Source organism: Macaca fascicularis, chromosome 15, assembly GCF_037993035.2.
Source record: "Macaca fascicularis isolate 582-1 chromosome 15, T2T-MFA8v1.1".
In the NCBI taxonomy this organism is placed as follows: domain Eukaryota; kingdom Metazoa; phylum Chordata; class Mammalia; order Primates; family Cercopithecidae; genus Macaca; species Macaca fascicularis.
In genome coordinates, this window is record NC_088389.1 from 123,206,357 (window position 1) to 123,347,161 (window position 140,805).

General features: G+C 51.9%; 2 protein-coding genes across 35 annotated transcripts; both read left to right on the forward strand.

Moving 5' to 3' along the window:
• Positions 1-2,140: 2,140 nt before the first annotated feature.
• On the forward strand, positions 2,141-91,005 carry FGD3 (FYVE, RhoGEF and PH domain containing 3). Of its 25 annotated transcripts, none has more exons than XM_045372974.2 (19): positions 2,549-2,755; positions 20,831-20,963; positions 32,123-32,290; positions 33,079-33,580; positions 57,609-57,698; positions 58,723-58,859; positions 60,443-60,599; positions 64,786-64,924; positions 65,668-65,726; positions 67,990-68,136; positions 69,876-69,968; positions 72,226-72,305; positions 73,936-73,966; positions 74,422-74,529; positions 76,410-76,472; positions 84,690-84,812; positions 87,600-87,740; positions 89,318-89,458; positions 90,112-91,005. In XM_045372974.2, the coding sequence occupies exons 4-19, from the start codon at positions 33,128-33,130 to the stop codon at positions 90,361-90,363; spliced, it is 2,214 nt and encodes a 737-aa protein (XP_045228909.2). In that variant the 5' UTR covers positions 2,549-2,755; positions 20,831-20,963; positions 32,123-32,290; positions 33,079-33,127; the 3' UTR covers positions 90,364-91,005. The 25 variants fall into 25 exon arrangements, 18 of the variants coding, with proteins under 18 accessions (XP_045228911.2, XP_073873967.1, XP_045228909.2 ...); XM_045372975.2 differs by having other exon boundaries at positions 20,834-20,963; XM_045372976.2 differs by lacking the exons at positions 2,549-2,755; positions 20,831-20,963 and adding an exon at positions 2,141-2,260.
• A 22,492-nt stretch (positions 91,006-113,497) lies between these two features.
• SUSD3 (sushi domain containing 3) lies at positions 113,498-139,246 on the forward strand. 10 transcript variants are annotated; one of them, XM_045372972.3, is made up of 7 exons: positions 113,498-113,627; positions 122,166-122,215; positions 123,148-123,261; positions 129,900-130,088; positions 131,953-132,100; positions 133,277-133,408; positions 138,655-139,246. In XM_045372972.3, exons 3-7 carry the CDS (start codon positions 123,213-123,215, stop codon positions 138,863-138,865), a joined length of 729 nt encoding a protein of 242 aa, XP_045228907.1. In that variant the 5' UTR covers positions 113,498-113,627; positions 122,166-122,215; positions 123,148-123,212; the 3' UTR covers positions 138,866-139,246. The 10 variants fall into 10 exon arrangements, with proteins under 10 accessions (XP_045228907.1, XP_015292073.1, XP_005582320.1 ...); XM_065530822.2 differs by lacking the exon at positions 113,498-113,627 and adding an exon at positions 116,950-117,179; XM_015436587.4 differs by lacking the exon at positions 122,166-122,215.
• The last annotated feature ends 1,559 nt before the right edge of the window (positions 139,247-140,805 follow it).

Below are 140,805 nucleotides of genomic sequence, written 5' to 3' on the forward strand. Positions count from 1 at the left end.
CAGCTTGACAGAACTGAGCTCCCCTTGTAAGAACAAGGGGTCTAGGCCGGGTGTGGTGACTCATACCTGTAATCCCAGCTACTCTGGAGGCTGAGGCAGGAGAATCATTTGAACCCGGGAGGTAGAGATGGCAGTGAGCTGAGATGGCGCCACTGCACTGCAGCCTGGGCAACAGAGTGAGACACCATCCCAAGAATAAAAAAAGAAAAAAAGAACAAGGGGTCTGGAGGGTCTTGGGTCCACATGCTCTGGGTGGTGTGTGGCGTCCTGGGTTTACAGGAATTTCTCCATCCCTCTGTAAGATGGGCGTGTGGGAGTGTAAAAATGAGCCATTGTTCACGGTGCCTTGAGCGCATCCGGGCAGAGTGGGGTCTGTGGGTCAGGGCTCGGTGAGAGAGAGGCGTCCGTCGGAGAAGGGAAAAAGTGCTCGATTGCTGGTTTCTACCCATGTCTACTTCCTATCAGGGACTGCAAGGGCAGAGAGTAGAGAAGCACCAGCAAAGAACTGGCTGGGACCCAAGAAGGACTGGGTGGGAAGAATCCCATGGCCATAGGAGAACACTTATTAAAAGCAAAAAGGTTGCGATATGTTTCAGGGTGAGAAAAACACACCTAAAACAACAGGCATGGTAGAGTCTGATTAAAAAATAAAAAGCACATGTAAATACCGGAGTAGTAGAATGGTACCAGCTGGCATGAATAGAGCAATAAGGGGGAGTTGGGCCATGGGTGTATTTGTGTCCCACGGAATTCTCTGGCAATGCCGAAGGAGGCTCAGCTAGAAGATGTAGAAGATGTCCACTTTACAGTTGAGGGTAAGATGTCCCTCGCTTGAGGCGTGGGCCGAGGCTTAGACCTCGGTTTTGGCACTTAGGGACATCCTTTTCCTTCAAAATATTTTCTCTTCATTGCTTTTTCTCTTCCTTCCTTCCTTCCTTCCTTCCTTCCTTCATCCTTTTCCTTCAAAATATTTTCTCTTCATTGCTTTTTCCCTTCCTTCCTTCCTTCCTTCCTTCCTTCCTTCCTTCCTTCCTTCCTTCCTTCCTTCCTTCCTTCCTTCCTTCCTTCCTTCCTTCCTTTCTTTCTTTCTTTCTTTCTTTCTTTCTTTCTTTCTTTCTTTCTTTCTTTCTTTCAGAGTCTCTCTGTCACCCAGGTTGGATGGAGTGCAGTGGTGCAACCTCAGCTCATTGCAACCTCCGCCTCCTGGGTTCCAGCGATTTGAACATCATACACATACTGCTGAGACCAGCTCAGCTGGGGAGACCCTAACTCAGCAGCGCTAGAGGAATTAAAGACACACACACAGAAATATAGAGTGTGGAGTGGGAAATCAGGAGTCTCACAGCCTTCAGAGCTGAAAGTCTCGAATAGAGATTTACCCACATATTTATTGACAGCAAGCCAGTGATAAGCATTGTTTCTATAGATTACAGATTAATTAAAAGTATTCTTTATGGGAAATAAAGGGATGGATAGTTATCAGCAGCAGGAGCATGTCCTTAAGGCACAGATCGCTCATGCTATTGTTTGTAGTTTAAGAATGCCTTTAAGCGGTCTTCTGCCCTGGGGCCAGGTGTTCCCTGCCCTCATTCCGGCAAACCCACAACCTTCAGCATGGACGTCATGGCCATCATGAACATGTCACAGTGCTGCAGAGATTTCTGAAGCACTGTGGGCTGGGGGCCAGTTTATGGCTAGATTTTGGGGCCTATTCCCAACACATACCACAACACAACACACACTACATAAACCATACATGCACCATGCATACCACACACTACACATTGCACACACACCCCCATACCACACACACATCATACACAACACACAACATACCACATACACAACACAGCGCATCCATACCACACCACACAAAAACCACAAAACATACCATACACACATCACATCCCACACACAACACACACACACAACACAACACACATACACTACAAAGCGCATCACACACACCATACATCAGATACATCATGCACAGCCTACCACACATACACATACCACATATACATGCCACACGCTGCACACACACCGCACACACAAGCATGCACAGCGCACACACACGTCACACACACGCACAGGCACGCACAGGCTCTGCACCAAGACCTCTCTAAGCAAGAGCCTATTTCCCACTCTACCCTCTCTAAGCCTGGAGGAAAGTGCTCACACCTAAAAAGGCGTTTCCTTGTGGTGAAGGAGCAAAGAAAGTTCCTGCTGCCCCAGGACACTCTAGAAAAGTCTGGCAGAGGTAATGGCTCCCGGTAGAGGTGTCAGGAAAAATAAACAGCATTTCCCCCTTGGCCTGAGGGACCCGCTCGGCCCGCAGCCCCCAGCCCTCGTTGCCATGGAGAACGGCCTGCGCACCCGGGCCGGCGCCCCCAGCCCTCCCGCGGACTCTCCGCGGGCGGCTTTGTCAGGGCTCAGCGCGTCCCTGCAGCTGCGAGGGGAGGAGGAGACGCGGCGGCTGCCTGTGGGTGCCGCGGCCCTTCGGGGCGGGCCGGGGAGGCGGGACCGCTCCTCGGAACCCCAGAGACTTAGTGCTGGGCTGATTGGGGCGGGAAGCGCAGCGCGGCCCTCCGGGTCCCCAGGGAGACCCCAGCCTCCTGCCGCCCACTGTGAGCGACGGCTCCGGGGCTCCTCTGGAAGCGGCTCCTGCAAGCCCCGAGTTCGCCTGTGCGGAGCTGGGGGAGCCTCCGACTTCCCTGTTTGCTTTGTAAATGGTTTCCGTCCCTAGAGGAAGGCGGTGAGTAGGTTCATTGGAAAAGGTGGAGATTTTCGTTGGTTTCAGGTGGCTTTGAGATCCTGTGTGGGGTAATTTTTCTGGGTGTCCGGGGCTGAGCAGGGCTTCTCCAGGGGGCGGGCTGGCGGGAGCCCTCTGAAGGAGGAGGAGGTGACTGCCTGGTGTGTAGTTTGAAGAGGGGTTTTAATCGGCTTTCTGCCCCCTCCTGAGCACAGCCCAGGGGAGACTGAGCTGAAGAAGACCACCTGGGCAGTCCTCGCGGTGGGTGCTGGGGCCCCTGGCTCTGGAACAGGATTCTCTAGGATACGTGCTGAATGAGAAGTGCTAGGCTGGACTGTGATGAGACCTGTTTTATTTCTGGATTTCTTCACCCCTGCCCATTCTTCCCATTTCTTTTCAAATGGATGGGAAAAGAAAATAGTCTGCTTGAAAAAAAGAACACATGTCATTGCCTGGGCGATTGCCATGGCAACGGAGACCCCATGTCAGATGCTGGGATTGTCTTTTCTTTTTGTTACCTTACTCTTACCACTCGGCATTTCCCCTAAGTGTCACCTCTTGTAAGGGAGAAAACAAAACCACGGTGAAAGCGGGTGCTTTGGCGCTGCTAGGCAAAAGTTTGAGGTTCATTAAGACCTCCGGTTCTTCGGATAGACATGGGTGGAAAGAGGCCGCAAGGCCGGCCGTGCCCCTTTTCGTGGTTGGTGTCTCTGGTCCTTGAGGATCCAGGTTGTCCCGGCTCTTTGACTGCATGTTTCCTGTGCTCTGTGTCTGTGAATCAGGACAGTTAGAATGTTGTCATTTTCTGGGATGGCTGGGAAATACAGGTATCACTGCCTAAAATCAGTTTGAGGTGTAAATGATGAGTGTGTGTGTGTTGCATCTATGTATGTGTGTGCACAGGATTTAATGTTGTGAACTATTAGGATGACAGCAAACCCCAGCCCCAGTGAGGTGGACCCTCTCTTTCATATTGTGCAGAAAAGTTACACATTTCTCAGCAGCAGGGAAACCTGGCTGCTTTCTGGCCGCTGCCCATGGCTCTTCTTCCCAGGCCCTTGTGTTGGGGCAGCGGGTGGTCAGCTGAAGGCCAGCTGGCTTTGGACACAACGCCTTCTCTGTGTTGTGCCCAGGGTCCCAGCTCATTCACTGAGAGTCAGCGGCTCACACCATCTGTTCTGGGGTTGGGCTGTGTCCCAAGTGCCCCTCCTCATCCTCAGACCTCAGGACTCACTGGGCAGAGGTTGGGCTGGGGCTGGAGGCCTCAGTTTCCTTATCTGCAAAATGAGGGTTATGACAGCTCATCCCTTGGGCCTTTAGTTGGGCTCCTGGGGGACTGTAGGCTTCTCCAAGCCCATCATGGTACTGGCTTTTCTCTGGACACCCCAGAGAGGGGGTCACACATGATCTGGGGGAGATCAGAGCAGGACACATCCTCCTGTCACCATGGAGCACATGTGCTGAGGGACTGGTGCCTGGAAAGGGAAGCAATGTGGAAGGAAATCTGGCCCCATCCTGTGGACCAGTGCCTCAGTTTCTCCATTTGTAAGTGGGGTCATGTGTCACCCCCTGGTGGCTTGCTCTTGGGTGAAAGAGCCGAAGACTGCATTTTCACTGTGTGTGACCTGTATGGAAGCCTCTCATCCGCAACAGTGTCTGACAAGCACCTGCCGGTCTGCAGTGGGGCGTCCGTCCACTCTGGCTATGGGGGAGATGTGGGCCCATTTCCCCATCATCCCTGCGTGTCCAAGCTCATGAGTACCAGTGCTGACTCAGTCCTGCAGCATCAGTTCAGCCTTGGGGTGTCCTCATTCTCCAGGACATCCCAAGGAGGGATATCCAGCATCTCTCCTTGAGGGTCCCACCCTCAGGGACAGGATGGGTTTGGGTGGTAGCCATGGCTCTGCAGTCTCAGGTTGCCCAGGGCCACCAGGCAGCAGCTCTTGGCCCTGAGTGTATCTGTGTGGGCCAAGAAGGGGCGAGGTGCTTGTGTGTACAGAAATGTGCCAGTAAGGACAGGGGAGACTCAGGCTTCCTCCACAGCACCCTTGTCAGGGTGTGCCTGTGGGGGTGGGGCTCCCTCCTCCCACCACAACTCTCCCTGTCCTGTTGGCCAAGGAGCTCTGTGCCCACCGGCAGGGGCTCAACTAACCAACCAACTAACCAAGCAACGAATTCATCAACTCCCTTTCTTTTCTGTTTTCTCCCTTTCCTCCTACTCCCTTCTTTTCCTCCCTACCTTCCCCCCTCTCTTCTTTCCTTCCTCTTTTTTCCCCTTTTCTCCTCCCTTCATCTGTTCACCTGTTATTCCAGAAACGATCTGGTTCAGCATAGAGTGCAAAGGATAAAAAGAAGCAGATGGGGCCGGGCACGTTGGCTCACACCTGTAATCCCAGCACTTTGGGAGGCCGAGGCAGGTGGATCACGAGGTCAGGAGATTGAGACCATCCTGGCTAACACGGTGAAACCCCGCCTGTACTAAAAATACGAAAAATTAGTCGGGCGTGGTGGCGGGCGCCTGTAGTCCCAGCTGAGGCAGGAGACTGGCGTGAACCCAGGAGACAGAGGTTGCAGTGAGCTGAGATCGTGCCACTGCACTCCAGCCTGAGTGACAGAGCGAGATTCCATCTCAAAAAAAAAAAAAAAAAAAAAAAGAAGAAGCAAATGGGTGAAAAGTAAGAGCAGGAAGAGCAGGTTGGATTTGCCAGGCAGAACTTGTCATGGGGATGATGAAGTCTGAGGACACTGAGCAGGCTCCGGCCCCATGCGGCTTGGCAGTCCCTACTCACAGAGGCCTGAACTTGGACCAACACTCCTGGGCCCCTGACTGAGGGTGGGGAAAGAAGGGGTCACACATGATTCAGGAGGGGTTCATTCAAGGCTGGCAAATGTAGCCCGAGTCCCTTCTGACCCCTGGTAGGGCCCTCATGAACTGGAGGCTGTGGTAGTCTGTGGCTAGAGTGCCTGGTGACATTTGCTCTAAAGAATTAAATCCAGATGCAGATGAGTCCACCCAGGAGGGATCTGTGGATGACAGCCGCTAAGTGACCTGGGGACGGCTGCCTTTTCTGCCTAGGCAGATGGAAGTGGAGCCAGGATCCTTGTTTTGCCACATCCCCTGCATGCTGACGAGGAGACGGGCAGCAGATGTGGCCCCATCCAGTGCTGGAGATTTGCTTCTCCCCGAGATCTGGCTGCCCCTGGCCTGCCTGGGCCCTGAGGAGAATGAGGAGAGGCAAGGGTGCCTAGGAGAAAGGTCACAGAGGTGGAGGGAGCCCTGCAGGCTGAGGATTGTGGGCAGGGGCTACTGAGACACCAGGTTGCTCTGGGGGTCCCGCTCTAGGGCTAGTGTGTTCATGAGGGAATTCCAACAGGCCTTTTAGGAATGTGGGGCTTTTAGAAGGAAAATGGTGGCTGTTTGTGGTGGCTCCCACCTGTAATCCCAGCACTTTGGGAGGCCGAGGTGGGAGGATCAGGAGGTCAGGAAATCGAGACCATCCTGGCTAACATGGTGAAACCCTGTCTCTACTACAAATACAAAAAATTAGCTGGGTGTTATGGCAGGCGCCTGTAGTCCCAGCTACTCAGGAGGCTGAGGCAGGAGAATGGAGTGAACTCAGGAGGCGGAGCTTGTAGTGAGCCGAGATTGTGCCACTGTGCTCCAGCCTGGGTGACAGAGCGAGACTCTGTCTCAAAAAAAAAGAAAAAAAAAAGAAGAAGGAAAATGGTGTATAGCATACTAATATGTGCTTGTTGAATGAATATATGAAGAAGGCCTTGTATTTTTCTGGTTACTGATATCCAGTAATTCTAAGTATTCCTAGCTTGTCTTCTCTGGGTAAATTATTTTGCTTTTCAGAATAAGCCAGCTAGACACAACCCGTAAGGTAGAATTTTTCACTGAAATGTGTCTTACATGGAACTTGTAACTTCCTAAAATAAAGTTATGTAGCCGAACAGGATGGCTCACGCCTGTAATCCCAGCACTTTGAGAGGCCGAGGTGGGTGGATGACTTGAGCCCGCAGTTCGAGACCAGCTGGACAACATGGTGAAACCCTTCTCTGCAAAAAAATACAAAAATAAGCCAGGTGTGGTGGCACACGCATGTAGTACCAGCTACTCGGGAGACTGAGGTGGCAGGATTGCTTGAACCCAGAGGTTGAGGCTGTAGTGAGCCATGATTGTGCCACTGCACTCTAGCCTGGGTGACAGAGTGAGACCCTGTCTCAAAAAAAAACTGATTAATTAATTAAAGTTGTGTAGAGTTGGCGAGACGTGGGGTTGTGTCTGAGCATGCTCATGTTCTTGGTCCTTGAAACGCTGGTGCCCGCAGGATTCATGTAGCTGCGGAGGTGGTAAACTGAAGGAATAAAACTGCTGGCCTTTGCCCATGCAAAGTAGGTGCAAAGTAGGCTTGGGGGGATCCCAGTCAGAAGACCCTGACTTTACAGCCGCAGAGAGGATGCCCCGGCCCCCAGTTCCAGGGCAGGCAAAATCTGAGGGGCTAAGATCTTCAGTGGCAAAAGGGGCATCTGGTTCTTTGACCCTCTCCCTGATCCTGCTTTTAATCAAGTTCCAAAAAATTTTGTCTGCAAAACAAACTATGCTGCATAAGAAATAATTCGTTGCCCTAATTCGTCCATTAGACTTCACACTTGACTCCCTACGGGCTTCTTAATATCCCTGGTTTCCAGCTCATGGGAGTCGATGCAGGGGGTGACCAGAGCACATCTCTGTTTATTTTCAAGTATGCAAAGGATATATGCGCGTATCACTGTTGAAAATTTAAAAAAAAAAAATTTTTTTTGAGACGGAGTCTCGCTCTGTCACCCAGGCTGGAGTGCAGTGACATGATCTCAGCTCACTACAAGCTCCGCCTCCCGGGTTCCCACCATTCTCCTGCCTCAGCCTCCTGAATAGCTGGGACTACAGGCGCCCACCACCACGCCCAGCTAATTTTTTGTATTTTTTAGTAGAGACGGGGTTTCATCTTGTTAGCCAGGATGGTCTCGATCTCCTGACCTCGTGATCCTCCCACCTCGGCCTCCCAAAGTGCTAGGATTACAAGTGTGAGCCACGGCGCCCGGCCCAAAAATCAAAATGTTTTAAGCCGAAGCGCCCCCCACCCCATCCTGTACCCTCCAATCCTAAGGCCCTCCTTAACATGAAGGTTGAGCAAGTGTGGCTCAGATCTCTCCTTCCTTCCCCCTCTTCCTCCTTCTCTTCCTTCCTCTCTCCCTCTCTTCTTTCTCCCTTTCCTTGTTTCTCTCCTTCCTTCCTTTTCTCTTTCCTTCCCCTTTTCCCTCCCTCCTTCCTTTTTTTCTCCTTTAGAATAGTGCTGCTGTGATCACCCTCAGGTGCCTCCAATTCTAACCTTTCTGGGTACTTTCTCCCCCCAGGTCTCCCAGCTCAGCATCTGCCCTTAAAGGAAACCTAAATGAACATGTGCTGTTGCATTCTGAATAGCCTCTGGTTGATCAGGAGCTTAGACTAAGGACTGAATAGTAAAGGGTGGATCCAAGTGATTGTGAGAATACCACTTGGCAGAATGTGATGTCTGGATTGGACATGGAGTGCATAGGAAGGGACCCCGCACTTCCCTGGGTATATGAGTGTTTCTGGTTGACGCTGTGCAGCTGCCCCATAACAATGCTGGAATTATCCTTTATTCAGGGCCTGATTGAGTGGGGGTGTGGCCACCCCTTTATTGCCTTATTTTTTTAATGTATATCATTCTCTATTTACACATTGATAATTTTTTCCGACAGGGTAAAAAAAAAATGCACCAGACGCAGCACTTTCATGTAAGTATAGACACATCAGGGCTCTTTGTCAAGGATAAGAAACAATCGCTCCCACTTCAGGCTCTAATGTTGTCATAGCCAACTGCCAGAACCGCTCTGTAATTACGTCTCCTGAGTGGAAAACTCTCAAAATGCCTCTTGGTCTAAGAGTTTGAAGCTGGGATTGCCTCTCCACTTTGGCTAAGATGACTAAAGCATCACATATTTTTAGAGCAACTTTTAAGAAGTGAGGTATGGTGAGTGATGACTAGCGAGCTCCTCACTGCTCACACTGTAGCATTTTACACGCATTTTCCCAGGGAGCCCCCAGGAACCTGGCATCCAGGGATATTTTCCTCGTGTTGGGGTGAAGGGGCTCACACAATGTCACCTGCACACGGGCCTCACAGTTCCAGATCTGGGCTTGTCCACCCTCCCAGCTGCCTGCTCAGGAGGAAGGCAGGTAAAGTTAAGGGCAGTGCCAAGGTTTAGGAAATATTGTCTGTCTTTGGACCAAATGTAATTTCAGTTTAAAGTAACCTAGAAAATGTTTTGCAAAAAATGTGTTTTCAGAAAGCAGAATTACACTCAGTATCCCTTCTTTTTTTGGTTTGTCAACCACATCTTTCCTTAGAGAGATTTAGGACAGCTAAGTAGAAATTAAATTTTCCATATGTAAACAGGCATGGAGACAGCTGGCTTTCATTGGGCAATAGTTCCCAGCTGGGAATCTCCAATGAGCAATGAGCGATTTCGATTCTTGTATTTTTAAACAGGTTGGCTTTCCTCCCAATTGCAAATATAAATGTTCCTGGTAGAAATTTGTATGTTACTGAGAAGCATCAAGAAGCAAATGAAAATTCCCAGAAGCTCACCACCCAGAGACGGTCACCCTGAGGGTTTCACACAGCCTCTGTCTGGGGAGCCTTCGTTTCCTTCTGTCTTGTCTATTGTTAGGTCACATGTTCAGTAGGATTTGTCTTGGAGCCTGAACGCTGACAAAGGTGCACCACCCCCCAACCCCATCCAAAGCCACATGGGAATGACTCCTCTTGTCCCACCCACTTCCGGCCCTGGCTAGTGTGTTATTTTTGTGGCTTTCCCCTGTCTTGTCAAAAGAATGAGAGTAACTCAACGTGGATACTTTGTCCAAACCTTGGGTCTCAAGGGTTCTGGGAAGGATCTAAGACCTGTGGTTCTCGGTTCCCAAAAGCAGGCAGGTGATTGGAGAAGCAGCTGGGCTCTGAGTCCTGTGCCCATGTGGCCCAAGTGACTGGCTGTGACCCTAATAAGTGAGCAGAAGGGCAGGGGCCGGGGTCACCTTGCACAGGAGGAGTGGCAGCCGTAAGTGTCTCTGCAGGCTAGAGCCGCTCCTTCCTCAGGGGCCATCTCCCGAGCCTGCTGAGTATTCTTGTGTCCTAGGAGCCGCTCAGCAAATGGTTGTTGACTGACTGAGTGACAGCACTTTGGCCTCTCTGAACCTCAGTGTCCTGGTTATTGAATGGGACTCTTACTTCCAAGCTCTTTACTCCCCTGAGCCCCTGGTCCCCTGGTTCCCCTTTGTCCTGCACCTCAGGCTGTGTCCTAGAGACCAGCCGCCTCAGCTGCATCTCGTTAGGCTCTGAGTGTCGTGGCCTTAACAGTTCCTCCACCTCTCTGAACCACAGCTTTGTCTTCTGGAAAAGGAGAAATGAGAGGATGCTTGGAGCATCGTTGCCTGCATTCATGGAACTCATGGTCTGCCTGGAGAGTGATGGTGATATGGTGTCTGTGTGTCCAAGAGCCAGGTGCACCCAGAGGGAAACTCTAAAGCTGGTGTGGCCAGGGGCGGCCAAGAAGCAGAGAGAACAGGGTCCGTGACGGTGGGGAGAGGTGCTCCCAACCATTGCCGAGGCCGGGAATGAGGCTGGGAGGCTGCAAGGACCGGGTTCCAGCCGGGCCAACTCTGACATGACGCTGAGGATTCCAGTGTTACTGTGAGTCACTTGTCAGCTCACTGCTTCTCTTAAGAGCCAAGGGATGGCCAGGCGCAGTGGCTCACGCTTGTAATCCCAGCACTTTGGGAGGCTGAGGTGAGGTGTAATCACCTGAGGTCGGGAGTTCGAGACCAGCCTGACCAACATGGAGAAACCCCATCTCTACTAAAAAAAAAAAAAAAAAAAAAACCAACAAAATTAGCCAGGCATGGTGGCGCATGCCTGTAATCCCAGCTACCCAGGAGGCTGAGGCAACCTGGGGAACAAGAACAAAACTCCCTGTCAAAAAGAAAAAAAAGAAAAAAAGAGCCAAGGGATGCCACTAGCTGGTTGTTTAATTAAACTTTTTATTTTGAAATGACTGTATAGACACATAACAGATAATGCAGAGACACTATGGGTCTTTACCCAGGAGTTCCCAGTGGTGGCAGCTTGCAAAATGATATAGCTCGGACATTGACATTGGTACAGTCAAGACACAGAGCAGCACCAGCACAGGGAGCCTCCTGCAGCCCTTTGATGTCCACACCTGCTCCCTGCCTGCCCCGGACAGCAGCCAATCTGTTCTGTTTCTACAATTTTGTCATTTTGAGAATGTTTTATAAATGGAATCATATAGCATGTAACCTTTTGAAATTATCCTTTTTCCACCAGCATAATCCCTTGGGATTTGTCTAAGGGAATTCATCCAGGGGAATCATCACACATCTCGGCTGCTGTGTGTGTCAGTAGTGTTTTCTTGTTATTGCTGAGTGCTGTTGTGTGGCATGGATGTACCATAGTTCGTGTGTAAATGGCAACACAGTTTTCATCTCCGTGTCTGCATGTTCATTGCCAGTATATACAAATTCAAGTGATTTTTGCGACTTGATTTTGTATCCCTGACCTTGCTAAATTCACATACTGGTTCTGGGAGGTTTTTTTTTTCTTTCTGTTTCTTGGCATTTTCCTTGTAGACAATCATGTCATCTGCAAACGTGGACAATTTTATTTCTTCCTTTCTGCTCAGCGTGCATTTTCTTTTCTGTTCTTGTTTTATTGCGCTGTCTAGAACCTTCTCCACTATGTTGAATAAGAGTGGTGAGAGCAGGCGTCTTTGCCTTCTTCTCACTTTGGGGGACTATTATGGGCCTGACTATGTCCCTGCAAAATACATGTTGAAGCCCTAATCCCCAGGACCTCCGAATATAACTGTGTTGGAGACAGGGCCTTTAGAGAGGTAATGAAGTTAAAATGAGGTGCTGAGAGTGGGTGCTGATCTGTCATGACTGGTGTCCAATAGAAAGAGCTGAGGACTCACAGAGGGACAACCACGTGAGGACACAGGGAGACGATGGCTGCTTGTAAGCCAGGGAGAGAGGCCTCAGGAGAAACCGACCCTGCCAACACCTTGATCTCAGAGTTCCAGCCTCCAGGAACATGAGAAAGTAAATTTTCGACCTTTCGGCCACCTAGCCAGTGGGACTTTGTTATAGCAACCCACGGTAAACTAAGACACTGCCCTCCAGAGCGCCACAGGGCACCTCTGTTCTGACTTCAGAAACTAGTTCCGCCTGACTTTGAACTTCATCTAACAGTCTTTTGTGTCTGTCTTCGAGATCCATCCATATAATTGCTTTTTTTTTTTTTTTTTTTTGAGGCAGAGTCTTACTGTGTCTCCCAGGCTGGAGTGCAGTGGTGCAATCACAGCTCACTGCAACCTTGACCTCCGGGGCTCAAGCAATCTCCTGCCACAGCCTCTGAGTAGTTGGGACTACAGGCACATGCCACCACCCCCAGCTCTACATCACTGTTATGTCAATGGCTTACTCCTTTTTATTGCTGAATCCTGTTCTATCTATATTATGGCTGCACCATACTTTGCTTATAACGCATTCTCCGGTTGTCAGACACTTGGGTCGTTTCCAGCTTTGAGTTATGAATACAGCTGCTCTGCACATTTGGGTACAGGTCTTTGTGTGAACAGATGTTTTCTTTTCTCTTGGGTAGATACCTAGAAGTGCAATTGCTGGGTCATAGGGAAGGTGTATATTTAACTGTGAGAAAATGCCAAACAGTTTTCCAAAGTGGTTGTGCAGTTTTCTGCTCCCATCAGCATGAGAGTTTCGCACTGAGGGTTACGTTTGCGCCACATCCTTGCCAGCACATGGCATTGTCAGTCTTTTTCACTGTAGCCATTCTGCTGGGACTGGAATCATTCCTCAGTGCGGTTTCTAGTTTCCCTGGTGGCCGCAGTGTTGCCCACCAGCTCGTGTACTTACTGTCTATTTAGGTAACTTAAGTCAAATGCTTGTTCCAGTTTTTTGTTTCTCATTTTAAAAATGGAATCGTTTGTCCTTTTTTTAATTATTGACTTGTAGGAATCTTTATGTATTCTGAACACAAATCTTTTATCAGATATATGTATTGCAAATGTTTTCTCCAAATCTGTGATTTGCCTTTGAAATTTTCTTTTCTTTTCTTTTTTTTTTTTGAGACAGAGTCTCGCTCTGTTGCCCAGGCTGGATGCAGTAGCATGATCTCTGCTCACTGCAGCCTCCACTTACCAGGTTCAAGTGATTCTCCTGCCTCAGCCTCCAGAGTAGCTGGGATTACAGGTGTGTACCACTATGCCCGGCTAATTGTTGTATTTTTGTGGAGATGAAGTTTCACCATGTGGGCCAGGCTGGTCTTGAACTCCTGACCTCAGGTGATCTGCCCACCTCAGCCTCCCAAAGTGGTGGGATTACAGGCATGAGCCACAGCACCCCGCTGCCTTTGAATTTTTTTTTTAATTTTTTTTTTTTTTTGAGATAGGGTCTCATTCTGTCACCCAGGCTGGAGTGCAGTGGCATGATTTCAGCTCACTGCAACCTCCGCCTCCCAGGTTCGAGTGATTCTCCTGCCTCAGCCTCCCAAGTAGCTGGGATTACAGGTGCGTACCACCACGCCCAGCTAATTTTTGTATTTTTGGTAGAGACAGGGTTTCTCTATGTTGGCCAGGCTGGTCTCCAACTCCTGACCTCAGGTGGCCTTCCAAAATGTTGGAATTACAGGCGTGAGCCACCATGCCTGGCCTTAAAGACTTAATTTTTTTTTTTTTTTTTTTTTTTTTTTGAGACGGAGTCTCGCTCTGTCACCCGAGCTGGAGTGCAGTGGCCGGATCTCAGCTCACTGCAAGCTCCGCCTCCCGGGTTTACGCCATTCTCCTGCCTCAGCCTCCCAAGTAGCTGGGACTACAGGCGCCCGCCACCTCGCCCGGCTAGTTTTTTGTATTTTTTAGTAGAGACGGGGTTTCACCGTGTTAGCCAGGATGGTCTCGATCTCCTGACCTCGTGATCCGCCCGTCTCGGCCTCCCAAAGTGCTGGGATTACAGGCTTGAGCCACCGCGCCCGGCCAAGACTTAATTTTTTTAATGGCAGTTTTACATTCACAGTAAAATTGAGAGGAAGGTACAGAGATTTCCTATATATTCCCTGACCCCACACATTCATAGACACTCCCTTTATCAGCATCCTCCCCAGAGGAGACGTTTGTTGTAACTGATGAACCTGCCTTGACATATCATTGTCACTCAGAGTCCATATGTGGCCGGCCTTTTCATGTTCCTAATGGTGCCTTTCCATAAGCAGAAGTTTTCTATGTTGATGAAACATATTTTCGTGTTGAAGAAGTTGTTTACCAAGTCTTTTGTGTGTGTGGCTTAGTGCCTTTTGTACCCCAAGAAATCATTACCAATGTCAAATTCATGAATATTTTCAGCTATGTGTTTTTAGAAGCTTTATAGTTTTAGCATTCACAATGAAGGTTTTGGTTCATTTCTAGCTATTTTCTGTGTATAGTGTGAGTAAGCAGTCAAGGTTCATTTTTTGGTAGGACTATCTAAATGTTCCATCACTGTTTGTTGAAAGGACTTATCTTTCCCTATTGATGTGTGCTGGCACCGTCATTGAAAATCAGTTGAACAAATGAATGAAAATCTATTAGTTCATTGATTTCCATTGATTTATCCTTATGTTGATACCACATTGTCTTGCTTTTGAAATTTATTTTATTATTTATTTATTTTTGAGACGGAGTCTCACTCTGTCGCCCAGGCTGGAGTGCAGTGGCGCGATCTTGGCTCACTGCAGCCTCCACCTCCCGGGTTCAAGAAATTCTCCTGGGCCGGGCACGGTGGCTCAAGCCTGTAATCCCAGCACTTTGGGAGGCCGAGATGGGTGGATCATGAGGTCAGGAGATCGAGACCATCCTGGCTAACACGGTGAAACCCCGTCTCTACTAAAAAATACAAAAAAAACTAGCCGGGTGAGGTGGCGGGCGCCTGTAGTCCCAGCTACTCGGGAGGCTGAGGCAGGAGAATGGCGTGGACCCGAGAGGCGGAGCTTGCAGTGAGCTGAGATCCGGCCACTGCACTCCAGCCTGGGAGACAGAGCGAGACTCCGTCTCAAAAAAAAAAAAGAAATTCTCCTGCCTCAGCCTCTCGAGTAGCTGGGACTACAGGTGCCCACCGCCATGTCCGGCTAATTTTTTTGTATTTTTAGTAGAAACGGGGTTTCACCGTGTTGCCCAGGCTGGTCACGAACTGCTGAGCTCAGGCAATCCACCCACCTTGGCCTTCCAAAGTGCTGGGATTACAGGTGGGAGCCACTGCGCCTGGCCGAAATTTATTTTATTATAATAATTATTTTATTAATGAAAATAATTACTATAATAATATTATTTTAGTTAACAAAATATAATTACTATAGTAAGTCTTGAAATAGGGTAATTGGTTGAACTAGTTCTCCGTTGTTAGACCTTCAGCACATCTCTGACATTGGGCAAGGCTCGGTGGCTCATGCCTGTAAATCCCAGCACTTTGCAGGGCTGAGGTAGGTGGATAGCTTGAGCCCGAGAGTTCAAGGTCAGCCTGGGAAACATAGCCAGAGTCCGTCTCTGCAAATGATAAAAACTTAGCCAGGCATAGTGGCACACCTGTGGTCCCAGATACTCAGGAGGCTGAGATGGGAGGATCCCTTGAGCACAGGAGGTCGAGGCTACAGTGAGTCGTGATAGGTCCAGTGCATTTCAGCCTGGGCAACAGAGGGAAACTCTGTCTCAAAACAAAAACAAAAACAAACAAACAAAAAAACAGCCCTAATAAGACTGTACAAAATGTCCTTGCTCATTTGTGTGGGTGTTTTGGAAGGTTGACGGCTGAAGCGAGTGTCCCTTATGTCTGCATGTCCTATGTCCTTGTGTCCCCATGCCCCCAAGTCCCCATCACAAGTCCAAGACCACACGTCCCCACGTCCCCTGTACCCCATGTCCTCATTTCTCTAAGTCCATGTGGCTCCACATTCCTCATGTCTGCATTTTCTCATTCCTCACGTCCCCATAACCTCCACATCTCGATATTCTTCATGTCCCCATGTCCCTCACGTCCCCGAGTCCCTGTGTTCCCGTGTCTCCATATTCCCATGTCTCCATGTCCTCATGCCCCATATCTCCATATTCTTCATGTCTCCATGTCCCATATCCCCATTTTCCCATGTCATGTCCCCGTGTCCTCATGTCCTCATGTCCCTATGTCTTCAGGTTCCCATGTCCACTTGTCCTCACGTCCCCATGTCTCCATGACCTCCACTCCCCATGCTCTCGTGTCCCCAAATGCCCATATCCTCATGTCCTCTATGTCCTGTCGTGTCGCCATGTCTGCATGTCTCCATATCCCTCGTGTCCCCAAGTCCCCCATCCCCACGTCCTCATTCCCCCATGAAGACTCCTCCTATCCCCACGTCCTCATGTCTCCCATAAACCAGCCCAGAGCAGGGTTTACCTTATGCTGTGTGCTTGGTAAACATGAGCTGCCTTCCTCCTTAAACCTTCCATTTAAAGGCCGCAGAATCAACATGTGTAAGATGGCTTCCCTGAAAAAATGCACCCCAAGTGTCACTACTAGACGTCAGGTGGACACTTTCCCCCACAGCGAATAAACTGGTGGCAACCCTGGGAAGGAATGGGGTGTAACAGTCAGGGCCAGCTGGCTGCTGTAACAGTCCCAGGCTTAGTCATAGTCCAGTGCTTGCAATGGGAGAGTTGTGGGGGCTCTGTTCCATGCAGTCAGATGGGGAGCACTTGCCCACCAGGAGAGGGGCCCAGGGAGAGCACTCACCCACCAGGGGAGAGCCCCTAGGCCAGGTGAGAGAAATTAGGCCAGGGGATGCTAAACAGGGTAGAGCCCCTGGGCCTCCCTCCTGGTGAGTGGGTGTTCCCCCTTGACCTCTCTCCTGGTGGGTGGACCCTCTCCCCAGATCTCTCTCCTGGTGGGTGGACCCTCCACCCAGGCCTCTCTCCTGGTGAGTGGATGCTCCCCCTGGGCCTCCCTCCTGGTGAGTGGGTGCTCCTCCAGGACTCTCTCCTGGTGAGTGGGTGCTCCTCCAGGACTCTCTCCTGGTGAGTGGGTGCTCCCCCGGGCCTCCCTCCTGGTGAGTGGGTGCTCCTCCAGGACTCTCTCCTGGTGAGTGGATGCTCCCCCGGGGCTCTCTCCTGGTGAGTGGGTGCTCCTCCAGGATTCTCTCCTATTGGATGCTCCCACTGGGACTCTCTCCTGGTGAGTGGGTGCTCCTCCAGGCCTCTCTCCTAGTGGGTGCTCCCCCTGGGACTCTCTTCTGGTGGGCAGGCACTCCCCCTGGTTGAGAGTTCCCTGCTCGTAGGCTCTCTCCATCCTGGCCTCTGTGGTCCCACACAGGTCCCTCTGGGTCCTGGACTTCAGAGCTCCTCTACCTGGCCATTGCCAGCTTTCCTGGAAGACAGGGCTGGGGGTCCCTGGGACAAAGCAGGAGTCCCGGGGAAACCCCCTTTCTCATCAGAGGCACCCACCCCTCATGAAGTGAGCCGCCTGGGGGAGGATGAGCAGTACCCCTGAGGGACAGGCTGAGGGACACTGGAGGCACAGGGCCTTCTCTGCAGAGCCTCTGACTCCATAAAGTTATTCAGGGGCTTTGAGATTGAATGGCACCCATGGATTATCACTGTGGCCCCCAGGAGCCCTCCATGGGTTGGGTAGTGTGGCCAGGAAAGCCTCTTCAAGGAGAGGGCATTGAGGCAGAGAGCTGAGGGGCCTGAGTGACCCAGGGGACAGTGGTCCAGGCTGAGGGAGTAGCAAATAGGAAGGCCCTGAGGCAGGTGCCTGCAGGAGCCCTCCAGGGTAGAGGACTCATTTGAGCCATTGGAACATGAGTGAAATAATTGGTTAAAGAAATTGGAATATGTGTTACTATTTCCTGGTGGCCACTTCTCCCCACCAGGCTGATCCCACCATCCCCCAACTTCAGGTCACCCCTTGCCCTTTTTCCTGATGAAAATACTACATCACTGTAAAACAACAGTAAACACTTAACTCTAGTTTTGATGGGTCAGGAATTGGGGTGTGGCTTGGCTATGGCTTGGGGATCTCTCATGAAGCTGCAGATGGTGGCTGGGGCTGCAGTGTCATCTGAAGGCCTGACTGAAACTGAGGATCATTTCCAAGGTGACTCATTCACTCATCGCAAGTTGTTGCTGGCTGCTGGCTGGGGACCTCAGTTCCTCTCCACATGGGCCTCTCTGCAGGGCTGCTTGAGCATCCTCACAACATGGCAGCCGGCTCCCCCAGAGTGAGTGATTCAGGAAGGAAAGGCAAAAGCTGCAGTGTTATGTATGGCCTGGCCTTGGAAGTCACCTTCATCATTTCTGTAATGTCCTATTGTATAGTAGTGTTCATAGGTCAGCTCTATTCACAGTGGGAGAGGCAGATGACCAGCAGTTGATGATGACTGGGCCATTGTGGGGCTGGCTGCCACAAACATGTTTCTTTTTGAATGATGTCACTCCCAGGTGGAGGCACCTCTTCCTCCCACTCACCCCCACCAGGGATGACAGGACACTTGGCCTCAGTTCTACTTTCAAGCCACAAACCCCTCCCCATCCTCTTTTTGTCCTTCACCTACCACAACTCCTCACTTTTCAGGTCATCACAGCCAGCCTGCTGCTGTGCTGCCAGAATTTATCTTGACCTTCTTAGGACGACAGTTGTGTATTCCTGGTGGACCTGGGTTTGTATCCCTGGCACTAATGGGACCCCACTGCTGGCCTTCTGGTACAGGGGACGTCTGTAAAGGAGAAGGCTGAACCAGGTGGTGGTGGCAGGCACTGCTGTCCTTCCTGGCCTGGGCTGGCAGCATCTGGATGGTCCAGGGCTGTCTCCTCAAGGGACAGGAGTCAAGACTCCAGGGCCCGGGCATTGACGGCACAGCCACGGTGATTCAGATGTTGGTGGCTGGGATCCCTTGAGTACCTGCCGTGGGCAAAGCCCTCATTTCTTACAAAAACTCCACCACGTGCATCCCACATTTTCTCCATTTCGTGGAGGAAGAATGGAGGCTTCAAGAAGTTCATCAATGGCTGGGCGTGGTGGTTCATGCCTGTAATCCCAGCACTTTAGGAGGCCGAGGCAGACAGATCACCTGAGGTCAGGAATTGAGACCAGCCTGGCTAACAGTCTCTATTAAAAATACAAAAAATTAGTTGGGCATTGTGGTGGGTGCCTATAATCCCAGCTACTCGGAAGGATGAGGCAGGAGAATCTTTGAAACCGGAAGGTGGAGGTTGAAGTGAGCTGAGATTGCGCCACTGCACTCCAATAGAGTGAGGCTCTGTCTCAAAAAAATAAAATAAAATAAAATAAAATAAAATAAAACATAAAAAAGAAGAAGTTCAGCTATGTGACTGAGGCCACAGCACCCATGCATCTGAGCTCAGGTGACACTGTCCACCCCATCCTTGTCACAGCTGGGTGTAGCTCTGCATCCTTACATAGGCAGGGAACTAGGGGACAAACTCCACATCACCTTGGCCTTTAGCTTTTGGGAGAGGGGGGCACACCACTGTGTCCTGAGCCTCAGTTTCCCTGTTGTCAGACGGGGATAACCATACAGCCCCTCATAGGGGCATGAAGGGGCCTCATGAGCAACCACCCACAGGGCACCTGTGGCAGCGCCTGGCACAGGGAAACTGAGGCTCAGAGAGATTGCTTTTATTTATTTATTTATTATTTTTTTTATTTTATTTTTATTTTTAAAGTTTTGAGACGGAGTCTCGCTCTGTCACCCGGGCTGGAGTGCAGTGGCCGGATCTCAGCTCACTGCAAGCTCCACCTCCCGGGTTTACGCCATTCTCCTGCCTCAGCCTCCCGAGTAGCTGGGACCAGAGGCACCCGCCACCTCGCCCGGCTAGTTTTTTGTATTTTTTAGTAGAGACGGGGTTTCACCGTGTTAGCCAGGATGGTCTCGATCTCCTGACCTCGTGATCCGCCCGTCTCGGCCTCCCAAAGTGCTGGGATTACAGGCTGGAGCCACCGCGCCCGGCCGCTTTTATTTATTTATTTATTATTTTATTTTTATTTTTATTGAGATGGAGTCTCTTTCTGTCCCCCAGGCTGGAGTGCAGTGGCACAATCTCAGTTCACTGCAACCTCCACCTCTGGGGTTTGAGCGGTCCTCCTGCCTCAGCCTCCCTAGTAGCTGGGATTACAAGCATGCGCCACAACGCCCAGCTGATTTTTGTATTTTTAGTAGAGATGGGGTTTCACCAAGTTGGCCGGACTGGTCTCAAACCCCTGACCTCAAGTGATCCTCCCTCCTCGGCCTCCCAAAGTGCTGGGATTTCAGGCATGAGCCACATGCCCAGCTGAGAAATTGCTTTAAAAAAAAAAAAATGAATTTAAGGCTGGATTAACAAGCTTTATTAAAATTGAGTCAGACTTTGCACTCTAAGTCTTTCAGGACCTGGTGTTATTATTTATTGATTCTTTCCCTAAAACAATGAGGGTGTCCTCCTGGTGGGGCTGCTTAGCAGGGCAGGTGCTGGGCCTGCTGGAGCAGCACTCGCGGGTCAGGTCTCCCAGGAAACATCTTGAAATATCTGTTTGCTGGAGGTCTCTTCACTTTCTAACTTGTGACCATTTCATTGTTCCCAACCAAGAGGGTCTGAGGAAGCCTCTGATGGTGTTTCTGGGCTCACTCTGGGCTTGTCTGGTCTAGGGCCGGCCCCCTCACTCCCTGCTGGGCCCCTCCTCCCTGAAGATCTACACAGCAGATCTACTCACAATAGTCCACCCAGCAGAAGCAGGAGGGTGGTGGTTGTGGGTCCTCTGTGCGCAGCCCTGTTAACCTTTAAACCAGCACGGCTGCCGCGGCTGTGAGCCGAGCGCCTGGTCAGTGGAGAGCTGTGGATTGCATGCTTGTTTGCTGTTGCCCCCGCCACCCTGCAAGTTGCACCTTCTAGAACCAGCAAGCCAAGCTCCTCTCACCCCAGCAGAATGATGCGGAAATGCAAATACACCATCATGTTGTGACCCATATTGCGAAAATTAGAAAGAAGGAAGTTGTGTTTCGCTATTGCACGAAGTTCAGCCCGGAGGAGAAACTCGCTCGCCTTCGGAAGACAGGTGAGTGGGGCTGGCCCTGAGGTCTTGGCGGAGCCCTGAGATCTGACTGGTTTTGTGGAACTTTGGGGTGGTGGGAGCATTCAGGGCAGGAGCCATTTGAGGGAGACGGATGTTTTCAAGGCAGGAAGTGGCTGTGGTGGCACGGAATGGTGTCTTGTTTTTGTTCTGTCGTCTTTCTCTGGGTTCCTGGAGCGTGATGTGTAAAAATTCAGAGTTATTATGGGCCTCAAATGGCAAGTGTGAAAAGCCTTTGTAAACTGCCTGGGACAGTGCTGGGACAGTGTTGCCTATCATCTGGGGGTGGCTCAGGCTCTCACAAGATGAACGGTGCCTGCCTGTGTCCCCATCAAAGTCTGGCAGGGGCCCAAGTCCAAGGCTGACCAGATACAGGGAGCCTTTTTCCATCAGCTGGCGGTGCACCAGCCAGGGCATCGAGACCACGGCCAGACCCTCTCATGTCACCCAGGCCTTGGGGGCCGGGGGCCGGGGGCAGTGTGAGCCTTCCTCTGCCTGAGCAGAGGAGGGTGGTCCCAGACCTGTCCTGGGGCTAGGCTTTCCCACACAGTGTGGCTCCAGAAGCTTCCCCCGCACTCTGCAGTTTAGATATTAGCAGATGTGGGCCTGTGTAGTATGGGGCTATGAGGAAGGAGTGCCGCGCCCACCAAAGCCTCCTCACACCCCGTGCAGTGCCTGGCAGTGTGGGACAGTGGCGGGGCCACCTCAAGAGGTGCGTGGACTGATGGCAGGGTCCCAGCGACAGTGGCGGCACAACCCGACGCCACCGTGATTGTGCCCACTGTGCAGAGGGGGCCCAAGGGGCAGGGGCATGTTCGGGTTGCACAGCATGGCCACACTCATCTGTAAAGTGGGGACTGAGTTGTGCCGGGCTCACTGTAGTTCGGGACTGGACGCGCTCAGCAGGTGCCGCTGCCATTCAGATCAGTGCTTGCCAATGCCCAGGGCGGATGCTGGTCAGCCATTCTTGCAGGGAGAAAACCGAGGCACAGAGCTGACTTGCCCTGGGCCCCCCAGCCTGCAAAATGTCTGACTGAGCCCCAGTACAAATCTTCACAACTTGCTCCGTGGCCCCAGAGCCGGGTGGGGCTAGCCAGCTGCGTGTGAAACGGAGGAAGTGGTTTGTCCCCAGCTGGGCTATTACAGGAGGCCGGAGGAGGCCCCGGCTCCACTCCTCAGGGGGCTGAGGTCCGCGTCTACACAGAAACCAGCACTACCCCATGTGCAAGACCCCTCGGAGCTACACCAGGCTGAGTGCGCCGCACACAGAGGCCTGCAGCCGTGTTGTGCAGAGGTTAGAGCTGAAGTGACCTTTTCCTGAGAAGCCTCACTGCTGTACAAGGACGGGCCTGACCTTCCTGGCTGCACAGGTCTGCGCCCCTTGAGGACTCCCAGGTTAGTCCTTGGACTGAAAGAGTGACCCAAGAGTCACTGCTGCATGTGCTGGGAGCTCCCAATGCATCCTCCCCACCTGCCCCGATGGGTCTATCCGGAGCCCTGTTTACAGATAGGGAAACTGAGGCCTCTCAGTAAGGGCAGTGCTGGGCAGGTGTGAAACCTAGACAAGGATGATACTGGGCTTGTGGAACAAGGAGGCTCGGAGGCAAGCATGTGCTGAAAACAATGAACGAGGACAAGAGGAAGAGCAGCGCCGGGCACTGTGGTGCCTGCCTGGCCCTGGGCAGGACGACCATCAGCTGTGGGGACTGAGCCAGGCAGGAAGGAAGCAGGACACGAGGACCTTCATTCGTCCCTTACATTTCTCCCTGTGTGCTGCCTTCTCTTTTCTGCAGATATTGTGGGTCCTGGTAGGTGACAAGGGGCCCATTGTCTGAGGAGGGAGACAGGGACATGAGACTGTCATGGTTGGATCTGGCTGGCTGCAAGGACAGTGCAGGGCAGGCCCTGTGTGAAATGGGGGCCGCCACGTCTGGGCCTGGGGACAAGCTGCCTGATGCCTGGTGACACGAACTTGCACCTGCGGTGCCTCTGTCCCCACACGTAAGATGAACACGTGAGCTTCCCCACTCCCTCCTTCTGAGCTTGCCGCCTGCCGGTGAGTGTCCCTGGTCTCAGGAAAGTAGCCCACAGGCAAATGGTTGCTGCATTTCCCCAAAAGCAAGTATTGAACTCCTAACAATAATCCCAGCCCTCCAGGATGGGGTGCCCCATTCTGTGCCACAAGGTGTGCTGTCCCCCAGCCCCACCTCCCAGGTGGGGGCACCGCAGACTCAGGCCTGGAGGCTGCACCCGTGGGTCCTGCCCGGGGCCCACCCCACCTGGGGGTCTGTGTGAGGCCTCTGCCCAGGGTGCCAGTCTTCTGAGGAGCAACGGTGGCTGTGCATGTGGACCAAGGAAGGAAGGCAAGAGTATGTGAACAGGGGCTGAGCTCCACAGCCTCAGAAAGGGACACTAACGATCCCACCTCCCCCTGGACGCCCCCAGCTGGGCAGGGAGGTTGAAAAGGAGGCTGGCCTGGTGCAGGGCCTTGCCCTTCGCACCTTGTCATTTTGGTGTGAATTCAAAAAACTTTTCATGAAAATCTTCTGAAATCCATACCTTTAAAAAAAGTTTTCTTTTTTAAAATGGCAGTAAAATACGCGTAACCTAAAGCATAGCACTTTCATCTTCTTTTTTTTTTTGAGATGGAGTCTCACTGTCTCCCAGGCTGGAGTGCAGTGGCGCGATCTCGGCTCAGTGCAGCCTCCACCTCCCGGGTTCAAGCGATTCTCCTGCCTCAGCTTCCCAAGTAGCTGGGATTACAGGTGGCTGCCACCAAGCTAATTTTTTGTATTTTTAGTAGAGACGGGGTTTTACCATATTGGTCAGGCTGGTCTCGAACTTCTGACCTCAGGTGATCCACCGGCCTTGGCCTCTCAAAGTTTTGGGATTACAGGCGTCAGCCACCACACCTGGCCTCCTTCATTGTTTTTAAGTGATCAGTACAGTGCCCTCAGCACATTCATGTTGCTGTGCAACCATCACTGCCGTCCATCTCCAGAGTGTCTTCACCTTCCCAGTCTGAAACTCTGTCCCTGTTAAACCCTCTCCGTTCCCTCCCCTGGCCCTGGCATCCGCCATTCTGGTTTCTGTCTCTGAATTTGACTCCTCAAGGACCTCATGTAGGTGGAATCACACAGGATTTGTCCCTTTGTGACTGGCTTATTTCACTTAGCATAATGTCCTCAGGGTTCACCCCTGTTGTGTCATGGGTCAGAATTTCCTCCTGATTTATTAATTTATTTATGAGACGGAGTCTCTGTCGCCAGGCTGGAGTGCAGTGGCGTGATCTCGGCTCACTGCTACCTCTGCCTCCCGTGTTCAAGCTATTTTCCTGCCTCAGCCTCCCAAGTAGCTGGGACTATAGGCGCCCGCCATCATGCCCGGCTAATTTTTGTATTTTTAGTAGAGACAGGGTTTCACCATGTTGACCAGGCTGGTCTCGATCTCTTGACCTTGTGATCTGCCCGCCTCGGCCTCCCAAGGTGCTGGGATTACAGGCGGGAGCCACTGCGCTCCGCTCGGCCTCCTTCTGTTTAAGGCCGAACATGATTCTGTTCTGTGGAGAGGCCACCTTTTCTTTATCCAGATATCTATGAATGGACACTTGAGCGGCTTTCACCCTTTGTCTATCGTAGGGAATGCTGCTGTGTATGTGGGTGTACAAGTACCTGTTTAAGACCCTGCTTTCAAAACTTTTGGGAGAAACATTCTTGACTTGATGGACTCACATTGGAAACTGGTGTTGGAGTAAATGTGGCTGCCCTAAGAAAAGCTGCCACACCCTTGGGAGAGGTAGACACCCCCTGCCCACCAGCCCCCAGTCCCAGGCTGTCCAGCCTGTCCTCCCACTCCACAGTCACAGCGTCGTGCCAGGGCTATGGTTCATGAAGAGCCACACAGTCTTAAACGGTAGAGGTAACGTGTAAAGGTGGCAGTGTGAGCCGTATTTGTGAGTGTCTGCTCATGGCATGCCTGCAAACGGGCAGGTGCTGCATTGATCCGCCTCCTCTTCTCCCTGCTCAGCTTGCCCTCGCCTCCCGCCCTCTCCGAGGTCCCTCTGACCCCCACCCCAATTCAGGAGCATGTGGCACCTCACTGAGTTCTCAGCAGAGATAATGGAGACGCCCCCTCTATCCACGCCCACAGCAGACAGGGCATTTCCCAGGCTGAGACCCCAAGGTAATTACTCTGTGCTTCCAGGCACCTCTGGGTCACAAAGTGGCTTTAATTTATTTGTTTATTTATTTTGACACGGAGTCTTGCTCTGTGGCCCAGGCTGAAGTGCAGTGGTGCGATCTCCTCACTGCAACCTCCGCCTCATGGGTACAAGCAATTCTCGTGTCTCAGCCTCCAGAGTAGCTTACAGGTGCAAGCCATCACGCCCAGCTAATTTTTGTATTTTTAGTAGAGATGAGGTTTCACCATATTGGTCAATCTGGTCTCGAACTCCTGACCTCAGGTGGAGGTCTCCCAAAGTGCCTCGGCCTCCCAAAGTGCTGGGATTGCGGGTGTGAGCCACTGCACCCAGCCTGGTGGCTTTAATTGATTGCCATCAGCCATTACACCTGGGCATGGCCAGGGTGCCCTGGGCCTTGCTCACTGTGGGTGGCCTCAGTGGGTTTGGGACCTCAAGGCACTGAAGTTAAGCCAGGGAGAAGCCATATGGGGACCAGCAGACATGGGCAGTACACATGGTTTATTGTATCACCTGGAGGCACTTACAGTATTGCCTGGATTCTCTATTGCAGGGTAACGCTCAAGGGAGATCTTGTCATCATCCCTCATGATTCTGGGCCACCTGGGTGCAGCAGGCAGCTCTCGCCCACAGGGCTGGGACCCATTGCAAAGGCTTCCCCCAAAGGCTTCAGGCCTGGCTGCCACTTGCTGTTGGCAGGGATGCCTCCGCATGCCTCTCTACGTGGCCCGGGCTCCCTCACAGCGAGGCGCTGGTTTCCAAGGACAAGAGCCTGGAGCTGTCTTCCCTCCTGACCTGGTCTCCCGTATGCTGCCCTCTCTAGTTACAGCGAGTCTCTTAGGGCCTCTGTATTTAGGGGAGGGATGTCAGAGTCCGCTTTTATATTGAAGGGGCGTCAAAGAATATATGGCAGTTTAAAAACCACCACTAACACGTTTGTTGCTCCCCCCACATAACATGCCGTTGTTATGGAGCCTTCTGTGTGCCGGGGGCCACTGGGCCACTCCAGCGACAGGACAGGGGAGGTCCCTGCCTGCTAGGTGCCAGGCAGCCCAGTGGACAGGTGCCGTGGTGGGTTTCTTTCAGAGGGGAGGGGACTCCCTCACGGCCCCCAGGAAGGGACATCTGGTGGCAGGTAGAGCTGGGTGGTAGGCAGACTGGTGGCCCATCTGTGGGACCAGCCCTGCCCATCTGGGGGGGCCGCCGCACTGTGGAGGGACATGGGGCGGGGCCAGAGCACTTCACCCCCTGCTCACTGGCTGCTGTGATGGAGACACATGAACAGTTCTAGGATGCCCTGGATTCTGGGGCATTCTTAATTTTTTCAGGTTTGTGGATTTCCTCGTGCTAGGTGGTGGCAGCCCCGAGTGTCTGGGACCTGTTTCCTGGCTGAGTCCACAGTGGGCATGGCTCACCTGGGTCAGCAGCTCCAGCCTTGCTCACCTCAGGCGGCTCAGGGCTTCCTAAAAGGAGAGCTGAGGTGGTGGGGTACAGAGAACTGACCTCGGCTCCCTCAATGCCCCTGTGGAAACGTAGGCATAGCCCTGGGTGGATCAGAGTGACCCAAACACACAGGCTTCCAGCACCTGTGTGCCAGGGCCAGCCTGTCTGAGCCTCGGCTTCCTCATATGAAGGACTGAAATGTCCCCTGCAAATGTGAGAAAGGGCTCAGCACTGACCCTGTGCATGGGTGTGCATGGGTGTACTTGTATTATATGTGTGTATGCATTGTCAACCTAAAATAATCAAGAGAATCACAATATAGTCTAAAGAGAGTTTATTCAAGCACAAGGTTGAGGACTGCAGCCAGGGAGACACTTCCAAGTTGCTTCAGGGAATGTCTGGAGAACAAAAGAGAGGCTCAAGTGTTTAAAGAAAGGATGAATCAGGAGAGGGGGTGGTGACCGTTGTTCATCAGGAACTCTCATTGGTTCACAGAAATAACACTGGTTAGTGGTTGGCCAGTCACTGTTGAACTACAGGGAATGTGGCATTTTAGGGTTACTTGGCATCTGTTAGTCTAGAGCCTGCATAGCAAGTGGTTTCAGGAGGGACCCATTTTGCTCGATGGGGAGTGACACGTGACTGTGTTGCATTCCGGCGCCTCTCGACGCCTGATTATATAAAGGGGCTGGCATTCCTCAGATAAAGGTCTTTTTATTTTTCAGCATACATGTGCACACATGTGTATGTATGTACACATGTACGCTTGTATATGCATGTGTGCACCTTGCTTTGAAGGCCAGGCAGTGGCCACACCAGCCCAGGAGGGTTGCTGCTGGTAAAGCCTTTGGCCGCAGAGGGGCTCTGCCCAGCTACACTTCCCAAAGTGGCTCCTCCCTCTCCTGCCCCTCTATCCAGCTTTGTTTGTCTGTTCTCATTACCTCTTTTATTTTAAAACAACACATACTCTGTAAAAAGTCCCTGCAACTGGGCCGGGTACAGTGGTTCATGCCTGTAATCCCAGCACTTTGGGAGGCCGAGGCGGGTGGATCACGAGGTCAGGAGATCGAGACTATCCTGGCTAACACAGTGAAACCCTGTCTCTACTAAAAATACAAAAAAAAAAAAAAAAAATTAGCCAGGCATGGTGGCAGGTGCCTGTAGTCCCAGCTACTCGGGAGGTTGAGGCAGGAGAATGGCATGAACCCGGGAGGCGGAGCTTGCAGTGAGCCGAGATCGCACCACTGCACTCCAGCCTGAGTGACAGAACAAGACTCTGTCTCAAAAAAAAAAAAAAGAAAGTCCCTGCAACAGAATAGAAGGAAGTGAAGTGACAATTAGGGGCTCCTCAACCCAGGTTGCCCCCACCAAGGGCACCCTAAAAGCCTCACTTTTAATTTGATTTCCTTTGTAAAGACCCTGTCTCCAAACATGTCTTCATTTTGAGTTACTGGGGGCTAGGACTTCAGTGTGTGAATTGGGGGGACCGACAGGATCCATAACACAGGTGTTGGCAATGCAGAGTTGCAAACGCAAAGCTGGAGGTGAGTGTCCTTCATTTGTTTTGGTTCTTCTGCTCTTGGACAAAAGCCCTTCCAAGACCGGAGTGATTTAAGGGCCTCCGATAAGCACAGTGCACCTCTCTCCTCTGGACAGGATGTCCGGGGGCCGGGCTGCTTGAGCCTCCCAGGCTGCAACCACACACCTCCTCACCTCTCCTCAAGATCCATCCTCCCTTCTGTGGTAAGGAAAATGATGCTCAGGAATGTCTGAAGTTCACCAAGTTTGTACAGTTCAAAGGCGATAAGGGTGGGATTTTTCTTTTCCTTTTTTTTCTTTTTTTTGAGACAGAGTCTGGCTCTGTCCCCCAGGCTGGAGTGCAGTGGCGAGATCTCTGTTCATTGCAACCTCCACCTCCCGGGTTCAAGTGATTCTCCTGCCTCAGCCTTTTCTAGTAGCTGGGATTACAGGAGCCCCCGACCATACCTGGCTAGGGTGACATTTTCTTGATCAGCCCTGTGAGGTATACTTGGCATACCATTGATGCATATGTTTAAAGTGTACAGTTGGATAAACTTTGACATGGGGTATGCTTGTGAAATTATCACCACAATCAAGGTAATGAGTATGTGTGCAACATCCCTCAAAGCTCTTGTGCTCTTTTGTAAGCACCCTCCACCCCACCAGCCCCCTCACCCCCCAGTCACCTCCAGTCCCCTCCCCATTCACCCCCCTTCCCCACGCCAATCCCATAGCCCCTCCCCTTCCTTCCAGGCACCCAATGATCTGCTTCCTAGCACCATAGGCTACTTTGCACTTCCTAGAATTCCGTAGTAATGAGAAAACACTGTAGGTCTTCTTTGGCTCCTTTTGTTCAGCATAATTATTTCTAGATTCATCTGCATTCTACTCTCTTTTTAAAACTGGTCTGAAAGATCTGGCTGGACGTGGTGGCTCATGCCTGTAATCCCAGCACTTTGGGAGGCTGAGGTGGGAGGATCACTAGAGGTCAGGAGTTCGACACCAGCCTGGCCAACATGGTGAAAACCTATCTCTACTAAAAAAAAATACAAAAATTAGCCAAGCGTGGTGGTGGGTGCCTGTAATCCCAGCTACTCAGGAGGCTGAGGTGGGAGAATCACTTGAACCCAGCCCAGGAGGCGGAGGTTGCAGTGAACATAGATTGTGCCACTGAATTCTAGCCTGGGCGACAGAGTGAGACTCCATCTCAAAAAAAAAAAAAAAAAAAAAATGGTCTGAAAGATCATTAGATGTAGGTTTAGAATTAGCATCATTATTTTCCTGAAATGTTTGTAGAATTCACCAGTGAAGATCTCTGCGCCTGAAGTTCTCTATGTGGGAAAAGTTTTAACTACAAGGATTTTTTGTGCTTACTTTATACTGAGCTGCTTAGATGTGTAGATTTATAGCTTCCATCAAATCTAGAAAACTTGTCATTATTTCCTCAAATATTTTTTCTGTCCACCCCTTTTTGAGACTCCAATTACACATGTATTACACTACTTGAAGTTTTCCCACATTTCGCTGTTGCTCAGTTTTCTCTGTGTGTGTATGTTTCATTTTGGGTAGTTTCTGTTCTTGTCTCTTCAAATTCACTAGTTTTTCTTCTACAATGTTGAATTGGTTGTTAATTCCTTCCAGTGTGTTTTTGGTCTCACACTTTGTAGTTTTCATCTCTGGAAGTTTAATGTGGGCCTTCTTACATCCTCCATGTCTCTACTGGATTTTGGAACATAGTAGGACACAGACATGATAGCAGTTTTGAATGTCCCTTTTTGCTGATTCTAACATCTGTGTTAGTTATGTGTTTATATTGAATTTTTTCTCTTCATTATGTATAGTCCCTTTTATGCCTGGTAATTTTTTTTTCTTTTTTTTTTTTTTTTCTTTTTGAAACAGAGTCTTGCTCTGTCGCCCAGGCTAGAGTACAGTTGCACAATCTCAGCTCACCGCAACATCCGCCTCCTGGGTTCAAGCAATTCTCCTGCCTCAGCCTCCTGAGCAGCTGGGATTATAGGCACGCACTACCATGCCTGGCTGATTTTTGTATTTTTAGTAGAGAGGGGGTTTCTCCATGTTGGCCAGGCTGGTCTCGAACTCCCGACCTCAAGTGATCCATCTGCCTTGGCCTCCCAAAGTTCTGGGATTACAGGTGTGAGCCACTGTGCCCGGTCTATGCCTGGTGATTTTTGATTAGATGCCAGACTATGGGAATTTTACCTTGCCGTGCACTACATATTTTTGTAGTTCTATATTTTTTAGCTTTGTTCAGGGATGCAGTTGTGTAAACATGTGGACTTCCTGTTAAGGTTTGTTAATATTTGCTAGGTGGGACCAGAGCAGTGATCACTGCAGGGCTAATTATCCATCGTTCCTGAAGCAAGACCCTCTGAGTATTCAATGCAATGCCCCGTGAACTGTGGGGTTTTTCGGGCTGGCTGGTGGGCACAGGCGTGTTCCTGCCCTGTGAAAGCTCCCTGTGGTCCTTGCAGGCAGTTCTTACTCTGGCCTCATGTGCTCTCCCCGCTATACACATGCCGAACGGTCCTTGAGGGGTCCCTCTGAGATCTCCAGGTTCTCTCTCTGTGTGCAGTTCTCTCCTCTTCGGGGCGCCATGCTGTGGACTCTGGCCACCTCAGTCTTCTGGGCCTCCCAGTTTTGTCTTTTCAACTCAGAGAGTCCACTGGGCCCCATAGGGCTCCCCTTCCCTGATCCATGGTCCAGAAATGGTCTCTGGGCAGTGAGCTGGGACAATAGGAGGGCTCACCTCATTCATTCCCGTCTCTCGGGGACCACGGTGTTTTATTGCTTTGTGTAGAGCCTTGTAAACCTCTTTCGTAGGTTTTGTCCATGTTTGTTGTTGTTGTTCCAGGTGAGAGTAAATCTGGTTTCTATTACTCCATCCCGACCAGAACCCTAATTCCCCTGAGATGGGGTTGAACCAGGCTCTGTCTTGCCAGACAGCTACCTTTGAACACACTGAGGCTGAGCGCAGCTCACATTCCATCCGGTGTATTTTTATTGCTGTGCCACGTTTGACCTCTGGAAACCTGAGTTTATCTCTTGTGCTATGAGAAGAATGCGGCAAAACATGTATTTTCTGTTCAGAAATCTTAATATTGCCCCCCATTGAATTCGTTAGGAATGCGGCAGTAGCCAATCATAAATGCCCACCTGAGTGATTCTGGAGTCATTTAAAGAAACATCCACTCAAAAGTGGTTTTGCCCCAAGAGAGCGAGCACTCAGGAGCCTGTGCGGGGTGGAGGTGCTCCACCGTGGAGCTGGTTGGCATCCACAGCCACTGGGACGCTGCCAGAGCCCAGGCCTGCGTCACACCCTGCCCAGAGGCACAGCTGCCTGCTCAAGGCAGCCAGGGCTGGCTCACGGTGTGCTTGTCACTGTGTGAAGCCTGTTTCTTCACCGCCTCGTCTTTATTCTGCTTTGTAAGTGAGGCAGGAGCATGAAAAGCTGCTGGCAGAGGAATATCTAAGTGTGAGTGTGAGTGCGTGTGTGTGAGTGAGTGTGAACCAGCCCATCGGTGTGAGTGTTTGAGGGAGCCTCTCTGTGTGTGCCTGGGGGAGGGTGTGAAGTGTGGGCTGGGGAGGGGCCTGGCGATGCCCACCGGCTCGCCTCACACTGGACAGTGCCTGCACCTTCCAGGTGACCCTTCCCCTGGGCCGCAGGATGCTACATGGCCAGGGACAAGCTCAGCCCTGACCCCAGAGTTTCCAGCCGAGCAAGACACTGCCCACCCCACAGTGAATGGCTGCTGGTGCAGGCCCCACCCTTTGGAGGTGTTGTGTGCCAGCCTGGGGGCTGAGGATATGGCTGTGCAGACTGCCATGCCCCAGTCCTGGGATCCACTCTGCTGGTCGGTGGCATAGAGCTTCCCTCCTCCACACCCCCCTAGAGCCGGGCCTCTGGCTGCTCCAAATGCCAGTTGGAGAAGGTGGTTTTCTTTCTCTTCTAATGTCTTTTCAGTACCTCCTAAATGGCTCTACTTTGAACCTGCTGGGCAAGGAAAAGATTTTCAAGGAAACCATCTACCGTGTGCGAGCCCCTGCCGGCCAATCCCAGACCCCAGCGCGGAGCCAGGCGCCTGTGCCTGCCAACCCTCAGCACCCTCCTCGGAGAGGCTGGTGGCATCAGGTATGGAGATAAGTGACCGCCGCTTGCAGCCCCTAGGCTCCTCGGCAGCTGCGTCTTGGGTTCAAGAGGATGATTTTGAGGGATGACAGTTTCCCTCTAGGCCCATCTCACCTTTGCTTCTCCTCAGAGGCGCCCGGTGAATTCTCTGTGCACTTAGAATTGACACTTGAATTTGGTCCATGAGAGGTGTGGTGGGCCAGTGGGAGGTGGCTCCAGTGCACAGGAGGGAGGAGGAGTTTTGGGGCAAAGACCTTGGTCCACATCCTCTGGTGAGACCCACCTCCTGCCCCAGCCCTCCCCTGAGGGAGATAGTGGACCCCTGGGGGCTGTTTTCTGACCTGTCCAGCAGGCAGTGGTGGGGAGGAGGAGGAGGAGGAGGACACTGGCCTCACATCCTGGGAGTATCAGAGGATTGAAAAGCACCACGGATGCGCTATAAACAGAAGCCACTGTGTTCCTGTTGGTTATGGTCACTACCTTGAGCATCTATTTGAATTTATTGAACAGCAGATAGCTTCACACCACAGGGTTACTTTTTTTTTTATGCAGAAGAAACTTAATTTTAAAAGAAAATGTTTTCCACTTTCTGTTCTCTAAAAGCCTGTCTGTACAAGACCCAACTGAAGCTGACCAGGGTATTCACACTTCACACACAGCCCCCAGCCCACCTGCTCGAGGCTTTGGGTGGGGGTAGAGGGTACTGCCTGGGGGCTGCATTTGGGGTTTGCACCTGAGGGGGCTGGTCCATGCCTGGCTAGCACTGACTCTGTCTTGTTTCTCCCCTACAGGAAACCCCTGGCCAGCCTCCACCTGAGCCCAGTGACCTCAGCTTTAAGGATGGAGTCAGGCAGGGGGTCCTCAACCCCTCCAGGACCCATTGCTGCCCTAGGGGTGCCAGATACTGGACCTGGCAGTTCCTCCCTGGGGAAGCTCCAAGCGCTCCCCGTCGGGCCCAGGGCCCACTGTGGGGATCCTGGCAGCCCAGCTGCAGCAGGGGACGGCTCTCTAGACACGGGCCCCACGGGAGAGCAGAGTGGTAGCTTAAAGATCCCCAACCGGGACAGCGGGATCGACAGTCCATCCTCCAGTGTGGCTGGAGAGAACTTCCCCTGCGAGGAGGGCTTGGAGGCTGGCCCAAGCCCCACTGTGCTGGGGGCACACCCAGAGATGACCCTGGACAGCCAGGTCCCGAAGGTCACCCCCCAGGAGGAGGCCGACAGCGACGTGGGTGAGGAACCTGACCCTGAGAACACCCCCCAGAAGGCTGACGAGGACGCCGGCCTGGCCCAGGTAGGCTTCCCCTTCTCTGTCCCCGCTGCAGGCTGCAGGCCTTTCCTTGGGAGGGTTTTGAGATTTTTAGTGGGCGTCACCCTACACCTTGTTTCCAGGAATGTGGCACATAGGCTCGTGCCGTGTGCAAGGGGAGGTCCTGGGATGCAGTGTGCCCGAGAAAATCCTGTGGGAAGAATCCATGCAGGTCAGGCCAAGCCTACCTGACCTTGAGCAGTGACCTCAGTCCTGAGCCTCAGTTTCCACAACTGCGCAGTGGGCACCTCCCGACCCTGGGAAGGTATGATGGTCAGTCCTGCCGGTGGTGCTGCCAAAGCTGCCCTTTGCGCAGTGCTCACTGCCGACTTTATAAAACTCCTGGGAGGAGACAGTGTGAGTGGGGAAACTGTTTTCCTCAATGGGAAACTGAGGCACAGAGCGCATGGTACCTGGCCAGGGTCATCCATGGGGTGTGGCACAGGCTGGGTGCTCTGTGCTCTTCAGGACACGGTGGGGCAGGACCCGTGAGGCCCGCAGTGCAGTGTGGAGACCAGAGCAGACAGTTCCCACAACACGATGGGGCTGCATTGAGGGAGTTTGTTTGCGTTCTCATTAGCATTTATGGGGCTCTTGGCTCGGTGCTGGGGTCTTGGGGAGATGGAGAGGCGGCGGATGGCCTCAGGCTAAGAGAAACTGTGGGTATGGGGCACAGCATGGGTAAGCTGCCAAGTGACCAGGTCATGGGAGCGTTTTGCGGGTCAGGCTTGCTGGCGCCTGCATGGGGACGTTGGTGGCTGACACGGGTACCATCAGGAGGCAGGCTGGGCAGGTGAAGGGAAGCCCGGTGCCTGGACCACTGGGAGCCGGCTTCACGGAGACGAGGCCAGGGCTGTGTTCAATGGAGGCTTTATTATCACTCAGGTGTAGGAAGGACCAGGAGACCACTGCCATTGACAAGATGGTTTGTCATCCTCAGTTTCCAAGAGAAAGGGGCACATCACACCACACCGTGGGGCCACAGGGAAGCCCAGGGTCAGTCAGGAGGCAGAGGGTTCAAGGGGAAACTGTGGGCCTGAGACGGTAATATGGTTTCCGCAGGAAGGAACGGGCAAGGCAGGGTAAGCGGGCTGAGGATTGCTTGGTGTGAATGATTTCACTGGGTTCTGGGGCACAGGGGCTGTCCCTGGCTGTCTGGTACCCACCCTGGGGTGAGGAGGGCAGGGGCATATGGCCTGGAGTGTGAGGGCCCCATAGAAGGGGGGTGGGTGTGGGCTCTGTGGGGGTTGGTGGGCATTGGAAAGGCGAGTTTGCAGGGCAAGCCTGGGCCTTTACTCTCTCTAGAATTGGCTACCCTGGGAGGGGCAGTCCCTCTAGGGTCAGAAAGGTCCAGATGTCAGCACATCAGAACACAGACAACAGAAGGCCTGGTGAGTCCTGGCCACGCCACCCATAGCTCCAGGGGTGTCCCAAGCGGGCTGTCCAGTCTCCTGAGTGCCGGGGACAGTGCAGACCCCAGGCCCAGCCCCTCAGGTTCTGGGGGGTGCACAGGGCCAGGCTTGTGCGGGGAAGGCCCAGGTCCTGGTGTCTGCAATAGGAAGTTTCCAGCGCTTGCTCCGGTGCTTCTGTCGCTGATGGGAACGAGTTTGTCTCCTCCCTTGTGGGATGCCTTGACAGAGGGCAGTCTGTCACACTCCGGCTGGTCCTCAGGGCAAGGCACCACACAGGATCTTTGGGACCCGGAGTCTCCTCTACCCCACCCTGAGGAAGAACAGGGGTCTGATGTTGTGGGTGATGTAGGGGAACACACGCCAAGCCAGTGAGCCAGGCTCTGTGCTGTGAAGAATTAGGCAGAAGCAACCTAGAACGTGATACAGGAAAGGCATTGGGGAAAGGTTAAGGATGCTTCAGCAGCACACTTCTTGTTCCCGAAATCACCCAGCTCTCGGGGAACGTGGGGTTGCCTGGGTCAGGCGTGAACCTGCCACTCACCTGGAGACAGCAGGAGCGCTGGGTCTGGAGCCACACAGCAGGGCAGGCAGGGCTGGGCTGGCATCCCTAAACCAACAGGGGGGTTTGGCCCCTTCCAACTCTCTCAGTAACACTGTTTCAGGAGGACTCTCCACCCAGCCCACCCTGGCCTTCATGTTTTTTGTTTGTTTGTTTGTTTGTTTTTGAGACAGAGTTTTGCTCTGTTGCCCAGGCTGGAGTGCAGTGGCACGATCTTGGCTCACTGCAACCTCTGCCTCCTGGGTTCAACCAATTATCTGCCTCAGCTTCCCGAGTAGCTGGGATTACAGGCGCCCACCACCATGCCTGGCTAATTTTTTGTATTTTTAGTAGAGACAGGGTTTCACCATCTTGGCCAGGTTAATCTTGAACTCCTGACCTCGTGATCCATCCGTCTTGGCCTCCCAAAGTGCTTGGATTACAGGCTTGAGCCACTGGGCCCAGCCTGCCTTTATGTTTTTAAAAGGAGTTTCTTTCAAGGTTAGGTAAAATAAGGGAGGCTCAATTAGACTTAAATGTTTAACATCTTGCATTCCTGTCCTTGGTACATGGTGGGGTGAGGCCTCATGAGTGTTGGGGACACCGCTAGCTTGTCTGTCCTTTCAGCATTGTTCATGGGGAAACTGGAGAGTGGGGGCTTTTTTTTCACAAATACGGAAATCGAGGCACAGAGGGGTTGAGTTATGAGTATGGGATCAAGATGTTCCAGGCTAAGCCCTCATCTCTCCCTGGTTTCCCCTTAGGCCTGTCCCTGTGAAGGCATCCCCTGGGCAACCCACTTTGCTCACCAGAACCTGGGAGGTCTCCATGCCCTGCTGCAATGTTCCCCCACCCCCGCCCCTCCCGCTCTGAGGCTGGATCCCTCAGTCCCTCAGGAACTGTGCTCTCCTCTCTATTCCCATAGCCCCATCCCACCTGGCAACCCCCTGGCAGCATCCCCTCACCTCCACGCAGCTATCAGAAAACTCCCCTCTTCTTCCCATCGCCTGGGCACTGAGGCCTGATTTGAAGGCCCCAGGCTGGTGCACACGCCGCCCCAGGCTGGTACAGATGCCTCCCCAGCCTCATCCCACCACCAGCCGCAGAAAGGGCCTCTTTCTTTGCTAGGGACTCAGATCTGTGCCACCTGCCCAGGGGTCTGCAGGAAATCTGCCCGTGGGATTCTGGATCGCCCTGCCCGTGGGTGTCACCCTGGCTAGTTGCCTTGTGCAATTTCCCCACTAACCTGCAGCTGCTGAAAGGGACTCACATGGCCTCTGCCCCGAGGTGTGGGTCACAAGGACTCAGGACCCAGTCTGTAAATGAACACGAGTAAGCCAACCCCAGATTGTCGAATAAGGTGAAAAACGCAAATCCAAGACGAAAGCATTTTTTCACAGATAGGTTTGAGCAGGGTTCATTATTGGAGGTCTGGCCCTGGGTGTAGGGGAATGTGGCTCCATCTGGAGACCAGCGGCTGCCTCAGGATGCAAACTTCTTGCGCCTTCTCTGTAGAAGGCATTTGACAGACCAAGCGCGAGGAGGCCACTCAGCGACCAAGGGAAAGGGGCAGGAGCACCCAGAGGCCAGGCTGCAGAGGGGCCGCAGCCAGCAGTCAGCGGGGCCCCTGGCTGCGCCCCTGGGATACTCCTTTTTCTTTTTCTTTCCTTTCCCCTTTCCCCATGCTTTAGCTTTAAGCAGCCTGGTGTGCTAAAATTATAACACAGGAGGCTGTAGGGAAGGCTGAAGCTCAGTGATAGATTGTCATTTAACCCTGTAAACTAAAAATAAAATCCTATGCCCCCCACCAACTGAACAAACCCCCTCATGGCCAAGGGGACCCCAGAAAAACCTTAAAAACTTCAGTTCCCAGCTGTGATGGGATGGGAGGTCAGACACACCTGGTTCAACTTCCTTCCTTTTGTAGTTTACACACAACTGAGCAGCATTAATCTTAAAACAGAGATCAGAAGACTGACAGAATAGACTCCGTGGCAATAAGATACCAAATTGTAAATAGGACCTGGCAAGTGTACACACCATACACTTAAAGAATAAACTATATTCTGGCCGGGTGCAGTGGCTCACGCCTGTAATCCCAGCACTTTGGGAGGCCGAGGCGGGTGGATCACCTGAGGTTGGGAGTTTGACACAGCCTGACCTACATGGAGAAAACCCGTCTCTACTAAAAATACAAAATTAGCCGGGTATGGTGGTGCATGCCCGTAATCTCAGCTACTTGGGAGGCTGAGGCAGGAGAATAGCTTGAACACAGGAGGCAGAGGTTGCGGTGAGCCAATATCGCGCCATTCATGCCAGCCTGGGCAACAAGAACGAAACTCCATCTCAAAAAAAAAAAAGAAAAAAAGAATAAACTATATTCTGATAGCCACAAGGTATTTTCTTTTTCTTTAGCAGCTAAACAGGCAATAAGCAATATTAAAACAACTGTAGTTCCACCAGATGCTGACTGACCCCCCCACCGCCCACCCCCCACCCCACCCCCATTCCAGCAGTCATAACTGCAGCCTTGATTGGACAAAAGACTGATTCAGTAACTTTCTTTCAATAAGATCACTGACTATGTATGGACTAGCTCTGGCCAGTTTGCAGAGGCTGCCCACTTGCGTGCATTTGTGTCCTGAAAAGACCTTTTAGCATATAGAGCCTGACTGTAATACATTTAAATGTTAAGGCTCCACCCCAAGGTGAACATGAGTTGCATGTTACACGTACCTTCCCCTCCCCTCCCCTCCCCTTCCCTCCCCTCCTCTCCCCTTCCCTCCCCTCCTCTCCCCTCCCCTCCTCTCCCCTCCCCTGCCCTCCCCTTTCCTTCCCTTGAGACAGAATCTCACCCTTCCTTTCCTTGAGATGGAATCTCATTATATTGCCCAAGCTCATCTCAAACTCCTGGCCTCAAGTGATCCTCCTGCCTTGGCTTCCCAAAATGTCAGGATTACAGCTGCAGGCCACCATGCCCAGCACCAGCTGATTTTTTTGTGTTCATTTTGTATCCTGTAACCTTACTGAATTGGTCCATTAGTCCTACCAGTTTTTAATGGAATCTTCAGGATTTTCTACTATAAAATCATGTCATCTGTGAACAGAACTAATTGTACTTCTTCCTTTGTAATTTGGATGACTTTTCTTCCTTTTCCTTTCCTAATTGCTCTGGCCAGGACTTCCCATACGATATTGAATAGAAGTGGTGAGAGTGGGCATCTTTGTCTTATTTCTAATCTTAGAGGAAAAGCTTTTAGTTTTTCACCATTGAATATGATGTTAGCTGTGGGCTTCTCATACATGGGCTTCATTATATTGAGGTAGTTGCATTCTGTTCCTGGTTTGTTGAGTGTTTTTATCATGAGAGCATGTCGAATCCTTTCAAATGCTTTTTCTGCATCAGCTGAGATGACCATGTGGCTTTTGTCCTTCATTCTCTTAATGTGGTGTATTACATTCATTGATTTTTGTTATGTTGAACCAGAGTTGCATTCCAGGAATAAACTTGGTCATGGTAATTAATCCTTTCAATGTACTGTTGAATTTCATTTCTTAGTATTTTGTTGAGGACTTTTGCATCAATATTCATCAGGGATATTGGCCCGTAGTTTTATTTTCCTGTATTGTCTTTGTATGGCTTTGGTATCAGGATAATGCTGGCCTTACTGAATGAGCTTGGAAGTATGCCTTCCTCTTCAATTTTTTTGGAAGAATTTCAGGAGGATTGGTTTTATTTCTTTTGAAATGTTTATAGAATCCATCAGTGAAGCCATCTGGTCCTGGACGTTTGTTTGGAGGTTCTTTATTACTAATCCAATCTGCATACTCATGATTGCTCTTTCAGATTTTCTATTTCTTCATGATTCAGTCTTCCTAGGTTGTGTGTTTCTAGGAATTTACCCATTACTGTTCACAGTATTCTCTTACAGTCTTTTTATTTCTGTGGCATCTCTTGTAATGTCCCCTCTTTCATTTTAGTTTAGTCTTCTCTCTCTTTTATTTTAAGGCAGTCTATTTAAAAATCACAACATTTAGAAAAAAATCTATACATTTAGACAGTAGAATAGATTTTTTTTTTTTTTTTTTTTTTTTTTTTGAGATGGAGTCTCACTCACTCTGCTGCCGAGGGTAGAGTATAGTGGTGCGATCTCAGCTAACTGCAACCTCCACCTCCTGGGTTCAAGCAATTCTCCTGCCCCAGCCTCCTGAGTAGCTGAGATTACAGGTGTGTGCCACCACACCCAGCTAATTTTTGTATTTTTAGTAGAGATGAAGTTTCACCATTTCGGCCAGGGTTATCTCAAATTCCTGGCCTCAGGCGATCCACCTGCCTCAGCCTCCCAAGTGCTGGGATTACAGGTGTGAGCCACCATTCCCAGCCTTCTTTTTCTTAGTTAACCTAGCTAAATGTTTGTCAATTTTTTTGCTCTTTTCAAAAAACCAACTTTTCATGTTGTTGGTTTTCCTATTGTCTTTCTATTCTCTATTGCAGATACCTGTATGTATATAGATATCTCTTTATGTCTGATCTTTATTACTTCCTTCCTCTTGCTATCTTCAGTTTCAGTTTACTCTTCTTTTTTGAGTTTCTTGATGTGTAGAGTTAGGTTGTTGATTCAAGGTTTTTCTTTTTTAAAAAATGTACATATTTATAACTAAAATTTCCTCTTAGCACTGCTTTTACTGCATTCCATAGGTATGTTATTATTTCATTTTTTTCTTTTATCCATTGGTTGTTTATGAATGTGTTGTTTAGGCCAGGTGCAGTGGCTCACTCCTGTAATTCCAGCACTTTGGGAGGCTGAGGCGGGTGGAGGGCCTGAGGTCAGGAGTTTGAGACCAGCCTGGCCAACATGGTGAAACCCTGTCTCTACTAAAAATACAAAAATTAGCCAGGCGTGGTAGTGGGCACCTGTAATCTCAGTTACCCGAGAGTCGGAGGCAGGAGAATTGCTTGAACTGGGGAAGTGGATGTTGTAGTGAGCCTAGATCCCACCACCATACCTGGGTGCCAGAGTAAGACTCCATCTCAAAAGAAAAAAAAGAAAAAAAAATGTGTTGTTTAATTTGCACATGTCTGTGGATTTTCATTGTGTTATTGAATTCTAGTTTCCTTCCATTGTGATTGAAAAAGATAGTTTGGGCCAGGCGCGGTGGCTCACACCTGTAATCCCAGCACTTTGGGAGGCTGAGGCGGGCAGATCACGAGGTCAGGAGATCGGGACCATCCTGGCTTACATGGTGAAACCCCGTCTCTACTAAAAATACAAAAAATTAGCCAGGCATGGTGGCGCACACTTGTAGTCCCAGCTACTTGGGAGGCTGAGGCAGGAGAATGGCATGAACCTGGGAGGCGGAGCTTGCAGTGGGCTGAGATTGTGCCACTGCACTCCAGCCTGGGTGACAGAGCAAAACTCCATCTCAAAAAAAAAAAAAAAAGGAAAGAAAGAAAAAGATAGTTTGTGTAATTTTAGTCTTTGTGTGTTTGTTGAAACTTGTTTTATGTCTACTGTGATCCATCCTGGATAATGTTTCAGGTACACTTGAGAAGAACGTATATCGTGCTGTTTTGGGGCACCGTGTTCTGTAATTGTTTGGGTCAACTGGCTGTAGAGTTGTTCAAGTTCTCTATTTCCTTATTGATCTTCTGTCTGTTTATTCTATTGGTTTATTGAAAGTGGGATATTAAAGTCTCCTAATATTATTTTGCTGCTATTTCTTCCTTCAATTCTACCAAAGTTTCCTTCATATATTTAGGAGCTCTGAGGTTTGGTGCATGAATATTTATCACTGTTACATCTTTTTGGTGACTTGACCTTTTTAACACTATATAATGTCCTTCTTTGCTTCTTGTAACAGTTATTTTTTTTTCCACTTGGCAGCAGTGATTCTTTTTTTTAAAGTGTCAGATACTTGCTGTACATATGCCTGAGTTACATAGTGATGTTTTGATACATATAATACATAGTTATTAGATCATGGCAATTAACATAGCCATCATTTCAAACATTTATCATTTCTTTGTGTTGGGAACATTCAATACCCTCCTTCTAGCTATTGAAACTATATACTCTACGATTGTTAACTATCATCCTCCTACAGTGTCATAGAACACTGGAAATTACTCCTTTTATCTATCTGCGATTTTATATCCTTTAACAAATCTCTCCCTATCCCTCTCTTTCTCCTACCCTTCCTAGTCTCTAGTATGCTCTGCTGTACTTTTTACTTCTGGGAGATCAACTTTTTTTTAGCTTCCACGTATGAGTGAGAATACGTGGTGTTTAACTTTCTGTTCCTGGCTTATTTTGCTTGACTAAATGTCCTCTAATTCCATTCATGTTGCCACAAATGACAGGATTTCATATTTTTATGACTCAGTAGTATGACATTGTCTATATATACCACATTTTCCTTATCCACTCGTCTGTTGTTGGGCACCCGGGTTGATTCCATATCTTGACTGCTGTGAATAGTGCTGAAATAAATAAACATGGAGGTGCAGCTGTCCCTTCAATATACTGAGTTCCCTTCCTTCGGATAAATGTCCAATAGTGTGATTGCTGGATCATATGGTAGTTCTATGGTTTTTCTTTTAAAAAATTTTAGTTTTTTAATGTATTCATTCTTTTTTTCCTTTTCTTTTCTTTTTTTTTTTTTTTTTTTTGAGACAGAGTCTTGCTCTGTCACCCAGGCTAGAGCGCAGTGGCAAGATCACTGTTCATGCAGTTAGCTCCTGTTCTGCTTGATATTCACGAACATTTCAGCTCTCCATAAGAGTCCTGAAAGTTTTTCCTCTATTCTAATATCATAATCTCCAAAGTTATCAGAAACCTGCATTTAGGAGCACCTGTTAGAGTCCTATAGCTGACTATAAAAACCACCTTTTGGCCAGGCACGGTGACTCATGCCTGTAATCCTAGCACTTTGGGAGGGTAAGGCAAATGGTTCACCTGAGGTCAGGGGTTCAAGACCAGCCTGGCCGACATGGCCAAATCCTGTCTCTACTAAAAATACAAAAATTAGCTGGGCATGGTGGTGCTTGCCTAGAATCCCTGCTACTTGGGAGACTGAGGCAGGAGAATTGCTTGAACCTGGGAGGCAGGTTGCAGTGAGCCAAGATCGTGCCACTGCACTCCAACCTGGGCAACAGAGTGAGACTGTCTTTAAAAAAAAAAAAAAAACAAACTCACCTTTTAAAGAGGATTAAAACAAGCCAACAATTGTCTGTGGATGACAAAAAATCTTATGGTGCCACAATCAAAGACACAATCAAAAAAGACGTTTGTTATCTCTGTGGCACACTAATTTTTTTTTTTTTGAGATGGAGTCTTGCTCTGTCGCCCAGGCTGGAGCACAGTGACCAGATCTCGGCTCACTGCAAGCTCCGCCTCCCGGGTTCCCGCCATTCTCCTGCCTCAGCCTCCCGAGTAGCTGGGACTACAGGCGCCCGCCACCTCGCCCGGCTAGTTTTTTTTTTGTATTTTTTAGTAGAGACGGGGTTTCACCGTGTTAGCCAGGATGGTCTCGATCTCCTGACCTCGTGATCCACCCGTCTCGGCCTCCCAAAGTGCTGGGATTACAGGCTTGAGCCACCGCGCCCGGCCAAGCACACTAATTTTAACATAACAATTATTATTAGTGATAACATACTAAATTATATCATAATTATAGAAGTTTTGCGTAATTTTGGAACATGTACCAATAACACATTTATAAGGAGCAGAATAATGCTGTAATAAAACTCTGTTGTGCTTTTATTCCAATGTTCAATTTATGGAAAAACTGAATACTCCTTTAACTCTAGCCAATATGGTCACATACAGAATTTCTTTTACAAGATTAATTTTAACAAACCTTCCACAACTTGCTTTAACCTTTATCTTTATCATATATAATTTAAAACCATCCTTTAACCCTCTAAACTAGGCAAAAATATCCATATTTCCATGCCTTCTTATAATCTTTTACCAAAATCACATTCTGCTTTTCCCATACACCTTACATGTAAACTGTTTTTCCAGTAGTGTCAAGTACACATTACACTGTTAACTCTTAGCAACTTTTACATTTGGTGAAAACCCTGGTAAGTAAGCAATTCTAATTATGCACTAGGTTTGGAGCCTAGGACACCCAACAGAAATGCAGATAAGGTTTGACTCTTTCCAGCATGGATATGGGGATACGGTTAACTCTGTATGTCCCCAGGCCTTACCTAGCTGTAAAGCAGGCAAGTTGTACAGTTAAGGGTCATGATCACAGTTTATAAAGTGTTTTACAATTTGCACTGACCATCTACAGCATGCTTGGACTTTCTGACTTGACCTAAACATCTCTCTTTTAAACAACCAGTTATTTTACTTTGGGACAAGAATTTACCATACAAAATCCTTTTCATACAAAATCACTTTTCTTTATAAACTTCCTTACCAACAATACCTTTACCTTTATAACCTTTGAATTAGACAAAGTAATTTCTTTCCATTAGGAAGTTATGGTTTGTACTACATGTTGCTGTATCAGTCCTGTGAAGCAGGGAGCAGACAAAGAGGTTATCTACATACTGTAGAAGGTATCCCCCTTTGAGAGATGCCTTGGTTAGATTTTTGCTAGGGTTTGTCCAAATAAGTGTGGGCTATTTCTAAATCCCTGAGGATGGACTGTCCAGGTTAAGGTTATTGGTTAAAGATTTAGGTAGCTTTCCCGGGAGAAATAGAGCTATTAGAGAGAAAGATGAATTCAGAGGTCAGGTAAATATTAAGCAAGCACCCATCTAAGAAAGTATATATTTGCCCCAAAGAGGTGTAGGGTATTTAGACACTAGCAGGGACTGGTGTGAAAGTGGTAATTGGTCTCTTAAATAATATAAAGGGGTGAGAATCTTTTTTTTTTTTTTTTTGGAAGGAGGGAGTGCTATTTGCCCACATTACCTGACTGCATTTGGAGAAGAATTGCTCAGAAGAGATTAGCACAGAGTAGGCAGCTCTTGAACCCAAAAGGGAAATTTATAATTTTATTTGCTGCCTCCAGAGTCACCCTTGGCTTTACCCTGTTAGTGCCAATGTCTGATTTGAAAGCCAGCTGGAGCAGAGAGCTCTCTAGCTCAAGGCCATCAGGGGCTGGGATTCTGTCCTGGGACCCCTTCAGCCTTTGAAGCAGTCCCATTTCCAGTGGCCAAGCTTTTGGCAGAGGGGGCAAACCATGTGAAGTTTCCTCCCGTTTGTCCCACTGGGACAGTTTGCCTTCCAGTGGCCTGGCTTCCCACTCCAATGGCAGTTACCTGGAGGAGTGTCCTTAGGGCAACCTGGAGGAGGCTGGTGGGCTTGCAGGGCAGCCAGTAGTTAAGCCTGCCTCTGGTCCCTGCATTTTTCCTTTTCCTTAGCCCTGTCCTCCTTATTCTACTCCCAGTTATAAAAGACTGAGGAGGTGACTTTGAGGATTTCCTGCATAGGGACACTGGGTTCTGAGGCTGACTTTTGTAATTTAGTCCCAGTCAATTTTGAGGAAAAACAGTATTACAAAGAAAACCTAGTTTTTCTATTTTTGTTTGTTTTTTGACAGAGTTTTGCTCTTATTGCCCAGGCTGGAGTGCAGTGGCACAATCTCAGGTCACTGTAATCCACCTCCCGAGTTCAAGTGATTCTCCTGCCTCAGCCTCCCAAGTATCTGGGATTACGGGTGCCTGCCACCATGCCTGGCTAATTTTTTGTATTTGGTAGAAACAGGGTTTCACCATGTTGGTCAGGCTGGTCTCAAACTCCTCACCTCAGGTGATCCACCCACCTCGGCCTCCCAAAGTGCTGGGATTACAAGCATGAGCCACGGTGCCGGGACCATTTTTCTGTTTTAAGGTTTGGGGGATCAAACTTTTCCCACTTTTTGGGAATGCATCTGAGGGGTGTGTCCTGTGGTGTGGAGATATGATTACCCATCTGTGAAGACAGAACAGAGGAGAAAACAGGTAAAAGGTGCCCCTTCTTACTTTCCTATTATCCTGAATAGGGCATCCCCCATTCATCCTTAGGGTTCCAGAATGAACTGGTCTTACTGTGTACCCTAAACCTTGGTCCCATTTCATCACAATTACCCACTTGAGAACAGAGGAGATACCAGAGTGAACAGCGGGCCCCCTGCTCATCTTGGGGTTCTGCAATGTCTTACCTTGTACCCCTAACCTTGCCTTCGTCTCTGTTTTAGTGATAATCTATTAGCCTTTATCTCTGTCCTATGGGTCTCTTGTGCCTGTGGCTTTCAGCTGGCCTATATCCTTATCTCCATGACCTTATAGTGACTCTTGCTTGGAGCATTCTGGCAACAAAGTGATGATCTCTTTTCTCAGGTCCCATTTCTCATGTTCTTCAAGTAGATGAGAAGCCTGTTTTTCAGCTAACTGCCACAAGGGGGCTGACTCCCCTCCCTGCGAATATGACCTTGAAGGTCTCGAGGCATGTTGAGAAGGATGTGGAAGTGATTAGAGAAATGGAGGCTACAGGAGGAAGTGGGAGGAGGGGAGAGGAATACTCATGGAAAACCTTCATATGCTCACAAAAATAGCAGCCCTTCCATTTGAGAGGGCGATGTTTATTTTCCCTCCTGACATAAACGAAGAACCTCTGGAGGACTTGGTGCTTGGGGTAAGAACTTGCAATGGCAAAGGAAGAATGTTCCCTCCTCCCAAAAAGTGCTAACTCAAAAAAGCAAGTAGGCAGGGTCCTTAAAGGGCCACAGAGTGAGGCCCTGTGCCTGCAGACAAATTGCTTCAAAAGCCACTGGAAAACTTGGCCCTGGGGCATAACAGGAATGAAAAGCATATGGTAAGTCATAAGGAGCTGGCAGAGCCAGGGTTCCAATTAGTGTCTGTCCCGACCATGTGCCAGTAGTCAGGGGAAGGGTTAGAGGTCATCCGAGCTGGTAGGGTAAAACCAAGTATAAATCTCAGGGCATATCCCCAAGGGAGCCTGTGTCTTTGCTGCCACACAAATGCAGCAAGAGCCACGGGTGCATGAATAACAGGGAGTGTGTGTTTGAGAAGTCAAGTGACATGCAAAGTGAAAACAAAGTGGCAGACTTGCCCCCAAGGCAGACAGTCCAGTGAGTGCACAAGCCATTTCAGAACACACACAGAGAAAACAGGAGAATAGGCAGTATGGGTTTTTGGAAAAGAACCAATTTTAGTTGAAAAAGCAGAGGAGGCCAGGTGCAGTGGCTCATGCCTGTAATCCCAGCACTTTGGGAGGCCAGGGCGGGTGGATCATGAGGTCAGGAGATTGAGACCATCCTGGCTAACACAGTAAAACACCGTCTCTACTAAAAATACAAAAAATTAGCCAAGCGTGGTGATGGGTGCCTGTAGTCCCAGCTACTCGGGAGGCTGAGGCAGAAGAATGGTGTGAACCCAGGAGGCGGAGCTTGCAGTGAGTCGAGATAGTGCCACTGTAGTCCAGCCTGGACGACAGAGCAAGACTCTGTCTCAAAAAAAAAAAAAAAAAAAGGCCGGGCGCGGTGGCTCAAGCCTGTAATCCCAGCACTTTGGGAGGCCGAGACGGGCGGATCACGAGGTCAGGAGTTTGAGACCATCCTGGCTAACACGGTGAAACCCCGTCTCTACTAAAAAATACAAAAAACTAGCCGGGCGAGGTGGTGGGCGCCTGTAGTCCCGGCTACTCGGGAGGCTGAGGCAGGAGAATGGCGTAAAAACCCGGGAGGCGGAGCTTGCAGTGAGCTGAGATCCGGCCACTGCACTCCACCCTGGGCGACATAGCGAGACTCGTCTCAAAAAAAAAAAAAAAAAAAAAAAGAAAAAGCAGAGGAAACAACAGACATTGCATGGTGTTAGGCTTTAGCCCTGCCACTCTCGTGAGCCTCCTGTCTAGGAGGGCCATGGGTGCCTCAGTTCTACTCAGTTCAGACTCCAAGGTCCCTTCTCTCTGACTTGAGAGATTCAAGTGCTCCATTTAACCTTTGACTTAGGGCGATTCTGTACTGGCATGCTTCCAGGGGGTTACATCCCTTCTCCCCTGATTCTTTTGTGTGGTGGGCTGTCTGCATGCCCAGTGGCCCGCCAGCACTTGGGAGGGGCCGTATGCATAGTGTGTTTACTGGAGTTGTGAGCATGCTCACTTGAGGCGTTCTCCCTGTACCAGTCAAGAGTTCCTAGAAGGTCATATACCAATTACACTCCACCATTTCGCCCCTTAGTGCGCATGCATGAGCCCATTTATCCAACTCCTGAGATCTTATCAGGAAGCTGATTACCTGTTTCAAGTTTTTCTATCTATCTGGAGACTGCCTTTCCCTGGTGCTGGCTGCTACCAATTATTATTTTAGAGAGGCTGTTTAGCAACCACCTGACCAATGCAGGATTTTTTGCTCTTTAGTTCAGCTAAAATCCGGGTTCTTGTCTCATTACCAGGAAAACTTAGGCATGAGGACACATTGAAGGGTGAGCAGGGCAGATTTATTAGGCAAAAAGAAAGCTCTCAGCAAAGAAAGAGGGGGTCCTGCCAACAGGCTACCACCTCACAGATTGAATACCAGGCCACCACACAGTAGTTGAAGAGGCCAGGCTCCTCCCCTGCATGAGGCATGAATTCCTGGTAGCTCCACCCCACTTCCCCAGTGCCTGTGGGCCTCCAGTCCATTGCGGGCATGCCCAGGGAAGACCCTGCGCAGGTTCCCTTACCTACACAAAATCATCTGGCATAGGCCAGGCGCGGTGGCTCACACCTGTAATCCCAGCACTTTGGGAGGCTGAGGCGGGTGGATCACGAGGTCAGGAGATGGAGACCATCCTGGCTAATATGGTGAAACTCCATCTCTAATAAAAACACAAAAAAATTTAGCCAGACGTGGTGGTGGGCACCTGTAGCCCCAGCTACTCGGGAGGCTGAGGCAGGAGAATGGCGTGAACCCGGGAAGCGGAGCTTGCAGTGAGCCGAGATCGCACCACTGTAGTCCAGCCTGGGCAACAGAGCAAGACTCCGCCTCAAAAAAAAAAAAAAAAATCTGGCATAAATGCTTGCGGGGCAGATTGGAGATTCTCCAGGGACCCTTTCTTATCTGCCTTCTGCATCTAGCAAGACCATCGCTGATGATGGTCACCCGATATTCCTGGTGTGGCGGGGAGCCTGCTGCCCTGCTCATGTCTGCCTGGCTACCTACCTTACGCTAATCTGCCATGTTGACTTCTGATTAATCATAGTTCCAGGAATGCCTCTAAGATTTCTATCTTATTACTGTTCCTTGTATAAGAGCAAGTATTTATTGTAAATCTTACCCTTAGGTCATGACAACTTTGATGTTATCATAAACACATATTTACCATAAATCCTGCTGTTACGCTATGATAAATACAACATTCTTGACTTTCCCCAAGGGGTTGATTTCAGTGTCCTACACATTCCTTCTGAAGCACTGTATACCCTTTCCCTATGGCATATAAGTCCTGGGTTTGGGGGTTGATAGTGTGAGGATCCACCTGTTTTGTGGCCACTCAAGACACATCTCCTGTCTGTAACGTCCCCAATAAATCACCCTCTGCTGAGAAACTGCCTTGTTCTTTGGTTTCTCAACTCCTTCAGCATTTGGGGGTCTCTGCATGCACAGCCCTTTCATGAAACATTATCTGCTTCAATTTCTTTCATCAGTGTTTTTTTGTTTTGTTTTGTTTTGTTTTTGAGATGGAGTCTTGCTCCGTCGCCCAGGCTGGAGTGCAATGGCTCAGTCTAGGCTCACTGCAACCTCTGCCTCCCAGATTCAAGCAATTCTCCTGCCTCAGCCTCCCAAGTAGCTGGGACTACAAGTGCGTGCCACCACACCCAGATAATTTTTGTATTTTTAGTAGAGATAGGGTTTCACCATGTTGGCCAGGCTGGTCTCAAACCCCTGACCTCTTTTTTTTTTCTTTTTGAGACTGAGTCTCTTTCTGTCACCCAGGCTGGAGTGCAGTGGTGCAGTCTCAGCTCACTGCAAGCTCTGCCTCCCGGGTTCACGCCATTCTCCTGCCTCAGCCTCCCGAGTAGCTGGGACTACAGGTGCCCACCACCACGCCCAGCTAATTTTTTTGTATTTTTATAGTACAAACGGGGTTTCACCATGTTAGCCAGGATGGTCTCGATCTCCTGACCTCGTGATCTGCCCGCCTCAGCCTCCCAAAGTGCTGAGATTAAAGGTGTGAGCCACTGCACGCAGCCAACCCCTGACCTCTTGATCCGCCCACCTTGGCCTCCCAAAGTGCTGAAGTTACAGGCGTGAGCCACCGCACCCGGCTCATCAGTGTTTTTTTAGTTTTCTTTTGTAAACCAAAAAGTATCTGAGACTGGTTTCAATCAATTTAGAAATAAATTGATTGAAATAAAATGAGGAAGAAATAAACATGGAATCATAGAAAAACAGTCTGTGGCCTGTGCCTTTCTCCAAAGAGGACTTTGAAGGCTTCAGTATTTAAAGGGGAAAAGTGGACTGGAGGGGAGAAAGGGAGGGTATGTTAATCCACATGTTGCAAGAGACAAGAAGCTGGTAGGGGAATAGTCAATTATGTATTCATCTGGTGCTCAGTAAATCGGCACTTTACATAAGGTGGGGTAAACATAGGGCAGGCACCTGTGGAGATATTTAACCTTTCATCTATAGCTGTCTGCTTAGGAACAAAAGGAAAGGCAGTTTCTTGCATGACTCAGCTTTCAGCTTAATTTTTTTCTTTTGGTATAATGAATTGGGGTCCTGAGTTTTTGTTTTCCTTTTGCACCTTGTAGAGGTTTTTTTTTTTTTTTTTATCTCCTTCATTACATTTATTCTTAGGTATTTATTTTTCAGTTATTGTATATGAGATTGCCCTCTTGATTTCTTTTTCAGCTGGTTTGTTGTTTGTGTGTAGAAACACTACTGTTGTTCATATATTGATTTTGTGCCTTGCAACTTTATGAAATTTATCAGTTCTAAGAATTTTGTGATAGAGTATAGGTTTTCCTATATATATAAGATCACATCAGCTAGGTGTAGTGGCTCACACCTGTAATCCCAGAACTTTGGGAGGCTGAGATGGAAGGATTGCTTAAGTCAAGGAATTCAAGACCAGCTTGAGCAACATAGTGAGACCTTGTCTATACAAAAAAATAAAAAAGTTAGCTAGGCATGGTGGTGCAGGAAACAAAGTGAGGCCCTGTATGAAAAAAACAAAAAAGATAGTATCATCTGCAAACAGGGACAATTTGATTTCCTCTATTCTCATTTGGATGCCTTTTATTTCTTTCTCTTGCCTAACTGTTCTGGCTAAAACTTCCAGTAGTATGTTGAATAATAGTGGGGAAAGTGGGCATCTTTGTCTTTTTCCAATTCTTAGAGGAGAAGCTTTCAGCTTTTCTCATTCAGTAAGATGTTAGCTGTGGGTTTCTCACATATGGGCTCTATTATTTTGAGGTATATTTCTTCTATACCTAGTATAATAAAGGGATGCTGAATTTTATCAAATGCTGTCTTAGCATATATTAAAATGATCATATGGTTTTTGTTCTTAGTTCTGTGAATGTGATGTATCACATTTATTGATTTGTGCATATTGAACCATCCTTGCATCCTGGGATAAATCCCACTTGATTCTAGTTTATCTTTTTCATGTGCTGTTGGATTTGGTTTGCAGGTATTTTGAGGATTTTTTCATCTATTTTCATCAGGGATATTGGCCTATAGTTTTCTTTTTAGTTGTGTCTTTTCCTGGTTTTCATATCAAGGTTTTGATGACCTTATAAAATGAGTTAGGAAGAATTTCCTCTGCTTCAATTTTTTGGAATAGTTTGATAATTGGTATCAATTGTTCTTTATAGGTTCAGTAGAATTCACTGGTGAACCCATTGGGTCCTGGACTTTTTTTGTTTGGAGATTTGTTTGTTTTTGAGACAGAGTCTCACCCTGTCACCCAGGCTGAAGTGCAGTGGTGCAATCTTGGCTCACCACAACCTCTGCCTCCCTAGCTCAAACTATTCTCCTGCGTCAGCCTCCTGAGGAGCTGGGACTGCAGGTACCCACCACCACACCCAGCTAATTTATATGTTTTTTGTAGAGATGGGGTTTCACCATGTTGCCCAGGCTGGTCTCAAACTCCTAGACTCAAGCAGTATGCCAGCCTTGGCCTCCCACAGTGCTGAGATTACAGGTGTAAGCCATTGTAAGGGCCGCCTGGCCCTTAAATTTCATTCTTAATTTCTTCCTTCATCCATTGGTCATTCAGGAGCATGTTATTTAATTTCCGTATATTGATATAGCTTTGACTGTTTCTCTTGTTATTGATGTCTGGTTTTATTCCATTGTGGTAAGATAAGATACCTAATATAATTTTGATTTAAAAAAAAATTTGAGGCTTGTTTTGTGTCCTAATATATTGTCAGTCCTGGAGAATGTTCCATGTGTTCATGAGAAAAATGTGTATTCTGCAGTTGTTGGGTGAAATGTTCTGTAAGTGTCTGTTAGGTCCATTTGTTCTATGGTGTAGTTTAAATCTGATGTATCTTTGATTTGCTGTCTAGATGATCTATCTAATACCGCGAATGAGGTGTTGAAGTCTCCAACCATTATTGTGTTGGAGATCTATCTTTCCCTTTATATCTAATAATATTTACTTTCTATATCTAGGTGCTCTGGTATTCAGTGCATATATATTTATAATTATATTCTCCTCCTGAATTAATCCCTTTATTATGTAATGCCTTTCTTTGTTTATTTTTATAGTTTTTGACTTGAAGTCTTCTTCATCTGATATAAGTATAGCTACTCCTGCTTGTTTTGGGTTTCTGTTTACATGGACTATGTCTTTTCACCCTTGACTTTCAGTTTATGTGTGTCTTTACAGGTAAGGGGAGTTTCTTGTAGACAGCATATAGTTGGGTCTTGGTTTTTTGATCCATTCAGCTAGTTTATCTTTTAAATGGAGGAATTTAATCTATTTACATTCAAGATTATTATTGATTGGTGAGAACTTAACTCCTGTCATTTTATTGATTGCATTCTGGTTGTTTTGTATATCTTTTGTTACTTACCTCCTCTCATTATTTATTTTTGTAGTTGGATGGTTTTCTGCAGTGATAAGGTTTGATTCATTTCTTTCCTTCTTTGTGTATCAGCTTTATCAGTGAGTTTTATAGTTTTACATGTTCTCACGATGGTGTTTATTGTCTTTTCACTTCCAGATATAAGACTGTCTTGAGCATTTCTTTCTTTTTTTTTTTTTTTTTTTGAGACGGAGTCTCGCTCTGTCCCCCTGGCTAGAGTGCAGTGGTGCGATCTTGGCTCACTGCAAGCTCCGCCTCCCGGGTTCACGCCATTCTCCTGCCTCAGCCTCCTGAGTAGCTGGGACTACAGGCACCCGCCACTGTGCCCGGCTAATTTTTTGTATTTTTAGTAGAGACGGGGTTTCACCATGGTCTTGATCTCCTGACCTTGTGATCCGCCTGCCTCGGCCTCCCAAAGTGCTGGGATTACAGGCGTGAGCCACCACGCCCGGCCGAGCATTTCTTATAAGACTGGTCTAGTGGTGATGAATTCCCTTAGTTTTTGCTTGTCGGTTAAAGATTTTATTCCTCCTTCCTTTCTGAAGAATAGCTGGGAGGAATTGCTTGAGCTCCTCCTGGGTTGGAATGGCAGACTGTTCTTTTAGCTGAAAGTGTGGCAGTGAGGGTTGGTTTCCCTGCTGTGCAGGAACAGAGTCACAGCTGATCCTGGGCCCAAGCTCTATGCAGCTGGGGCTGTGGCATTCAACCACTCATGTGGTCTTTGTGGAATGGAGATGGAGCCCCAATGCTGGAGAGGTACAGTAGCTACTGCCTGGAGCACTCTGGAGGTGGCTCTGGTCTCAGGATGGTGCCATGCCACAGCAGCCTGGTTCACAGTGGGTGCTTGGGGGGGGGTGGGGCATGTACACTTTGTGATCCTTTTTTTTTTTTTTTGAGATGGAGTCTCGCTCTGTCGCCCGGGTTGGAGTGCAGTGGCCGGACCTCAGCTCACTGCAAGCTCTGCCTCCCGGGTTCCCGCCATTCTCCTGCCTCAGCCTCCCGAGTAGCTGGGACCACAGGCGCCCGCCACCTCGCCCGGCCAGTTTTTTGTATCTTTAGCAGAGACGGGGTTTCACCGTATTAGCCAGGATGGTCTCGATCTCCTGACCTCGTGATCCGCCCGTCTCGGCCTCCCAAAGTGCTGGGATTACAGGCTTGAGCCACCGCGCCCGGCCCACTTTGTGATCCTAATCTGGGCGATGTAGCTGTGCGAATTCTCACAGCTCTCCAAACTGGGCTTGGGGCTTGCAAGGAATGTGGGATTCTCTCGTGTTGTACTTTTTCCCTGCAAAGGAATGTCCCTCCTGACTCTGGATAGATGCTATCTGGTTGGAGGGAGATGGGACCACTAGAGGCTGGGTGCCTCCACACTGCTCTCCCAGTCATCACAGGTTCATCTCTACTCCACCACTCACTCCAGCACCAGTCAAATCTTAGTTTTTTGTGCCTTAGTCTTTTCCTGGTATGAAGGGAATGCCAGGTGTTTCTACTCAGCCATCTTACTGCTGTCACTCTCCTTCTTTTTTTTTGGTACAAGGTCTCACTATGTTGCCCAGGATAGCCTCGAACTCCTGGGCTTAAGTGACCCACCTCAACCTCCTGAGTAGGTGGGACTATAGGTGTACACCATTGCATCCAGCCTTGTAACAATTTTTGCTGTAAAGTCTATTTTATCTAAGTATGGCCACTCCTGCTCTCTTTTGGTTACCATTTGCACAAAATATCTTTTTCCATCCTGTCACTTTAAGCCTGTATGTGTCCTTATATCTAAAGAGAGTCTCTTGTCAACAGTATATAGTTGGGGGCTGTTATTTTTTTTTTTTTTTTTTTTGAGACGGAGTCTTGCTCTGTCGCCCAGGCTGGAGTGCAGTGGCGCGATCTCGGCTCACTGCAAGCTCCGCCTCCCGGGTTCACGCCATTCTCCTGCCTCAGCCTCCCGAGTAGCTGGGACTACAGGCACCCACAACCGCGCCCGGCTAATTTTTTGTATTTTTAGTAGAGACGGGGTTTCACCGTGGTCTCGATCTCCTGACCTTGTGATCCGCCCGCCTCGGCCTCCCAAAGTGCTGGGATTACAGGCGTGAGCCACTGCGCCCGGCTGGGGGCTGTTATTTTTAATCCATTCAGCCACTATGTCTTTTTTTTTCTTTTTTTTTTGAGATGGAGTCTTGCTCTGTTGCCCAGACTGGAGTGCAGTGGCACAATCTCAGTTCACTGTAACCTCTGCCTCTTGGGTTCCAGTGATTCTCCTGCCTCAGCCCCCTGCATAGCTGGGATTACAGGTGTGTGCCACCATGCCCGGCTACTTTTTGTATTTTTAGTAGAGACGGGGTTTTACCATGTTGGTCAGGCTGTCCTCAAACTCCTGACCTCATGATCCCCCCACCTTGGCCTCCCAAAGTGCTGGGATTACAGGCGTGAACCACCATGCCCAGCCGCCAATATGTCTTTTGATTGGGAAGTTTAATCCATTTACATTTAAAATAGTTACTGATAGGAAAGGACCATTTGGTTGTTTTCTGTATGTCTTATAGGTTTTTTGTGTCCCTCCTTTACTCTCTTACTGCCTTTCTTTGTGTTTCATTGATTTTTTTGTAGTGATACAGTTTTATTTCCTTCTCATTTCCTTTTTTATCTGTAGATATTTTATTTGTGGTTACCATTGCAATTACTTAAAACATTTTAAAGTCATAGCATTCTATTTTAAACTAATAACAACTTCAATCACATGCAAAAACTCTTTTACAATTTCACTTCCCTCTCCCTACTGTTATTGATATCATGAGTTCATCTTTATTTATTCGTATAGATTTAAATGTTTAAATGTTTTTGTAATTTAAATTCTATGCACCAAAAGGACAATAGTACAAATTATCGTATTTATCCATGTGTTCACCTTTACTAAGAACCTTATATTATCATGTGGTTTCATGTTGCTTTTTACCATCCTTTTGTTTCAACATAAAGGACCCCTTAATCTTTTCTATTTTAGAGCAGATTTAATGGTAAAGAACTCCCTCAGCTTTTGTTTAACTGGAAAAGTATTTATTTCTCCATTTTTTAAAAATTTATTTATTATTATTGTACTTTAAGTTGTAGGGTACATGTGCATAACGTGCAGGTTTGTTACATATGTATACTTGTGCCATGTTGGTGTGCTGCACCCATCAACTCATCATTTACATCAGGTATAACTCCCAGTGCAATCCCTCCCCCCTCCCCCTTTTTTTTTTTTTTTTTGAGATGGAGTCTCGCTCTGTCACCCAGGCTGGAGTGCAGTGGCCAGATCTCAGCTCACTACAAGCTCCGCCTCCCGGGTTTATGCCATTCTCCTGCCTCAGCCTCCCAAGTAGCTGGGACTACAGGCGCCCGCTACCTCGCCTGGCTAGTTTTTTGTATTTTTTAGTAGAGACGGGGTTTCACCGTGTTAGCCAGGATGGTCTTGATCTCCTGACCTCGTGATCCGCCTGTCTCAGCCTCCCAAAGTGCTGGGATTACAGGCTTGAGCCACCACGCCCGGCCTGTTTCTCCATTTTTGAAGGACAGTTTTGTCAAATACAATATTCTTAGTTGACAGTTGTTTTTTTTCCTTTGAGCACGTTGAATGTATCCTCCCTATACCTTCTGGTTTGCAAAGTTACCACTGACAAATCCTCTGATAATCTTATGGAAGACCCTTATGTGAGACAAATTACTTTTCTCTCACTGCTTTCAAGATTTTCTTTGTATATTTGACTTTAGACAGTTATATAGTGTCTTGATATGGTTCTCTGTTGATTTACTCCAGTTGGAGGTCTTTGAGATTCATGAATTTTTTTTTTTTTTTTTTTTTTTTTTTTTTTGAGACGGAGTCTCACGCTGTTGCCCAGGCTGGAGTGCAGTGGCGCGATCTCGGCTCACTGCAAGCTCCGCCTCCTGGGTTCACGCCATTCTCCTGCCTCAGCCTCCTGAGTAGCTAGGACTACAGGCGCCCGCCACCGTGCCCGGCTAATTTTTTGTATTTTTAGTAGAGACGGGGTTTCACTGTGGTCTCGATCTCCTGACCTTGTGATCCGCCCGCCTCGGCCTCCCAAAGTGCTGGGATTACAGGCTTGAGCCACCGCGCCCGGCCGAGATTCATGAATTTTTAAGTCCATTGCTTTCCTCAAATTGGGGAAATTTTCAGCCATTATTTCTGTAAATAAACTCTTTGCCCCTTTCTCTCTCTTCTCCTTTGGAACTTACATGTGCATATATTGATCTACTTGATAGTGGCCCATACATCCCTTAGGCTCTCCTTGCTCTTCTTCTTTTTTTTTTTTTTCTTATCTGACTCTCTGATTTCAAATGACCTCTCTTCAAGTTTGCTGACTTTTTCTTCTGCCTGATCAAGTCTGCTGTCAAACCCCTCTTAAAAATTTATCGGTTCAGTTAAAGTGTATTTCAGCTCCAGAATGTCTGGTTGTCCTTTTTAATAGTTTCTGTCTCTTTGTTGATATTCTCACTTTGTTCATGCATCATTTCCTGATTTTGTTTTTTAGTCATCTATCTGTTCTCTTTTATCTCATTGAGCATCTTTATGACAACTGTTTAGATGTTTTTTTTCTCAAGCAGCTCATAGATCTGTGTTTCCTTAGGATCAGTTTTGGAGTTTTTTATTTTGTTCCTTTGATTGGGCTACATTTTTCTGTTTCTTTGTAGCTAATTTTATTTTGCTCTCCAATATATTTTGAGGTGGTTGCTGCAACTGCTCTGTAGTCAAAGGCCCAGGAGGGTGGAGTTATCTTTGGGCTAGAGAGGCTTTTGGGGGACTGCCAGAAACTACTGTGCTTTTCCCAAAATCTTCCATGCAAATATCATCTATGAGAACTGAGCACCACATTGCCATCACAGTGGCCCCCTCCTGTCCCCGCTCCTGCCCCTGTGGCCTCCTGCCGCCCCCATGGTCCCTGGTTCTCCTGCACACAGTGGCAGCCTGTTAGGTGCCGATTCCCCAAGACTCATCTTCCCCAGGTGAGCTGCATCTCTTCTCTCCACAGCACTCTGGCCCGCAGAAGCTTCTCCACATTGCCCAGGAGCTCCTGCACACCGAGGAGACCTATGTGAGGCGGCTGCACCTGCTGGACCAGGTAGCCCACATGGCTTGGGGGCCCACCTTAGTCCACTCCCAGAGTTTCAGTTGGCAGTTTCAGTATCTCTTAGCATTGGCTGGGCATTACAGGTGCAGTATGAATGACTTAAATACTAAAACTCAGACAAATTTAAGTCTGGTCTACAAACTTTTTTTTTTTTTTTTCTTTTGAGACAGAGTCTCATTCTGTCGCCCAGGCTGGAGTTCAGTGGTGAGATCTTGGCTCACTGCAACCTCCGCCTCTTGGGTTCAAGTGATTCTCCTGTCTCAGCCTCCCGAGTAGCTGGGACTACAGGCACATGCCACTATGCCTGGCTAATTTTTGTATTTATAGTAGAGATGGGGTTTCACCACATTGGTCAGGCTGGTCTTGAACTCCTGACCTCAGGTGATCCACCAGCCTCGGCCTCCCAAAGTGCTGGATTACAGGTGTGAACCAGCACGCCCATCCTAGAAACTTATTTTTTGTTTTCAGTGCTTATGGCTCTGAGGAAAAGGCTTTGCCAAGTCACCTGTGGGACATTTCATCCTGGCAGCTGCATGATCTGAGCATGTACATGGCTTCTGGATGTTTTTCTGCATAAATAGTCGGGACAGGGGTTGCCACTCATCCCTATCCACATGACAATGTGGGGTTTATGAGCTCAGGAAATAAAGCACCTGTGGAAGCCGGGGTTTTGACAGACGGTGCTGCTGCTGTTTTTATCTGAGGAGATAGAAAAGGAAGTCTGAACCTTCCATTTCGCGTGAGAGGTGGCTGAGGAAAGATGTCCTTCCCTGTCCTCAGGGGACTGTCCCTGCCGCACCCACATTCCTAAGTCATAAGTGAGCTTGCATTAAGACCATGAGAGTGTCTGAACCAGTTCGATGAAAAGGGAGGACAATAATTCTGAAGTTCATTAAGAAAACACAAGGTGGCAGCAGCGGCCCCTCCCGAGCGCCCTCACCTGTGGCCGAAGCGGGACGCAGCTGTGCTCAGCGGAAGAGGCTCACTGGCCACACGTGGGCTTCTCTATGCTCAGGTTTTCTGCACCAGGCTGACGGATGCGGGGATCCCTCCAGAAGTCATCACGGGCATATTCTCTAACATCTCTTCCATCCACCGCTTCCACGGGCAGTTCCTGCTGCCGGAGCTGAAGACGCGGATCACGGAGGAGTGGTGAGTACCGTCTGCGGATGCCCGTGGGGCCCCTCAAGTGGTCTCTAGACCTGGGTTCATGTGCCTGAGAGCCAGGCAAGCGCTGGGGGACTGTCCCATGGTGGCTGGGCGCCTCCCTTCTCTGCACGGTCTGGGTCCGGTCCAGACTCCACCCCTTCCTGGTTGGTGACCTTGACCGGCCACTTACGGTCTCCAAGGCTTAGTTCCTGAGAAAGCAGATGATGCGGAATGAAGGGCTTTTAACGCCCCCCTCGGGGCTCTGAAACTAAAATGAGGTTTGACATCTGGAAACACCACACAGTGGATAATGCTAGTTGGTTTTCTTTTCCCTCCTAGCTTATACTCCACCTTTGTTTTAAAAATGCTATTTTTCCCCCTCAACAGTGGACATCAGATCCTCCTCCTGCTGTCCCTGGGGCCTGTCCCTCCGTCCCACTAATGCTTCTGTTCATTAGCAGAGGGACAGCTCAGTGCAAGTCACAATTCATGAAACTTCCCAGGCGTGGCCCCCAGGCTCATCAGTTCGCCACGTTGCGTGTTACCTTTCCCCTCATTCTGGGTGCCAGCTGCTGTTTGACTTAGGGTCTCTGCTGCCTGCCCCGTTCGCAGGCCCGGCTTCCCTCTGCATCAGGAGCCAGGCCCTTCTGTGTCCCGCAAGCCTGTTCTCCAAGCTGCAGCCCAGGAGACCACAGAGGCTTGGCTGGAATGGGAAGCCAGGGGGAGCCTTTTCACCTGTTGCTCAGGGAGGCACTATGTCAATTCATAAATCTGTACAAGGACATGGTCCAGCTGCCGAGCAGGTTACATTGTGTCCCCAAGGCAGTCAGGACTGGATGCGGCCTTCTGGCTGACAAAATCCATGCTTGCTAGAGACAGGTTTTCTCCTGCAAGGCCCTGGAGACTGCTAACTCATGAGCGCACCTGTGACCTCCTCTGCTCCTTTTATAACAGCACAGGGGTCCGGTGACTTAGCCACCCTGCCCTTTGGATCTTTAAATTAAATGTATGAGTGCAGTTCAGTCACGCCTCAGTGATGGCTTTGTGCTGGTGGCTTTTTTCTTTCTTTTTGAAACAGTCCTAAGGACAAAGACGATTAGTATATGTTTCTGTTTCTTGAAAATTATTTGCAAATCCCTGTCCAAAGCAGCTTTTTTCATTATCAGTACTACAAAGAGTTACTTTCCCCAGGACTTTGCCAGCATTGAATAGAACCATTGTTTCTAATCTTTGCCCATTTAAAAGGAGCATAATGGTATTTTGTTGGTTCTCTTTGATAGCTGTGGGTCATCATTCAGGTGATTCTGCTACTACTGCTATCTCCTGTGTCTGGGGCACTGGTTCTAAGCTTGCAGCTTGCGCTTTCAACTGTTTTACAGGCACCTTTCATTTAATTGCCCTGTTAACTATTTTCTACTCTACATGACATAGGGGAGGAAACTAAAGCTCAGAGAGGGTGACCAATTTGCTCACCATCACACAGAGCTGGCCGCCACCCCACACTCCCCTGGTGGAGTTCATGTCCACTAACCTCGGAGCCCCCATTGCACCCAGCTATTTCTCTGATGATTCACTTCTCCGCAAAGGGACACAAACCCACGGCTCGGGGACATCCTGCAGAAGCTGGCCCCATTCCTAAAGATGTACGGCGAGTACGTTAAGAACTTTGACCGAGCCGTGGGGCTGGTGAGCACGTGGACCCAGCGCTCCCCACTGTTTAAGGACGTCATCCACAGCATCCAGGTAAGGCGGGCAGCGGGAGTGTGGACATGGATGTTCTCAAGACGCACAGAGCCCGGTGTTTTATTTAAAAAAAAAAAAATATATATATATATATATATATATATAAACTCCAAAAAGTAATATATGACATTACTGAAATTTTGGAACATAGAGAAAATTAGGAAAATTATGAGATGTGTCCAGATGCTCTGTTGTTGCTTTGAGCATTACAATAACTCCCAGAGACGAATCAGCATTCCCATTGGAAAATTGTGGCTCAAGAGGCTGTGCAAGCTGCAGCATCACAAGCTATTATCTGATGGAACCTGAATTCAAAGGACAGTCTGATTCCACAGTGTCCCTCGATATCTAGTGCAGGCATTTTTGTTTATATGTTACATTGCTTTTTTCTTTTTCGCTTTCTGCTAACAGCCTCCTCATAGCCCTGGCTGCTCTTATCTCCTGTAGGGTTGGTCTCTTTCTTCTTGATTCACAAGGCTTTTATATGCTAAGAACATCAACTGCTTTCTCTCATGCATGTCACAGATTATTTTCCCCCATCTTTTATTTTTTATTTTATTCTTTTATTGAGACAGCGTCTCACTCTGTCGCCCAGGCTGGAGTGCAGTGGCACGATCTCGGCTCACTACAAGCTCTGCCTCCTGGGTTCGCACCATTCTTCTGCCTCAGCCTCCGGAGTAGCTGGGACTACAGGCGCCCGCCACCATGCCCGGCTAATTTTTTTGTATTTTTAGTAGAGATGGGGTTTCACCGTGTTAGCCAGGATGTCTCGATCTCCTGACCTCGTGATCCACCCGCCTCGGCCTCCCAAAGTGCTGGGATTACAGGTGTGAGCCACCACGCCCGGCCCAGAATTTTTTATTTTTAAGTACTTCCTCTCACCACTTCTTAAAATGTAAAGCTTATTTTTAAATGCATTTCCCACTACCCAAGACTGTATAACCCCATCTCTACTAAAAATACAAAAATTAGCTGGGCGTGGCAAGCCTATAGTCCCAGCTACTCTGAAGGCTGATTCAGGACAGTGGGTTGAACCGAGAGGCAGAGGTTGCAGTGAGCTGAGATTGTGCCACTGCAGTCCAGCCTGGACAACAGAGAGAGACTGTCCCCCAGACCCCCCACCGTTAAAAAAAAAAAGAAAGAAAAAAAACCACACAAAATTCGGATTAATTTGGTTTTCTTCCCGGGTTGCCAATCAAGCTGGCAACTCCCATCTAGGCTTCAGAATGAATTAAGGGAAGGGCATACTCTATGTAGACACTGAGACAGTGAAATTAGTCACATGGCCACGTGGCGTAATGATACGTGTGTGCTGTCGAGCTTGAATGAGCCCTTCCAGGGTGCAGCGAACAGTCACTCTCCTGGCACAGGCTGTGGTCCTCTGTCCATCCCTGGCAGACCCCGTTCTTGGGTCCAGCAAACCCTTAGGAGGCTAGACACTTTCTGGATTGGGATGCAGACACGTCTGCAGCAGCTACTGCAGCACTGCCATGTCCTGGATGATGTCTGCCTGGGGACACTTGAGGCAGACATGGTCCCGGTTGCAGGCCAGCCACTGGTCTGCACATCCCCTCACTGTAGGCAGGTTGGGCACAGGGCCAGGCAGGCTGTGGAGAGGGCTGTCCGCCGGGACTCAGTACTGTCCAGCCATTCTCTGAAGGTGACTTTGCCCCCCCGGGGATCCCAGGCCATATCTGCAGACATTGGTGGTGCGCCCAGCATCTGGTGGGTCCAGGGATGCTGCAAAACACGTTGCAGTGGACAGGATGGCTCACTGCAGAGAATTCTCTGACCTGAGTGTCCATAGTGCCCAGGGTGAGAAGCCCTGGCATGGACAAAACAGGATCGCGTGACAGTCAAGTTTCCCGTGGCCTTTTGCAGGTTTCCTTCCTTTATTCCGAAGCATATTTTAAACTTTAAACTTTTATTTTGAAATAACTTTAAACCTTTACAGGAAAGTTGCAAAAATGCCAAATTGTTATGCACTATTAACATTTTGTTAATAGTCTTACTTTATTATTCTCTCTAAACTCCTACAAATGATGATGACTTTTGAGCGTTTCGAGACTAAGTTGCAGACACCGTAACCCTTTGTCACTAAATGTGAACAAGGATATTCTCTTGCGTACTCCCAGCTCAGTGATCAAAATCGGGGATTTTACACAGACGTCCTGGTGCTGTCTACTCCGCAGCCCACACTCAGATGTCACCGATTGTCCCAATAACGTTCTTGTTTTCTGGTCCATAACCCAGCCCAGGGCTGCACATTGCTCTCATGATTGTGTTTGGCTTCCTGGGTCTGGAGCAGGCCTAGGTCCTTGTCTTTTTGAGGGGTGCAGGCTAGCTACTTGTAGACTGCCTGCTTGGGCTTTTCTGCTGTTTGTCCAGTTTGACTGAGGCTGTGCCTTTTCCCAGAGTGAGGCTGTGTTCTTCTCCCTGCGTTCTGCCTGGTGGCTCAGTCTCTGCGTCCTGGGGATATTGACTTGATTAAGGGCGTGTCTGCCAGGACTCCTCAGGTGAAGCTGGGTTTTTCCCCCAATTAATACGTTTCTTGGCCAGGCGCAGAAGCTCACGCCTGTAATCCCAGCACTTTCGGAGGCCGAGGTGGGTGGATCACCTGAGGTCAGAAGTTCGAGACCAGCCTGGGCAACATAGTGAGACCCCCCCCCATCTCTACTAAAAATACAAGAATTAGCTGGGTGTGGTGGCACACACATGCCTGTAATCCCAGCTACTCGGGAGGCTGAGATAGGATAACTGCTTGAGCCAGGGAGGCAGAGGCTGTAGTGAGCCAAGATCACTCCACTACATTCCAGCCTGGACGATAGAGCAAGACTCCATTAAAAAAAAAAAAAAAAAAAAGGTTTCAGCCAGGTGTGATGGCTCACACCTATAATCCCAACACTTTGGGAGGCCGAGATAGGCAGATCACGAGGTCAGGAGTTCGAGACCAGCCTGACTGACATGGTGAAACCCTGTCTCTACTAAAAAATACAAAAATTAGCCAGGTGTGATGGTGGGTGCCTGTAATCCCAGTTACTCAGGAGGCTGAGGCAGGAGAATCGCTTGAACCTGGGAGGCGGAGGTTGCAGTGAGCTGAGATGGCGCCATTGCACTTCAGCCTGGAAAATAGCGAGAGTCCGTCAAAAGAAAGAAAGAGAGAGAGAGAGAGAGGGAGGGAGGAAGGAAGGAAGGAAGGAAGGGAGGAAGGAAGAATAAAAACAAGTTTCTTGTAGGGAGATACTTGGAGATTATGTCAATATGTTGCTGGAAACAGTCGCTTTTATGAAGATTTGGGTTTATCTCACCCTGTTGTATCCCAGGCATTTTTGAGCTCATCTGAGCTGGAAGCCATTCTGTTCTGGGCCCTGAGCCGGGTGAGGGTGGTTGAGACCCTCAAGTTGCTGGCAGGTGGGTGGGGAAGCTGGTGGACAGGATGACAGCGGCAGTAGGCCCTCACAGGCTGCCCAATGGGCATCGTCAGGGGGAGGCAGAGGCAAAGTGGCCCGGGCAGGAGGACCTGAGTGGGGACCACAGAGGTGACAGGGTGGCAGCATTCAGCACACGTGTCTGGGGTTCGGGTACCAGACGGAGACATGGCAGCAAGGAGGTGCTGCAGGGTGGGAGGCAGGCACGGGGAGCCAGTGAGCAGTGCTGGGCACGGGTGGGGTGCAAGGGTCTCAGCACCCGACTGGAACACTGGTGCGTTTATGTCGAGTGCGATCTGCAGGAGGACTCCCCAGCGGCTTCTAGGCATGAGGACGGGCCCTGGCCCGATTCCCAGTGGGGAGAGTTGGGCGAAGCTCTGCCTGATTTCTCAGCAGAGGGGTCAAGGGAGCCCTGCATAGGCCCACGGGTGGGTGGGGAGTAGGGAGAACCCACTCTTGAGAGGAGACAGTCCCGTCCAGGCATTTATTTTCTCCACCGAGGATGCATGTAAGAGAGCCAGCTCTGGGCCAAGGGCCATAGCCTGGGGTTCCAGTCCTTGCTCCATTGGTCAGTCTCTCCGAGCCTCAGTTTCCCCCATTGTAAAGTGTGGTCTGTGCCAGCCATGTCTTGAAGGGCAGTCAGTTCCGGGCAGCCAGTTCCAGGCAGCCTCCTGGGGCTGTGGTGGCCAGAAGCTGTGGCGGGGCCGGCGTCCACACACGTGTCCTTGGGGTGCCCCATGCTCCCTCTGTCCCCACAGAAGCAGGAGGTGTGTGGAAACCTGACGCTGCAGCACCACATGCTGGAGCCCGTGCAGAGGGTCCCCCGGTACGAGCTGCTGCTCAAGGACTATCTGAAGAGGCTCCCGGAGGACGCCCCAGACCGGAAGGACGCGGAGAGTAAGCTGGGGCCAAGGGCTCCCAGGAGGGCACAGGGGCACCTGCCAAGAACTGTGGGAGTGGGGAGAGAGGGGGAGAGAGAGTCGTGGGGTCGTGGGGGTAGGGGAGAGAGAAACAGAGAGACCAGAGGGAAAGAGACAGAGATGGGAGGGAGAGAGATGGAGACAGAGAGAGAGATAAGGAGACATTGGGGAAAGAGAGGGAGAGGGAGGGAGAAACAGAGGGGAGGAGAGAGAGACACACAGACAGAGGAAGGAGAGAGAGAGAAAGAGAGAGAAAAAGTGAGACCCCTAACAGCCCAGGAAGGGACTTAGTATCTTTGAGGGCAGAGAAAAATCTCCCCTGCTTGAAGTATGCGGGTAAACATTGGTCTAGGGAAGGTGCTACTAAATGCTGGCCCCGTTCAGAGCTTAGGCCCCAGAAATGGGCCTTATGGGGCTGGTGGGGGCTGCTCCTGGTCCAGTCACTGCCTGGTGTGGCTGGCAGGTAGCCCGGGCAGGCGTCTGCAGGATTGTGGGAGCCCCCTGCCTGGTATTGGCCTCAGCAGAAGGGATGTGTCTGCAGGGTCAGAGGCAGGGTCACCCCCTTCCTCTGGGCCAGTCCTCTAGAGTAGCCCAGGCACCATAGGAAAGGCCGACAGCAGAGACAGATCCTCTCTCTGGAGGCAGCTGCCCTGGAGCCCCTCAGGCAAGCAAAAATGGAGCCACCGTGGCCCCAGGCTGAACCCAGTCTTCCTCCTGCAGGGTCCTTGGAGCTCATCTCCACAGCCGCCAACCACTCTAATGCTGCCATTCGGAAAGTGGTGAGTGTGGGGCTCCGGCGGGGACCAGCAGGGTGGTGAGCAACAGTGAGGGCCGGGGGCCCTTGTGGGCCAGCCCTTCGCCCCCATCCTTCGGGGGGCTCCACGAGTGACTCCTTTACTCCTCTACTCCCGTCCCCAGGGGGGTGAGCTGGACAGCCCCGCCCCTTGCTATGATAGATCTGTGTCCGTGGTGAGTTATTTAACGCTCTATGCCTTAGTTTCCCCATCTATAAAATGGGAGCCCTGACAGCCTGTCTCATTGGGCATCTGTGGAGACTAAAAGAATCACTCTGGCCGGGCGCGGTGGCTCACACCTGTAATCCCAGCACTTTGGGAGGCCGAGGCGGGCGGATCACGAGGTCAGGAGATCGAGACCATCCTGGCTAACATGGTGAAACCCCGTCTCTCCTAAAAATACAAAAAATTGGGCATGGTGGCGGGCACCTGTAGTCCCAGCTGCTCGGGTGGTTGAGGCAGGAGAATGGCATGAACCCGGGAGGCGGAGCTTGCAGTGAGCCGAGATCCCACCACTGCACTCCAGCCTGGGCGACAGAGCCAGACTCCATCTCAAAAAAAAAAAAAGAAAGAAAGAAAGAAAGAAAAAAAAAAAAAGAATAAACAAAAACCAGGAAAAAAAAAAAAAAGGAATTTCCTTTGTTTTCTAAGTATCCATTATGTTCCAGGTACTTCCCCTAGGCAGTTTCATTTAATTATCCAAATCCGGGTCTTTTCTCCCAAAACTCACACACCTCTCAGAGAATGGCTGTTTCATGACCCCTAAAACGCTAAAGACAGTGAGAGCTGCAACATATCCAGGGTCAGCCCCAAGTCCTGCCCCACAAAGCGGTCTCCGGCCTGCCCCAGACAGTGTCGGCCACGTGGGTACCATGGAACTCAGCCCTAGATGGCCTGAGCCCATGGCAACTTTTGTGTTCAAAAGCCTCAGCAAGGCCAGGCAGGGTGGCTCACGGCTGTACTCCCAGCACTTTGGGAGGCCGAGGCGGGCAAATCACTTGAGGTCAGGAGTTCGAGACCAGCCTGGCCAACATGGTGAAACCCATCTCTACTAAAAATACAAAAATTAGGCGTGGTGGCGCGCACCTGTAAGCCACTGGGTGTGGGGGAGCACTCCACATAGAATGCTCAGAACAGGACCTGGTGCAGGAAGTGTCAGTGCTCAGTGTTACTGTCATTCATTCACTAACTAAAGGTGCATTAGTCCCTTCATGGACTGGCTCTGTGCTCACCCAGCCCCCTAGGACATGACAGGTGCACACCCAGCCCTCCTACTGCACACCAGGTGCTTGCCCAGCCCTCCCAGTACATGCCAGGTGCATACAGTTCTCCACTATTAGACACCAGCTGCACACGCAGCCCCCCAGTACGTACCAGGTTCACACCCAGCCCCCGGTACACACCAGCTGCACACCCAGCCCCCAGTAATGGGCAGGTGCATAGCCAGCTCCCCTGTGTATATACCAGGTACCTGCCCATTCCCCCAGTTCTCAAAAGACCCTCACCCCTACCCTGGTCTGCTCCTCTAAGCTCTCTGCTGCTGGCTCCTCTAGTGCCTCCCACACCCTGTGCCCACTTGCACCTACCTGCATTGGTGCCGGAGACAGAAGGGTCAGCCAAACCCACCTGCCTCCAGGGTATACAGGCTGAGATCACTCAGGTCCAAGGACGGGGCTTCTGAGGCACGGCAGGTCCAGACTCGGACACGTGACTGTTGTCGAGGTTGCTGCAGGCTCAGCTCTGCCTTCCGCTGCACTGGCATCCGGCTCAAAGCTGGGCCATGAGCTTTGACCTCGTCCCATCGCACTTCTGGGTGCTGGTTACCCACGTGACCACCCCAGCAGTCACCATGGCCAGGGAAAGGTGACATATGGATTGTCCGAGTCTGGGTCTCAGACACTCAACTGACCTCTCTGTGCCTCAGTTTCCTTGTCTGTAAAATGACGATAACAATGGCACTCACCTCACTAGGTGAGTTAAAACGTGTATCATATGTAGAACAGCACCTGGCTCACAGCATGGTTAGCTCTGTTGCTGTTTATCATTGTTACTATGTTCTGCATGGCGAACTCCTAGTCATCCTTCAATACTCAACTCAAACATCACTCTGATTTCCCTCCCACCCCTGTCAGTAGCTCATTGTCCTCTCTGGATTCTGAGCCACAGTTGCAGGGAAGGGCTCCGCGTATCTCTAGGTTACCAGCCACTTTCACAGACCTTTGGTGCCTGAGCCCCATGTCTCTTGCAGGAGAAAATGCACAAGCTCTTGGAGGTGTACGAGCAGCTGGGTGGGGAAGAGGACATTGTCAACCCGGCCAATGAGCTGATCAAGGAGGGCCAAATCCAGAAGCTGTCAGCCAAGAACGGCACCGCCCAGGACCGCCACCTCTTCCTGGTGAGCCTGGCTCCTGCCAGCCCAGCCGCAGAGCCTCCCTTGCCATTTGTCTCAAGCCCAGGGCAGTGCCAGCAGGGCTCTGGCTGCCCAAGGACATGGCTCTTCTGTGGCCTCTCCTACTGGGACTCTGGCTCCCTCTCAGACCCTCAGCATCCCTTCCCTAGCCACAGGGAGCCTCGCTTCTCCACATCCAGACACCAGACTTTTGCCAGCGGCTTCTCCCCATTTGCTGCAAATATCTCATTTTTAAATCCCTCACAGCCAATACCTCTTTCCTCCCCAGAATTGAGCAGACTCCAGCTTGTAGCAACCAGGAGAGCACAGAGAACTGTAGCAGCAAATCATGTTTTCAACTATTCCTAAGCCAAACCCTGGCCGGGAGGGAGGGGAAGGCGGGATGGAAGTGTAATTCGAGACCCACCCCGGGTGCGTGGCGCAGTAGAAACAGATATGGTTCTTCTTTCCTCCTCTATTTTCCTCCAGCTTCTAATTCTCCTTAAATAAACAATTATTTCTTTGAAAGTTTTTTTTTAAGTTTTTAAAAATTATGTTAACTAAAACTCATTTTTGCTTTACAATTCTGAGTTTTGACTAATACAGTTGTGACCACAATCAAGTTACAGAACAGTTTTTTGGTTTTTTTTTTTTTTTTTTTTAAGACACAGTCTCGCTCTGTCTCCCAGGCTGGAGTGCAGTGGCTCAATCTCGGCTCACTGTAACCTCCACCTCCCGGGTTTAAGCAATCGTCCTGCCTCAGCCTCCCGAGTAGCTGGGATTACAGGCACGTGCCACCACACCCGGCTAATTTTTGTATTTTTAGTAGACACAGGGTTCACCATGTTGGCCAGGCTGCTCTCGAACTCCTGACCTCAGGTGATCCACCCACCCAAAGTGCTGGGATTACAGGTGTGAGCCACTGCGCCTGGCCAAGTTACAGAACAGTTTGATCACTGGCCCCCTCCCACCAAAATTCCCTTGTCCCACCCCTTTGTGGGCAAGTGCTCCCCTGCCCTGGCAACCATGGATCTCTTCTTTGTTGCTAGAATTTTGCCTTTCCTGAATGTCACATCAATGCCATGAGATGAGTCTGGCTCCTTTAGCTCCCCATGTGGGTTTGAGAGATTCATCCGTTTTGGTGAATGTATCAGTAGCTCATTCAAAAGTTTTGGTTTGGCTGGATGTGGTGGCTCACGCCTGTAATCCCAGCACTTTGGGAGGCTGAGGTGGGCGGATCACCTGAGGTCAGGAGTTCGAGACCAGCCTGGCCAACATAGTGAAACCCCATCTCTACTAAAAATATAAAAATTAGCCAGGCGTGGTAGCACCTGCCTGTAATTCCAGCTACTCGGAAGGCTGAGGCAGGAAAAGCTCTTAAATACGGGAGGTGGAGGTTGCAGTGAGCCAAGATTGTGCCATTGCACTTCAGCCTGGGCAACAAGAGCAAGACTCCGTCTCAAAAAAAAAAAAAAAAAAAAAAAAAAAAGTTTTTTTGATTATACAATTAGCTCATATTCATGGTTTAAAAATTTAAAAATAGAAATGAACAAAAATAAAGCTAGTGACTAGAGTCTCCTCACTCAAAGATGTAACCGTAGTTAAAATTACTGCACATATCTTTTAAAAATATTTTTCACTTTATAACATTAAAAAAAATGAAAAGATCTCATGAAGCTCACTGGGGCTCTTGGGGGTGGCCTGCGGGCAGCTCCCGTTCCTCACCTGTGCCATCCCTCTTGCAGTTCAACAGCATGATCCTTTACTGCGTGCCCAAGCTACGGCTCATGGGCCAGAAGTTCAGCGTCCGGGAGAAGATGGACATCTCAGGCCTCCAGGTGGGTGAGCTCCTCCATCTCAAACCTGTCCCCCTGGAAGGGGCACTGAGCAGGGCTGGGAACACCGGGCTCTGGCTGCTGAGACACTCACCTCTGTGCAGCCTGGCACCCCTGCCTGCTTTTCCAAGCCACAGACCCCATCTGTGACCAAGGCATCGTCTCAGTCCTGGTGCCCCAGGCCGGAAGGGCAGGATTCCATCCCTCTCTGCTTCGCCCACCTGCCACGTTGCTGCCAACTCCCCTTTCTGCAGAGCCTTGGAGGATGCAGGGGGCAGTAGGGATGGCACCAGGACCTGGACCGAACGCTGTCACCTCTAAGACTGGGACTCGGGGCCCTATTTACAAACAAAAACATGAAGCCCAGGGTTGCAGGGAGAAATCCTGGCTGGGGCAAGGGCCTGCTTCCCTTCCCTGGTTCCTGGGTCCCGAGCTCTTTCCTGTCCTCCTGCACCAGAGCTGGGGGAGGGTTCCAGGCAGATCTGTAGCATGGTCCAGAATGACTTTTTTTTTTTTGAGACGGAGTCTCGCTCTGTCGCCTAGGCTGGAGTGCAATGGCGTGATCTTGGCTCACTGCAATCTCCACCTCCTGGGTTCAAGGGATTCTCCTGCCTCACCCTCCCGAGCAGCTCCAATTACAGGTGCACGCCACCATGCCCAACTAATTTTTGTATTTTTAGTAGAGACGGGATTTCGCCATGTTTGCCAGGCTGGTCTCGAACTCCTGACCTTGTGATCCACCCACCTCAACCTCCCAAAGTGCTGGGATTACAGGCGTGAGCCACCGCGCCCAGCCTAGTTAGTCATTATTTTTAATGGTAGTTCTTAACCTGGAGTACAATGGCGTGATCTCGGCTCACTGCAATCTCCACCTCCTGGGTTCAAGGGATTCTCCTGCCTCACCCTCCCGAGTAGTTGTGATTATAGGTGCATGCCACCATGCCCAGCCAATTTTTGTATTTTTAGTAGAGACAGGGTTTCACCATGTTGGTCAGGCTGTTCTCAAACTCTTGACCTCATGATCCACCCGCCTCAGCCTCCCAAAGTGCTGGGATTACAGGCGTCAGCCACCATGCCCCGCCATGACTGATTTTTTATAGAGAAACACTAGAAAAGTGGTTTCTTGTAACTACTGTAAAAAGCCAGGCATGTAGTTTTAGTGGCTCACGCCTACAATCCTAGCACTTTGGGAGGCTGAGGCAGGAGGATCACTTGAACCCAGTTCAGGACCAGCCTTGGCAATGTAGTAAAACTGTGTCTCTATAAAAAATAAAAAATTAGCCAGGCATGGTGGTGCACATCTCTATTTCCAGCTACTTGGGAGGCTGAGGTGGGAGGATTGCTTGAGCCCAGGAGGTCAAGGCTGCATGATTGTGCCACTCACTGCACTCCAGCTTGGCTGACAGGGCAAGACCCTGTCTCAAAAATAACTTAAAAAAAATAATAAAACAACCTTAAAAAAAGGTATTTTCTCTAGTTAGTCTTTTATTTCTTAACCCGAATTCAGAGAATTTCAAGGTAAGAAGGGATTTTTGGTGGCATTAAGCAAATGACTACATATTTTGATTTAGCAAATGTTTTTGGAGCACCCATTCATTCAAAGCCCTCTCAACTCCCACTGCAATGAGACACGGAATAGGTGTGAGCTACCGCGCCCAGCCGTGGTCTCTGTGGTCTCATCCTGATGGAAGAGGATGGAATTTGAGGCTGTGGTTCTGTGAAGAAGTGACCCCATTTTCATTAGTTCTGGGCACGCATTGTCCTATTTACATCTCATCTCAGGGCGCACCTGCTCAGGGGCGCAGACTCTACAGGGTGGCTAAGGCCATCCTTGCTCTTCTCATCAGGTCCCTTTCCATCCTAAGGGGACGTGGCTGCTGTAGGGGGGCAGTGCCAGTGGTGCCTGTGGGGAATGGCTTGGCTTCGAGGAGGATGGATGGGGGCGACATGGGGAGGAAACCTGACAGGCTGGGTGTCGGGGGATGGATTTGGTCAGCAGAGTTCCAAGCACAGAAGATGAGCGGTCGCAGCTGTGTCTGAGCAGGGTAGGAGGCCCGCTGTTCCCGATGGACCAGCTCATGCAGCAGCCACGGTGACCTGGGCCTCTGCGCCCCTCTCCCTGAGAACTGTGGGGCTGCAGGCTCACCTCTGCTACCTCCTCGGGGAAACACTTCTAAGTCAGAAAACGTGAGGCTGGAGTTAAGGACCCGCTAAAATGACCAGCTGGGGTTTGCTTTGTTCTTTGTTCTTGCCCCTTCAGGTGCAGGATATCGTCAAGCCGAACACAGCACATACATTTATCATAACGGGAAGGAAAAGGTCCCTGGAGCTGCAGACGCGGTACGGAACGGGCTGTTTCTAGTGAATGTCTTTGACCTCATGTCTTCTTTTTCTAAACTGGATAACCTGCAATATATTTTTATTTATGTATGGCTTAAAATTTAACAGTACTCTTACCCAAACACCAGGGTGCCGTCTAGGTCCTGCTGCTTGCTGCACAGAAAGCCAATCACTGAGATGATTATTGCCAAGGAAGAAGCTTTAATTGGCCAAGGAGATAGGAACTCCGTCTCAAATCCATCTCCCTGACCAGCTAAAACTAGGGACACATACAGCAGGGAAGAAATGTAACAATGTGTAAGAAAACAGGAACTGGGGGGGCAAGGAAGCAATCATGATGGATAAAGGGTCTGGGCATCTCATTGTCTGGATGTGGTGACCTGGTGAGTTTCAGTCCCTTGATGGTTTTTTTGAGAGGCCTTAAGGTTACTGAGGAAGGAACTCAGATAAAACAAATGTTAACTTTCAAGCTTGAAGACTGGAAGGGTCAATTTGTATGTTTATCGGAAAAACTATCGATAGGATGATCAGGGCCCTTTCAGCACCAAGGGAAGTTGATGAAAATTAAGCCTCTGCCCACCTCCTGTTCAGCAGGCCCAGCACATTCTTAGTCCTCTCTTGAGTATTCTTCTAGGATTTTCTTTTCTTTCTTTTTTTTTTTGAGACAGAGTTTCGCTCTTGTTGCCCAGGCTGGAGTGCAGTGGCGCAATCTCAGTTCACGGCAACCTCTGCCTCCCAGGTTTAAGTGATTCTCCTGCCTCAGCCTCCTGGGTAGCTGGGATTACAGGCGCCCGTCACCACACCTGGCTAATTTCTTGTTTGAGTGAAACCCCAGCGGGGTTTCACCATGTTGGCCAGGCTGGTCTCGCACTCTTGACCTCAAGTGATCCACCCACCGACTTGGGCTCCCAAAGTGCTGGGATTACAGGTGTTAGCCACTGCGCCTGGCCCCTTCTAGGATTTTCTATGCACATGCACCTGTATCTACGTTTTAAATCACAGATGGCTGTTTATACCTGTCCTGCATCTTGCTTTTTCACTTAATTTGTCAAGAATCATCCCATATCTGCACACCATTCCTAAAGCAACATAATTTTCCATTAATGATCATTAGCTAGTTCCCACTGACGAGGACCTGGGCTCCTCCTGAACCTGGCCATCACAAATGGTGCTGCAAGCAGTGTCCTTGTTTTTAGGTGTTTCTGCATATGTGTAGTTGTAGCCATCAGATAGATTGCTGACGTAGAATTGCTGGTCACAGGGTAGTGCATCTGTTTGAAATTTTGGTGGCTGTTGTCACACTACCCTTTAAGGTGATGTCAGGCTGTGCTCTGACTAGCCATATATGGGAGTTCTGTTCTCCCACAGCCCACCAACAGTGGGATCTTCGTAATGACCCATTATGGTCCAAGGAGGCATTGAATTACAGCCACTGCAGAGGGCTCCACGTGGCTCACCTGGCCCCACCAGGCCACAAGTGTTTTGAGGCCCTTGGGGACAATCTTCCCATCCTTGAGCTGCGTTGACAAGCCAGTGTGTGGCTCGGGTGTGCTGCAGGGCTGAGAGAGGGCTGGTCATTTAGAGTCAGTATCCAAGACTGGATTAATACAAGACTGTTTTGGTTTTATAGGACAGAGGAAGAGAAGAAAGAATGGATTCAGGTGAAGCTTCTAAACTTGTAAAGTAACCAAACGACCAAGTGATTGAGCAGTAAGGCCATTTATGTTGGGACAGAGGGTGGGGGCCCTGGCCTCCGGGACTGCTGGCCCTGTGCTGCACCCTGCAGGGATGCAGTGACCACACTGTGCCTTCATAAGCACCTTCAGATGTCACAGGCCTTTCAACCCATTCATTTGTTTGAGAGCCCCCAAATAAACATGAACAGGCCTGGTGGAGTCACAGGCCAGGTTCCCCGCTCAGGGTGGATCTCCTCAATCTGGACAGCTCGAAGGGGAGACCACATCATTGGTAGCAGGGAAAGGAGATGGCCAGTGGCCTGGGCATTGTTCCGGGAACGCCAGGGCCCGTCCTCGGGACAGAGGCAGGCGTATCCTTCCTGCGGGTAGCGTCCTCCCACACCCCTTGATGGTCCTCCCTGTTGTGTTGCTGTGTCCAGATCATCCAGGCCACCATTGAGAAGCACAAGCAGAACAGTGAGACCTTCAAGGCTTTCGGTGGCGCCTTCAGCCAGGATGAGGACCCCAGCCTCTCTCCAGACGTGCCTGTGAGTCAGTGGCCCGGGGTGCAGAGGGGCCTCCAGGGGACAGGCTGCCTGCGGAGAGCAGAAGGCGCTGGCGTCTGGGTGGACAGCCCAACCTCCAGGCTTTCCTCCTGCTGTACCAGGGACCAGGACAGCGGGCGCTCCCTTGCGTTAAAAGAAAAACTTCAGACAAATTAAATGTAACAATTTAATTGAGCAAACAACTATTCGTGGATGGGACAGCACCTGCCCCCTACAACCCTTGAGACCAGAATAGGTCCAGAGAGCCTCCTCTGCTGCTGTGTGGTCGGAGAGGATGTATGGACAGAAAAGGGAAAGTGAAGCCCAGAAGCAGCTGGGTTGGTTACAGCTCCGCGTTTGCCGTGTTTGACGTGGTTTGAAGCGTCGGCCACCTTTCCATGGCAGCTTTAGACTGAACTTAATTTCACCCCTACCCACCCTCCACTAAGTGCCCGCTGCAGCCTGCTGGGCCCCAGGCCCGTGGTCAGTGCCCAGGTGGGCGGGAAAGCAGGATGTGGCCGTGGAGGAAGTGCTCCCGCGTGACCTGTTTGGTTGTCTGGTGCCTTCTGCACAGCATCCTATGCACTAAGGAATGTTACATCATCCCCATGGAAACTGAGTCTCAGAGAAGCTCGGTGACATGGGTTGTGGACCCGGCGTCACAGGGCTGTGGTACACTGCCCACATACCACTCTGGCCCAGGACGACCCATGACTGCAGACACCTTTCTGTGACTGTATTTTCCCCCCAGTGCCCCCATGCCCTGGGAGATGGTGGCTCAGAGCCCCTTGGGGGAAGCAGTAGGAGCATCTCACTCCCCATCCTCATGTGGAGCTGCCCCAAGGGCCCAGGGGGATTTCATGTGGAGACTTAGGCTGGGAAAGAGGCAGGGCTACAGGGTCCTTGCCCAGAAGCCTGGCCAGGGAGTCAGGGCTGCAGCCCCAGGACCAAGCCTCGGCCATTTCTCCCCGCAGGGCTTCCCTGGAGTCAGGGAGAGAGGATTGGGTGAGGAGGCTGATGTCTGCCCACTGCAAGGAAGGCCCTGGAGCCACTGGCCCTGGACAAGGCATAGGGGTTGGAACTGTAGCAAGGACACATCCGGGGAGGCACCCAGGAGAGACGCTGCCCTGAGCCCTATGCCAGGCCCTCTGCTCCAGCCTTCACGGGGGTACCGGGCATGACTCAGAGTTAGGGTGCCCCAACTCTCGCCGCCTGACCCAGACCCCGCAGGCCCGAATCCCAACTCCAGGCTGGCTCTGCCCTCTGTACCACCTCCATGGGTCTGCCTGGCACAGCCCACCTCCCCCATATCCACTTCATATTTGTATCAAGTCCACTAGGTTTTTTCTGCTTTCTGCATTCACTTTGTAAGAACTTTGCATCATCCAGAAAGGAAGAGTCCTGGGACTGCCTTGAGTGGAGGTGACCTGGGAATGTGAGACACTGAGCCTGGCTGTCCTTAAAGCTGGCCAAGCCCTTTCTATCCAGAGGCTGAGCCCAGAGCCTCACTCTGCTGAGAAAGTGGGGGCTGCAGAGACTCTCCACAAAGAGCCCTGGAGGATGAGAGAGAACCCAAAGGGACCCTCCTCACTTGGTGACTTGGTGTGAATTAGAGCCCCTGATCAGGGTGGGCCAAAGGGAGGCGTCACCCACCAGCCACCCACCACACTGGCAGATGCTCCTAGGAGAGGCCTCCAGCTCAGGCCAGGCCCAGGGAGGAAGCAGCTTCCCCAAAGGCACAGCAAATCCTAGGCCTGGGAATTCCTGCTCCTGAGCCTGCCCTCAATGCACGGGGGTGCTGGGGGCTTCAGGAACTGTCCCGGCTGCACAGGGGCTGCGTGGCCCTGGAATCTCCTCTCACTCGGCCTCTGTGTCCCTTCCAGATCACGAGCACCAGCCCTCTGGAGTCTGTGGTGACCACCGAAGGCGGTTCAGGTGCAGCAGGGGTAAGTGCCATATGCTCAGCGGTCAGCAGGGGTGAGAGGCGGAGCAGGGGGTCAGACCAGGATGACCTGTAGGGAAGATGGAGAGGGAGGGTCAGACCGGGGCCTCCTGGAGGCTGAGGACTGAGGGGCCAGCCTGTCCTGCTCACTGTGCCTGGGGGCCTGGGTGTGTGGAGGTAAAGCCATGTCTGAGTCCAGGCTCTGATGACTTGTGTGGTCACTGCAGAGGACTCTGTGAGGCAGGCACGCGGAGGCCTGTCAATGTGGGGATGTCCATTACCTAGTTGGAGGTGGTCACACAGCTGGGCACACATGTGAGAATCCTCTGAGCTCCAGGTGAACATTTCTGCTCTTAACATGTGTGAATCGTCCCATAAAGCGTGTATTGACAGTGCAAGGTCCTCAGGAGGCTCAGTAACACAGAGGACTGCTTAGTCCTTCACCCCAAGCTGCGGCCAGGGAGGCCTGAGCCTCCCTGCCTCTCCCCGTCTGTGTTCTCTTGTGCCTTATGGCAGCCAGCCCACAAGGGTGCTGCTCCGGCCAGGCAGGCTGTGTCCACGCACCCGCCTGCCAGGGGATGTGCTGTAGGAACTGGGATGAGGCCTGCCTCCTCCATTTAATCCGGGAAGTTAAAGAGGATGAGGGCCAAGAGCATCTGTACCTGGAGCCATCATCATTGGCGCCCAGGCCTGGCACTCACCGATGCTGACAGCAACATCACCCTGGAGCACCCCATGTGGCTGCTGCACCCAGATGCGGGAGGGCGATTCTCCAGGCGCTGCGCCTCCCCCTATGCTGTGCAGGCTCAGAAATGACGTGGCCCCAGATGGCTGCCCTAGCCCCACCCCAGACAGGGATCTGTCCAAGTGGGCTGGCCGCTGGCTGCCGCCTCCCATGACCTGAACTTTACCAGGCCCCACCCATCGTGATCTGGGCTGGCCCGGCGTTGGGAAACCATGAAGAAACTCAGGAGGCCTCGGGAAGGATGTAGTGCTTCAGAGGCACAATGGAGTGCGCAGGCGTGGGGGGACTTCCAAATACATCCCAACAGGCAAGAGGAGAGACCCCCAGATTCACAAAGCACAGCCACCTGGCCTCTGCAGAGCAGACAGGCACCCTGCAGGGACAGCTTATTAACACTAAAATGAGGAAGTCTGACAGCCTGCGGGGAAGTGGTCCCCTGGCCTCCTAGGAGAAAATCTCCTCTCACTTGTCTGTCCTTCTGTCTGGCCTCACCCTGCTTCCTGGCCACCCTCCCTGGAGATGCCCTGGGCTCCCCTTGCCCTGCCAGGCCCCAGGGATTTGACATCTGCTGTTTGCTCTGTCCAAGTCTATGAAGCCCCGTAGCCTGCCCCAGGGGTCCCTGATAAAAATGTCTCAGTGACAGGAGTCTGCCCATCAGCAACTTGTTTTTTTTTGAGACGGCGTCTCATTCTGTTGCCCAGGCTGGAGTGCAGTGGCGTGATCTCAGCTCACTTCAAGCTCTGCCTCCCGGCTTTACACACCATTCTCCTGCCTCAGCCTCCTGTAGTAGCTGGGACTACAGGCGCCTGCCACCACGCCCGGCTAATTTTTTGTATATATATATATTTTTTTTCAGTAGAGATGGGGTTTCACCGTGTTAGCCAGGCTGGTCTCGATCTCCTGACCTCGTAATCTGCCCTCCTTGGCCTCCCAAAGTGCTGGGATTACAGGTGTGAGCCACTGCACCCAGCCTTTTTTTTTTTTTTTGAGACGAAGTGTCGCTGTGTCACCCAGGCTGGAGTGCAGTGGCACAATCTCGGCTCACTGCAACCTCCACTTCCCAGGTCCAAGCAATCCTCCTGCCTCAGCTCCCGAGTAGCTGGGACTACAGGCGCCGCCACCACACCCAGCTAATTTTTTATATTTTTAGTAGAGACGGGGTTTCACCATGTTGGCCAGGATGGTCTCAATCTCTTGACCTCATGATCTGCCCACCTCAGCTGGGATTACAGGCGAGAGCCACCATGCCTGGCCTATGACGGGAATCCGCCCATCAGCAACTTTTCGTATCGCCAGCAGTAAGTGAGAGGCTGGCTGTGCCCCAGACTCACAGAGCTCTTCAGTCCCTTTTCTGGAGCAGTAAGGAAAGTTATGAAAAGCAATGTGTCCTCATGGTGTGAGTGCAGCCACAGAAGCGTGAGCTGCCCACCGTGGACACACAATCTCAGGGTCACAGTGGGGACGTGACAGCCCACACCCGTGTGTATGAGGCACTGCCTGATCAGCCCCACTGCCTGGCATCCCACAGCCAGGGCAGGCATCCCTGACAGTTTCCATGGTGACGTCCTGGCACAGAGCACTGCCTCCCACACATACAGCTCACGTAAGGAGTGAGCTAGGCTGGCCTCCACTCGATGACCCTCCATGTCCAGCCCCAGGCCCTGGGCCAGGCTTATGGAGGCATCCGTGGTCACAGTCCCGCCGCAGAGGCATCAAGACTCAGTGAGAGCCACCTGTCCTTTGTGAGTGCGTCTGTCCTGTGTGTGAGCCCACAGGCCCTGGAGAGGCACCTTCAGTGTCTTGGGGAGGCAAGGAAGCAGAAGTGGGTGGAGGCCACGTGCTGAGGGAGGCCCTGGGTGGGCAGGACCTGGGTGGGCTGTAGAAACAGCAGGAGCCCGGGCCTGGCTGAGGGGATCCACACAGGGTGTCTGAGTGTGGTCCTGGGGAGTCGAACCCCGGGTTGGTGCCTGGACAGGAGAATGTTCTAGCTGGAAGAACCTGCAAGGCCATGGTTTAAAATGTTTTCACTTGTGGGAAGACACAGCTTGGAGATGGCCTTGGAGCAGGGCTTTGAGGCGCTGCTGGCCACACAGGCAATGCCCCTATTGGTCCCCTGCTTCCATCACAGGCGAGAAGGCAACTGGGGCTCGGGGCCTCAGTCAGTGTCCGGGCATCTACTGGACCAGGCTGTGGCCAGCAGACCCGCTGTGCCTCCATGGGTGCGCCCAGCTGGGTGGACAGTGCCGCCTGCCCCACTCCCTGTACTTCCCCTGGCTCAGGGCCCAGCTGCCTCAGGTTTGCAGCAGCCCAGGGAGCCAGGTGCTCAGGGCCACAATTCCAGTTCCAGTCTCTTGTCTCTGTCCCTTACCCACACCAAGCCAGGGCTGGGCCCACGACAGACCACCGAACAACAGACCTCGGCTCCAGCCCAGGGCCCCACGGCGTCCCTACCCCCAGTGGATGTGGCCTGACCTGGCCGTGTGTTCCTCACTGGTGGCTTCCTGTGAGCAAAAACAGCAGAGTTGAGACTGTGGTGGGAGCTGGGACAGCTCAGTGTCAGCGTCGAGCTGCACAGGGTGAATGTGGTGTGATGGAGGTGAGCTCAGTGTGCATTTTACAAAGCACTCAAAAGCAAGTTCATCCTCTTATCCACAACAGTGATTTTTGCTACAGTATACCAAACTTAAACTTACTTCCTGAGCCCGATTTCTTCAGTGGTATAGTCCCTGTAAGCCCCTTTCCTAAGAGAAGCTACGCCCAAGCCAGGAAGTTTTGCAAGGGGCCTTGCAGAATTCAAAGGCTTCCCTGATGGGCAAGCATCGAGTTGCTCTTAACAGAAACACAAAATGTCAGAATCCAGAAGGTCTCTTAGGGTCTCAGACCCACCGTGGGTGACACATGAACCCCTCCAAGGTGCCAGCGAGGCATCAGAGGGCACCCTCGACAGGGCAGTGCCAGGGCCTCTTCTCAGGCACTGCTCCTTCTCAGGCACTGCCCCTCCTGGGACAAGGCCGCACCCTGTGTCTACCCTCGGGGCTCCAGGGCAAGGCTGTCACGAGGGGCATGGCCTCAGGCCTCAGCCCAGCCACCCTCCTGTCGGAACAGCCCCAGGCAGTACCTGTGCCCCACAGCCCATGTCCCCTGCTGGGTCATTTCTAGTATCTGATGAAACTGACTTGTTTTCATCAGGGCCACTTACTGGGCTCCAATTCTATGTAACTCAGCTGTGCCCCCCATTCCTGGATGTGCAGCTCAATTTGCTCAAGAAAAATTGCTGGAGGGGGCAGCCCTGTTGACCCTTGGTGGAGACCACTTTCTGGGTTAACGCTGGTGTGTTTTGGGTGCTTTGGGGGTGAAGTCACTCAGTCAGATACTGAGGAAGCCACAGTTCTCCATCTTCCTGGAGAGACTTGGGCCCAGCTTTTCTGATATCCTGACATCCACAACGAAAACCGGAGCTCCCTTCTTTGGGTCAACCTGCGTGGTAACTTCATCCACAAAGGGGCATGTGCACGGCCGAGAGACCATCCCTGGCTACTCAGGTGGGCCTCTTGCCCCTCAGCCACTGGGTCATGCCTACAGATTCTGCCACACCTTGATGACGGGAGCTGGAGGGTTGGCCTCGGTGGGCTGTGGGCCTCAGCTCCATGGGAGCTGGTGCAGGGCCAGGACCCACCCCGAGTGCTCAGCTCAGCTCCATAGCTGAGAAGAATTGCCAGATAAAGGAAGCCAGTGGGACTCCCGGCACTGCCCCAGCCCTGAGCCACACTCGCTGCTTCCAGAATTGTCATCTGTCCCTTCACTGGGACCTGGTCCCCGCTGGTCTTCAGAGGCCAAGCTCTTGCTGTGCACCCAGCCCCGCAGGTACCTGTCCTCCTACATGGCTGTTCTTCGCTCCTCCAGCCCCTGCTGCCCCCTGCCCCATGGGCATGCCGTGTGCTATTCTCAGCTGCTATGCAGTGCTGCCCCTGGGTGCCGTGGCAGGGGTCCCCCTTCTGGGGTCCTCACGAGCAGGCAGTTCTGGGCTGAGGTGCACATCGGGGCCGCCCTTCCACCAATCCCAGCCTCTCTGGGTGCCCACCTGGAGAACAGGTTCTCACTACCAGGTCAGTGATGCCCATTCCCCGCCTAGTGTGCTTGGAGCCCCCACTGGGGTCTTGAGCATAAGAAAAACTGCAGAAGGAGCTGAGGCCGCCTCACCTGTGTCTTTGGCACAAGGCCCATTCATCAGAGGTGCTGGGGGCTGCAGCACAGTGAGTGAGCGTCCCTGTCACCCTCAAAGGAGCCAGCCCTGCCCTTGGGTTCCTGTGCCAAACCGGCCGGGTGCTTGGGGGACCTGCAGGTGGGCCAGTGAAGGGGGACCACAGACCAGGCCACACAGCTGGAAGTGCCTGGCCAGAATGTGCCCGGAGGCACTGGTGTCCATGTGTTTTGGCTGCCAGAACAAAATACTACCTGAGGCTGAAGTCTGAGATCAAGGTGTGGGCAGGGCTGGTTTCTCCTGAGGCCTCTCCTTGGCTTGGAGATGTCAGTTTCCTCCCTGTGTCCACACACGGTCTTCTCTCTGTCTCTGTGTCCCCATCTCTTCTTACAAAGACACCAGTAACATTGAATCAGTGCCCAACCGAAGACCTCATTTTAACTTAGTGTCTCTTTAAACACCCTGTCTCCAAATATAGTCACATTTTCAGAGATACTGGGAATTAAATTTTCAACATATGAATCCGGGGGGACACAGTTCAGCCCATCCCAGCCTCCAATGCTTATGCCCAATCTGAGCCACCCCTTTCTTGCTTCTTCACCCTCAACCAGTTCAGTTCATCTTTTTCTTTCTTTCTTTTTTTTTTTTTTATTTTTTGAGTTGGGATGTCATGTCCTCCAGGCTGGAGTGTGGTGGTGTGATCACAACTCACTGTAGCCTCAACCTCCCGGGCTCAAGTGATCCTCCCACCTAAGCCCCCCACATATCTGGGACTGCAGGCACATGCCACCACGGCGCTAATTTTTTGAATTTTTGTTGAGACACAGGGTCTCACTATGTTGCCCAGATTGGTCTCGAACTTCTGGCCTCAAGCAACCCTCCCGCCTCCCAAAGTGCTGGAATTACGTGCGCAAGCCACGGCGCCTGGCCCTTTCTCCTTGAACCTGAAGAGTTTCTGTTAAATTTTTTTTAAGTGTATGTTGTTCAGCGTTTTCCTATGGCAGTTTTGGACCCACACAAGTGGGGATAACTGCAGTGAGCGTCCCTCCCCAGCTCCAGACACCTCAGTCTGGTGCTGTTCTTACGGCCCCTCGGCCCCCAGCCCCGCCACACACACACACACACACACACACACACACACACACACACTTCTGTTTACTGTAATTTTTTTTTTTTTTTTTTTTTTTGAGACGGAGTCTCACTCTGTCGCCCAGGCTGGAGTGCAGTGGCTGGATCTCAGCTCACTGCAAGTTCTGCCCCCCGGGTTCACACTATTCTCCTGCCTCAGCCTCCCGAGTAGCTGGGACTACAGGCGCCCGCCACCTCGCCCGGCTAGTTTTTTGTATTTTTTAGTAGAGACGGGGTTTCACTGTGTTAGCCAGGATGGTCTCGATCTCCTGACCTCGTGATCCGCCCGTCTCGGCCTCCCAAAGTGCTGGGATTACAGGCGTGAGCCACCGCGCCCGGCCTTCTGTTTACTGTAATATTTTAAAGCCTATCCCAGACCTGTTTTTATTCTGTGCAGCTATACTAATGGTTAGCTTATTTTAGGTAATTTTCTTTTAAACAGAAAAAAAAAAAAAGAAAAGAAAGAAAAACACCACCTGCGGGCTTCAGTTTCCCTGACTGGAGAGGCTGAAATAAACATTTCTAGGGGCAGCTCCAGCTCTGACATCCTGGGGAACGGGAGACACAGCTTTGCCTTTTCCTAAAGTCTTCTTAAGGGTGTTTTCTGCACCCATAACAAAGTATCTCAAGGGAGGCGCCTCCTCCCCAGAGAGGAAATGCTGGGTGTGGACCAAGCTTCAAAAGCCCAGGAAGTTATTTCATCAAATGATGAGGCCTTTCCAGGGCTGCAGGCTATAACATGAAAGGGTAATTAGCTTCACCGGGGCCTGTTGTGGGGTGGGGGGAGCGGGGAGGGATAGCATTAGGAGATATACCTAATGTAAATGATGAGTTAATGGGTGCAGCACACCAACATGGCACATGTATACATATGTAACAAACCTGCACCTGCACATTGTGCACATGTACCCTAGAACTTAAAAAATATATAAAAAAAAAAATTCACAAGTTGAAAAAAAAAAAAAAGGGTAATTAGCCACTTGCCAAAGTGGCGGTTTTATGTACTGTGATGAGGCTTAGGGCCCAGGGACCAGTCACTCATCCCATTTTACAGGTGAGGAAACTGAGGCTTAGAAAGGAGAGGTGAGTCATCCAGGGTCTCATGGCTGACAGGAGGCAGGAGCCTGGGGTCTCTCCACCTTGCACGGTTCATAATCAGACACAGGGAAACCAAGGCTGGGCTGGGCAGCCCCAGGATACACCTGCTGCAGCCTCCACACCACCTTCCTCTATAGGCAGTTCAGGCAACAGGAGACAGAGGGAGGTACAGCTCTTCATGGCTTCCTCACATGTCCTCCCAGATGTTTTTTTGAGTCTCGCTCTGTTGCCCAGGCTGGAGAGCAATGGTGCGATCTTGACTCACTGCATCACTGCAACCTCCGCCTCCTGGGTTGAAGCGATTCTCCTGCCTCAGCCTCCCGAGTAGCTGGGATTACAGGCACCCACTACCACTGCCACTACCACACCCTGCTATATTTTTGTATTTTTTTTTAGTAGAGACGGGGTTTCACCATGTTGGCCAGGCTGGTCTCAAACTCCTGACCTCAAGTGATCTGCCCGCCTCAGCCTCCCAAAGTGCTGGGATTACAGGTGTGAGCCACTGCCTCCAGCCTCCCCCTAAAATGTTGCCATGCTTGTCTGCACACTCAGGCATGTGGGTGTACACCTATATTCATCCATGTGGCGTGCTTGGAGGGTGTGGCCCCCCGGTGCCCAGTATAGAGCAGGCATGTGGCCACATGGCTCGGGTTGCGGGCAGGGGTGCCTCTGTCCCCAAGGCTGCAGGCCGTGGCTGTGCTGCCCACTGCCCACCCTAATAAGCGCTGTGTTCCTCCAGCTGTGGCTCCTTTCAATAGTTTCTCAGATGCACCAGATAAAGTCATTGGCCAGGTTGTTCCAAACATGAAGATCTTGACCCACTTACAATCTTTACTCGGTGCAATGGGCACAGGCAGCCGCTTGGGGGGTGAGGGAGGGAAGAGGGACGGGGCCGACTTGGCTCTTCACTTCATTCCCTTCTGCATGTTCCACTTTTTGCCTTGAGCCTGTGTGGCTTTTACAGTCACGAGAGCTGCCACTCCACTGCCGTGTGGGGTAGGGTGCACACATGACTCGGAAGCTGATGGCATCTATTTGCCTCATTGTAGCTCGAGCCCAGAAAACTATCCTCTAAGACCAGACGTGACAAGGAGAAGCAGAGCTGTAAGAGCTGTGGCGAGACCTTCAACTCCATCACGAAGAGGAGGCATCACTGCAAGCTATGCGGGGCGGTGAGTCCCAGGAGAGGGGTACAGGGACAGGAGGCCACCCTGCTCCGACAGAGCAGCTGAGTCCTCACCAGCAGCACACCAGCCCTGCACAGAAGAGCTTCCTGATCCTGGCTCATGGATATAGATGCCCTTGAGTGCAAAACTGTCCTGTCCAAAGTAGAATCTGATCACTTTTCTCTGGTCAGCTCTGGTGTTCAACAAACACTCCTTGTGGTTGGAAAAGTGCTGGATTGGGAACCACAGAACCCCTAGCTGGGTGACCTTGAGAACAAGGAGATGATAGTCCTCATTCCTTGCAGGGTGTATTGGAGATGGGTGAAGGGTGTGGCTGTGCTAGGAGCTTTGCCCCAGCGCTCCAGTGGTGCTGAAGGCCTGGTGGGCCCATGTGATGAGGCAGTGCCTCCAACTGGCACCCCAGCTGCACACCATCTCCATTCCCCTCACTCCAAAGCCCTTTCTCCTGAGAGTGGAGAAAATTCAATGCTTAATGTTGAATGTAAAAGTATCGCTGAGGAAGGAACTGATGATTTAAGTATCTTTAGGTTAAGAGGTTAAAGTTGAATCTATGTCAGCAACTGGATCTCAACACAGAATTCTTTGGTGTTTTTCCAAAGGGCGCCAGCAACTTGTGCCTGAAGCAGTTGGTGTTACTTGTCATACCTTTGCCACATGGCGGGAGGCAGCAGGGGGAGGGGAATAAGTGGATGAGTCCTTGGAAGGATGGATGATGGATGGATAGGTGGGTAGAAGGATGGATGAATGGATGAGTGGATGGAGAGGTGGGTGAATGGATAGGTAGATGGATGGATGGATGGATGGATGGATGGATGGATGGATGGATGGATGGGGAGATGGATGGAGGGATGGATGGATAGGTGGGTAGTTAGATAAATGGCATATGGAAGTGTGAATGGAAGTGGATATATAGGAAGTATAAATGGATGACTAGAGAATTGATGGATGGATGGATGAATATACAAATAGTTGGATGGCATACAGAAGTATGGATGGATGGATGAAGGATAGATGGTAGAGGATGGATAGATGAATGGTTGGATGGATGGATGAATGGATGAGTGGATAATGAATGGGTGGGTGGAGGGATGGATGGGTGGATGAAGGGATGATGGATGGATGGATGATGGATGGATGAATGGATGGTAGAGGATGGATGGGCAGGTAAGTGTGAAATGTGATCTGTACCTCTTAAAGAACTCTCAGTTTGGGGCCCAGTTTATACTCCAGAATTGGGGGATTTAACTTAAACCTGGTTTCCCCATCAGACCTGAGGGGAATCTATTGCTTTAAGAGCCATCCTCAGAATATGTGGCCAGGCCCCTGCTCAGCTCTAGGCCTCAGGCTTTGTGACCACTCAGGATCAGAAGCTGCAGCCTCTGTTAATCTTCTTTGGAGTGGGCGTCCTCATGGCCAACCTGGACTTCCCCGCACAGCAGAGGTGGCTCGGTGCCCTCACTGACGTCACTGCATCTCCATGTCAGCCTGCTGGGGCTTAGCTTTCATTGCCTTGGTTTGCCCAGTATTCCTGCTTCCTCACACAAGAAGTGATAGAGAAAAGATAAATTCCAAAAATAAATAAAATCCTCGTAAAAGTAGGACTCCAGAACAGGGTGCCTTCCATCTACTTAAAAAGCGCAATCTCCCCGCTGCTGTGGCTCCTGAGACCTTCGATATGAGCTCAGTGTTTGAGTGCCGTGGTCCCTTAGCAGCCGGTGCCCGCAGGTTTAGGTTCAAACTAGAATTTCCCAAGGTTTGAACAAGGATCTCCAAGTCCTCTGCAATATTCGGTACACGGGGCAGGATGGAACAGGAGAAGCAGATGCAGAAGTGGGTGTGGGTGGCCCTGAGGCAGCAGGAGCCTCTGTGTGCTGGGAAAAGGATCCAGCAGAGGGAGGGAGACCGAGGCAGAGAGAGACAGGACCACCGACGGGACGCAGCTGGAGGGGCCAGAGGAGGGGGGACAAGGGGGCCTGCCAGGAGTGTCCAGGGTAGGAAAAGCTCGAAAAGTCACTGAGGAGCACTCCTTGGCTACATCCCCACGCTCCACCCATGCATCTGAGTCACATGCCACTGTACACACAGACCATGACGACTTCATCCATCCATCTGCCAGTGGACACAGGCTGCTTCCAGCTTTTGGCTATTGTGAATAACGCTGCTATGGACATGAATGTACAAACATCCCTTCAGATCCTCCTTTCAGTTCTTTTGGGTACATGCCCCGAGTGGAACTGTTGCCTCGTATGGTAACTCTGTGTTTAACTCTGTGGGAAGCAGAGGAGCCACCCTACTGCTTCCCACAGAGGCTGCACCAGCTTGCTTCCCACCAATAGTGCAAGGATTCCGATCTCTCCACATCGTGCCAACACTATTTTCTTTTCGTTGCTGTTGTCATTGTCGGTCTGGAAGATAGCCGTGCTGAGGGGTGAGAGGTGGTTTCTGGTTGTGAATTTGATTTGCATTTCCCTGATGGCCAGTGATGGGGTGTCTTCCCGTGTGCTTGGCGGCTCTTCCCACTCTTCCTCCCATGCACACAGACTCCTGGACTCTGGACCCTCCAGGACAGGAGGGTGGATACCAGATGCCCAGCAGGGTCAGCCTTGCTCTCTGCCCTCAGACAGGATTCCCCCCTGCACGTCAAGGAGAAGCCCTTACGCCTCCCCACACTGTGTTAAGTCTCCTCCCGCCCACTCCACCTCTCCTCTGGCCTCTTCCTGGATAATCCTCTGCCCCAGGGTGCTGGGGTCACAGGTGCCCTCTGTTTGGCAGGTCATCTGTGGGAAGTGCTCCGAGTTCAAGGCCGAGAACAGCCGGCAGAGCCGCGTCTGCAGAGAGTGCTTCCTGACACAGCCAGTGGCCCCCGAGAGCCCCAGCCCCGAGGCTCCGGCCGAGCCCAAGCAGAGCACAGAGGTGGGTGCTCCCAGCTCCTGCTGCCCTCCTGGCAGTGTGGCAGAGCCTCCAGACACCTGCTTCTGTGCCCAGCAGCTCCAGCTGCCTCTGCTTTCGGGCGTCCTGGGGCCAGGACAGATGTGGGTGTGTCTCAGTGGGGCCCCCAGGCTGGGAACACACTCGGAAGATCCCGTGTGTGCACACTGGCTTCTCAGGACCAGCCACGGCCAAGGCTTGGGAACCATTTGCATCTAGGAGTTAGATGGGAACAAGTGTCACTCCTGGTCACCTGGTTGGAGGGCATGGATTGAAGCTGCCCTCAAGTCCAGGCCTTGAGGCCCATCTGAGGGGAGACACTGCCCTTGTCTCGGCCTGCCTCACCTCCAACTGTCAGAGGGTGAGCAGGGCCCTGGAGGCAGGCACCCCCTCCTCCTCCTCCCGCTCCCCTTCTCCTCCTCCTCTTCCCCCTCCTTCCTCTCCCTCTGCGTCCCTGTCTTTCTCCTTCTCCTCTCCCTCCTCCTCCTGCTCCCTCTCCTCCTCCCCATCTTCTTCTCCCCCACACTCCTCTCCTTCTCTTCCTCTGTTCCTCCTCCACTCCTCTTTCTGAGAGTGGCTGCTGCTTTCCCTGCATTCTTTCCTCAAGAACACAGTCTATTCTGGGGCGTTGCAGGAAAGCTGAAAAAGAAAACGTGAGCTTCCAGAAAAGCGCATCGCCCTTTCTCTGCACTCGACACAGCCTGCGGTTCGCAGTGCCGGCTGCACGCTGTGGTCTCCTGGGAAGCTTCTAGTGTTGATTTCCCTCGTGGAGGCTCAGTGAGGTGATCGGGGGGTCAGTGTGTTTTCAGGGTCCCAGCTGCTCTGACTTACAGCTGTGGTTGGAGCCCTGACCTAGGTCCTCGGTCTCAGAAGTCAAGGATGTAAGTCTATTAGGACTGAGCGTTGAATGGTCTCGATGGTGAAGAAGGACCTTGCTCTGCCCACTGAGCTCCCTCATGCCTGCAATTTAAATACCGAGGTGTGTTCTGAGAGCACCAGGTCCTTGGGGCACGGGCCTCCAGGGTCCTGTAAGGTGGACTCTGGCCTCGAAGGGGGGCCCAGGTCTGAGGGGTCCAGCTCTGGCAGGGGGTGTCTAAGCCATGTCCAAATGGTGGACAGTAGCTCCAACAGTGACACGACAGAGGGAGGGCCTGTGTGTGGCACGTGTGGTGTGTGTGTGTGCTTTGTGTGCATGCACACGCGTGTATACGGTGTGTGTGGAACTGACACGCGTGAAGTCCCTGTCCCGTGACCCACCCTCAGGTACTTGCTGTTGGGTTTTCCTGTGATTTTGATGTGTCCTGACCCAGCATATGGACACCCTCCCCTTAGAGAGCCCTGCCTGCAAACCCCGCCTGATACCACACACGCCTACGTCCTGCAGGCTTCTAGTGACCCTTGGAAGCCGGGTGAGGCTGGTCCCCGTCTCTGTGCAGGCCTTGGCCAGGTCTCCACAGCCAGCTCCTCCCAAGCAGTGGCCCTGGCCCTGCCCCAGCCTCCTCAGAACAGGGCGTGACCGCTGCAGGCGAGACTGCCCCTAACCTGTGTCTTTGTATCCCCAGAAGACACCCGCTGCAGACCCCCAGCCCAGCCTGCTCTGCGGCCCCCTGCAGCTGTCAGACAGCGGTGAGACCTGGAGCGAGGTGTGGGCCGCCATCCCCACGTCGGATCCCCAGGTGCTGCACCTGCAGGGAGGCAGCCAGGTACGTGTCCCCACGCCCCCAGGCCCCTGGGCCAGCAGCCCAGAGCCTCAGGCCTGAGGCTCCCACAGCAGGCCTGTGCCACCAGCTGGGGCCCACCTGCTTGAGCAGTGTCACCTGGGGCCTCAGTTTCCCCAGCAGCGCAGGATTCCCTCTGCTCCCCAGTCACAGGAGACAGAACCTACTGGCACCTGGGTGGACCCCAGAGCCAGCCAGGGTGCAAGGAGGGGTGGGCCAAGGGGGCACAAAGGGTGGCCAGGAGCCACAGAACCTGTCAGGTGAGACTCAGGAACCCACACAGCCCTGGCCTGGCCCCTTGGAGCCCCAGTTGCTGCTCTGTCACAGGGACTGGCCTGTCCTGCCTCGCCTCCCCAGGGGCCAGAGAGCCCAAAGGAGGCCATGGAGTCTGGGGGTCTGGTGAGAGGGGCAAGGCATCCCCTCCCCTATATCCTCCCTCGGGGAGAACCAGTGGGTCCCCCCAACTGTCCTCCTGTTGACAAAGGCAGTGCAGGCACAGCCACCAGGCCCCTCGGGCTCAGCACCTGCCTTGTGTTACAAGGGTCTGGGAGTGGCTTCCTGGGAGAGGCCCCTGTCACTGAGGTGAGCCCGAGGCCGGGAAGCTGAGGCACCGCTGACCATCTGCTCCTCTGCTGCAGGACGGCCGGCTGCCCCGCACCATCCCTCTCCCCGGCTGCAAACTGAGTGTGCCGGACCCTGAGGAGAGGCTGGACTCCGGGCATGTGTGGAAGCTGCAGTGGGCCAAGCAATCCTGGTACCTGAGCGCCCCCTCCGCAGAGCTGCAGCAGCGATGGCTGGAGACCCTGAACACTGCTGCCCGTGGGGACACGGCCCAGGACAGCCCGGGGACCCTGCAGCCTCAGGTCCCTATGGGCACAGCTGCTCCGTGAGCTGAGTCTCCCGCTGCCCTGCACTCCACATCGGGCCTGTGGTCTCCTGGGAGGTGGCGTCAGAGGCCAGATGAAGAGCGCCCTGGACTGCTGAGGGTGGGCCAACAGCCCAGAGCTCAGGATACTTGGCTTTGGAGGGAAGGAAACTGAGGCCCAGAGAGGGGCAGCCACTGGCCAAGGGTCACCCAGCAAGTCTTGGCTAAGAGCCTGGCCTCCAGCCCCAGCAGTGTGGCCCAGAGCAGGGGCCGACTGCCACAGTAACCATCATCCATACGGGTCATGTGGTGATGCTGGCCCAGAAGGCAGAAGGAGGCAGCATGGGCACTGCCAGGGACAGCCACATCCGGCCGGTCTGCAGTGTGGTCCACCCCCGCCTCTGCCCAGCCTGTCTACACCGTGTGAGCTGAATCATGACTCGCTTCCCACCTCCCTTCTCTGTCCTCTCCTGAAGTCCTGCCTCCAGCCCCCAGGAGGTGGACCTGCCGCGTCCTAGCTGGACTCACGGTTCCTAAATAACTGCACTCGGAAGCTCTGCTGGGACTTACCCCAGCCACTGAGTGGCAGACGCATGAGATTTGTGGCTGTTCCTGATGCTGGTGGCACACAGTGCTTATCTGCATAAATAAACACTGGCCACCGGCAGTGGCGCAGCCTCAGTGCTCTCTCCTGAGCCCCTCAGCGGGGTCCCCCCACAAGGTGGGCTGACTGATAAAAGGTTGAGGGATAAGGGTGATGGAACCGCACACCGCCTGGAGAGCAGTTCTGCATCTGTTGTCCTGCCCGGGGTGGGCAGATGGCAGGTGAAGATGGCCAGGCTCAGAGATGGGGAGGGTGGGGTGCAGGGCACTCAAGATGGTGCCAGTGGGGACCTTGCAGAGGCCACTGGGGTGCAGGTGCTCTTTGCACCAGAGCCCCAAAGGCCTCTGGGAGAGCGTGGGGGAATTTAGGGACCAGTGATGGGGGATGCTCACTGGTCAGGACCCCCACTCCTCTAATATCCATATAGCACCATGTGGAGACACCTAGGAAGACATGCAGGGCACCTACGGGGGCTGAGAGGGCAGGGGGAGGAGCCAGAAATGGGAGACTGATCCCAGGTGGGGGGCAGGTGAGCTGGGAACATGGGTTGGGGGGACAGCTGAGATGGGGGCACAGGTGAGTGGGGGACAGCTGAGATGGCACAGATGAGTGGGGGACAGCTGAGATGGGGGCACAGCTGAGATGGGGGCACAGGTGAGTGGGGGCACAGGTGAGTGGGGGACAGCTGAGATGGGGGCACAGGTGAGTGGGGGACGGCTGAGATGGGGGCACAGGTGAGTGGGGGACGGCTGAGATGGGGGCACAGGTGAGTGGGGGCACAGGTGAGTGGGGGACAGCTGAGATGGGGGCACAGGTGAGTGGGGGCACAGGTGAGTGGGGGACAGCTGAGATGGGGGCACAGGTGAGTGGGGGACGGCTGAGATGGGGGCACAGGTGAGTGGGGGACGGCTGAGATGGGGGCACAGGTGAGTGGGGGACAGCTGAGATGGGGGCACAGGTGAGGGCGAGGGTGAGCTCCCACGAGCTCTAGCTGGGCCGTGCTTGGATGCTGCAGCCACTGCACACGGAGCCCCTGCTGGCTACCCGGGCCTCTGCCACTGCTTCCCACACTGTGCTGGATGTTCTCGTCCCACTTCACACAGAGGAAACTGAGGCTCAGGCATGCTAAACAACGTGCATGCTTCCACACTGGACAGTGCCCGCCGGGGGAGATGGGATCAGACCCTCCTAGCGGCACAGAGGTGCCCCGACCGGCTCCAGCTGCTGCTCAAGGAAGCAGCAAAGCCCCTCACCCCGCTAGGGACAGGGGTGGAGGAGGCCTCAAGGGGACCCCAGCTGCTGGCCCTGCCTTCTGCCCTGCAGATCTGAGCTCTGACCCACATTCATCCCCTACGGAGCAGTGGCGGAGCCGCTCCCTCACACACATCTACTGAGCATCCGCGGCAGCCCTCATGAGGCCCTTCTTTGAAGGGTCAGGACTCCGTCCTCTGCCTGCTCCAGTAGTTCCATTTCTGCCATCTCACCACAGCCCCAGGAAATCCCCACTTGACAGCTGAGGAAACTGAGTCAGAGAGGGGACACCCCCAGAGCCCCACAGCTCTGGCACTGAGCAGGCACCTGGAATTGGCCTGCCGGGCATGGTGATTCCAGCAGGGCAGGAGTCTGCTGGGGCCGAAGACTGTGCTGTGGAGGTCGCCATGGTGAGTCCCCTAGCCTCGAGCCCTCTGTCTTGCACCCACCAGCCTGGCTAGTCCACTGGGAGGCAGGGACAAGGTGCGTCACCGTAGGTCTGGGGCAGGGCATGCCCCCGGACTCTGCCACCTGCTGCGAGGCCAGTCCTGATGGGAGCTTGTTTGCTGTCATACTGGTGGCTGTAGGCTGTTGTTCCCACTTTTTCCAAAAGAGGAAGCTGAGGCTCAGACAGGGGCAGTGAGAGGCCTCCGGTATGCAGAGCCTACGTGCTGCGCCCTTACAGATCCGGCCTTCCTAGGGTCTGTCCTCAGAGACCCCTCCTGTGGGACACCCCACCAAAGATGCTGCTGGGGAGCTGGCTGCCACAGGGGCCTCCACACCGGGGCGTCGGTGCTGCCCGGGCCTGGCCTCTCGCCACACACTGCCCCACCCCCCGTTCCGGCCCTCCCACCCCACAGTCCAGGGCTTGGGCACACTCCACTGCCCATTAATGGAGTGGCGGAGCCTGGACGCACGCTGGACGCACGCTGGCTTTTGGCCTCTTTACCATCTTCCCTGCCCTTTCTTCCCAAGGCCACCGCCTCCAGAGGCATAGGAGACCACTCCCTGGGTCGGGGGAAGGGATGCCTGTGGCTGAGTGGGAGGTAGCTCCTGGTGTCTCGGGCCTGAAGAACGTGGAACGGGGCAGCACAGAGTCTGGGGAGTCCATCGCCACAGGAGTCAGGGAGGGACTGGGCTGGGGGCCCTTCTGAGGCTCCCCCGCACGCTAGCCTGCAGCATGGGGGCTCCTGGTACCAGCCCAAGGGCTGAGGTTGGAGCACAGTGGACACCAGAGCTGAAAGGCTTTCACAGGTGCAAGCGGTGGTGGGCGGTGAGAGCAAACCAGGACAGAGGGGAAGGAGTGTGCTTCTGCCATGGGCAGGTTCCCCACCCGGCACACCCCACCTTACTAGGCCCAGAGCAGGGTGCTGGCTGCAGCCTGGCAGTCCTGGGGAAGATGAATGAGCTTCCAGGAGGGCCTGCTGCAAGCCCAGTGCTCCCCAGCTGCCTGAGAGGAGAATGATGACTGAGAAGGCGTTTTTGCAGCAGTGAAACTGAGACCCAGAGAGGGAAGTGCACGTTCCCAAGGTCACGCAGTGAGTTAGGGGCTGTCTAGGATTCCCTCATTCTTTTTTTTTTTTTTTTTTTTTTCAGATGGAGTCTCGCTCTGTCACCCAGGCTTGGAGTGCAGTGGTGCGATCTCAGCTCACTGCACCCTCCGCCTCAGCCTCCCCAGTAATTGGGATTACAGGTGCACACCACCACACTTAGCTAATTTTTGTATTCTTAGTAGGGATGGGGTTTCACCATGTTGGCCAGGCTGGTCTGGAATTCCTGACCTCAGGGGATCTACCCGCCTCGGCCTCCCAAATTGCTGGGATTACAGGCATGAGCCACTGCATCCGGACCCTAATTTACTTTTCTTCCATTTGCTCATGCACCAGGTACTGCTAGCAGACTCTTTGGGGGCTCAGCCTGGGCCACCACACAGAGGAGGCGGGCCTCCTGAGTGCCCTGTCCCATAGGGAAGTGCACTGAGCATCATTTGGACTTCTGGGATAGGGGACCAAACACCACCTGTAGCCCCAGGCACAGTTACACTTTCAGCCCCATCACCAGGCTGCAGCTACCTGGCCTTCAGAACTACCAGCCTCCTTTCCTCCTGGGGCCTTGGCACATGCTGTTCCCTGGGCCTGGGGGCTCCTCCTGCAGGGCTTCGTGGGCCACCTCCTCAACACTCACTGTGCTCAGACGCCGCCTCCGCAGACAGCCCTCCAGCCTCTCCACTTGTTTGTTTAGCCATTTGCTCTCTGGTTTAACCTCTCTTTTCCCACGTAGATTAGAAGCTCCGAGAGGGCAGAAAGCAGCCCCTGTAGCAGTGCCTGGCCCACAGCAGGTGCTCAGTGAATACCTGTCCATAGCCTTGGAAAGGCTCAGTAACTCCTGCCTTGCCATAGGGGCCCTGAGCACTTTGGGTCTGGGATCCTCATTTTATAGATGGGAAAGTAGAGCCTGTCTGAGGTCATAAAGCCCAGTGCTCGTCTGCCTCACTCACCGTCCTGGGTCTTGGGGACATCAGAGTCAGCTCCTTCTCAGATGGTTGGTCCTGTTGTAAACACGGGCACACTAAGACCCAAACAAGCATCCATGTCCCCAGGACATGGGCAGAGGGAGACTGGGATGCAGGTCAGTCCAATTCCCGCTGTGCCTGCCTCCCACCATCCCACGGAGGCAGCAGGATCCTCAGCAGGACAGCACCTCTGAAAAGCCACTGGCCCCCACAAGCCCCAGCCTAAGAGGGCGGCTTACCCCAGAGGCCAGAGCCCAGGCCTTTGGGTAGTCCCAGCCCTGCCCTCCCTGCAGCCATGGAGGCCTCCAGAACTCTGTCTTATCACCAGCTGCCCCAGGAACATCTCCCACTTTCCAGAATCCAAGCCCCTCTGAGCAGCCAGTTCTGGCACTGAGCATGCAGGAAGAACGGTGGGCTCACCTTCCCTTGGGGCTGCATGCTGTGTTTCTGCCCACAAACTCCCTCTGGATGATCCCTCCAGGGCTATCCAGGGGGAGCTTTGGGCCCAGTGGTTCCTGGGGGCGGCTGCATCATGACCCCACAGCCCATTCCTTCAGGCATCCACCCCAAGACACCCTACTTTCTGGGCCCCAGTAGGCAGGGCCAGTGGTGGTTGGCTCTGAAGCTGAAATACTATGTCCATGCAGGCAGCGCCTGGCACTGGGCAGGTATGGTCCAGGCCCCTCCACCTTCCCCTCAGGACCTCCCTCTCGCCCCAGGTTGAAGCAGTTATGGTTCCTGAGGGGCACCTGTTGGTCTCTGCAGCAGCTGGCTGCAACAAGAGGCCAGGCTGCTCCCTGCCCACAACATCATTCACATCGTTACTCTGGATGGAGGATTCCTCCCCATATACTGGGGAGAAAACTGAGGTTGAGGAAAGGCACCCGCTGGAGCCACAGGCTCCGTCTACCTCCAGGGCTCCTCCTGCAGTTCCAGGGGTGTTACATAAAGCTGAAGGTCTGGGTGGGCCAAAAAGGGAGGCAGGGCAGGCCATCGGGGAGCAACCAGGCAGGCACCCCACATTCTGCACATTCTATCCTGGAAAGCAGCCGCCTGGGCCGCCCGGCCTCAGGGCCTACCCCGCTGTCCTCACACTGCCTTGGTGGATTTATGGGCTCAGTGCCCTGCGCCTAGGTGGGAAGCTCTGACAGAGGCTCCTGCAAGCCTCCGGAAGGCTGCAGCTTAGCCAGGATGACAACGGTGTGGTCGGACAGCAGCCACATGCCATCTCCCAGCTGTCGGGCTCCATGGCCCCTGAATCCCTTGTGCGCTAAGGCCCCTTCCAGCTGGGCCACAGGAGGTGCAGGCCTTAGTGTTGCCTTGGACATGAGTGTTCCCGGGGTCCCTGACGGCAGCAGCCTGCCCACTTCCACGCTTCTGTCCTTGCTCCCTTGGGCTTCCTCCCACCCTGTTGAGGGATGCCCAGCACTGGCCCCAGGCTGGACTCAGCCCTTCCTGTCTAGCCAGGGAGGGGCAAACACAAGGCTGTGCCCTGGAGGCTTGGGGACAGCAATGGGTATCATCACCTAAGAGAGAAAGAGCTGGAGGCTGGGTGTGTGTCAGCTGAGCCCCGAATTTCTGGGAAGTGAAGGTGTTTCAGGAAGACTCCACTTCGGGGGCCTGTGACTCGACCCGAGCCAATCAGCATCCCCATTCCCTTGGCCACAGTGATTGGTTTGCAAGGTCACATGGCCCAAGATGGCCTCCCCACCCCCCCACCCCCCACGGCAGGAGGGAGCCTGGCTGCTGAGCTTGGACGGCCATCTTGGAACCGGAAGAGCCTCCCAGTGAGACCCAAACAGAGGTGGGAGGAAGTCAGATCTCTGGTTTCATCTGGAGTAGTTAGTCATGAGTCAATAAATGTCACGTGGAGTCAGATTTTCTGCTAACTGCTGTCCTTCTCCACCCAGCAGCCACTGTTTTGCATGGATCAGCCTCTGCTCTCCAAAATGTCCTGCCTGGGCCATATTTCCCCCACCCAGCATCCAGGCTCATAGCATCTCTTCCTCTTTTCTGCCGGGGCCAGGCCTGGCCCCCTCGGAAAGCTTAGTTAGTCTTCAGTGCCCCACTGCTGCCCACTGTAAATTCTACACACAACTTCCTCATGAATCTCTGTCTCAGAAAGGAAGCTTGGCTTTCCCTTCACCTTATCAAAACTCACGTAAATTATCCACCCCTGGCTAGGCACGGTGGCTCACACTGTAATCCCAGCACTTTGGGAGGCCAAGGCAGGCGGATCACCTGAGGTCAGGAGTTTGAGACCAGCTTGGCCAACGTGGTGAAATCCCATCTCTACTAAAAATACAAAAACATCATCCAGGCATGGTGGTGGATGCCTGTAATCCCAGCTACTCAGGAGACTGAGGCAGGAGAATTGCTTGAGGCGGAGGTTGCAGTGAGCCGTGATTGCACCACTGCACTCCAGTCTGGGCAATAAAGCAAGACTCCATCTCAAAAAAAAAAAAGATCCACCCCTTCCAACAACATCTGTTCCGAAGAGACATTGAAAAACTGCAGACACCTGAACAGCCCATTCACATTTCAGAAAAATCATGGCTGGCGCGATGGCTCATGCCAGTAAAGCATTTTGGGAGGCCGAGGCAGGCGGATCACGAGGTCAAGAGATCGAGACCATCCTGGCCAACATGGTGAAACCTTATCTTTTTTTTTTTTTTTTTTTTTTGAGATGGAGTCTCGCTCTGTTGCCCGGGCTGGAGTGCAGTGGCCGGATCTCAGCTCACTGCAAGATCCGCCTCCCGGGTTCACGCCATTCTCCTGCCTCAGCCTCCCGAGTAGCTGGGACTACAGGCGCCCGCCACCTCGCCCGGCTAGTTTTTTGTAGTTTTTAGTAGAGACGGGGTTTCACCGTGTTAGCCAGGATGGTCTCGATCTCCTGACCTCGTGATCCGCCCGTCTCGGCCTCCCAAAGTGCTGGGATTACAGGCTTGAGCCACCGCGCCCGGCCGTGAAACCTTATCTCTACTAAAAATATGAAAATCAACTGGGCATGGTGGTGCGTGCCTATAGTCCCACCTACTCGGGAGGCTGAGGCAGGAGAATCGCTTGAACCTGGGAGGCAGAGGTTGCAGTGAGCCGAGATCGCGCCACTGCACTGCAGCCTGGTGACAAAGCGAGACTCCATCTCAAAAAAAAAGAAAAAAAAGAAAAGGAAAATAAAAATTATATTGGGGTATAGTCTCAAAGCACTCCTCTTCCCGCAGTCATGAAGTGAATATTTTGCTCTGTGAGACAAGAGTATTCTCTCCTCTGCCCTCAACAAAACCTCAGAGGAAAGGGCTACTGCCCTCACCTGCACAGAGAGAAGTACTCTGCGGCTCAGCATGGGGAGGCCATGCCTGAGGCGTGTTCTCCCATAGCAGGCCCTGCTATGTAGATTTCAATGTAAGGAGTTTATTTGGGAGGTGATCTAGGAAACCGAGTAGGGGAGTGGAGATTGAGGCAGAGAAAGGCTGAAAGTCAATACAAGGTACAGTGTGTTGAATAATGTCACCTCCAAATTCCATGTCCATCCAGAACCTCAGCACGTGGCCTGATTTGGAACTGGGATGTAATTTGTTAAGATGAGGTCACTGTTTGTGACTTAAGTGAGGCATTTAGGTCAGGTTCGGTTTAGTCAGTGGGGGACCTCAGACCAAAATGGCAAAAGGATTGAGTTTCTAATTCACAAAGCCCAGGAAGCAGAGGGCAGCATGCTTCACAAGGCCCATGGGAAAGGGAGGGGACGTCTGGGACACGTGCTCAGCAGCAGGTAAGGAGAAAGAGAGGGGGATCTGGGGGCCAAAGCCTTTACTGGGGTCCAGGGTGTTATCTACGTGGGTTTCCCAAGTCAGGGGCTCATTGGTTGATTTAAAGGAAGCATGAGGGTAAGCACCGGAACTTGGCTACATTGTCAAGTTCACCAGACTTAAAGCAGAAGTAAGGTGATCCTGCTGTTCAGAGTATGAGACCTTATATCCAAAATGCAAAAACAGGAACTGCGTGGAGACTGTGTCCAAATATATAGCTCAGGTGTGACAAGCCAGCGACAGGACAAGATGGATGTTGAGGCAGCATTAATATGAATGAGAGTTGTAACAGCCACATTAGATTAGGATAGTGCCTAAATCCAATGATTTTTGCCCCTGTAAGAAAAGAAAAGGGCCAGGTGCGGTGGCTCACACCTGTAATCCCAGCACTTTGGAAGGCCAAGGTGGGTGGATCATGAGGTCAGGAGATCGAGACCAGCCTGCCCAACATGGTGAAACCCCGTCTCTACTAAAAATACAAGAAGTATCCGATGTGGTGGCGCACGGCTGTAGTCCCAGCTACTGGGGAGGCTGAGGCAGGAGAATCACTTGAATCCAGGAAGTGGAGGTTGCAGTGAGCCAAGATCACGCCACTACACTCTAGCCTGGGCGACAGAGCAAGACTCCGTCTCGAAAAAAAAGAGGAGAGATACACACAGGGAAGAAGGCCATGGGAGAGCAGAGGCAGAGATTGGAGTGATGCCTCTACAAGCCAAAGGATATCAAGGATTTCTGGGAGTCACCAGAAACTAGGAAGAGGCAAGGAAGGATCCTCCTCCCCTAGAGCTTTCAAAGGGGTCTTGGCCCTGCCAACACCTAGATTTTAGACTCCTGGCCTCCAGAACTGTGAGAGAATTAATTTGTATGGTAGCCCTAGAAAACTAATACAGATTTTGCACCAGGAAGTGAGGTGCTGTTGTGACAAATTTTTGAAAATGCAAAAGTAGCTTTGGAGTTGAGTAATGGGTAGAAGCTGGAAGAGTTTTGAGGTGCTTGATAGAAAAAGCCCAGATGGCCTTCAAGTGCTTGTTGGTAGAAAAGTGGACATTTATTTAAGGTACTCCTCATGAGGATTAGAAATCAAAGAAAAAATATAGAGAAATCTATCGTCTTTTTTTTTTTTTGAGAAAAGAGTCTCACTCTTGTTGCCCAGGCTGGAGTGCAAATGGTATGATCTCGGCTCACTGCAGCCTCTGCCTCCCAGGTTCAAGCGATTCTCCTGCGTCAGCCTCCCAAGTAGCTGGGATTACAGGCGCCCACCACCACGCCTGGCTAATTCTTTGTATTTTCAGTAGAGACAGAGTTTCACCATGTTGGCCAGGCTGGTCTCGAACTACTGACCTCAGGTGATCCACCTGGCTTGGCCTCCCAAAGTGATGGGATTACAGGCATGAGTCATCACACCTGATCAAAATCTATCATCTTAAATAATATATATGTCATGAAGAACAGGCCAGGTGCAGTGGCTCACACCTGTAATCTCAGCACTTTGGGGGACCGAGGCAGGCAGATCAAGAGGTCAGGAGTTCAAGACTAGGCTGACCAATATGGTGAAACCCCGTCTCTACTAAAAATATGAAAATTAGTTGGGTGTGGTGGCATGCGCCTGTAGTCCCAGTTACTGGGGAGGCTGAGGCAGGAGAATCACTTAAACCCAGGAGGCAGAGGTTGCAGTGAGCTGAGATCGCACCACTGCACTCTAGCCTGGGCAACAGAGCGAACTTCATCTCAAAAAAAAAAAAAAAAAAAAAAAGAACAGAATGTTCGTAGAAATATGAACATCACAGGTGCTTCTGGTGAGGCCTTAGAAGAGAGTAAGGAACATGCTATTGGAAAGAGGAGGAAAAGTGATCTGTGTTATAGAGTGGTAGAGATGTTGGCTGAACTACATTCTAGTGTTGGGTAGAAAGTAGGAGATTTCCAAACGGTGTGGAAGGTGTGGCCTGGTTTGTTTTTGCTGCTTGTAGCAATTTATCTCTTTTAAGAGAAAAGAGATAAATCGAGGAAGGAACTGTTAAGCAAAAAGGAACTGTACTTGGTAATCTGGGAAGCCCTTAGCCTGTCCAGATTGCTAAAATTAGCAGATTCACTATTGAGAAAGTGTGGAAAGAAAGTGTGAAGATAACACCAAGGGTGTTGCTGGACATTTTGTTAAAGACATTATGAATGTGACTCGTGGATCCAATCAGCCATCTCAGTGGAACTGAGGAATAGAGATGAGGTTATCCAGGAATGATCTGTGGATAGAGCCTCTTGTCTGATGGCATGGGTCCCTGTAAACTACACAGGAGACCAACAAGATTTCTGAGAATGTTGCACCAGCAGAAACACTGCCAGCCTGAATTGAAAGGCGGGGGGCCAGGTGCGGTGGCTCACGCCTGTAATCTCAGCACTTTGGGAGGCTGAGGCAGGCAGATCATGAGGTCAGAAGATCAAGACCATCCTGGCTAACATGGTGAAACCCCGTCTCTACTAAAAAAAAATACAAAAATTTAGCCAGGCCTGATGGCGGGCGCCTATAGTCCCAGCTACTCGGGAGGCTGAGGCAGGAGAATGGCGTGAACCCAGGAGGCGGAGCTTGCAGTGAGCCGAGATCACACCAGTGCACTCCAGCCTGGGCGACAGAGTGGGACTCCGTCTTTAAAAAAAAAAAAAAAAAGAGGCCGGGCGCGGTGGCTCACGCCTGTAATCCCAGCACTTTGGGAGGCCGAGACGGGTGGATCACGAGGTCAGGAGATCGAGACCATCCTGGCTAACACGGTGAAACCCCGTCTCTACTAAAAAATACAAAAAGCTAGCCGGGTGAGTTGGCGGGCGCCTGTAGTCCCAGCTACTCGGGAGGCTGAGGCAGGAGAATGGCGTGAACCCGGGAGGCGGAGCTTGCAGTGAGCTGAGATCGCGCCACTGCACTCCAGCCTGGGCGACAGACAGAGCCAGACTCCTTCTCAAAAAAAAAAAAAAAAAAAGAAAAGAAAAAAGAAAAGAAAAAAGAAAGGCATGGAGATGGGATGAAATGAAGGAAGAATGCCTTGGAGGACAGCAGGCATGGATGCAGAGACAGGCTAGGGGTGGGCCTGCGGGGGGCAGGTGGCAGGAGGGTGGCTGCTGCTGCTGCCAAGGCCCCAGAGTGCAGGGCCAACAACACAGTCCCAGAGGACAGAACACTGAGCCACTGAGGATTATTTTCAGATCGTGAAACCTAATGGAACTTGCCTGCTGGGTCTCAGACTTACTCAGGACCAAGAGACCCTTTTGTTTCTTCCCTTTCTCCCTTTTTATTTATTTATTTGTTGTTGTTGTTGTTGTTGTTTGTTTGTTTTTTGAGATGGAGTCTTGCTCTGTCGCCCAGGCTGGAGTGCAGTGGCGCGATCTTGGCTCACTGCAAACTCCACCTCCCGGGTTCCCGCCATTCTCCTGCCTCAGCCTCCCGAGTAGCTGGGACTACAGGCGCCGCCACCACGCCCGGCTAATTTTTTGTATTTTTGGTAGAGATGGAGTTTCACTGTGTTAGCCAGGATGGTCTCGATCTCCTGACCTCGTGATCCACCCGCCTCGGCCTCCCAAAGTGCTGGGATTACAGGTGTGAACCACCGCGCCCGGCTCCTTTTCTCCCTTTTGGAATGTGCTCAGACTTTGGAGGATATTGGGATGAGGTGAATGCATTTTGAACAAGGGACCACAGCGACCTTTAGGGGTTCCCACTGTAGTGAGTTGAATAGTGTACCCACAAATTTATGTCTGCTTGGAACATCAGAATGTGATTTTATTTGGAAATAAGATCTTTGCAGGTATAGTTAGATATAGAAGTCATACTGAATTAGGATGGGCCATAAATCCGATAATTAGTGTCCCGATAAGAAGAGAAGACACAGAGATGTGGTGGTGGAGGTAGGGATTGAAGTGGTGCAGCTACAAGCCAAGGAGTACCAAGAATGCCTTTGTTTTGAGACCCCGATTTGTGGTACTTTGTTGCAGGGACCCTGGAACACTAACACACAGGGTGGGTAGCTAAGCAACTAGGTCTGGAGGCAACTGGAACTTAGTCTGCAGGGGAGTCTGGTAGCTACTACTCCATCCCTCCAGTTAATAGCCCCAGAACACATCTGCTGATGAACAAAGTTGGGTTTGCAGACTTGCGGCAATGAGCGGAGCACATGCGTTGGGAAAGCTTAGGGCGTTGCAGTGGGATGCTGTTAGGGAGGATGTGGAGTAGGATTTGGGCTGTGTTAGGTGGTTTTGAGGGGGGTTCAGAAGCCAGTCTGCATTGGATGCTATTAGGAGCAATGCTATGCTTGGGTATCTTAATACATTCCATCAGAAAGCAGAGGAATGAAATGAGGCTCAAACTGCAATTGGTATGAAACAGCAGCCACTTGTATCACCCAGGATGTTGGTATTGTCTTTCCAGTGACTTTTTCCTTTTTTTTTTTTTTTTTTTTTTTTTTTTGAGACGAAGTCTCGCTCTGTCACCCAGGTGGAGTGCAATGGCACAATCTCAGCTCACTGCAACCTCTGCCTCCCGGGTTCAAACAATTCTGCTGCCTCAGCCTTTCAAGTAGCTGGGATTACAGGTACCTACCACCATGCCCAGCTGATTTTTGTATTTTTTAGTAGAGACAGGGTTTTGCCATGTTAGCCAGGCTGGTCTTGGCTGAACTCCTGGGCTCAAGGTTATCCACCTGCATCAGCCTCCCAAAGTGGTGGGATTACAGGCGTGAGCCACCACACTTGGCCTGTGACTTTGACTTTGTTTTTTCTGTGCCAAGACAAGATGTTGAAGTGATCTTGTCTGATACTGATGCCCTGGGAGACTGTTTATGTTCAACAGGAGCGGTGAATGCCAATTCAGTTCTGGCTTCTCACAGGGTAGACAGTCACCCCGGTACCATCCAGCTGGGCATTTACCCTCCAATACCTCGGAGACACTTGGAGACACTGGTTGAGGGCTTCTCTAGGGACCATTCATCATTCTCCCACGTTTCCGGCCTGCCCTGCCTGAGCAGAGGGACTTTGGACCTGTTTGAAGATGATTCTGGTTTTGTTATTATTCAGGTATGGTGAGGCCAGCAGACCAGTAGACAACTACCATTGAGAAGATAGCTTGCTATCACAGATCCAAAGTGGAAGAGGCCTCCAGCCTCGCAGGGCCACACAGGGAAGCCCCAGGGTTGGTCAGCAGGCAGAGGGAATGGAGGGACGGTGGGCCGGAGCCTTTACTGTGGTTTTGCAGGAAGGTGTGGGCAAGGCAGGGTAAGCCGGCTGAGTACTGGCAGGTGCGAATCATTTCCGTGGGCTCTGGGGCACGGAGGCTCTTGCTGATTGTCTGGCACCTGCCTCGGGGTGAGGAGTGCAGGGGGCTGGTGGCCCGGAGTGTGGGAGCCCCGATAGGCGGTGTAGCATGTGGTCTCTGGGTTGGTTTGCATTTGAAAGGCGTGATCACAGCCAAGTCCTTTACTCTCTCTAGGGACGGGCTATCCCTGGGAGGGGCCGTCACTCCAGGGTCAGCAAGTCCCCAAGATGTCAAAGCATCAGAATACAGAAAATAAAAAGTATGATTAATACAGGCCCCCAGAGGGAGTCTCCAGCAGCTGGAAGTTGGGCTGAGGGCCCCCCGAGTGGGCATGGCTGAGGCGACATGGCAGGCACAGACGGCATCTGCTACAGGTGACCACCCCAAAGTCAGCTGGCTCGGGACCAGGGTTTGAGCTCAGAATGGCCTGAAGCCAAATTCCATATTATGAACTAGAGCTCAATTTGGTGAGCGGAGAGAAAAGAACAACAGGTGTTTTCCAGTGTCATCGCCCGCATTACCTATTCGGACTGTCTCATTTGCATGTTCCTCAGACCCTCACCGGTGCCTGCTCTGTGCCCGGCCCCACGCTGGGCTCTGGGGCCACAGAGATGAGTCAGGCATGGTTCCTGCCCTTGAGGTATGATTTGTCTGCAGGGGATTTGAGGAGGGAGCAAACCTGTGGTCCAGCCCTACCCAGCCTGGATGGCTAGGGAATCCTTGCTGGAGAACGTGGTGCCCGAGCTGAGCGCTGAAGCACTAGCAGGGCCACAGAGCTGAGCAGAGCGGGCAGGAAAGTCACTGCAGCTGGAACACTGTGGGGACAGGGCTGGGGCAGGAAGTTCACTGCAGCTGGAACACTGCAGGGACAGGCTGGGGGAGGGGGTCTCCTGCTTCACTGGGGAGTGAGGACTTTGCTCCTGGGCCCTGTGGATTTGGGAGACCTCCAGGGCCAGCAGCATGGAGCACAGAGACAGGCAGAGCCCGTCAGTGTTAATGAGTGTATGGAATAAAATTGGGAAGCAGCCAGGTGCGGTGGCTCATGCCTGTAATCCCAGCACTTTGGGAGGCTGAGGTGGGCGGATCATAAGGTCAAGAGATCCAGACCATCCTCGCCAGCATGGTCTCTACTAAAAATACGAAAATTAGCTGGGCATGGTGGCACACACCTGTAGTCCCAGCTACTCGGGAGGCTGAGGCAGGAGAATTGCTTGAACCCAAGAGGCAGTGGTTGCAGTGAGCCGAGATCATGCCACTGTACTCCAGCCTGGCGACAGAGCAAGACTCCGTCTCAAAAAAAAAAAAAAAAAAAAAAATCGGGAAGCAAGGGGAAGGACTTTTGACTCCACGGAAGAGCCGGGCAGGGGCCTGTTCACAGAACCATTTCTTGAAGTCTGACTTCCAGAGGCAGTGGCCGTTTGCACTACAGGTGGTCTGTAGCGCAGGACCAGTACGCTCTTACCCCCTGAAGGCTGCAGTGACACGATCCCCACCAAGGATCGCCATGTTCCGTTGAGCAGGTCATCCGCTACACAGAGGCACTGAGGAATGTGTACATACATTGAGATGCAGCCCATGTACCACCCTCAGGGATGTGGCCTTCTCCAAATGTGTACAAAGTCACCAAATGGGCTAGCTTTGGCCCTCTCCTTGCCCTCTGCAATGCTCTCTGAGGAGCTGAGAATGAGGTGGTTTCCGGGAGGGCTCAGGATCATAAGGGTTGAAGGAGACAAGAAAGAAAAGAGCACAGGGGGCTGGGAGTGGTGGCTCACTCCTGTAATCCCAGCACTTTGGGAAGCTGAGGCAGGCGGATCACTTGAGATCAGGAATTTGATACCAGCCTGGCCGACATGATGAAAGCCCGTCTCTACTAAAATACAAAAATTAGCTGGGTGTGGTGGTTCTTGCCTGTAATCCCAGCTACCGGGGAGGCTGAGCCAGGAGAATCGCTTGAACCTGGGAGGCAGAGGTTGCAGTGAACTGTGATCATGCCACTGCACTCCAGCCTGGGCAACAGAGTAAGATTCTGTCTCAAAAAAATAAAAAAGAAAAGAGCGCAGGGAGACCCTGGATGGCGCTGTGAGCTTGGACCCACCTGGGCTAAGCCAGGCCTCAGGGAAAAAACAAACTGCCATCATCGGATTTATATGCGCTCATGACTGGCTACAAAATATGGTCTTGTCTCTGGTAATGGGGTGCACCTGCCTGCCCCCACAGACAGCGTCCTTATAGCTCAGAAGTACAGACCAATGAAACGAACATTCCTCTAAAGAGTTTAGCAAATATGGATAGGCACTAAGAACAAGCACCCCACCTGTATCTCCACCCAGTAATAACACCACACACTTAGCACCCTCCAGCCATCCATGTGTTTGGATCTGTCTGTATATGTGTGTGTCTGTGTTTTATCAAAAAATAATGGGGGCCAGGCGCTGTGGCTCACACTTGTAATCCCAGCACTTTGGGAGGCCCAGGCAGGCAGATCACAAGGTCAGGAGATCAAGACCATCCTGGCTAACATGATGAAACTCCGTCTCTACTAAAAACACAAAAAGTTAGCTGGGCATGGTGGTGGGCGCCTGCAGTCCCAGCTACTCGGGAGGCTGAGGCAGGAGAATGGCGTGAACCCGGGAGGCGGAGCTTGCAGTGAGCCAAGATGGCACCACTGCACTCCAGCCTGGGCAACAGAGCGAGACTCTGTCTCAAAAAAAATAATAACAAAAGGCAAAAAAAGAAAATAAAAGTCATGGGATCATGTGTACATTTCGGGTCTGAGCCTGATCTTGGCGTTCTAATGAGGAGCGGCTTCTGGAGCTCAGGTGCACAGCAGATACTCAAGAAGTGGCTGACAACAACCTGGCCTGGTGCTTCTATCCAGAGCACAGGGCTTGGCCCTCTGGCGGCCCTTCAATTTGCTGACACTCCCATTCAAAGTGAGGTCTTTGTTTCTACTCCTTGACTCTGAGCTCTATGCTTGGTGAAAATGATGTAACAGCAGTGTCGTTTCTGGGCCGAGGCCTTGAGAAGCTGGCAGCTTCCACTTCCTGTCCTCTGGAATGCTTGCTCCTGGAAAGCCAGCCAGCATGCTGTGAGAAAGCTCAAGCCGCCCTGGGAGAGTAGTCAACAGCCGGCACCAACGCGTCAGCCTGCGATCAGCCGGCCTGGGAATGGAGCTCTGCTCCAGCTGAACCTCCCCAGGGAGCAGAGACCAGATGCTGGGTCCTGCCTAAATTGCAGGTTCGTGAGCAAAGGAAAGGATTATTGCCATTCTAAGAAGTATCTGTGGTTATCCAGTGACAGGTACAGAGCTACTGGAACCCTCGCCCAGCCAAGTGCCTCTGCCTGGCCACAGTGTTGAGGGTGATCCATCCTGGGATGAGATGTTAGGATCCCGGGAGACAGCCTTGCCCTGCCTCTAGGACTGTGAGCTGCAAGGTCTTTGCTCAGAACCTGGAAGCTGCAGCATCCGTGGTGGGGTGGATGAGGCCAATAGACAGAGGAACGCATGCTGAGCGATGGGGAGACAGATGGAGTCCTACAGACACCTTTCCCCCATCACCCATAACCTGCCTCCTTATTCACCCATGGGTTTAACTTGGGTTTTTGTCCCCTGCAACTAAAGTAGCCACTTAGCAAATACGTGACTCACAGGCTTAAGCCTCCGTTTCCCGTCTGTAAAATGGGGATGGTGAAGCCCTCATCAATGGTAACTGAGTGATTATTAGAAAACTGGAGCTGCCAACGCAGGCAGAGGGAGAGGCGAGTGTAGACGGGGAGCCGCCAGCAGCCCTTCCTGCTCTCCACTTTCCTCCAGAGATGGCAGCAAAGCTCCATCTATCATGGGCTCCACCCTTGGCCCTGGGACAGGAGTCCTGGCATGCCCATTTTTTGTTGGGAGTGGGAGGAAACTGAGGCAAGGAGAGCCCAAGTCACATGCCCAGGTCCCACAGGCTGACCCCAGACAGGCTCCAAAGCCTGGTTTGTAGGGAGACTGTCCCCTCGCCGCAGGCCTCAGTCTCCCCATCTGTAACACAGGAGACTTCCAAGGAGCTTCCTAAGGCTGAGTTCCTCTGATGTCTCTGTATGGATGAGCCTCAGCCATCCTTACAGGCCACTGAGAGGCCACCCGGGGGCCATATCCAGATGGAACCCTTGCCCCCGCTGGTGGGCTGCAGGATTGCCTCCTCCAAAGATATAAGCCAGGCGGTAGACCAGGGAACCTGAGCGACCCCAGCAGACACTCTGAGCTTCAGCGGCATGGCTGCCAGACACACTGCACCCGCCCCGGGCTGTCAGGACCCTCCGATTCAGCCCTTTTTAAGAGGAGGTGGGGAAACTGGAGCCCAGGGGGTGCGGGCTTACCTGAGGCCACCAGAGGGCTGGTAAAGAGGCAGGACTAAAACACACTGAGCCTGGCAGCTGGTGAGGGCTGAGCAGCCACTGCTCTGTCGGGGGCAGGGTGGGAGCTGGCAGGAAGCCTGTGGGGAGGGAGGAGGCGAGGCTCTCACGCTTCTCCAGTGACCAGGCACTTGGGGGCCCATGCTGCTCGCTGTGCAGGTGCCGGCCATCAAAGAAGCTTAACTGGCTCTTGAGCATTAAGCCTCGGGCTGCCCTTGACCCACCTGTGCACCCCCTGACCTGCCAGCTTAGCTGGGAACAGCTCCAGGCCAATGGAAGCACAACCCCCCACCTGAAATCCTATGCTTGGTTGTAAGTCCTCAGAGCATGGTAATGCCGTGTAATCCTAGCAGCCGAGGACCCCGGTCAGTCCACATCTTTCCTGACAAGTGAACATCAGAATGGTCGTGGGAAATTTTGCAATAGTTTACATTTACAAAGCATTTAAAATCCTTGTTTCTTATCAGAGAATAGATACATGCTCATTGTGGGAAGTTCAGAAAGTACAAAAGGAGTTGAGGGGTGGGAAAAAGATGAGCCGCTATCTGCCAGCCCAGCAGTGGCCGGGCAAAGGCCCTGGCTTGTAGGATGAGGATCGGGGGAGCAGCCCCTGGCCAGAGTTTGTCCCTCCTAGGCCCAGCTGTATCCCAGCTTCTGAACTGGCCTGGCACGCAGTATGTGCTTGGTAGTACCTGTTCCATGAACCTGTCATTCCTTCTGCCCTCCGGGCGCCTTGCTTTGTGTCTCTGAGTCACCATTTCTGAACCTGAGGGCGGCGGCTCAATGTCATGTCACCCGGGCTGACTGATCTATTTGTGCAGGCTGCGGCCAGGTAGGACGGTCTGATGGTCAGAGCTCAGGCCGCAGCAGCGGAGTACCCCTGGGGAGGGGCCTTTGTCGATGTGCACAGTGGGGACAGGGCTCTTGCCTTGCTTTAGGAGGATAAGTGGTGTGTGTTGAGGGCTCCAGATGGCCTAGCAGAAAACATTTTTGGGAAAATTGTTTTCTCTGCAAACATCTGGCCTATTAGAACTGCAACCTCAGGTTACTTTTTTTTTTTTTCTTGTTTTGCTTTTAGTTTTTAAAAGGTAATACAGTTTTTAAACAGAAAGGATACCCATGAGGCCACCAGTGCTTCCCTGACTCTTACCATTTTGCAAAAGAACTTTCTGGACGTGGTCTATTGTGAGAGGTTTTCAGGACAAAAATCTCATTTTCTATTGAGTAAAAACTAAAATCAAGAATAAAGCAAAAAAGTGGCTCACACCTGTAATCCCAGCACTTTGAGAGGCCAAGGAGGGTGCGTCACCTGAGGTCAGGAGTTCAAGACCAGCCTGACCAACATGGTGAAACCCTGTTTCTACTAAAATACAAAAATTAACTGGGCGTGGTGGTGCACGCCTGTAATCCCAGCTACTCAGGAGGTTGAGGCAGGAGAATTGCATGAACCCAGGAGTAGAGGTTGCAGTGAGCCGAGCTCATGCCACTGCGATCCAGCCTGGGTGACAGAGCAAGACTTTGCCAAAAAAAGGAAAGCAAAACAAAATGTTTTAGATTTCCACAATTATTATCTAATTTTAGAAAAACTCGTCAAGCCAAGAACTCTGTCACCACCAGACTCCTGCATGGGCCCCCTCCCAGACCACCATGGCCCATGGGTGCTGAGTCAGGCAAACCAAGGGTTGAGGAAGACTTCCTGGGGGTGGCAACACCTCAGCTAAGGTCTGAGGAAAGAGGAAACCCCCAAGCCAGACCTTCACCTTCCCCTGGAAACCTCTGGCAGCGCATGAGACCCCCATGTTACAGAGTGGAACACTGAGCCCCAGGGCTGGCAGGCCTCCCCCGCCTCCCAGGTTCCATCCAACAAGCATCCACTGACAGTGCACTGTGTGCTCCCAGTTGCAAATGGAGCTGGGAAGAGGCTGCGACTTTGGTCAGTTCCTCAGGCTGTGACTGACTCTGCTTCCTTCTCCCGACCTGCCTTGTCAGCAGTCCATCCGTTCCTCCTAGCCTCCTCCCCTGCTTCTTTAGCAGGGGAGCCCATATTTTTTTGTTTTGTTTTGTTTTGTTTTGTTTTTTGAGACACAGTCTCCCTCTGTCACCCAGGCTGGAGTGCAGTGGTGCAATCTCAGATCACTGCAACCTCTGCCTCCTAGGTTCAAGCAATTTTCGTGCCTTGGCCTCCCGAGTAGCTGGGATTACTGGTGTATCTGACCTCAAGTGATCCTCTTGGCCACAATCGGCCACATGTCCATAGCTCTACACCTGGCCACATGTCCTCTTCATTTCAGAGACGTGACACAGGCTGACCAGGCCTTAAGGACAGGTGGCACGAAATGGCTCTGACAGGGAGTGCCATCAGGGAGGGCTCCATGGAGGAGGAGGGTGAGGAAGGCAAAGAGACACACTCAGGCAGGCGAAGCCCAAGCACTGCTCCCAGTTTGTGCCTAGACTTGGAGAGTCTGAGAAACCAGGCAACTAGGAGAGCTGGGTGGGTGGGCCAAGCTCAAATGCTGACGGGGCCTTGGCAGTCCAGTTCAGAGGCCACCACTCCATCCTGAGCATATCACGGTCTCTCACTTGCCTTGAGAGGGTGGCAGGACCACGTCCACCCCTCAGATGAGAACACGAAGACTCAGTGCAAGGGTGCCCACCCCTGCCCCAGGGATCAGGGAAGCCTCTCAGAGAGCCATGGTTCCCACCATGGAAGGGGGCACCCCAGGCGGTTGTCCTTGGTGGGCCCATGCCGTTCCTTCCACGTGCCTCAGTTTCGCCCATGTGTGTGGCTGGAATTGCTGGGCTTTGTAAGAGCAAACCATTCCAAGGGCCTGGGAAAAGGTGGACAAGATGGCCCTGATCAGGGTTCAAATAGGTGACAGGCCCACCTCCAGAACCAGGCTCAGATCCCTCCCACAGCTCCTGAAGATGGCCTTTTGGCAGCAAATGGGTGTTCTGAGCCACAGCAAGGCATACTGTTTCCAGTGGAAAGGACATGACAGAGGTCCTTAGGCCACCTCCAGGTCCCCTAACAGTACAAATGGAGGCCCAGCGCCACAAGCCTAAACGTCCACAACCCAACTAAGCGACAGACTGCTCAGAAAAACATGCTCTGTCCTCCTTGATCCCACCTGTCAGGGGCTGAACTGTGTCCCCCAAAATCTATGTTTAAGTCCTAATCCTCAGTACCTCCAAATATGACCTTATTTGGAGACAAGGTCTTTACAGACTCTTTTTTAAAGTAACTGGGACTACAGGCACGCACCACCACACCCAGCTAATTTTTGTGTTTTTAGTAGGGACAGGGTTTCACTATGTTGACCAGGCTGGTCACGAACTCCTGACCTTACGATCCACCTGCCTCCGCCTCCCAATGTGCTGGGATTACAGGTGTGAGCCACTGTGCCCTGCCGGTCTTTACAGACTCTTTATAGGGTCTTAAGTTAAGATGAGGACATTATGATGGGCACTAATCTAATATGACTGGTGTCCTTAGAAGAGAGACGTGAACACAGAGACACACAGGGAAAGCACCGTGTGTAGACAGGAGTTAAGTTTCCACCAGCCAAGGAGCTGCCAGAAGCTGGAAGATGCAAGGAAGGCTGTTCTCCTGGAGTTTCTGGAGGGATTGTAGGCCTGCCGACACCCTGATCTCAGACTTCTGGCCTCCTGAACCATAAGACAATAAATTTCTGTTGTTCTCAGGCACCCAGTCTGTGGTACTATGTTACACAGCTCTAGGAAACACACTTCCTAAATGGCCAGGTGTTTAGCATTTGAGGAGTCCTGAAGGCCTGGGCCACAGCGTGGTGACTTAAGGAGCTGCAGGCAGCCTAGTGTTTTCCATCGCCACCTAGCTCCACCCAGCAATTGCAGGGCTGCCCCAGACCTCCCTCCCAGCCCTGTCCATGCACCTACAGGCAGTGGCCCTCCGCCCAGTGGTGCATGGTGGGCAAAACCAGAGAAAGGACCACACAGGCCTGAGAGATGGGTTAGGGGCCACTTGGCAAGACATTCTGGGGTCCCAGAGCGTGGTCTGCAGTGGGCACCGCTGATGGTCCTGGCGCTTCCCGACACGGCGGAAGAACACACATGCTGGGTTTTGAATAAAGGAGCTTGCAGTAAGCCATCGTGTGTGACCCACAAGGGCAAGGAGGAAGAAGATATCAGGGGTGACGCCAACCCTGATGGTGAAAGGGGGAGGGCCCCTCACGTTTCACACTGGACCTCAGCTTTGGAGGGCTCGGAAAGCAGAGGTGGGGAGGGGCTGCCCTGCTGGAACCCCGCTTCCTGGTCCACCTGAACATCCACACTCTTCATGGTCACCTGCCAGGCACTCTGGAGATAGCCTGGCCCACCTGGGCCACCTTCTGCACTCCTGCAGGCATGCCTCAGCCCGCTGCTCTGGCTTCTGCTGCCACACATTGCCAAACCAGGGCCTTTGCTCCTGCTGTTCCCTCTGCCAGGATTGCCTTTGCCAGCTCCACAGGGATAGGCACGGCTCAGGTGGCCTCCCACAAGCAGCCCAAGATCCAGGATGTCTGAGGCCTGACATCACACCCCACCCTTTGGTGGTGGTTTGGGAAGGGGGCTAAGCCTGAGTTGGGTGGGGTCAGGGAGAGAGAAAGAGCCCGGATCACAGCTCTGGGCCCGCTGCAGGTGGAGCTGAGTGGGAAGGGGAAGCCAGGAGAAAGGAGGCCTCCAGGTGCGTGTGGGCCCTGCAGCCAGACCCCAGGGCTGTGAATCCTGTTTCTCCCAGCTGGGGGCCCCTCAGTGAGAACCGAAGACAACAAGGGCACCCAGACCGCAGGGTGCCTCAGCAGGCCTGGCCCAGTGAGAGACAGGGAAAGAAGGCTGGGTCCACACAGGACTCTGGGGGGGAGTGGGGTGTGCGAGGGGCGGGCCGGGGAGGGGTTTTGCTCTTTTCCCTTTGGTACCGGCCGAATCCGGCACCCTGAGAAGGCAAAATCCTGCTCAAAAAATAAAAACATAGAAGTGCATGGAAAAACCACACTAGGAATGGAGGTGAGAACAGGGCGGGATGGGGGAAGGGTGTTAGGCAGAGGTAGCCGCGCGTGCAACGCCCCGAGGAGCAACACTTTCCGCTCGGCCGGCTGGCTTGGCCCGCTGGGTATTCGGGCTCCCCAGGGGACCCCGCCTCCGCCCGGACCTCGGTCCCAGCCCAAATGTGGGCGTGGTCTGTACGTTGCATGGCACCGCCCCTGGGCGGGCGCGGGAGGCGGGGCTTGTTGCGTCCCGCCCCTCACCCAGGTCCAGGTCCCGCCCCCACAAGCCCGGCTCACTGCCCTGGCAGACCCCGCCAAGCGCCTGGGAGCGCGCAGGATGCGCGGGGCGGCCGCCACCCTCCGTGGCAAGGCGAGGCCCCGGGGGCGGGCCGGGGTCACCACGCCTGCCCCAGGGAACCGCACAGGTGAGGGCTGAGGCCGAGTGGCCGCGTGCGAGGCTCTGCGCCCATTTCACAGACGGGAAAGCCGAGGGGAGGGGGTCGCGGGGCCGCACAACCGTGGGTGGGGGCCACAGCCGCGATCTGCCCCGAGTATGAACCTCCTCGACCCTCCGCCAGCCCAACAGGCGCCCTAGCGGAGCCGAAGCCTAAGCCTGGCAGCGAGCAGCAGCCCGCGCGCCCCTTCCCGAGTCGCCGCCGCGCCTTGGTCCCGGGCGCCTGCGGACACCGCGGCCGGCCAAGCCTCTCCACGCCGCAGGCTGCGGACCCCTCCGCGCCCCTCCGCGTCCCTCCGGGGGAAGTCGAAACCGGCCTCACCTGGCGGGCGGGCGGCGCGGAGGTGGGAGCGGGGAGCCCTCTCTGCGCCTGAGGGAGGTGTCATCTTCACGATTCCTTGGTGACCACCGCAGCTCCACTTTACAGATGGAGAAACTGAGCCTGCGAGAGGGGAGTGGCTGTCCGAGGTTATCCTATGGCCAGGCTTGGGATCGCCTCGGCTGTCTCCGAGGCTCAGAGGCCTCCGGAAGGAAGAGAGGCTGCTTTTTATTTTACTTTTAAGTGTTTGAATTCAAGAATGTGCTTAAAGAGCTTTCTGCTCCCGTGCCCAAGGCTCCGGGGTTCGAATGCTGGCCTTGCTCCTTGAATGATTATAAAGTCTAACCCTTGTAGAAATAGAACCAAACCGGAACTCGGGGTCTCTGATACCCCAAAAGCTTTTTTCCGTGGCCACTACCCACGAGCGTTAGGCCTGAGGGTCCTGGCTGTCTCGGGCGTTGCGGGGCTAAGGCTCAGCGCAGGAGGAAGCTGAAGCCCAGAGTGGGGTGGGCTGGACCAGGTCACGCCGTCAGCCCGCAGCCCCAGGGAACTGGCAGGAAGGTGGCAGGAGGCTGGCTTCCTCTCACAGATGGGGAAACTGCGGCTCAGGGAGCAAATTCACCGAGCAGAGCTCCGCAACTCGGCAACGTGGGCGCTGAGACTCGTTCCTGGCGCTGGTGGATTTGGTTTGTTTAGTTTGACTCTCTGGCAGCCTAATGTCCAGAGTCCCTAATTTGGTGTTGGGGTGATGAGCACTTTTGCTCCTGTGTTTGAGCAAGGCCTGCCCAGGGCCTGGTACTGCCTTAGGAGCCCCTTCTACTGGCACAACAGCCTGGAGGAGTGGGTGCCAATGCCCTTTGGATAGCCTTGAGTTGCCCAAGGTCAGCCCAAGGCCAGGGAGTATCTGGAAGCTCTGGCATATTTGCATACAAAAGGTTGTTTGCCTTGGAATTTGTGCTGGGAATGGAGCTTAGTCTGGCACCCTGTGCTCTTGTTCATCCTCCCTGGCCCTGGCTCTGCCTCTGACCACCATGACCACTTCCCAGGCACTGGCCCCCTTGTTGGAGTTTTGGGTTAGAATCCCCCTGTGACCTGGGGTGAGTCGCTGCACCTCTGTGCCTCAGTTTCCCCATGTTCCCCAGTTTCCCCACTGTATACCTGCCCCCAACCTTGTGGACAGGCCCAGTGGAGCCCCGGGAGGATACTTGTTCTGGTGCAGGGCTGATGCCATCATCTGGACTCCATCACTCTCCTGCCATGAGATCTCAGTTTCTTGATCTGTGAAATGTGCTATGAAGTGAGAGGCTAAGGGGTTGGGAGTCTTTGGAGAGGATTTGACACTAAAACACCACTGGCCAGGAGTGGTGGCTCATGCCTCTAATCCCACACTTTGGGAGGCTGAGGCGGGCGGATTGCTTGAGTCCAGGAGCTCGAAACCAACCTGGGTAACATAGCAAGACTTCATTCTACAAAAAATGCAAAAAAAAAAAAAATGAGCCGAGCATGGTGGCATGTGCCTGTAGTCCCAGTTATTCTGGAGGCTGAAAGGTGGAAGGATTGCTTTAGCTCAGAGTTCGAGGCTACAGTGAGCTGTGATCATCTCACTGCACTCCACCCTGGGCAACCAGAGTGAGATTCTGTCTCAAAACAAAACAAAAACCAAAAACACAGCATGGGCATGTGTGTTTTTCCCACCGTCTTTAATATGGGACCATTACCACCGGCTTTCCTAGAGTAGCTATGAAGAGCACAGTAGCGCAGACACACTTGTCTTCCTGGGAGGCAGGAAGTGGTCTTCCCTCATCTCCCATGAGCGCCCTGGGAGAAGGGCAGCGTGCGGGGGAGACTAGCTCAGAGTAGGAGTTTATCATGTTTATTGTATGACTGGCCCCTGGCCCTGCTCCCAGGTCAGCCCCAGCACTCCCTGATCTGGGAGATTGTCCAGGAAAGCAGGGTTCCAGTGGCTGTAGGTAACCCCCTGGCATCCCTGGAAGGGCCTTGGAGGAAGGGCCTGGAGAGGAGGGGTAGCAGGAGGCGTGCTCTGGCGGTACCTTCTTGGCTTCACCCCTGAACTCCTGCCCCAGAACTGGACTGTGTCCATTTTACAGAGGAGAAATTGAGACCCCGTCAATGCCTGTGTAAGTCAAAGCGAGGCGGACATGCCCCGTGATGCCTGTTTACGGCCTCCTGCCACCCATCGGCATTGACAGAGCAGCTGGTAGAAGACACAGGTTCCCGGAGCCTCGGTTTTCCACCAGGGATGTGGGGGTCACGTTCCTCATTTGTAGTTAGCCCAGCTGTGTTCTGGAGGATTGTGAGCTTTCCACGTCCTAAGGCCACCCTGCTGCTCAGCCTGGAGATGGAAGGCTGCAGTGGCTCTGAAGCCTGTGCCCACCCTCCATGTGCAGATGGGCTCAGAGAGGGCAGTTGACTTACCTGAAGACACACAACCAGGGCTGTGGGCCACCCACATGTAGTGTTGGGGCCAGGCCCTGTCCCCACTGCCAGGGTCTTGGGGGTCCTATTCTCAAAGCACCTCTGTGTGCACAAGTCACCCCCTTTAAACTCTGAGAAATTCCTCTGAAGGTTCCTGTTTCACATTTGGGGGAACTGAGACCCAGATTGAGGTCACACAGGGACTCACTGGCAGGTGGGGATCGAGTCTAGGTGAGACTGGGTCCACAGCCTGCCTCTATCACTCGGGTGCCCTCTCTCCCACAGCCTCAGCCAGCATAAAGGGGAACATAGTTACTTGGCCGCATAGCAGGCGAGGTCAGGGTATAGGGGCTGTGTGGAGAATCCCAGGAGGGAGGATGGAAGGGCTGACCTGGGGTCCAAGGTTCTAGATAAAAGATTAACAAGTACGGATTGTTCTCAGACGCCTGACTGGTCTCATGGGCTGGGAGGATGAGGACCCACCCGGTCAGGCCTGCCCGCCTCCGTACATAAGGCCAGAGAGGGAGGAAGCGCAGCTGCGGTAGGTGGCCGGGCAGAGGCGCAGGTGCGGCGTGTGGGCTGAGGGCCGCTCAGGCATCCCACAGGTGTGCCCCTGAGGTACCCATTGGCCCTCTCCACCTGCCCCTGAGTCGTGGGAGGGCCAGGCAGGGCCTCATGTGTTTGATTTTGTACCTTGTTTGCATCAAATCGGGTTTCTGTTGTTTTTCCCTCTAAGATTTACATGCAAAGGGATCTAAAGGGTGCCAGGTAAGAAATGCCCCAGCGCTGGGCCGGCAGATCAAGGGCAGCCACAAGCAAGGGCTGGGGAACAGCAGGCAGGTAGGGTGGGGCTGGAGGGCAGGACAGATCCAGGGAGGCAAGGCCTCTGCCTCCAGCTTTGGGGAGGAGACATCCTCAAAGACAGCTGGGGTGTGGGGTCCCCTGCAGGGATCAGGCACAGGAGGGCCATCTGCGGGCAGCTGAGAGTTCATGAGTATTTGAAGCAGGGGAGGGGACAGGTGGGATCTGCCTCTCAGGCACCGGGCATGGGGAGGGGCTCAGGAGGTCGGTGAGGGGTGGCCCTGGGTCCCCTGGGAGTCCTGGAGTCTCTGTGAGCAGGACGTGGCTGTGTGGCGGTTAGAGCCAAGGGTGATCCACCAGCTCCATCCTCATGCCTTGGTGATTTCTTGGAATGCCCCTGGGAGTTGGGTGCAGGTAGACTTCATAGACTATAGCTCCTGGCACTGTGCTGCCTGCCTGCCCCATCCTGGCTGTGAGTTTGCTGTGAATCCTATGGAATCCTGGCTGTGAGTTCGCTGTGAATCCTATGGAAAGGGCTACCCCATGGGGACAGGAGTGCAGGCTCCTACCCTTGGCACTGCCATTGTGCAGCCAGGGGCCTTGGGCAGGTTTATGGGCCTCAGTTTCCTCATCTGGAAAATGGAGCCAGCCCAGAGACAGTGTTTCCTGACCTCCCAGGCTCAGGAAAGGAGTGCAGGAGACCCCACTGGGGCCTGGAGGGTTGAAGGTCCCCTGTATACTGCAGACTTTGGGGATCAGGGACTAAGGGCTAAAGTTTTCCTGGGTTTCATGGACCTTGGGGATTGAGGCCCAGGGCCCCAGTAGGGCTCATGTCCTGGGCTGCTCAAGCCCTGACCTAGGGAGTGATCCTGTGCACCAGATCCTGTTCCAAGGTCTCCATAGGGCAGTCCTGCTCCTCTCAGACCCCAGGAGGGCAAGTCACCAGTTTTGCAGACGGAGAAGTTGAGACTGAGCCAGGCGAGAAATCCAGGTCCAGGACCTGCTGCTGGGAAGGGTCTTGTCAGGATCAGACCCTGGGAACCTATTGATTAGCCTTCGAGGAAACCTGCCCACCCAACTGGGGGCTAAGACCAGGGCATTCCCTGTCAGTGCAGCAGCAGAGGCCACAGGAACATGACTTTGCCTCCCCGTGCCCTCTTGGCTGAGGGCTTAAAGGAGGTTGGACCTCTCGGCTGCTCTGAGGAGGCAGATCAGGGCTGTGAGCGTTCAGTGAGGACTCACCCTGCCCTCCCTCCTACCAGTAACTTTCCCAGACCCTCTGCTTGACTTGTGAAGGAAAGCCATTCCAGCAGGGCACTTACATTAGGACCTGGCATGAGACCCTCCTGGTCAGCTGGCTAGAAATGGAGGGTCTGACCCCAGGACTGCATTTAAGGCCCCCCAGCCCCACCAGGCACCATCCTTCTCTGCTCATGTGCAGTTAGGGGGCTGGCATCAATTGTACTGGGCTTGTACTCCAAATCGTTTTATACTTCTGTTTGAGTTTTTAATTTGACAGCACATTCCGGACTTCTTGTAGGTCAGTCTTACCGCGCTGGCTGGTCCCCTTTCTTTGGTTGTGGGTGGTGACTTCACCTTTTTTTTAATCTTTTTTGAGACAGAGTCTCACTCTGTCAACCAGGCTAGAGTGCAGTGGTGTGATCTTGGCTCACTGCAGCCTCTGCCTCCCGGTTCAAGCAATTCTCCTGCCTCAGCCTCCCAAATAGCTGGGACTACAGGTGCACACTGCCACACCCCGCTAATTTTTATTTTTTTAGTAGAGATGGGGTTTCACCATGTTGGCCAGGATGGTTTTGATCTCCTGATCTTGTGATCTGCCCACCTTGGCCTCCCAAAGTGCTGGGATTACAGGTGGGAGCCACCGCACCCAGCCGACTTCACCCTTCATCCCCCATGTCTGTGAGGCTCAATGATGCAGGCAGGACAGGCTCTGGGGATGCTGGGAAGGGGCCATGCTTGCCCCCTTGTTGATGCCTTTCACTGTGACATGTAATCCACTACCTGCAGTTGCCGTCTGAGGACAAAAGCCCTCACTATAGCAGAACCTGGCGGCTGAGAACACAGGATGTGGCTTTTGACAGATGAAGTGTGAACCAAGACAAGACCTTGGTTGACCTCAGACATGCCTAGGCGAGAGCCGACTGGTCAACCTCAGACATGGCTAGTCATGAACTCCCCACCCGGCTCAGCACAACATGTGGGTGGGCAGGAGCAGGGGCTGCTCCTCCTCCTTTTTTATTTTTTATTTTTTGAGATGGAGTCTCACTCTGTCACCCAGGCTGGAGTGCAGTGGCACGATCTCGGCTCACTGCAAGCTCCGCCTCCCGGGTTCACACCATTCTCCTGCCTCAGCCTCCCGAGTAGCTGGGACTACAGGTGCCCGCCACCATGCCCGGCTAATTTTTTGTATTTTTAGTAGAGACGGGGTTTCACTGTGTTAGCCAGGATGGTCTCAATCTCCTGACCTTGTGATCCGCCCGCCTCAGCCTCCCAAAGTGCTGGGATTACAGGCGTGAGCCGCCGCGCCCATCCGAGGAGCTGCTCCTTGTAAGACACACTTAGAGGAAGTCAGTTGTAGAGGTGGCCTTGCTGGGATGATCATCATTTCATCCAGTCCTTGCCCCCACCCTGCCTGCTGTGGTATTTGTAGGTGGAGAAGTGACCAGGCTCTTCTGGAAAAGCCGGGCTGACCCTCAAACCCAGGTCTTCTGGCTCCAGAGCTGGGCCTGGCTGCCTCGGGTGCATGGCAGGCCCTGGTAGTCATGTCTGTCTTGTTTGAGAGAAAGCTGTGTTCCTGCAGTGACACACAGTCTCAATAGAATAAGTCTCGAGGATCACCCCAGTGCCCAGACGGTTCAGCAGTGGTTAGTGTCTGGGTCCTGGATGGGGAGTGGTATGGCTGCCCCTTCCCTGGGACCCCAGTGGGTGGGAAGGGGATGTGCCCAGGCGATTAGTTACATGTCAGCAGTGGGGATGCTCAAGGTCTTCCCCGAGCATTTTTCTTTTGAACGTGTGGCAGAGTTGAAATAATTATTCTAATGAAGTTATCGTTTTATTTTTAAAGAATGAATTCACGTTCATCCATTCATCTTCTCACTGGGCAGACACAGCCAGGCACTTGTTGTGGGTGCTGGGTACACTCACCCTCGCCAACCTCCCCTCCCATCCGCCAATGGCTACTCCCAAACCTATGGCTGGTGGGGCCTCCTCTCTGCAAGGGCCACAGTGGACTGGGAAGCCACAGAAGAATGCAGAAGTCGCAGCTCTAAATTAAGGACTGGGAAGTGTTGGCCGCCTGGCTGCCCTGGAGAAGGGGCCACGTGGCCAGCCCGTGGCTGCCCTGCTGTGTCTGCCAGGGCTCCAGAATCCCATAGCCACCTCCTTGGCCAGAAGAACAGTGCATATCCAGATCCCAAGATCCTGAAAAAGCAAAGTGGTTTCTGGCCCTTGGGGAGTGCTGATCACGACTCTTGTCTGTGAGGTCAGGCTGCCAGTCCTCCATTCATTTGTTCTTGCATTCATTCATTTATTCATTCCTACACTGATGTCTGCGGATATGGAGCGTGGTAGTTGATGAAGAGCCCAACCCTGGAGACAGAATTCAAGTCCTAGCTGTGCCACTGGGAGCTAGGTGACCCAAGGCCAGCGAGAGTCAGTCCAGGGTTATAGGAAATAGCCCAGGCCAGAGGTTAGAGCTGTACCTGGCACAGGTAATGCTCAGTGTCAGCTGTCATTGACCCAGCATCCCTGGGCGGTTCTGCCTCCTGCTGACTCCAGTCCTGCCCACTGTCCCCTCCATCCCCTGGAAGGGCAGGGCAGCTCCTCAGGCCCTCCCCACTCTGTGTACCACCCCTAGAAATTGTGCACCCCTCCCCTGCAGCCTCCCTAATCTGAAGGGCTGGTCTTTTTAACTCTGACAGAGATAAGAAGCAAAAAAAAGAGTATCTTCAGTTGCTTTTTTGTTTCTTTTTGAGATGGAGTCTTGCTCTGTCGCCCAGGCTGGAATGCAGTGGCATGATCTTGGCTCACTGCAATCTCCACCTCCCAGGTTCAAGGGATTCTTCTGTCTCAGCCTCTGAAGTAGCTGGGACTACAGGCTCACACCACCATGCCCAGCTAATTTTTGTATTTTTAGTAGAGACAGGTTTTCACCATATTGGTCAGGCGGGTCTCAAACTCCTGACCTCATGATCTGCCTGCCTCGGCCTCCCGAAGTGCTGGGATTACAGGTGTGAGCCACTGTGCCCAGCTAAGTATCTTCAGTTTTAAATGTGCATTTCTTTAATTGACATATTTTCCCCATGATTCTTTAAACAACTTTACCGGGCTATAATTCACATACCATACCATACAATTTACCTATTTAAATCATAGAACTGAGTAGTTTTTGTACATTCATAGATACGTGCTACCATCACTCCAGTCAATTTTTTTTTTTTTTTTTTGAGACGGAGTCACTCTGTTGCCTTGGCTGGAGTGCAGTGGCACAATCTTGGCTCACTGCGACCTCCACCTCCTGGGTTCAAGTGATTCTCCTGCCTCAGCCTCCCAAGTAGCTGGGATTACAGGTGCCCACCACCACACCTGGCTAATTTTCATATTTTGAGTAGAGATAGAGTTTCACCCTATTGGCCAGGCTGGTCTCAAAACTCCTAACCTCAAGTAATCCACCTACCTCAGCCTCCCAAAGTCCTGGATTACAAGCGTGAGCCACTGCGCCCAGCCAACCCTTGGTATTGCCTGTCTTTTTGACAGACTTCTTTGTGGTTTTGATTTGTATTTCCCTGAAGGTTAATAATTTTGAGAATCTTCTTGTGCTTATTGGCTGCTAACTTATCTTTTTCAGAGAAATGTCTGTTCAGATCCTTTGGCCATTTAAAAATTTTGTCGTCTTATTATAATTGAGTTGTAATAATTCTTTATATGTTCTAGACACATGCCTCTTATCAGATACATGATTTACAAGTATTTTCTCCCTGTTGGTAAGTTATCTTTTCACTTTATTGAATGTGTCCTTTAAAGCACAAACATTTTTCATTTTGATGAAGTCCTGTTTTCCTTTTTCTTTTGGTGTTTGTCTTTGGTGTTAGACCTAAGAAACCATTGCCAAAGTTCACAAAGATTTTCCCCTCTGTTTTCTTCTAAGAGTTTCATAGTTTTAGCTCTTACTTTTAGGTCTTTGATTCATTTTAATTTTAGTGTATGGTATGAGCTAGGGGTCCAGCTTCAGTTGTCCCAGCATCAATTTGTTGAAAAACTATTCCTTTCCCATTTAATTATCTTGGTACCCTTGTTGAAAAGCATTTGACTGTACATGTAAGGGTTTGTTTCTGCATTGTCAGTTCTATTCTGTTGGCCTTTATGTCTGTCCTTATGATAGTACCACACTGTTTTGATTACTCTAGCTTTGTAATAAGTTTTGAATTTGGTAAGTGTGAACCCTCCAACTTTGTTCTTTTTCAAGAGTATTTCGGCTATTCTAGGTCTTTTGCATTTCCATATGAGCTTTAGGATCAGCTTGTTGATTTCTAGAAAGAAAGCAGCTGGATTCTGATAAAGATTTTGTTGAATCTGTATATCAGTTTGAGGAATACAGTAGATTCAACGAATACAGTAGATTCAATGAATGCAGTAGATTCAATGAATATAGTAGATACAATGCATATAGTAGATACAATGTATCCAAGGGGGATACATTCCAAGACCCCTCAGTGCATGCCTGAAACTTCAGATACTATATACGTTGTTTTTTTTTCCTAAACACATGTACCTATGATGTTTAATTTATAAATTAAACACAGTGAAAGATTAATGATAGCTCATAATAAGTTATACCAATTATAACAATATATTGTAATGAGAGTAATGTGAATGTGGTCTCTCTCTCTCTCTCTCTCTCTAAATATCTTAATAGACGGTACTCACCCTTCTTGTGATGATGTGAGATGATAAAATGCCTACATGATGAGATGAAGTGAGATGAAATACATAGGCCTTGTGATGGAATGGGAAATTCCAGAAATAATTTGTAAGTTTTACACTGTGAGCCACTCTGGGTATTTTGACGAAATCTCACCCATCCTGCTCCACCCCGCCTGGGATTGCTGTGAGTCACTTAGTAGCCCTCTGGGTTATCAGATCCCCTGATACTGCAGTGTTTGTGTTCAAGGAACTCTCATTTTACTTAATAATGGCCCCAAAGCACAACTGTTGTGAGGTAACTATTTTCTGATTGTGGAACCACCACCGGTAACTGAAACCATGGAATGTGAAAACAAGGATAAGGAAGGACTACCATAATATGTTGCCATCATAACAATATTAAGTCTCCTGATCCATGAGCATGGGATGTTTTCCCATTTATTTAGGTCTTTAATTTCTTTCAACAACGTTTTGTAGTTTTCAGAGTTATGTTTTGCACTTCTGTTATTAAATTTGTAACATTCTTTTTGATGCTATTGTATAAAATGTTTTTCTTAATTTTCAATTTGCTCCCTGCTACTGTACAGAAATACATTTGACTTGTGTATGTTGACCTGGTATTCTACAACCTTGCTGAACTCATTTCTATTTATAATAGCTTTTAGTGGATTTCTGAGGCTTTTCTACATATATACAAAATCATGTCATCTAATGGAGATTGTTTTACTTCTTCCTTTTTTTTTGTTTTTGTTTTTGTTTTTGTTTTTTTGAGATGGAGTCTCACTTTGTTGCCCAGGCTGGAGTGCAGTGGTACAATTTTGGCTCACTGCAACCTCTGCTTCCTGGGATCAGGCGATTCTCCTGCTTCAGCCTCCCAAGTAGCTGGGATTACAGACATGTGCCACCCACACCCGGTTAATTTTTGTATTTTAGTAAAGATGGGGTTTCACCATGTTGGCCAGGCTAGTCTTGAACTCCTGACCTCAATTGATCCACTGCCTCGGCCTCCCAAAGTGCTGGGATTCTCAGGTATGAGCCACCGTGCCTGGCAGAGCCATTTGTCTTTCTTTTCTAACTTCCCCATTTTGTTGTGATTTTTGTCATTGGCTTATTAATATCTAAGTGCTGTTTATGCAGAGAAGATACAAATCTCCTATTACATATATGTTACAAATGTAAGAATCTCAGACACTGCATCTAGTGGTGGCTCCCTCCCTGCTATCAGTGGGCATTTGGGCAAGTGAGTCCACCTCTTTGAGCCTTATCTGTAATCATGCAGATAAGGAATGCGGGGTGCTCTTGAACAAAATATTCCATCCATACATGCATTGTTATTGTTAGTAGCTGTGCGAATGCTGAGGATCTATGCATAGACAGGGAGCCATCAGAATGACCCTGCCTAGGCCAGAGGCTGGCCTTCCCCAGATACTGAAGGGGCAGAAAGGATGGGGACAGCCCGGGGATGAAGAGCCAGGTGGCTGCGGTTGACCCTGGCAGAACCACAAACTGGCTATGTGACCTCAGTGTCCCTGAGCCATGGTTTCTGGGGCTGCAGAATGGGGGAGGCAGCTCTTCCAAGGACAGCGTGGCTCCTGCCCTCATGTGTACCAGGCACAGCCACCTTCCAGATGCCTTCCAGACACCTCATTTCCTCCACATTCCAGTCCAAGGTGGGCACAACAGCTGTGCTGACGTTGACGCCAGAGCAGGCTCCCTTGCCTGGGCCCCCAAATGCGTGTGGTGGAGGTGGCCTAGGAGCCCCACAGGCTGGACCCTGTGTGTTCGTTTATGTACTGTCGCCCGACAGCTGCTGAAGCACTCAGCACAGAGTACAGCCTGGGCATTATTCTTCCTTCTATTATTATTGTTGCTGCTGATATTCCTACTTTTGTTATTGTCACCTTGGGGCCCCGAGTGGGCCAGGTAGAATCCCAAGCGCTAAATAGGGCACTGGGCTGAGACGTGTTGCTGAAGCTTTGTATCAGATTTGAGCCAGTCCACTTAACAAATCCACAAAAAGACAGTGGCCTAACTCCAGTTGGAGTTTATTTCTGTCTCTTCTTAGGATCCGAGAGGTTGCTCCGCCCCTTCACACATCCACAATCTTTGCTCCCTGTATTAGTCAGGGTTCTCTAGAGGGACAGGACTAATAGGATAGATGTATATATAAAGGGGAGTTTATTAAGGAGTACTGACTCAAACGATAACAAGGTGAAGTCCCACAATAAGCTGCCTGCAAGCTGAGGAACAAGGAAGCCAGTCCGAGTCCCAGAACCTCAAAAGTAGAGAAGACAGTGCAGCCTTCAGTCTGTGGCTAAAGGCCCGAGAACCCTTGGCAAGCCACTGGTGTAAGTCCAAGAATCCAAAAGCTGAAGAACTTAGAGTCTGATGTTCAAGGGCAGGAAGCATCCAACATGGGAGAAAGATGGAGGCCAGAAGATTGAGCCAGTCTAGTCCTTCCACGTTCCTCTGCCTGCTTTTAGTCTAGCCTCACTGGCAGCTGATTAGATGGTGCCTACCAGATTAAGGGTGGGTCTACTTCTCCCAGTCCACCGACTCAAATGTTAATCTCCTTTGGCAACACCCTCACAGACACACCCAGGGACGATACTTGCATCCTTCCGTTCAACCAAGTTGACACTCAGTATTAACCATCACACTCCCCAATGCAGAATTGGCACAGCATCTATGCTCACACCTCATTGGCCAGGTTCAGTCACGTGACAGCTCCCTGGAGGGCAGGTTGGGAAATGTAGTTTTCAGTGGTGATCACATTTCCAGCTGCAACTCTGGAATGGGGAGAAGGGTTACTAGAGGCATCCACAGCCAGGAGTGGGAACTAGAGTGGAAGCTGCCCAGGATGAGGTGAGATGGGGCAGATGCTACCCCCTGGGCTTGGCCATCAGGTGGGGCTCCCGACGCAGTGTGCTGGGTCCCAGTTCCATCCCTACCACCTTCCTGCTGAGTGACCTTGGGCATGCCACTGAGCTTTGCTGTGCCTCAGTTTCCCCATCTGTAAGTTAGGGGTAGACCACCCTCCTCATAGGGCTATAATGCAGTACGGCACCCATTAGGCCCCCAGTGTTGTTTGTGTTAGATCAGTCCCTCCCCCATCCCTCCCAGAAAAGTATACAAACCATAAGCCCTTCCCACACCTCTTCCTCCCTTACTAGCAAGTGTCCTCAGGGCAGAAGCAGTATAGCCTGACCTTCCCAAAGTGGTGGGGCGTGTCTGCCTCAACCCCTGCTGAGGGCCACCCCTGCCTCCACACTCTCACCCTCAGCATCTCAGCTTGTTAAGGCCCTGGGGTCCTCAGTGACACAGAGGCCAGGGGCAGGGGGACCACTGGGTGCTGCTGGGGAGTAGGTCAATGTGACCTGGCCAGCTACAGCCAAATGCCGTCCTTTATTGTCACTGCCATGGCACAGAGCCTCTGGTAACCTCCACTTTTGCCAGATCCCAGACCAGATTTCCAGACCTGGCCTGAAGCCCAGCTCTGCTGATGCCCGTTAATAGCCGTGGCACACATGGCTGGGGCAAGGGGTGGCGTGACCTCTCTGAGCCTCAGTTTCCCCCTAGATGGGCTTGTGAATTCAGATGTGGGGTAAGAAATGGAGTGATAGGTCTTGCAGATGAAGACCTTGCCTGGGCACACAGCCAGCCCACGTGACTGTTCCTGGGCGGACGTGAATAAATCTGGGGGATGGTATGCAGCCTACCTCAGATGTCTTTGGTAAATATTTTAAAATTAGAGTCCACAGAGTTTGCTGGCGAATTGGTTGTGGATTGAGAAAGTAGGTTTCAAGGTTTAGGGCCCAAGCAACTGAAGGGTGGAGGGACTGCTGATTTAAATTAAAGTTATAATAGGAGAAGCCACATGGTGAGCAGGTTTGGGGAGCTCAGAAGTTTGGCTAGGTCTCATCTCAGGCTCGGTGGGCAGTGGGACTTCCATGCCTGGCACCCAGGGCACGGTCCTGGCTGGAGACACAGCACACAGAGGACAGAGGAAGGTCATAGCAGGTCAGTGTGGAATATTGGAGTCCCTCAGACTCTGCATGCCCCAGCTTTTGTCTCCGCCATCACCCCCATCTCTGGGTGTCAGTCTCTGCCTGTGCAGAGGGAGACAGACACAGAGATGTTTAGGTGGCCCTTCACTGCTGTCCCGGTCAGTCTCTGCCTCTGCAAATGCCATGAATCAGCACGGCCTGCTGTCCCTGTTTTTTTTTTTTTTTTTTTTAAATTTGAAATGGAGTCTCACTCTGTTGTCCAGGCTGGAATGCAGTGGCGCAATCTCAGCTCATCGCAAGCTCCAGCTTCCTGGGTTCATGCCATTCTCCTGTCTCAGCCTCCTGAGTAGCTGGGACTACAGGCGCCCGCCACCATGCCCAGCTAATTATTTTTGTATTTTTAGTAGAGACGGCGTTTCACTGTGTTAGCCAGGATGGTCTCAATCTCCTGACCTTGTGATCTGCCCACCTCAGCCTCCCAAAGTGCTGGGATTACAGGCGTGAGCCACCGCACCCAGCCTGTCCCTGTTCTTTACCTGTGATGGACCAGCGGTCCACTGTCAATGCCCAAAAATCAGGACATACCAGATAAGCAGGAGGAAGAGCCTCTTGCATCTGGACACCAGGAGACCTGCTCGAGGATGTCTTTAGCAGTTTCATTGAACGTCCTTGACACCCAGAGGCAACTCAGATGTGGGGAACAGGGACACACACTGAGGCCCATCTGCACAATGGAACACTTCACTGCTGTGAAAAGTAACCAGCTGCTGATACACGCATAGCACAACAACTCATAGGCATTGTGTGTGTGTATGAATGTGTGTGAAGTTAGCCCAGAGCCTCCTTGTCTGGTTCTGAGTATTCCCTCAGCATAAGAGCTGTGTGACTGCAGAAACTGTCATAAGACCCTCTGCCCGGTTTGCTCATCTGTCGATGGGGATAGTGATGGTTCTCCTTGGGTAGGCTGCTGTGCCGATAGATGATGGCACATGTAAGGCAGGTGCAACGGCGTCTAGCCACAGTAATCTTCTCAGTCCCAGCTGTTGTCGTCATTAGAATTTTATAAAAATTCTTGATTGCTGCTGCATCCAGAGCATCTCTGTGTCCTTATTTAAGAACGTCACTGGCCAGGCATGGTGGCTCACGTCTCTAATCCCAGCACTTTGGGAGGCCACGGCGGGCGGATCACAAGGTTAGGAGGTTGAGACCAGCTTGGCCAATGTGGTGAAACCCTGTCTCTACTAAAAATACAGAAAATTAGCCAGGCGTGGTCGCACACTCCTGTAATCCCAGCTACTCGGGAGGGTGAGGCAAGAGAATCGCTTGAACCCGAGAGGCAGAGGTTGTTGTGAGCTGAGATCGCGCCATTGCACATTCCAGCCTGGGCGACAGGGTGAGACTCCGTCTAAAAAAAAAAAAAAACAAAATAAGAACATCACTGTAAGTGCTCCCTGGTATTTTACTGTCTGGATGGACCTGGGTGAGGGAATCATTCCCTTCTGGGGGAGACGTGGGTTGTTTCAGCCTTTCTCTATTACGTATGGTTCTGAGGTGGGCTTCCCCGTAATCTTGGCAGCAGATCTTTTTTTTTTTTTTTTGAGATGGAGTCTTGCTCTGTCGCCAGGCTAGAGTGCAGGAGTGCAGTGGTGTGATCTTGGCTCACTGCAACTTCCGACTCCCTGGTTCAAGCATTTCTCCCACCTCAGCCTCCCAAGTAGCTGGGATTACAGGCATGCACCACCACACCCAGCTAATTTTTGTATTTTTAGTAGAGATGGGGTTTCACCATGTTGGCCAGGCTGGTCTCAATCTCCTGACCTCGTGATCCGCCTACCCTGGCCTCTCAAAGTGCTGGGATTACAAATGTGAGCCACCATGCCCGGCCAGTAGATTCTTATTTCCTGTGGCTGAGGGTGCATATGCAACATAGGGTGCTTAACGAATTTACCAAACGCTCTGCAGAAAGGTTGGATCTGTACCCCAGCCGGGTACAGGGCTTCCCAGGCCCTGCCAGCTTGCACATTGTTTTCTTTTTGCCTTCACCTCACTGATGCAGGAAAAATGAGCTCTCCCTTGAATCAGCATTTACTCAGTTGCCTGTGGGTCTGCATTTTTCTTGACTGTGGGCCATTGGTGTCCTTGCGAATTGCTTGTTCACACATTAGAACTTGTTTTTTTTTTTTAAACGGAAAATTCAGTTTTCATTGATGTGTAAGACCTCTTTATAAATTAAGACTGTCGAACCAACTTTTGTCCTGTGCTTTCCAAATATCCTTTCCTGAATTTTTCACCTGAGTTGGTTGTTTTCCATTATTAGGGAGCCTCAGAAGCTTTTGCTTTCTGCTTTGTATGCAGTCAAATCTGTTGCGCTCTCTCTCTGTCCCTCTTGTTTTTTTCGTTCTGATTTCTGCCTTTGGAACTGTGTTTAGGTCATAATCAAAGGCCATGCCTCAGTGTCTCAGGGAAGGTATATTTGCTTTTATTGCCTTCTAACATGTGTTTCTTTTTTTTAACGCTCCAATCCTCAACGTCTAGAGTGTACTTCCTGGAGGGATCCAGCTCTGCACTGTCCCTGGGTCTGGATGACCCCATGTGACCTCTAGAGCATCCAATGGCCTTTGGAGCCGCACCCCACCCCTGTGCTCCCCAATGCTGTGCCAGCTTCTCCCTCCAGGGTCCTGCCCAGCCCCGCCCTGCGTGCCCACCCCCCATGCCTCACACCTGCCTCTCTCCCCAGGCACCTGCGCTCAGCTGCGGCTACCCCCGCAAGCCACCTTCCAAGTCCTTCGTGGCGATGGTGCTTCCGTGGGGACCGTGCTCATGTTCCACTGCCCCTCCAACCACCAGATGGTGGGGTCTGGGCTCCTCACCTGCACCTGGAAGGGGAGCATCGCTGAGTGGTCTTCAGGGTCTCCAGTGTGCAAACGTAAGGACCCCTCTCTCAGCTTGGTAGCTCTGGGGGTGGGGGATGGCCCCAAATCCTGTCATGGGGATGGTGCCGGTGGGGATGGCATGGGTGGGGATGGCGCAGGTGGGGATGGCGCGGGTGGGGATGGTGTGGGTGGGGATGGCATGGGTGTCTACTCACAAGGGCTAGGCCAGTGTGTAGGATCCCGTTCCCAACACTGACAGCCTGCTTACGTATCAGCAGCCAGCTGGTGGCCCTCAACCCTCCCAGTGCCATGTTGGCAGCGTGGACCCGAAGCCTAGCAGCGGGCCCCCAATCCTGGCTCTGCTACTGACTTAGCCCCTCACTGCCAAGAGGCTGCGCAAGCTCTCTGAGCCAGCACGTTTTCATCTGTTAAGCAGGAAACTATGTTCATTCATTCATTCATTCATTCATTCATGTACACGTGGACATGGCAAACTTTAATAGGCTATTTCATGTATCAGGAATGCTAAGTACTGGCAACACGGAAGGTCACGATGTGCCTGGCCCTGGAGCTCCCAGTCTGTGGGAGGAGATGGTTTTCTGGTTGTATTTGTTGTAAAGGTGTTGGAGGGTCCACAAGGTAGTCCCTTTTCAGTGCCCAGAATGACACTTCCAGAATGAAGCCATGTGTATTATGTTCATGTGTTTTGTGCATGAAAAGGGCTCAGAGTCAAACTATAGTTTAGCAGCGTCTGGGTTTTTATGCTGCAGGACTTCTCAGACTCTTTCAAATGTTCACATGCTGGTGATGCTCTGAGAATGCGAGTGTTAGGATTAGATTTTGAGAGGCAGAAAACCCAAAATGCTAGGATTAACTATGATGGAGCTCAACCTTCAGGGTGGGCAGGCAGGCCTGTGTGGGCTCCACGGCAGTGGGAGCCAGGCCCATTCCCTGGCATGGCTCTGCTGGGCATGCCCTCAGCCTCATGATTCAAGGTGGCAGCAGCTGTGTTCCAGGCAGCTGTTATGGGGTGAGGGGCCCTGGGGCCAAAGGGCAGGCCCCAGTATCTCAGGGAAGGTTCTTAGAAGTTGTCCCACATCATTTCTTATCCTCCACTGGCCAGAACATGGTCCTGTGACCACTGGGAAATGTAGTCTCCATTCTGGGTGTCCAGCATCCACTACGGAGCATGGGAAATGGGGACCAGGGGACAGGGCCGTGGCCCCTACTAGGGGAGTACATGATGTTGCTCAAATTAGGATTCTGGGGCCTTTTTTAGCCAGAACATCCAGTAGAATCTGATGGAACTAGTGTTTGGAGCCTAGCTGAGGTCACACAGCAGATACATAGTATTTTGGGCCTTCCTGGAAAGTGACCTGAGAAGGAATGTAGGCCCCCTGAAGAATGTTGCCACCTTGGGGCATTGTGAGAACCCAGACCGTGGACTGGGCAAGGCCTCCTCAGCACTGTCTGTTGTCACCTCCTCTCTGTGGCCTGCCCTTCCTTCATTCCTCAGGCAGGACTCCATTGGGTAGGAGCCACGGAGGCCATCACTCTGAACTCCCTGCCAGAGCTTCTCTAACTGGCCACTCTGCAAACTCCTACACACCCTACAAAACCCTGCTCCAATACCCTCTTCAATTAGCCACTCTGCATACTCCTACACACCCTGCTCAAATACCTGCTTCTTGGGGAGAGTCTTCTCTGATAGCCCCACCTCCAAATATAGTTTGCACAGATCCTTGCCTCAGCCCCCAGCACCTCACTGACCCCTTACCATGCAACAGGGCTCACTGAGGGCTGCCCGGGCCCTGTACACACCCAGGCCCTGCCCCTACCACCCCTGAGATCCCCAACCCCTGGGCCAGGCAGATCTGGGCAAACCTCGCCCAGGAGCTGTGGTTGTCTCCCACACAGTGGTGCCACCACACGAGACCTTTGGCTTCAGGGTGGCCGTGATTGCCTCCATCGTGAGCTGCGCCATCATCCTGCTTATGTCCATGGCCTTCCTCACCTGCTGCCTCCTCAAGTGCATGAAGAAGAGTGAGCGGCGGCGCTCCGACAGGTATGGTGGCCTCATGGTCTCAGGGTCCTCCCGGGAGGCGCCTCTTGGCACCATGGGAGGAGGAAAGGGCAGAGTGTTTCATGGGAACCCCGGCACTGCCCTCAGGGCACGCACCCGTTCCTACCACTGCTCTGAGCCTGCGTCTCACCAAGTGCTGCTCCTGGCCCATGCAGCAGCCACGGGCAGCATCACAGCCGGGGAGCATGTGGGCCTCCGAGGCCCTGCTCTTAGGCCAGGCCATGGGTTCATGGGGGATTGTTTTTTTTTTTGGTTTTTTTTTTTTTTGAGATGGAGTGTTGCTCTATCGCCCAGGCTGGAGGACAGTAGCGTGATCTCAGCTCGCTACAACCTCCACCTCCTGGGTTCAAGCAATTCTCCTGCCTCAGCCTTCCTAGAAGCTGGGGTTACAGGTATGCACCACCACACTTGGCTAATTTTTTGTATTTTTCGTGGAGATGGGGTTTTACCATGTTGGCCAGGCTGGTCTCGAACTCCTGACCAGGTGATCCACCTGGTGATCTGCCTCCCAAAGTGCTGGGATTACAGGCGTGAGCCACCGCGGCCAGGCTGGGATTGTTTTATTCTTAAACCTGCACACATATGCAGTATGCACTCTGCTGTGTTAACGGCCTGCAGGGCTGTCACACACGCCCCCTAAACCTTGAGGGGGAGTCACTGTCACTGCAGGTGGAGGGCTGGTTAGCTGTAGCCCACCAGTGAAGTCCAGCTCCTTGTCAGGTTTTTTCCCCGTGGTAATTTATTATTATTTTTTGTTTTTATTTTTTATTGTAGTAAAATATCAATACATCAGACTTACCTTTTTAACGTCTACAGTTCAGTGGCGTTAAGTATGTTCCCGACGTCGTGCAGCCATTAGCACTGTCTAGCCCTAGAACTTCCCACCACCTGTATTTGTGAGTAAAGTTTTATTGGAACACAGCCATGTTCATCGTCTACTGGTGTGTGGCTGCTTTTGGGCTGCAGCGGCAGAGCTTAGCTGTGGGAGAAATCATGTGTCTCACCGCACCTAAAACATCCACTGCCCAGCTCTTTGAGAGGTTTGCCAGCCTGCGCTGGTCCTGCAGACGGTGCCGTGGGCCTACATGGAGCCCGTTTTCACCGCTGTCGGGGACACACGTGCATGCTTAGAGTCCTTCCTCCCAAACTCTCCTCCAGGTCAGCCCAGCTGTGGTCCCAGCTGAGAGATGAGGACTTGGAGACAGTGCAGGCCGCATACCTTGGCCTCAAGCACTTCAACAAACCCGTGAGCAGGTCCAGCCAGGCGCACGACAACCACAGCTTCACCACGTGAGCCTGGGTCTGGGTGGGGGGCATGCTGGGGGACAAGGGGTCCAGCTGGGTCAGGCCCCGGGCTGCCTGCTGCTCCCACATGCTGAGAGCCTGAGAACACCTGGCCCACCCAGAACCTTAACTCCCATCTCTAAAACAAGAGGCTGGGGGTCCTTGCAGCCCTCTGTCCTGACTAACGTTCTAGGACTCAGAACTGCCCCCCAGATTGTTTTCATCTGGAGGGTCCATCCTCCCGGGAAGCTGAAGCTTCTACACACCTGTGTTCCCTCCACCCACACGCAGCGGGGCTCTGCACTGAGCTTCAGGCACTTGCTCTCCCTCCCGCGCTCTCTCCCTCTCCTTTCTCTCTCTCTTAATACACACATACTTTTTTTTTGCCCTGAACCAATACAAGGACATTCTTTTTCTGAGTCCAGAAATCTAATACTGATTGGCCAGGCGTGGTGGCTCACACCTGTAATCCCAGCAGTATGGGAGGCTGAGGTGGGAGGATCACCTGAGGTCAGGAGTTCGAGACCGCCAGGCCAAATCCCATCTCTACTAAAAACACAAACATTAGCTGGGTGGTGGCGTGTGGCTTTAATCCCGGCTACTCAGGAGGCAGAGACAGGAGGATCACTTGAACCCAGGAGGCGGAGGCTGCAGTGAGCCAAGTTTGCGCCACTGCGCTCTAGCCTGGGCAACAGAGCAAGACTCCGTCCCAAAAAAAATAAAAACCAACAGAAATCTAATATTGATTGCACGTGGCCTGTCGAGTGGAGAACGTCAGTGTGGTGAGCAGCATTGAGCGTGCCTACCCTTTGGTCCATAATCACACGCAGCGCTCAGCTGCCAGGTCTCTGGGCTCCTTAAATGGGTATGGGCCTTCAGATTTTCATGGTGTAGTCCTCTGAGGGCTCCAGGCCAGTGGGCCCATGCAGAGGTCCTGTCTGGATCTGTCTGGGGTCTCTGTGTGACCAGGGCCAGCTGTGCACTTCTGGTACAGGGCTGTGTGTGCAGATCACAGACATGGGCCAGGCCGCCCCAAGACGCCATATGGAATGGGGTCTCTTGGCTGAGGCGAAGCCCCCCAGATCCCTCCACTGTCAGAGCCTGAGGAAGGGGCTCTGCAAGCGTCCCTCCACTGTCTCAGCTTCCTCCGACTCATGGTCTCAGCGTGCAAGGGTGATCCTGCCAGATCTGCTCTTGCCTTGGGCATTACAGAATGGTGATTTTGTTCATTCTGTTGCACTTCTGACATTCCTTCTATCAAGGATGAGGATGAGCTGTTTTTTTCTTCCCTTTTTTTCTTTCGATTTTGTTTTGTTGTTTTAGCATCACATGAACTCATGAATATTCTTTTCTGAAACTTTTATTTTGGGAAAAGTTCACAAATACACAAAAGTAGAATATCGTCACGGATCTCCTGTCCCTGCCTCCCATTCTCACGGTTACCAGCTCAGCCAGGCCACCTCATTCATGCCCCTTCCCCTGCATTATTTTCAAGCACACTTTTTGTGGGCTCCAGTTGTTCTTGGCAGTGGGAGCTGTGCCAAGCCATGGCCTGTGTCCTTCTGATCCATCCCCATCAGTGTGTGAGTGCTTCCTGCCTTGCACAGGATGTCCCAGGCCCATCTCGTGCTTTCTGTGCCCAGCTCCGTGGTTCGCCACTGCTCCAGGAGCTCTGTTTCTCTGGGTGGAGAACAGCGCTTAGACGCCGGGCTCCGGGAAGCCATCGAGACGACATCATTGAGCTTGTGTTCCCTTCCTTCAGGCCCTCCCGCTGGAGCCTTTCAAGCCTGCAGTGCACTTGGTCCCAGCCCTCATGGCCTCACTGTATGACTGTAACAGCTCCATGCCTCGGTGTCCTCATGTGTAAAGTGAGGATTGCAGTAGCGCCCACCCTTTCAAGTTGTTGAGGTTACCTGAGTCCAGGTGTGTGCCTCTCTCGCCAGGCCCAGGGGCGAGCTCAGTGAATACTGGCTGTTAGTGTCGTTGCCACTCTTACGACCTTATGCAGACAGGGAAACTGAGGCACAGGAGGTGGTGATCTGTGCGGCCCTGGGTTGCACACCTCATGCTGGGTCTAGCCAACACCTGCAGGGAAGGAATTCACCTTTCTGTCTCCTTTCCTGGTGCTTCAGGTGTGTATTACATCAACACGGATGTAGCAGAAACGCTGCTATCGAGACTTCTGCACTTAGCAACACGCTCCCGGCCACCACGGTGGTCTGAGGCCTCCAGGCTATCATTCCTTACAGCAGCCCATTATTCCAAAGCTTCCAGCATCTGCTAGACCGTCCCCTGCTGAGTGGCCAGGCGTGGTCAGTGTCTTTTTGCTTAGTGCTGCTTTTCTTTTCAAGACCACAACTCTTGGAGGTGATCCTAGGACTCGATTGTTTAGGCCCAACAGTCTGAATGTTTTATGACCACATTATTTCCCTGGGAGCTCTGGTACGAGTGAGTGTGGCCATGTTTTTCTGGTAACTGCATCATCACTGAGTGCTGACCATTTGTTTATCATTTGTTTCTTACAGTAGCTACAAGTTGTGTGGGTGGTTTCCGTCAGCATTTCTTTGATAAATGTCGAGGAAGAATGTTTTCTCCAGCCTTGGCTCACCAGTGCCATTGCTGGCATTAGTCATTTTCTCATTTTCTCTGATGAATTACCTCCTAATGTTTTGTTCCATGTGTTGTGGGAGGGCACCTGACCCATCGATTGGCTATAAATTTATTAGGCCTCTTTCCTTTTTTTTTTTTTTTTTTTTTGAGATGGAGTCTCACTCTGTTGCCCAGGCTGGAGTCTCGCTCTGTCGCCCAGGCTGGAGTGCAGTGGTGCGATCTCGGCTCACTGCAAGTTCCACCTCCCGGATTCACACCATTCTTCTGCTCAGCCTCCCGAGTAGCTGGGACCAAAGGCGCCCGCCACCACGCCTGGCTAATATTTTGTATTTTTAATATAGACAGGGTTTCACTGTGTTAGCCAGGATGGTCTCCATCTCCTGACCTCATGGTCTGCCCACCTCAGCCTCCCAAAGTGCTGGGATTACAGGCGTGAGCCACCATGCCCAGCTCCTCTTTTTTTTTTAAGACAGTCTAACTATGTCGCCCAGGCTGGAGTGCAGTAGTGCTATCTCGGCTCACTATAACCTCCGCTTCCTGGGTTCAAGCAATTCTCCTGCCTCAGCCTCCTGAGTAGCTGGGACTACAGGCGCGTGCCAGCATATCCGACTAATTTTTGTATTTTTAGTAGAGATGGAGTTTCACCATGTTGGCCAGGATGGTCTCAAACTCCTGGTCTCAAGCAATCCACCCGTCTCAGCCTCCCAAAGTGTAATCCCAAAGTGCTGGGATTACAGGTGTGAGCCACCATGCCTGGCCCCCTTTCCTTTTTATTTTAGTTTTGTTGGGGCTAATGCCTTTCATTTTGGGTAGTGAGATATCCAAAGCCAGTTTCAGAGCTCCTCCATTGCCCCACCTGTGATCCCACTCCCCATTACTGAGACCACATCATCCTGTGTCATAACTGGGAAAAGTGGAATGGGGGAAGGAATAATTGCCTCTCAAGGCAACATGGTGTCCGGGATGATGGCAGCCACAGCTGCTGCTGCTGCTGCAGGGGCTTTGCTGGCCAGAGGGGCTCCCAGGGGTGCCGTTTGGGGCCACACGTCTGCCTGGTCCCAGCGCCACAGACACCATCTCTTCCACTGCAGGAACTTGAGCAGTATGTGGTCGGACGTGCCCGTCCCGTCCAAGAGTGACCACAGATCTGTGTACAGAGCTGTGTTCACCTCCCAGGGGAGTGAGACAACCAGGGCGGGAGGGAGGCACCCTGACAGGGCTGTGAGAGGCTGGAGGAGGCCAGCTTGGGGGACTCTGATAGTCAGCTCAAGAGGCAGGAAGTGGTGGTGAGGCTGAGGGGGGTTGGGAGGGGGACGCTTCGGGCAGAGCCCTTTCCCAGAGCTCTCGCACACATAGGGACCTCGAGCACTCAGCCCAGCTTCGTGGGGACTCAGAGAAGCCAGGTCCTGCCCAAGACTTCGCAGCCAATGGAGGCAGAGTTCCCTGAGTCCCCAGCCCTGGGCCCCGGGCTGCCAGGCAGGATCCTCGGGATCTGCCTGTTCTGGGACTGCCCACCCCTCAGGCAGGGCCCAGGCTACCTCCATAGATGGTAAATTTCCTTGAGCAAGGTGAGGTTTGCCTCTTGACCTTGTTTTTATTTCATAAGTACTTCTCAGAAGTTGCAATGTGACAGGCACTGTTCTGAACTCTTTCAAATATTAACTCTTTTCACCTAGGGGTGGGTACTACTTTTATCCCATTTTCCAGGTGAAGAACCGTCAGATTAAGAAACTTGTATAGACTCCCACACAACCAGTAAAAGAGGCTGGGTGAAGTCAGTCTGGCTCCTGGCTCCCCGAAGCTCCCTTTTGTCTCCACCAGTTATTGATTCTTTAACTTACTCATTGCATAAGCAGATCATTTCTTATTTCCTACTACTTACTAGAGTTTTTCTGAGAATATTTGTGGGTGGGAGCTGTGGTCCAGGAAGGCTTCCTGGAAGAGGTGATGCCGGAAGTGAAAGGACTAAGAGGGCCTGCTTTGGGAGGGGAGAGAGACAGCCTCTGAGAGGAGGAAAGGGCAAACGGCTGGAGGTGGGAGCCGCCAGGCAGCCCACATGGAGCAGAGGCCAGTGTGCGTGGAAGCTGGAGATGGGGCAGGGCCAAGGTCTGGTCAGCCTGGGGAATGGCTTGGTTTTTGTCTGGGGGGTGGGAGAGCCACGAGAGGACTGAGGGTGGAGCAGGTGGGTGATCCAGCTCCTGGCCACCAAAGAGGCAGGCCTGGCAGGAGGGAACATGTCTTCCCCTTGACCTCCTTCTCCCCAGCATCCCTCCTCTGCCCGGGACGTCCCAGGCCCTGGCCAGGCAGCTGGGTTTCTGGTGGTTTCTGCACACTCTGAATGAGTCCCAGGAAGTCCCTTCCCACACCTTAGAGGGGCGAGTGTCTGACTCCTGGGCCACACCCCGGTTATGTGGATGAAGGACCCACTTGCCAACAGGGCCCAGCAGGGAGATGGAATGGCCTCTGTGCACCTTAGGGTGCAGGGCAGCTCCTGGCAGGAGGAAGCGAGCTCCCCAGTGCTCAGGTCGACAGTTGCCCCAGGCCCACTGAAGGCCCAGGGCCTGGGTACCTGGGAAGGTATGGAGTTGGGGGTTAAACCCTATCTACACTCTTTTGCCAACTCATGCCTCCTCTCTCCACAGAGACCATGTTGAGAGCACCAGCAAGCTGGCCAGTGTGACCCGCAGCGTGGACAAGGACCCTGGGATCCCCAGAGCTCTGAGCCTCAGTGGCTCCTCCAGCTCGCCCCAAGCCCAGGTGATGGTGCATATGGCGAACCCCAGACAGCCCCTGCCTGCCTCTGGGCTGGCCACAGGAATGCCACAAAAGCCCGCAGCGTATGCCCTAGGGTGACGGTGCAGTGAGGCTGGCACCCATGCTCCACAATGGGAGGCCAGACTCACCCCACCAGCCAGTCAGCTGCAACTCCACGTGAACTCCACATGCGTCCAGCTCGAGACTAATGAGTGGAATCAGCTTCCAGGTGTAGGGACCCCTTGGGGGGCCGAGCTGACATCCAAGGCTGAGGACCCCAGCGGGAGTGTTCTGTTCCGACATATCCTGGCTGTAACGAGTTTTATAGTTATGGACTACTTGAAACTACTACTGAGGGTAATTTACCAGCTGTGGCCTCCCACTAACTAGTATTCTTTTAAAGAGACTGGGAAATGTTTTAAGCAAATCTAGTTTTGTATAATAACATAAGAAAATAGCAATAAACTTCTTTTCAGCAACTACAGATGGCTACCTCAACATCTTCCTCCACAGGAAGGAAGCTTCCAAGGAAGGACCCATGGACGGTTCTGCATCTGTTGTCTGTAAAAGTGCAGATGAGGGGTATGAAGTAAAACTACATCATTATATCTAATACTGAAAAATATAAAGGTTGGTTGATGTTAGAGTCTGCAGAGGAGACTTCCCTTTTTTTGTTTGTTTTCAGGACTAGTTTCTGTTCAGCTCTGAAGAAAAAAATCTGGTATTGATTAGTGAGGAAGGAGCATACTGTGGCGTGACTGATGTGTCTTAGTCACGGCCAGGTCTCCTTGGCCAAAACAGGTCCATTCAGTCAGTCAGTGGGGCTTAAGATTTTAGTTCACAGCCATAGCACCCCCATGTGGCAGCCTCGTGGCCTGGGCTTCCTCACAACATGGCAGCCAGTGTTCAAGGTGGAGTTGCAATGTGAGCACCAGGTGGAGGTCATTTTGCCTTTCAGGTCCCGGCCTCAGAAGTCATGCTGTATCTGTTCACTGGGAGTCGAGTGGGCCTTCTAATCAAGGGGTGGAGAGTTGGACTCCCCTGCTAGGTGGGAAGAGTGCTGACTGGTGAGAAGACAATTGGCAGACACACTTTACAACCATCACAGTCACCTTTTTTTTTTTTTTTTTTTTTCTGAGACAAGGTCTTACTCTCGCCCAGGCTGGAGTGCAGTGGCGCGATCTTGGCTCGCTGCAACCTCCGCCTCCGGGGTTCAAGCATCACAGTCACCTTTAACCCAATCACTTGTCAAAGCAATTTTATAAAAGGTGATTAATTTTGGTCGGGCACGGTGGCTCACACCTGTAATCCCAGCACTTTGTGAGGCCGAGGTGGGCGGATCACCTGAGGTAAGGAGTGTGAAACCAGCCTGACCAATGTGATGAAACCACGTCTCTACTAAAAGTACAAAGATTAGCTGGGCATGGAGGCGTGCTCCTGTAATCCCAGCTCCTTGGGAGGCTGAAACAGGAGAATTGCTTGAACCTGGGAGGCGGAGGTTGCAGTGAGCTGAGATGGTGCCATTGCACTCCAGCCTGGGCAACAAGAGTGAAACTCCGTCTCAAAAAAAAAAAGACTAATTTCTTCCTCTCCCAGCTTCACTCCCAGAGGGGTTATTTGTATTGCAGGCCTGTGTGTACATAGCCATGCCTACTGCAGGCGTGGTTTTAGCCATTTCTGCCTGCTGCTGCACCTGTTGTTTGCTTCTACTTAAAATGAACTCAGAGCTCATTCTGTAGCTCTCCGCCCTACCCTCTCTCTCACCTCTGAGCCCCCCATTTGTCCCGGGCCAGTTAAAACTACACCTTCAGCCTCCCATAATTCGGGGTGTGACCTGTCTCTGGCCATTGAGAAAAGCCACTGGGTTTGCCCTTTGATCTCTCCTGCTTCCTGCCTGAAGCCCAGCAGCCACGTTGGGGCCATGAGGAAGAGGAGCCAAAGGTCAGGAGGAAGCAGCCCTTACTCTGCATGGCTCCTTGCAGACTGAAGCTACACTTGTCATGTCCCTTCGAACCAGATACTTTCCTGATTCGCGCTGC

Excerpts from the sequence above, each read along its gene's own strand:
- FGD3 (XM_045372976.2), top strand. The coding sequence starts at position 33,128 with ATGGAGTCAGGCAGGGGGTCCTCAACCCCTCCAGGACCCATTGCTGCC. Across the intron at positions 72,306-73,935 it reads TCCCTGGAGCTGCAGACGCG|GACAGAGGAAGAGAAGAAAG; the intron begins GTACGGAACGGG and ends TTGGTTTTATAG. Across the intron at positions 73,967-74,421 it reads AGAAGAAAGAATGGATTCAG|ATCATCCAGGCCACCATTGA; the intron begins GTGAAGCTTCTA and ends TGCTGTGTCCAG.
- SUSD3 (XM_005582263.5), top strand. The coding sequence starts at position 113,540 with ATGCGCGGGGCGGCCGCCACCCTCCGTGGCAAGGCGAGGCCCCGGGGG. Across the intron at positions 130,089-131,952 it reads AGGGTCTCCAGTGTGCAAAC|TGGTGCCACCACACGAGACC; the intron begins GTAAGGACCCCT and ends TCTCCCACACAG. Across the intron at positions 132,101-133,276 it reads GAGCGGCGGCGCTCCGACAG|GTCAGCCCAGCTGTGGTCCC; the intron begins GTATGGTGGCCT and ends ACTCTCCTCCAG.